The sequence below is a fragment of the Nilaparvata lugens genome, chromosome 4 (assembly GCF_014356525.2).
Source record: "Nilaparvata lugens isolate BPH chromosome 4, ASM1435652v1, whole genome shotgun sequence".
NCBI classification, from domain to species: Eukaryota; Metazoa; Arthropoda; class Insecta; order Hemiptera; family Delphacidae; genus Nilaparvata; species Nilaparvata lugens.
Genome location: NC_052507.1, coordinates 38,219,061 through 38,348,308, shown reverse-complemented (window position 1 = coordinate 38,348,308; position 129,248 = coordinate 38,219,061). Strand labels below are relative to the sequence as shown.

The 129,248-nt window shown below is 34.5% G+C and overlaps 1 protein-coding gene and 1 long non-coding RNA gene across 3 annotated transcripts; both read left to right on the top strand.

The window, feature by feature from the left end:
* Nucleotides 1-50,732: 50,732 nt before the first annotated feature.
* Nucleotides 50,733-57,757, top strand: LOC120351163. 2 transcript variants are annotated; one of them, XR_005571212.1, is made up of 4 exons: nt 50,733-51,539; nt 52,546-52,635; nt 53,075-53,151; nt 55,441-57,757. It is a non-coding gene; the product is annotated as an uncharacterized LOC120351163 (long non-coding RNA). The 2 variants fall into 2 exon arrangements; XR_005571211.1 differs by lacking the exon at nt 50,733-51,539 and adding an exon at nt 51,594-52,152.
* Nucleotides 57,758-74,502: 16,745 nt separating this feature from the next.
* LOC111063981 (DNA polymerase alpha subunit B) lies at nt 74,503-113,206 on the top strand. Its single transcript, XM_022351650.2, has 11 exons — nt 74,503-75,070; nt 80,470-80,686; nt 81,758-81,788; nt 102,996-103,084; nt 105,283-105,580; nt 106,381-106,551; nt 108,038-108,140; nt 108,797-109,028; nt 109,761-109,958; nt 110,702-110,885; nt 112,765-113,206. Exons 1-11 carry the CDS (start codon nt 74,995-74,997, stop codon nt 112,909-112,911), a joined length of 1,746 nt encoding a protein of 581 aa, XP_022207342.1. The 5' UTR covers nt 74,503-74,994; the 3' UTR covers nt 112,912-113,206.
* The last annotated feature ends 16,042 nt before the right edge of the window (nt 113,207-129,248 follow it).

Sequence of the window (129,248 nt, the reverse complement as noted above, 5' to 3'; positions counted from 1 at the left end):
TTGTTATGTGTGTTTTTAATAAATAATAAATAAATTGAATATATATTGTAGTTCTGATTTTTCAATATATTTTTTGGATACATAAGAGAAGTCCAGAACTAATTTCTTCATACAAAATTTCCGTGTGCTAGATACAGCGTGGCCCAAAAACCTCGTTTTTTCGGTCCATTTTCCAGTTCTCAGCTATTTCCGCCAAATCTAGTAATCGGACAGAAAAATTTGCTTCTGCATTTTCTTTAGATTATGAAATTTTGAATGAAATGAGATCATTTGGAATCGTCTATCTACAATGAGTATGAAGTTATGAGTTTAAAAAGATGAGTAAAATTTTAAGAAAATATCAACTTTGATGAATTTCAGTTTTTGATCAATAATAACTTCCGATTGTTACCTGACAACAATGCTCCTTATACTGCAAAAAACACCTAATTTTTAGCTTCAACCATCATCACGAACTAAATTTCTCACAGTGATATTTCGCACAATGACATAAGTTCATGAGATTATGTTCTATGAGAATCACCCATTAGATGCACTTCATTTCAGATTTCCTAGTGGAGAGGAGCGCATAAGGACACCTCGAGGATCATAGTTTAAAACACTCATAACTTTTAACACAAAGCTCGGTGCACATCATTCTACACTTCATTCTTCTCGGCTAGTCGAGGCAGTTCAAAATCATGCATCATAAGTCAAATTCGGTCGAAAAATGGAAAATTTATTGTTGAGTGTACTTAAGCCCATATTCCCATACACAAAAAATGGCCAATTTCTATATTCACAGCTGCATATTGTGAACTACTTCTGATAAAATTTCCGAATCTAGTGAGCATGTGAAAGTGTTCTTCCTTCCCTCGTTCCAATGAATAATACTTCCGATTCCAATACTTTTCGAACGTTACAGAAGATTTTAAAATGACGTTTTAAGTTTTTCATTTTTTTTTTGTCTATCTACTGTTAATCAAGAGTTTCTAGAACGAGTCTAATGCATCATAGAGACTCACGATTGTTTCCAAATTGTAGATAATTTTATCCTCTAGGAGCTCAGCTGCCTATAATTCATCTTGAATAACGTTTTGCGATCATAGAACTGCCAAGACCGTTAATATGAGGAAAAGTCTTCAATTTCTGGATTTTTTTCAATAATCGAATCTCACTTCATGAACATTTTTTTATACGAATCGTCTACAGCAGATGAAAGAGAAGATTCTAATGTGCATTTCAATATCAATTGATGTTGTTTATGATAATGGGTTACCTAGATACGTAGCTTTGAATATAGAAATTGACCATTTTTCGTGTATGGGAATATGCGCTTGAGTACACTCAACAATAATTTTTTCATTTTTCGACCGAATTTGACTTGTGATGCATGATTTTGGAGGATACAACACGACCAGAGGAGTTTATTCAAAATATAGACATGATTAAAAAAAGCAATGATTATAGAAATTGGCCATTTTTGTGTATTGGAATATGGGCTTAAGTACACTCAACAATAATTTTTTTCATTTTTCGACCGAATTTGACTTGTGATGCATGATTTTGGAGGATACAAAACGACCAGAGGAGTTTATTCAAAATATAGACATGATTAAAAAAAGCATATAATATAAGCTACAATTATTTACAGAGTATTAGTATTAATACAATTGGTTGATTATTTGCTGATCAAAGAGAATGTGGTCCTCACTATATATGAATATGTGTCGGGATGCCACTAATTTTGCTAGTGTTTAAGATTTCATATTTAGGCAAACCAATACCTATGTCCTTTACAAGAACCAGGAGTTTTTCCCTATACTAACATTCCATTCATCACCTGGTTGCAATCCTTGTCGCAATCCAGTGTGATATGCTTGGCAGTCTCTTCAGACTGATTAGTCCTTGTGACCTATGTGAGTTCCACTCCTGGCCTTCTTTGTAGGTCCTTCCGCTGAGGGAAGGGTGGCCAAGTCGCCTCTAGGGCGCCCGGCCACCCTTGACTCAGCCTCTTGACTCACATTTGTGCCAGGTTTTTCACCCATCACTAGTCTCTTGAGTTTTTTCTTTTTGCCCACCCGAAACTTCGCAGGATCAAAAGCCTCACCTCTCCCAAGAAGTTTTGCCTGAATGGCCGCCCATCTTTGAGCAGTGGTGAGTTTTGGCCTCTCCACCCACAAACTCGTGAACTACGTGAGTTCCACTCCTGGTCTTTTTGTAGGTCCTTCCGCTGAGAGAGGGGATGCCAAACTGCCTCTAGGGCGCCCGGCGCCCGGCCACCCTCGACTCAGCCCCTTAACCCACATTTGTGTCTAGAGTTTCACCCATCTCTGGTCTCTTGGGTTTTTCTTTTTGCCCCTACGAAACTCTGCGGGGTCAAAAGCCTCACCTCTCCCAAGAAGTTTTGCCTGAATGGCCACTCTTCTTTGAACAGTGGTGAGTTTTGGCCTCTCCACCCACAAACTTGTGACCTACGTGAGTTCCACTCCTGGCCTTTTTGTAGGTTCTTCCGCTGAGAGAGGGGACGTCAAACTGCCTCTAGGGCGCCCGGCGCCCGGCCACTCTCGACTCACCCTCTTGACCCACATTTGTGCCTGGAGTTTCGCCCATCTCTGGTCTCTTGGGTTTATCTTTTTGCCCCTCCGAAACTGCTTTAATGGAGCAGATCCCGTGGGTTTGAAGGCAAGGCTACTTCTGGAGTTGCCTTGAGGTCCATTATAGTCGCCTCCTACAACAAGCATGGATACTGTGGGTTGTCACCTAGTCATATGGGACATATATATGAATCATTTATCTCATATTGATCAGGATTTTAGAGTTTTAGAATTAAAAAAGTTCAATGAACAGTGTTTTTGTCTTTGAACAATCTTTGTCATCGACAGAAAGATTGTTTATTTCATTTGTTGTGTAATCATAGTCATAGTGAAGTTGTGTTTCTTTTCTGGCTCAAAATTTTGCAAAATTAAAAATTTCCAATTTATAGAGATTTGAGTGAAATATTTTTGTTTTTAATCAGTTTTAAAATATCAAAATTCAAAATTTTTAGTTTAGTCATTAGTTTTGGAGTGGAAATTGGACTTTTTGAAGTGAAAGTGTAATCTTAACCTTATTCTTTTTCGAAACATTTATTTGTAAAAATTTGGGAGAAGACAGTTTTTGGCTATGCCTGTTGTCTTCTCCCAATCATATTATATTTATTATAATTATGATTTGTAATTGTCAACGAAATGAATAAATAAATATTAACGTAGCTTCTCTTTTGTTTCTAATAACAAACGTGCCGCTTGTGCGACAGATAAAAATATGTACTTGAAATGGCTTTAATGTTTGGCATTGACTGAGTTTATAATTGTACCCAAAATTTAGCTTTTGGGGCAGAGCTCGTTCGTTAGGACTGTCAGTGAAGTCCGGCTGTTCTGGTGGAAATGATAGATTTTGCTTTTGTTTTATAATACAGTTTTCCTGTCGCAGTTCGGGCAGTTTAAAGAGAATTGTATTATGAAATTAGATGGGATCTGAACCAATTTCACTAGATCAGTTATTTTTATTTTTAACTAATAATTAACGTCGCGTTTCAACCAGTGAATGCCAAAGGGGGAAGCCATCTTCAAAAGGTAGGTGTTATCCTTTTTTAGTTTTTCTTTGCTAATTAATCATAACCACAAAGATTGTATCATTAGCAGCAAGCGAGTGTTTTTCCAATTAATTTCATTTTAATATTGTATCCTTATAGTAAAGTAATCTTGATTGTTTTAATGTATATATTACATTATTTTTTTCAATAACGAGTTGCACTGCTTGGCTGCAGTCGGTAGAGCATGAATTACAAGATATATAACCCTTATTGTGATTCTTAGAATAATAATAATACCAATTTCTTACTGGCTCGCCAAGGAGCTCCCGCAGTTCTCGGCTCTTGCTGGTTACTGACGTCGGCTGCTCCAACAGTCCACAATTTCTGTGACTGATTTGTTGAATTCCGCAAATGCAGATGCGAGAATTTACGTTGCTGCAATTTAATACTATGACTTTGAGATTCTTCAAATCAGATTTGCTGTTACTGGATAATTTATATAAATCTCTGGAACGTATTATTTCCAGAGATTTGACAATCAATGCTATATATCGCTGCTTTCCCCAACTTATTCGGTGAAGAATATAGTTGGCTGGTAATCTTAATAATTTTTTAATACTGGTAACTAAATAGATTATAACGAGATTGGTCATGCATGGAGATAGGGGAATAAATAAAGGATACACCATCAAATTTGACAAAAATTATCAACGAATAAATAAATATATGGAGCAACAAGTATAAAAAATAAAATAAGAACAAATATATATATATATATATATATATATTATATATATATATATATATATCGAAAAAATATCACAGATGGCTCACTTATTAGGTTTTTGCTTTTAGCACGAAAAATTACCATGTGCTTCTTAAATCATCAATCATATGCATTTAAATTATGCAGCTCAGTTATCGTCTTGCTGTTGCTTGTCGAATAAAAATCTCATATACCTTCTTTCCAAATTAATATAAATAATCAATTAATAAATATTATAAATCTCAAATATATTAATATGTATTTCTCAGGGCTAAAGGTTCGGCCTCTGGTGGAAATTAGATAAATCAATTTATCCAGTGAACATGAGCTTCATTTATATCTTTATAATTCACTAATAAAATTAATGATCGAGTGAGCTTATATATTATAACATCAAAATTTAAATATTTCATCTGTGCATACTTAAACATGTAAATCTGATATATAGTTCTTTATTAATAGAAATCCCTTTTTACGTTTCAAGACTTGCACAAGTTTGACATTAATTTCAATATTTAAAATAACCTTTCGACGAGCTAGCTTTATAGATCTTGTTTCACTCGAAGCACTGAGGGCGCCCTAGATATATATTTCTTGTTAACTATAACTCACGTGCCGAAATTCACAAGATAATGATGGCGATCCGAATTCTTCCATTGTCTTGGGTTTTCTGGTGGCTGAAGTCGTCCTCTCCAAGGGAATAAATAAATATCTGTATGACTTACGCCTTAATACGGCCTCACCAAGTCTTATGAAAAATTAATTATTGAATTCAAACTTAAATCTTTCAAACATACAATTATTAACAAAAAAGGGACTTGTGCTCTATAAAATTGGTGCCGTTCCTGGTGACCTCTGGCAAGCAAGTGGGCCCTGATCTACCCCTATTCTCTATGATCGTACTTCCATATTCCAAATTTGCATATTATTTAAATATCCAACTACTACACCATTACATAATCAAAATAGTCCGTGTCAATCTGCTAGGCTATTACATAAATATTATGTGTTATATTTTATAATCACTCAGATTACATCTGGTACATGAATTGAGTAGTGATAGCTTACAAATTCTTATCATTTATATAAATAATGAGGTTTATTTTTGAATCGACTCGCTTTTACCACCAGTCAGTTATTGCATTTTGATTGGCTCATCCAAAAATTACAAATGTATCTATGTGCCTGATAGAATATACATACTTCCTCAATATTTTTATTTATTTGACATATTTTGTACATGCTCATTTGACACAATAAATATTTTTAAGTTTATTAAATTGTTTTTCCTTTTACAATAACATGCCATGTGGTTACCAAATCCTCTGGTTGAATGCTATTTGTTTACAACTAAAATTTGCCACAGGTGTCTGGCTTAATTTCAAATTATACGGCTTGACCGATTATTTAGGTTGCCGACCAGTAAGTATTATAGAGCCTAATCTCAAAAATTCATTATTTTATATAATTCAATAAATAGCAAATAAAATTCTTTCCATTTGGCTGTTCGAATAGCCAGGATACCCGTTATTATCTAATCTCTCACTTGTTGATATCGCACCCGGCGATAACAAAGCAGCTGTTTGCTAGAGTTTGCTAAAATCTTTCCATTTAGCGATTTTGCCAGCTATTCAAGATAATTTGTTATAATATATATTCATGTTAAAGATTCATAAATTAAAGTTCTAGTTATTCTGTTCTCTTCTGTTATAATAGTTTTTCCCTCCTTAAATAATTGGTGAAGGCACATCGTGCTTACATAATTGGTGGAGGCTTCTCCTCTCGTTCCTCAACCTGCTTACAGGGTGAATTCTGGTTTTCAACACATTCTTGAGTATGATGATCGACTCAAAGCTCCCCCAACCCACAGGGGGCGTCTGTATGTATGTATGTATGTACGTATGTATGTATGTATGTATGTATGTATGTATGTATGTATGTATGTTTGTATGTATGCATGTATGTATGTATGTAGGTATGTATGTATGTATGTATGATGTATGTATGTAACGTATTTACGGCCAAACGCGTTGATAGAATTCTATGAGATTTGGCAGGAATATTCATTTTTTAACTGCGTTTCGATGTATACACAAGGTTCTTTGAAATTTTGCATTTCAAGGATAGCATGAGAAGAAAGGGAATTTCCCCCATACTCCAATATCACTTTAAATATGATCTACTTTGAAGATGGGATTAATCATATTATAGGGGACCAGAAGTTCGAATGCTAGCGCTTCCATCGAGAAGATATGATCTTTCCATAGGGAACTTTTGGCACCAGAGATCGCGTAAGTTTATTTTTCATTCAACTTCTGCTCCCTTACAGAAATATTCATAATCGATCAGCTGACAAGTGGATTATTCTTGCAGTGCATGCATTACACAGATGTCTGGAGAAACCGTAGAGGAATACTGCGTGAGGTCTACAATTCACAGAACTACTAGTATACACAAATTAAAAAAAAATTGATAGCCTATTATGTAGAAATTTTAGATAAATTAAACATGAAAATAAACATTTTTAATTCTAATAGGAAAAAATCATTAAAATGAAGAAAATTAGAATGAAACAGTATGGACATTTTTTTATAGAACTAATCGTTCTCCATGATTGATTCTATTAAACAGGAGCCAGATTTTTGTTTTCAATTTGAATGGATTGATTGGAACTGTTTCTTTAATAGCTATTGGCAGTTTATTGAAAACTTTTGGTCCTAAATATGTGGCTGACCTCTGAGTAGCTGATGTTGTCATCCTGGGAATTGCCAAGTTCCTTCTGCGTGTTCCTTGCGGGTGATTCAAATTGATGAAGAATTGTGGGTTCTTTCTGGTGAATGTTAGAAGTCTGTGAATGTAAATCTGTCTTATGCTGAGGATGCTGAGCTCCGAGAATAGTGTAGTACTATAGTAGTGTAGTGTGGGAAGAGTGGATGTTTGCGTCCTATTATCCTTGAAATTAGCTTCTGAGCCTTGAAGATAGGATTGGTGTGGCAGAAATTTGTAGCTCCTCAGGCCAAAATGCCATATCTTGCTATGCATAGACTATCGCATAATAAACATTTTCCATCATGTCTGTTGATATGAGCTGTCTGAGTTGAATGAATTTGTAAATTAATTTTCTGATTTTAACCGTTTGAAGTAAGATGTGTTTATGCCAGCGAAGTAATTCATCCATTATGACTCCTAAATATTTTATATTGTTTGTGCGCTCAATTGAAGGACAATTTCAATTCATACTATCCAATTTGCAATGATGTAGTTTGATTGTCTGCCTAGAAGGTTTCTTGGAATTTGTCAGTGAGAAAGTAATAAATTTTGTTTTTGAGGCATTCATTCTTAATCATCAGAATGTTATTGAAGAGCCAGGAGGTAACTTTTCTCATTCCAAGTTCAGCTGACCTGAAGACGTCATCCCAGCTGGTTCCCAGGAAAAATACTGCTGTGTCATCGGCGAGGGCGATAATCTTGCCACCGACATCCATAGAGCACAGCTCGTTGGCAAAGATGAGGTAGAGTATTGGTCCAAGAACAGTTCCTAGCGGTACTCCGAAGCTAACTTGAAGGCCATCTCCTGCACTTAGGTTTCTCCCAATCCTGACTCTCTGCTTACGATTTTCCAGATATGACTTGAACCATTCTGAGACAACATTTATTGAAATGGAATAAATTAGTGAATTAAAATAGGACAGATGGAATTATTTGTTTAGAGTTGAAATATTTGAGTAGAAGTTAGTATTAGTGTCTACTGACACTTGTAGAAGTGGAATTAGATAGTTTAGATTTTCAATGTACTCATTTATTTCATTTTTGTGAGATTCATTCAATGAATATCTTTCAATTGGTTTGAAATATCGTCGTGCGGTTTCCGCCAATCATTTTCTCTCGAATTTCTCTTTCAGAATGGAATTGGATTCAAAATGAAATGGAATAGTGAACAAAGTGAGGAAAATAGTCGATTTTTGAGGAAAATAATCGATTTTCCTCCTTTCCAACGTAAAATCTCATTGAATGACAGCAGTTCAAAGGTACAAATCAAATAAAACAAAACAAATTCCAACTTCTGCACATTCTTTGAAGGAGAAGCAGGGATTAAAAATTTGTGAAAAAATGAATGTGCATGCCCGGCTAACCGGAGGCCGCAGACCGTAATCAATGTTTACGTTTGTCTGGCGTTACGGGCCGGACGCGTTTAATAGCGCGCAGCAAACGACAAAACGAGCGGAACCGAAATACGCCGAAGCTGATTGGCCGGTGAGCGTAACCGATTTTGCTGCTCTATCGACCAATCACAGGCTAGCTGACGATTAACGTGTCCCATTAGCATGAAGCGTCCATTTTACTACGAATACAGACTCACGACTTCGTAAGTGCATATAATATTATTTGAGAAATTCTTTTGGCTGAAATTCTATGTGCTGAATTTCATTGTCAATGAAACTTCAATGAACGAGCTCAATTAGCCATTATTATAGGCTGATATCTAAGTTATTATTGCTTGTTGTACCTCAACCCATGAAGTATCAAAATGAGAAAATTTATTATAAATAGAACTGTACAAGCTATTAGAGTTTCATTCACTAAAATCATTCCTTGACCATGGATCAAGTATTTTATAATCTATAATCTATATTATAATAAAGTAAAGAACTGGCTTATACACACGTTACGTACGGGATATGAAATTCACGAATGACGCATCATCACGTCTGAACTGCTGGACTGATTAATTTGAATTTTTTTCGTTATTTAATGAGGATGGCTATAGGCTATAGATTTCATTGACCGAGAGAAGTGGGGTCTAAGATTCAAGTCGATGTTTCTGCATTTCTCTTTATGTTAATATGTTCATATTTTATGTTTCGCATTTACGGCGAAACGCAGCAAAAGATTTTCATGAAATTTGACAAGTATGTTCCTTTTTGAATTTCGCGTCGATGTATAAAAAAGGTTTTTTGAAATTTTGCATTTTAAGGATAATACAAAAAGGAAAGGAGTCTCCTTTTTATATATCAATATCTCAAATTGTTTTACAGATACGATATTCACATTTAAAATAATAGCCTATACCATCAATAAATGATATAGAAATAATAATTTCTCTGTTCGAGGATACAAAACGACCAGAGGAGTTTATTCAAAATATAGACATGATTAAAAATCAATGTTTATCGAAATTGGCCATTTTTGTGTATTGGAATATGGGCTTAAGTACACTCAACAATAATTTTTTTCATTTTTCGACCGAATTTGACTTGTGATGCATGATTTTGGAGGACCGCCTTGACGAGCCGAGAAGAATGAAGTGTAGTACGATGAAATCTGAGCATTGCGTCAAAAGTAATAATTGTTTGAAAATTTGATCCTTGAGGTGTCCTTGAGCGCGCCTCTCCACTAGGAAATACTGAAATGAAGTGCATCTAACGGGTGATTTTCATAGAACATAATCTTATGAACTCATGTCAGTGCGAAATATCAATGTGAAGACAATGTAGTTGGTGATGAAGGTTGAAGCTGAAAATTAGTGTTTTTCACAATACAAGGAGCATTGTTGTCAGGTGTACCTGGAAATCTATTCGAGATAGAGCGCTCTACCTGATCTCAGATTGTATTGTAGAGCACAAAAATACGCTCAGAGGGATTTTCAATTATAAATCTATATGTTAACAATCGGGAGATATTGTTGATCAAAAACTAAAATTCACCAAAATTGATTTTTCCTTCAAATTTCACTCATTTTTGAAAAATCATAACTCAGCACTCATTGAAGATAAAGAGTTCCGAATGATCCCATTTTATAATCTAAAAAAAGGCGGGAGCAAATTTTTCTGTCCGATTACAAGATTTGGCAGAAATACCTAAAAACTGGAAAATGAGCCGAAAATACGAGGCTTTTGGGCCACTCTGTATCTAGCACAAGGAAATTTTGCATGAAGAAATTTGTTCTGAACTTCTCTTATGTACCCAAATAACATATTAAAAAATCAGAACTACAATATAAATTGCAAGCACACCCCCTTTTTTATGTCTATATTGACTGGACTATCAATGCTCCCCATTAAAACAATGCTGACACATTGATGTGAACCTTACTATAATTTGGTTACTTCAGATGTTGATGATCGCTATTGTTTCAATTTCAATCATGTTTGACATTTTTGATCCCAGCTGTTATTATTTTGTGGAATAAGATCTCATTGAATGAAATCATAATCATCGAAGTCAATTATACCATAGAGAAACAATATGCTATTGTTTCTCTATGATTATACTCAGAAAGCAAAATTCGCTGAAGCTCCTTGAGAGAGGATTATTGGTCCCTCAAGTAGCAGCTGATCAGAAAAAAGTTTCCATAATCTGTTGAAAACGTGAGAGAGTGTGTGCAAATGAAAAAAAGATTACAATAGCTGTAGTTGAGTCAACAAATTTGGCGACCTAATTAATTTAAAACATTACAGTATTCATGGAACATCTGGAAGAATAGATTCAGAAAGTGACCGGATTATAGCTAAAGAAATTTAAAATCGATCTCTCCAAACATATGGTAGTTGAATGTAATGTTTATTTTGAGGTGATAGAAATGGGACTGATATTTCTTCAGCTTCTGTTTGTTGTATTGATTCCTCTGTCGCTCTATGTTTGTACGCAGCCATGGCCTTGAGAGAGCCAGTTGCACTGTCTGTTAATTCATTATCTGGACTAAATACCACGAGAATTGATGAGAGAAGCCTTCTATTTAAAAAAACCCTGCTCTGATTAATTCTCATGAGATTCAATCCTGATTGAAATTGAACAGGCTTTTGTGCTACTGGGCCTGATATTTTCATGTTTCAATATCAGCTGAAAACTAAATAAAAAAAAAAAAACATAATATTCCATCAGCTGCTCCTATTTCCTTTCATGATGTCATTACATGACACAAGACAAACCTATTGATATTGATACATAAAAATACTGAAGTTGTCAATCCTATTAAATTAAGAGAGCAATTTCTGTATATGGTTATATCAGGGGTGTCCAGCCCCCCCAAGGGCAATGGCGCATGCCCCCCCAATCCAAGTGTAATGCCCCCCCCAAAAGTACCCCAATGCCCAACCGTTTAGTTTTTAACATTAGTCAGTGTATGACAATAAAATTCACATCTTACATTCTAATCTTCCAAAGGACATTATTTACCTTTGGTCTTGTGAGGAATTCTTTCTGTTTTCATAATATTGTAAAAATATATACTATCGTTTCTTATCTCTTTTAAAATAGAAATAAAGTATCTTTTTGATATTATTTTTGAGACTAGCAGTGCACCCGTTCTTGTTCGGGAGGACTAAAAAGTATTACATTACATCAGGAAAAACTACTTGACATATTTTAATAGGATATTAAAAGATAAGTAAGGGAGGCTTTGCTTTTTGAATGATAACGTTACTTATAAAAAGTTGAATAATAATATCATTGATAATTCTTTATTGCAAAAGAATATTGCATGGCAATTTTGGTACCTAAACATTCATACAAATTTGGAACGATTTTATTCATACAATATATATTGTCGGCAAGTTTAGGTAATCTAAATCCTATACTATTAAACGAGCAATTTCTGTTGAGATGTTTTGATGTTAAAATGTTTTATGTTTGCATTTCACCGGATCTCGAAAACGGCTCTAACGATTCTCACGAAATTCAGAACACAGTAGGTTTATAATATAAAAAATTCGATTGCACTAGGTCTCATCCCTGGGGAAACTCGTTGAATGACATTAAAATGATTTATCCATCCTTGGAAAAACAGCTGATAATTTCGTCGTCTGTTGATGATGGAAGTTAGTGAGTGAGTGCATGTGTGTGGGACTGTGACAAAATCATGACTCAGCTGTTGAACGTTTGTACCTAATTCAATCAGGTACTTAGTGGCAGTTGTACAAAGGCCGGTTAAATTTTAATCCTGATTAATTCCAGTAGAACCAATCAGATAAGCTATCTTTTTGAAATGGTTTTCTGTGATTTGGTTCACGTGAAATTAATCAGGATTAAAATTTAACTTGCTTTTGTGAGGGAAACTTTGGCATTCCTCTGGGAATTAATCTCAATCCACTGCGATTAGATAGAACCTTTCTGTATGAACTATAAATATTTATTATAATTTCTTCTTCCGTAATAATTTTTAAATGCTTTTGTACTCCAGAGCGGAGCTCGGTGCCTCGATATTTATCATAAATTGGAACAGGTTGTCACTGATGTTGTGTAGTATTTACTTTAACATTACAGGAGTAAATAACACAAGTCGAACAAAATGTATCTTTAAATGGTTTGGTTTTTGGAATAAAGATATCATCTGAACAAGTAAATTTTGTAAATTCTATCTATCGATACCAACTATCGGGGCACCGAGCTCTGCTCGTTACTATTATTCGTTGATAAACAGAACTCAATTCTTTAAAATGATTGGGGAAGGACTAACAGGCACAGCCCAAAACTGTTCCTTCCCCGAATTTTGATACATACACTATAAAATTTATAGTTCGAATATTTAATATTCCAAAAAGTAGGTTATGTTTCATACACTTGAATTCAAGTGAAACTTTCAGTGCAAATATTTGAAAACATAAAACTTCTAATTTAGATTGTTTACATACCAAATTTAATAACAAAATAACACTCACTTATCACTTAGAGCTGTAAAATAATGATTGACTTTGAATATTATGATATATACCATCTCATGTCAACAAGATAGATTACTGTATTTTGATCGAGTCAATTAAAATTTCTAGATTTCTCGCGAGATACGGTAAGCTAATTGATTACACAGCTGATCTCCCACACAGGCACACGCATCTTCTGTTATCGACAGACGACGAAATCATCATCTGCTTTTCAAAAGATGAATTATCCTTTTCATGTCCTTCAGGGAGTTTTCTCAGGGATGAGACCTAGTGCAATCGAATTTTGATATCATAAACCTACTATATTCCGAATTTCGTGAAAATCGTTAGAGCCGTTTCCGAGATCCGTTGAACATAAATAACCATATAACAAGATAGCCAGATAACCAGATATAAAAATAGAAAAATAACAGATATACAGAAATTGCTCGCTTAATATAATAGGATAACAGCTTAGTCCAGTCCAATGATCTTTTTTCAGGGAACAGCTCCGAAAGAATTTTTTTCGATGGTTCTATATGTATTTTGGGGCGCTAAATTCTAATCCGAAATTTGCTGACACGCCAGAGGGTGACTTCACCCCAAAAACTTTGGACATTTTTTAAGTTTTCCATTTAATCTCGAGAACCTTGAATTTTTCGAGAAAAATCATTCTCTATATAATATTAAAGATAATAAAATTTCCAATGAATTGAGTGGTCGCGCAGGACTACTTTTTGGATTTTTTATCTGAAGTGTTCCACAAGATACGCAACTTTGAATGTGCGAGAAATTTGTGATATTTCCCCCATTTTCACAGTCTCGCATATGCAACGTTGCGTACCTTGTGGAACACTCTAGAAAAAAAATCCAAAAAGTAGTCGAGAAGATTGTGATGAATTTTCTCCTCTTTTTCACTCCCATGAATTATACTTCTGTTTTCAATACCGTTCAAAAGTTACAGCCAATTGAATGATGATCTTTATTTTCTCATTTTTCTTGCTATTTTACTGTTATTAAGAAGTCTCTAAAATGAGTACAATACATGATAGAAACTTGCGATTGGTCTCAAATGAGAGAAACTTTCATGCTCTATAAGCTGAGTTGCCTTGAATTGATCTTGCATTACTGTTTATATCGAAAAACTGTCGAGACTGTTAAAATGAGAAAAATATCGCATGTTTCTTGTTTTTTTGAAACAAACGTATCTTACTTCACGATTATATTTTTACAAAAATAATTTACCTCACAAAGAGGAGATTCTTTTCTTCAAATCAAGACCGCGAAAAATTCTTTCAGGCTGTTTCCTGAAAAACGACCATTTGACTGGACTATTATACAAAACAGAAAAAAGTAATGGAGCATTACAATAATTTCTTGATTACTGTGTGGTGAATAGGGTGTAAATTTGAAAGATTGAAATTGGCTTCATTCCATATTTTTCACAAATTTTTGACTTGAGAAGTTTTTTCACTAGAGTTTGCGATGTTGTTTATAATTGCATTCCCATCACAGAGACATTAATATCATCATGAAACGCATTCGAAATTAAAATAATTATTAGATTGAAATGTACATTACAATTTAACTTAGCATTGTGCTATTGAGAAAATTAGGTTGCAGCAGGAAGGAAACTCAAACACAGGACCATTAAAAATTAAAATCAAGCAAAGGAAATCAGAATAATAGTGGATGATGAAGTTATAAGTTATTTTTGTCAAAGATTTACCTTCAAACTCATAGGCTTGAAATTACTAAAATTCCTGCATACAATATATTATCAATTGCAATTTTTATGCTTTATATTGAGTGACACAGCAAAATATAACATTGTAAAGGTGGGAAAAAGTATTAAAATTAACTGCAGTAGGATATCTATATTTAATACCTTGATTTTTTAGCCATGATTAAAAATGTTGACATAAAATATAACAAAAAAATCTTGCCCCCCCCCAAAAATGTTGATGGCGCAAATTGCGCCATGCCCCCCCTTGTGGGCACCCCTGGGTTATATGGTTATGTATGTGCAACGGATCTCGAAAACAGCTCTAACGATTTTCACGAAATTTGGAACATAGTAGGTTTATTATATAAAAAATCGATTGCACTAGGTCTCATCCCTGGGAAACTCGCTGTGAAGGACATGAAAAGGATAATAATTATTCATTCTTGGAAAAACAGATGATAATTTCGTTGTCTGTCTATAACAGAAGATGTGAGTGCCTGTGTAGGAGAGAGATAGAATTATGTCCAGCTGTTGAATCTAGAAATTTTAATCGACTTGATCAAAATAATCTGATTTGTTGACATGACATGATATATCATCCTAAATTAGAGTATATCATTTTCAAAGTTAATCATCATTTTACAGTTTCAAGTGATTGGTTAGTGTTTTTTGTTATTCAATTTGGTCTGTAAACAATCTTAATCAAAACTTTTCTGTTTTCAAATGTTTGGATTAAAATTGGATCTGAATTCAAGTGTATGGAAGATAACCTACTTTTTGGACTATTTATAGTGTATAAATCAAAATTAATTCTACATTTGTTAAATAATGAGATAGGTTTAACAATTCAAAAGAACTTGTGCTGGCGCTAATTTTGTGAACTTCAAAAATAGCTAATAATTTGTAGAACATAGACATAATTTTAAAAAATAAAGTAGAAGTATATAGAAATATGAAAACACACATGCTTGTAATAATAATAATAATAATAATAACAATAATAATAATAATAATAATAATAATAATAATAATAATAATAATTTCAATTTCAATTTCATTTCAATCTCAATTTCAATTCAATTTCAATTTATTCATTTCTTCAAATTACATTACAATCATAATACACTCAGTGCTTTTAGTTACTCCTCTAGCTTATAGCTAATTGAGGAGTGTCAAATCATTTACATAATAATAATATATTCACATTCAATCATTACTGTATTATTCTACAATGAGGAAATTCTTGAGAGTTTGACATACAGTAAGTTCCGATTTTCACCACTTGAGTCGCTCTTTAATTCTTTGACTGTTCATGCACAAGTAACGAAATTCAGATGGCCGTAGACGTCAGACTAGAGACTACACAATCGAACACAACACAGAAGCACAATCAAATAACCTTCAAAATTTATAAACATCAGTAATAATTCATTATAATATTTTTTTTATAATCTTAAACCTATCAGCATATTACATTTTACATACAATACTTTCTTTCTATTTTCCATATTAAAATCAATCTAGCCTATTGGAATTTTTATTTTATGTTCCTTTTCTTCTCTGTTCACTAACTTTAGTATGCTACTAACTTTACATATTTATAACATGACTACTTACTAACCTGACTAAATTTAACCCACTAACACATAATAAAATCACTTGGAAAAAGATGTTTTATCCTATTCAGCTATTCTTATAAAGAAATCTTTCAAATTTGTTCTCAATTCGCTTTTTCCTTGCAAATTCCTATAATAATAATAATAGTATAGTAATAATAATAGTAATAATAATAATAATACTAATAATAATAGTAATAATAATAATAAATATATTTCTTTTGTTTACATTGTCTATGATGTGTTAGAATGTCAATCCCAAATCACTACATATAAACAGACCATGTTAAAGCTCTATAATAAACTAGCAGGAACCCGTGCTTCGCAAGGATCTATTTTCAAACTTGATAATCTAAAAACTTGACGTAATGAAATTAGGCCTATAACCATCCTTGGTTAATTAAGAATCTAGCCTACATGCAAAATTTCAAGTTAATTAGTCCAGTAGTTCAGAAGTGATGATGCGTCAAACATAATTTTCCTATCCCGTAAGTGTATAAGCCAGCTCTTTACTTTATTATAGATATGGTTAACGACTGCAAGAGATAGGAGTGTGGAACAGAATAGTTGTGAAACTATGATAGCGCCAGAAGTGTCTCAAACACAATAGTAGGTACTACATGAACTTTTTGAAAGTGATTTGAAAAAAATGTTAAAACAACAGAACTGAAAGCTATCAACGTTATCATTCTACTTCCATTTAGAGAGGCTTTTGTTTGAGCCGAATGAAATGTTCTATCTTCTATATATATATATATATATATATATATATATATATATATATATATATATATATATATTTATAAAAATGAATGTCTGTTTGTGTGTTTGTTCCCTATGACTTGAAAAATATTAGACATAACGGCATGAAACTTTGGGAATATGTTGTGTGAATATTGGGGATGGTTTCTGACCAGAAATTTTAATAGGGTGGCTAATAATGATTATTTATTAATCCATTTTTTACAGGCCTATGTTTTCGAAACTGTCGGCCAGCGGAAAGATGATCATGATTCAAGATCATATTGAGATTAGCTCAGTCAATAAAGGTTTTTTCGATCCGAAAATTAAATAAAAGCTGAATCTTCTACCATCGATAGAACCCTCCCAGAGGGTCATTCTCCCAAAAGTCCCAAGAAATCCCCTTGGAGCTTTCCCCCTAGCACCACTCAAAATTGAAAAATGCAGGTAATCACGGAGAATCAATTATCTCGGTACCCATTGATCGGAAACAGCTCTATTATATGCCATTCGATTTGTTACATTATGGACTACAATATTAGTTTTATTCATTTCTCAATAAAATTAACAGTTTTCTTGATAAAATAATATATATGTAAAAATTTAGGGGGTTTGCGATTTGATTTTTTTGTTTTCTTCGATTAACTTCGAAGCAAGTAGTTTTAAAGAAACATGAGCCGGATAATTAATGTAGCCACTCTTATTGCAAATCCATTGATGTATATTGTTATGTATTTGCGATTCGATTTGACGCCGTGGAAGGGGAAACAGTCGACGCGGAACGGCGCGGCTGACTCTCTTAGCCATAGTAAACAGCAAACTGGAAATCAATTATCTCTGTAACCATTAATCGAAAAAAAATCTATCATGTGCCATTCGTTTCGTTAAATTTAGGACTACAGTATTAGTTGAATTCATCTCCTCAATAAATCGAACAGTTTCCTTAATAAAATAGTATAATGTAAAAATTTAGGGGTTTTTCGATTTGATTTTTTTGTTTTCTCCGATTAACTTCGAAGCAAGTAGTTTTAAAGAACAATGTGACGAATAATTATTGTAGCCACATTCATTGCGAATCCATTGATGTATATTGTTATGTATTTGCGATTCAAATTGACGCTGTGGAAGGGGAAACAGCCGACGCGGCTGACTCCCTTCACCATAGTAAACAGAATAATACTGCTGTCTACAATGCATCTCATTTACAGTATGTTGCTCGAAACAATCAATTTTGTCTATTGTTTTGACATGCGCTGTATATAGATTTTCACTCTTCAATACTCTTAAAAAATATTACAATTTTTATGATTTAAACATGCTCATGATAAAAATCAGGATTTCGTTGTTTTCTCACAGAATTCATTATATTAATTTGAAGTGTGCCTTCTCCATACGAGTCAGAGGTAACACAATTTGATAACTCTAGTTTCAGATATTGATGTTTTTCAACGAAGTTTCATGATATATTATGTGTCCGACTCCTTCTTCTCATCCTTATTTTGTGAAAAATGGAGATTCAAAATTTATTTTCGTAGCTTTTCTTGTGTTTTAACTTGTTTCATCACTCTTTATAATTTAAACACTTGATAATGGAATGAATATCATCAGATCACGTGAACAAAAAATTTTCAAGCTGGAAGTAGATTAATTTGTTGCACATTCGGTTGAAATATTAACAAATGTTACCAAATATTATCACATATAGTGAGAACGAATTATTCTAAAGCTTACTATTCTCACTGAACATGAAGAGGCAATACCAAGCCAGAATCGCAGTTCCGTTCAAATCATTATTATCAGAGCTTTCAAATTGATGCTATGTAACTATGGATGTTATCCCCATCTCACAATTTCCCTATTTATCCTTATCCTGATTCAGAATAAAGTAGTTATTATTATTAATATTATTATTAATATTATTATTATTATTATTATTATTATTATTGTCATTTGTTACGTGAAGCCACAAATCTGAGCAGAGCTCAAGTGGCATGTAACATGTCATGAACATTTTTTCTATGCAAAGTGTATCCATCTGTATAAACTCAAAGTATGAAGGCACCACAACATTCCTCCATTGTATAGGGACACGCTTCCACAAGTACATTAGTAATTGAAGACAAGAAAAGCTTATGACTACCACATAACCGTATTCTTTCAGGTAGACAATTGAAGAGCTTCAGTCCCGAATAATATGGTCCTTTTTCCAAAAGTGTCAGTCTGTGAGCGGGGTACTGATATACAGCTGAACTCTTTGCTCTTGTGCTATAGCCATGGCAAACTACATTTCCCTCAAATCTCTCTGAATTTCTGAAGACAAAATTTACAGTCTCAAGGAAGTGCAATGCTGGGACCGTGAACCTGTATTTTCTAAAAATGGGCCTACATGAATTGGATGGCCGCAAGCCCTCCAAAACACGAACAGCTTTCTTTTGCATCTTAAATATTTTATATAAATTATTTTTACTATTCCCCCAAAAGGAGATGCTGTAGCGTATTAGGGCTAAAAAATATCCATGATACACCTTCTGAGCTGTCTTTATAGTGGATGCAGTCCTCACAGTTCTCAGTGCAAAAAGTGCATGATAGAGCTGTTTTATAAGTTTTTCCAAGTGTTTATCCCATTTCATATTTTTTTGCAATTCCACTCCAAGAAAACTAGTCACTTCAACAGACAAGAGTAGGTATAAAAGGAGGATTCTGGGCCCACCAGCAATGAGCAGCCCATTTTAACCTAACCTAACCTAACCTAACCTCCCCCAAACCTAGTCTCAGTCATTTTGTCTGGCCCCACCAGTGATGAGCAACCTAACCTAACCTAACCTAACCTAACCTCCCCCAAACCTAGTCTCAGTCATTTTGTCTCTCACCATGACTCCTTCCCCAACCAATAGGAGAGCAGGAAGCCTCCCACCATGATTTTCTCCCCAAAACAGGCGATGACAGGTGTGCTAAGAACAGGTGCAGCTGCTCTTACCAAAACCATGAAAAAAAAATCCTATTTAAAATTCCCCTATTAAATTTTTTTATTTCCCACACTAAATTCTGGTATTTTATATTCTTAAGGTGGGTACTTAAGTTTTATTGAGATTCTTAGAATATTTTTTTTTTTTTTAACTTTAATTCTGTATCCGATTGGTAATATTCCATCCTCTAATACTATTCTCTTATCATCTTTGGAACAAGAGCTTTTTTATTTATATCCACTGTATAGACATGATGCTCTTTAGATCTGATGCAGGTATTATAGAAATAAAATAATCTCTTATGTTATTTCTGCATTCAGTTTCAATTTACTACCTATCAATTATGTAGAAATTTTTGAGGATCCATCAAACAAAAAATAATATTAGTTTCTCACAAAAGTGCTATATATTAAGAGTGGTGAGACATATTTCTGCAAGTCAACCACAGTTTTCTCTACCATATCAAAGTTGTTGACCTAGATGAGTTGGGCCTTATAGCAACAGGTAACTTGATACCACAAGTCTTAAGAAAAAGAGCAAACATAACCTGTAAGCTTCTCCCATACCCTGTTAAAGAGATACGACCCTTGTCTCCTATCACAGTGCTATCAGCCAAGAAGCATAAGCTAGAACTGGATGAAATTGATCTAAAACGGAGGAAAATTGAGTTTTTCTTGAAGCCACACAGTCATTTAGGGAACAGCATGAGCAGCTAGCAGAATTTGAAAAGAAATGGAAATTTGAGAGAAACTTGAGCCATATTTCCATTCACATTGGCTAAATTTTGATCTAAGTGGAGTGTACAATGTGACTGCATTTACTGTGAATAATACTGGAAATTCCCATATGTGGGTGTACTGGGGGAGAAAGATGATTTGAAAAATGTTTACTTGTAAAGGGGTGCCATAAAAATGTTTTTATTGATGCATACAAAGCTATCGAAACTCTCAAAAAATGGGTTATTTTGTAATCCTTACAGTGACAAAAAAGAAATAATTGTCTACCAAGGGAGAGAAAATTTGGGTAATTACAGTCAATGGTATGACAAGCTATAATGGTCATACATTCCTAGAATAGAATCACTTAAGTTTCTGTCAGATGTTTGAAAAAAAAACTTGGAAGACACTCCCTTCACACAAAAAGAAGTGGAGCAGTATAATAACATCACATGCTATGCTTTCAATGAAGGCTGTTTCAACGACCCCCACTCCACCACCTCATGTCACATGACCAGTCTTTGACAGCATCCAAATCTTCTCTCAATAAGTCTGTATGACGTCATTTCTCAACTTTTTACTATAAATACCAATGCATTGATCTGCATTCGTTCAGTTTGATAGTGTCACGGTGCAGTAAACATGGATACTTCTAAGGTGTTTAATGTGCCTATGCTCTGTGGTAATAAAATCAAGCCTACCAATGAGCGGTTGGTTTGTGGCTTCTATCAGAAAACTTGTGTGATGACAACCTTGTGACAGACATTGGAAATATTGATTACACTGCTGGGGAAGAACTGTTTGTGCAGGATGACTCAAATCTTGTGCCTATTACAGAACCTTTTTGTGACAATATAATGCTTGTGAAAATCTGTGCTTTAGATGATTGTGAGGCAATGGATAAGAGACGCTTCGTTCTAAAAAAGGATATATGTGGTGCATTCAATTATATTGAGAGGTGAATTCTCTAATATGGGTCAGCTAAACATGGAGTCAAAGCAAAGCTGCCTTACCTATTGGACAGTGGAAGTGATATGTCTCAAAAGATTCTACAGTGCTTGGCAAAGATAATTACAACGAGGTGAAACAAAAATACCAGGAACCAGTAGGGATACCTTACAAAGTGGAGCTTGCAGACGTCCAATTGCTACATTGATGGAAGAGCTACCGAGATTATTGGAGCAGCTGAGGAAGGAGCACTTCTATCTACTAGACTTGGACATAACACAGGACTTTGCTGGAATATTCAACAAGAATGGGATGTGTGACTTTCTAACTACAAATCATCGTTTCTGCTCTCAAGGAGAATATAAGAAGAAGATATAATGTGATAGTAGATAACAATAAAACTGTTGGGATTGATTGCTTGACTTGGGTTAATAGTAATGTGAGGGTGAAAATTATGATAAGTTTGTATGTCAAATAACAAGCCTGGTATAAATAAGCAGTTAGGTAAACATATTGTAGACTTTATTGCCTGTCCAGATACAAGATTATGGGAAACTTTCACTTCTCCTGCAGCCAAAATGCATGGTATTACACGTTTGGAAGCTACAATCTATAACTACAGTTTAACAAATAGAGACAATAGCAAAACCTTTGACCCTATTCAGGATAGCTTGTCACTTTTGAGAGATAGTAGAAATTATTTCCAAAATGCTCCAATTTATTCTGTATCCTTGGCTAAAATGTGGAGAAAACTGACAGATAATTTGAAAAATAGTTGTTGTTTGGTCTATAATGATCTTCTACAGTATGTTTACTGGGGTAATAGCAATACCAAGAAATTGACTGGAGTACAAGTAAAGCTCCCCACTGACCCACAACATAGAAATAAAATAATTTCTTATGTTATTTCTGCATTCAGTTTCAATTTACTACCTATCAATTATGTAGAAATTTTTGAGGATCCTTCAAACAAAAATAATATCAGTTTCTCACAAAAGTGCTATATTAAGAGTGGTGAGACATATTTCTGCAAGTCAACCACAGTTTTCTCTACCATATCCAAAGTTGTTGACCTAGATGAGTTGGGCCTTGTAGCAACAGGTAACTTGATACCACAAGTCTTAAGAAAACGAGCAAACATAACCTGTAAGCTTCTCCCATACCCTGTTAAAGAGATACAGCCCTTGTCTCCTATCACAGTGCTATCAGCCAAGAAGCGTAAGCTAGAACTGGATGAAATTGATCTAAAACGAAGGAAAATTGAGTTTTTTGAAGCCACACAGTCATTTAGGGAACAGCATGAGCAGCTAGCAGAATTTGAGAAAGAAATAGAAAATTTGAGAGAGAAACTTGAGCCATATTTCCATTCACATTGGCTAAATTTTGATCGAAGTGGAGTGTACAATGTGACTGCATTTACTGTGAATAATACTGGGAAATTCCCATATGTAGGTGTACTGGGGGAGAAAGATGATTTGAAAAATGTTTACTTTGTAAAGGGGTGCCATAAAAATGTTTTTATTAATGCATACAAAGCTATCGAAACTCTCAAAAAATGGGTTATTTTGTAATCCCTTACAGTGAAAAAAAAAGAAATAATTTGTCTACCAAGGGAAGAGAAAATTTGTGTAATTACAGTCAATGGTATGACAAGCTAATGGTCATACATTCCTAGAATAGAATCACTTAAGTTTCTGTCAGATGTTTGGAAAAACTTAGAAGACACTCCCTTCACACGAAAAGAAGTGGAGCAGTATAATAACATCACAATGCTGGAAATTAAAGGTAAAGTGAAAGTAGGGGATTGCAGAAGATTAGAGAATCTACAAGAAGGAACAGAATTGGTCATTATTGCAATCAAACAGGTATGCTGTAGAAACAAGACTAGATATATTCTACAGTTTGAAAACCTGGAAGCATTGTATGTGTCAAACTATTGGTTAGAGGAAGAATTTGAAAAGCCAAACATAGATTTGAATTATAAAATTAGAATCAAGCTAGATGTTTTCAAATATACACCCTGTAGGAATAAGGAAAGAGTTACTTTCTGTATTTGATTGGGCCATAGATATGCTTTGATGTATGTATAATAATTTAAAAATGAAGAAAATTATTGTGACATTGACCTCTCCCCCCTCTCCGCATTCCTCTCATTTTTTTTCTTTCCTGCTAAATGAGTGGAGGAGGAGGAGGAGGAGGAGGAGGAGGAGGAGGAGTTAGGTTAGGTTAGGTTAGGTTAGGTGAGGTTAGGTTAGGTTAAATTAGGTGCTCATCATGCCCCTCCTCCTACTCCCCTCCTTCTCCCCCTCCTCATCCTCCTCCTCCTCCACTCATTTAGCAGGAAAGAAAAAAAATGAGAGAGGAATGCGGAGAAGGGGGGAGAGGTCAATGCCAACACTCAATGTCACAATAATTTTCTTCATTTTTAAATTATTATACATACATCAAAGCATATCTATGGCCCAATCAAATACAGAAAGTAACTCTTTCCTTATTCCTACAGGGTGTATATTTGAAAACATCTAGCTTGATTCTAATTTTATAATTCAAATCTATGTTTGGCTTTTCAAATTCTTCCTCTAACCAATAGTTTGACACATACAATGCTTCCAGGTTTTCAAACTGTAGAATATATCTAGTCTTGTTTCTACAGCATACCTGTTTGATTGCAATAATGACCAATTCTGTTCCTTCTTGTAGATTCTCTAATCTTCTGCAATCCCCTACTTTCACTTTACCTTTAATTTCCAGCATTGTGATGTTATTATACTGCTCCACTTCTTTTCGTGTGAAGGGAGTGTCTTCTAAGTTTTTCCAAACATCTGACAGAAACTTAAGTGATTCTATTCTAGGAAATGTATGACCATTATAGCTTGTCATACCATTGACTGTAATTACACAAATTTTCTCTTCCCTTGGTAGACAAATTATTTCTTTTTTTTTCACTGTAAGGGATTACAAAATAACCCATTTTTTTGAGAGTTTCGATAGCTTTGTATGCATTAATAAAAACATTTTTATGGCACCCCTTTACAAAGTAAACATTTTTCAAATCATCTTTCTCCCCCAGTACACCTACATATGGGAATTTCCCAGTATTATTCACAGTAAATGCAGTCACATTGTACACTCCACTTCGATCAAAATTTAGCCAATGTGAATGGAAATATGGCTCAAGTTTCTCTCTCAAATTTTCTATTTCTTTCTCAAATTCTGCTAGCTGCTCATGCTGTTCCCTAAATGACTGTGTGGCTTCAAAAAACTCAATTTTCCTTCGTTTTAGATCAATTTCATCCAGTTCTAGCTTACGCTTCTTGGCTGATAGCACTGTGATAGGAGACAAGGGCTGTATCTCTTTAACAGGGTATGGGAGAAGCTTACAGGTTATGTTTGCTCGTTTTCTTAAGACTTGTGGTATCAAGTTACCTGTTGCTACAAGGCCCAACTCATCTAGGTCAACAACTTTGGATATGGTAGAGAAAACTGTGGTTGACTTGCAGAAATAGTTTCACCACTCTTAATATAGCACTTTTGTGAGAACTGATATTATTTTTGTTTGAAGGATCCTCAAAAATTTCTACATAATTGATAGGTAGTAAATTGAAACTGAATGCAGAAATAACATAAGAAATTATTTTATTTCTATGTTGTGGGTCAGTGGGGAGCTTTACTTGTACTCCAGTCAATTTCTTGGTATTGCTATTACCCCAGTAAACATACTGTAGAAGATCATTATAGACCAAACAACAACTATTTTTCAAATTATCTGTCAGTTTTCTCCACATTTTAGCCAAGGATGCAGAATAAATTGGAGCATTTTGGAAATAATTTCTACTATCTTTCAAAAGTGACAAGCTATCCTGAATAGGGTCAAAGGTTTTGCTATTGTCTCTATTTGTTAAACTGTAGTTATAGATTGTAGCTTCCAAACGTGTAATACCATGCATTTTGGCTGCAGGAGAAGTGAAAGTTTCCCATAATCTTGTATCTGGACAGGCAATAAAGTCTACAATATGGTTACCTAACTGCTTATTTATACCAGGGCTTGTTATTTGACATACAAACTTATCATAAATTTTCACCCTCACATTACTATTAACCCAAGTCAAGCAATCAATCCCAACAGTTTTATTGTTATCTACTATCACATTATAGTCTTCTTTATATTCTCCTTGAGAGCAGAAACGATGATTTGTAGTTAGAAAGTCACACATCCCATTCTTGTTGAATATTCCAGCAAAGTCCTGTGTTATGTCCAAGTCTAGTAGATAGAAGTGCTCCTTCCTCAGCTGCTCCAATAATCTCGGTAGCTCTTCCATCAATGTAGCAATTGGGACGTCTGCAAGCTCCACTTTGTAAGGTATCCCTACTGGTTCCTGGTATTTTTGTTTACCTCGTTGTAATTATCTTTGCCAAGCACTTGTAGAATCTTTTGAGACATATCACTTCCACTGTCCAATAGGTAAGGCAGCTTTGCTTTGACTCCATGTTTAGCTGACACCATATTAGAGAATTCACCTCTCAAATATAAGTTGAATGCACCACATATATCCTTTTTTAGAACGAACTGTCTCTTATCCATTGCCTCACAATCATCTAAAGCACAGATTTTCACAAGCATTATATTGTCACAAAAAGGTTCTGTAATAGGCACAAGATTTGAGTCATCCTGCACAAACAGTTCTTCCCCAGCAGTGTAATCAATATTTCCAATGTCTGTCACAAGGTTGTCATCACACAAGTTTTCTGATAGAAGCCACAAACCAAACCGCTCATTGGTAGGCTTGATTTTATTACCACAGAGCATAGGCACATTAAACACCTTAGAAGTATCCATGTTTACTGCACCGTTGACACTATCAAACTGAACGAATGCAGATCAATGCATTGGTATTTATAGTAAGAAAGTTGAGAAATGACGTCATACAGACTTATTGAGAGAAGATTTGGATGCTGTCAAAGACTGGTCATGTGACATGAGGTGGTGGAGTGGGGGTCGTTGAAACAGCCTTCATTGAAAGCATAGCATGTGATGTTATTATACTGCTCCACTTCTTTTTGTATGAAGGGAGTGTCTTCCAAGTTTTTTTTTCAAACATCTGACAGAAACTTAAGTGATTCTATTCTAGGAAATGTATGACCATTATAGCTTGTCATACCATTGACTGTAATTACCCAAATTTTCTCTTCCCTTGGTAGACAAATTATTTCTTTTTTGTCACTGTAAGGGATTACAAAATAACCCATTTTTTTGAGAGTTTCGATAGCTTTGTATGCATCAATAAAAACATTTTTATGGCACCCCTTTACAAAGTAAACATTTTTCAAATCATCTTTCTCCCCCAGTACACCCACATATGGGAATTTCCCAGTATTATTCACAGTAAATGCAGTCACATTGTACACTCCACTTAGATCAAAATTTAGCCAATGTGAATGGAAATATGGCTCAAGTTTCTCTCAAATTTTCTATTTCTTTCTCAAATTCTGCTAGCTGCTCATGCTGTTCCCTAAATGACTGTGTGGCTTCAAGAAAAACTCAATTTTCCTCCGTTTTAGATCAATTTCATCCAGTTCTAGCTTATGCTTCTTGGCTGATAGCACTGTGATAGGAGACAAGGGCTGTATCTCTTTAACAGGGTATGGGAGAAGCTTACAGGTTATGTTTGCTCTTTTTCTTAAGACTTGTGGTATCAAGTTACCTGTTGCTATAAGGCCCAACTCATCTAGGTCAACAACTTTGGATATAGTAGAGAAAACTGTGGTTGACTTGCAGAAATATGTCTCACCACTCTTAATATATAGCACTTTTGTGAGAAACTAATATTATTTTTTGTTTGATGGATCCTCAAAAATTTCTACATAATTGATAGGTAGTAAATTGAAACTGAATGCAGAAATAACATAAGAGATTATTTTATTTCTATAATACCTGCATCAGATCTAAAGAGCATCATGTCTATACAGTGGATATAAATAAAAAAAGCTCTTTGTTCCAAAGATGATAAGAGAATAGTATTAGAGGATGGAATATCTACATTACCAATCGGATACAAGAATTAAAGTTAAAAAAAAAATATTCTAAGAATCTCAATAAAACTTAAAGTACCCACCTTAAGAATATAAAATACCAGAATTTAGTATGGGAAATAAAAAAATTTAATAGGGGAATTTTAAATAGGATTTTTTTTTCATGGTTTTGGTAAGAGCAGCTGCACCTGTTCTTAGCACACCTGTCATCGCCTGTTTTGGGGAGAAAATCATGGTGGGAGGCTTCCTGCTCTCCTATTGGTTGGGGAAGGAGTCATGAAGAGAGACAAAATGACTGAGACTAGGTTTGGGGGAGGTTAGGTTAGGTTAGGTTAGGTTAGGTTGCTCATCACTGGTGGGGCCAGACAAAATGACTGAGACTAGGTTTGGGGGAGGTTAGGTTAGGTTAGGTTAGGTTAGGTTGCTCATCACTGGTGGGGCCAGACAAAATGACTGAGACTAGGTTTGGGGGAGGTTAGGTTAGGTTAGGTTAAATTGGGCTGCTCATTGCTGGTGGGCCCAGAATCCTCCTTTTATACCTACTCAAGTCAATCAGTTAATTAGGAATGGAGTTATCGTGTTCACAGACATACACACATACACACACACAGACCAACACCCAAAAGTCATGTTTTTGGACTCAGGGGACCTTGAAACGTATGAAAAACTTGAAATTTGCATTTGATCGAAATTGTTCGTGTTGGATCCTTATAGGGGAAGGACCTCAAGTTCCAAATTTCAAGTCATTCCGTTAATTGGGAGATGAGATATCATGTACACAGACGCACATACACTCATACACACACACACACACACACACACACACACACACACATATATATATATATATATACACACACACACACACACACACACACACACACACACACACACATACACACACACACACACACACCACACACACACACACACACACACACACACACACACACACACACATTACAGAAAGTCCCTCTAAATCGAATCTGGGTTTATGATTCAGGAACAGGATCTATGAGTGCACAGGCTCGATTTACTCAAGTACCAAATGATTGACTCGATATCTGCTATCTTCCATAGCTGGAACTCACATCTCTCATCAACTCTCATCAGTTATATTGAATGAACTCACGGCTAATAATACTCAAGTTTGTCTTTTTCTGGCCGTGCTACAAATAAATATAGGTTTATGTTTGACATCTTGTTTTTGTAATCTTGTTGTCTATTAAGAATTTTTTTAATGTTTTTTTTGTTTGCAATAAAATTTAAATTTGAAAAAAGAATTATAACAAACTTCTAACCAAAGAAAATCTCTGTGCTCAGTTCTAATCGGAATGTATGAGACTCCATATAAGGTACAGCTGATAGAAGGCCAAGCATAAGCATACAACAATGGAACAAACACGTGGCAATAAGCTTGCGCTTTTGATACACAGAAAATTAAATTTGATCAGCTGATTGATAAAATTATTTTAAGCTTTCCAATGATTACAACATATGTTAGAATATCATGTGTCAATTATATCAGTTCCATAATATGGCATTCACCTTACCATGTTCATAACCTTACTAAATAGGATCCTTTTTCATCCTTTGAAACCCTTAGAGGCAAAATATCTTAGAATCCGCTCTTAGTGTGCATCTAGCATGTTTGAAGAATATTTGTGCAGAGTTTTAAGTCTGTTGGCCAATTAGTTTGAGCTGTAGTGTGATTTTACATGAACATTTCCAAAAAATTCTCTCTCCTGGACCCCTCTCTGCTCCTGGTCGGATTTTTTCTGCATAGATCTGATTTTTTTTCGTAGCTGAACAAAAAATTTCCTCATGACTTTGCTGTGCAATGATCGGTTAAGAAGTACACAATTTTTGGGGGGCCCCAGCTCCCTCAGGGGGGCAACTTTCTGAAAATCCTTTCTTAGTGGATGTTTTCAGGCTACCATAAACAGTTGTGCAAAATTTCAAGTTTGTAGGCTCAGTAGTTTGGGCTGTGGTGTGATTTCAGTCTGTCGGGGCTTAGCCTTTTATAGATATAGAGAAGATATAGCTTTATGACAGCTCATAAATGATTATTTGGTCCCATTTGGAATATAAATTACAATATTAAAGGTGAAAAAATTAATATCATATAGCTGTTGCAAACAATTATTAATCAAACTGCCTTCTCAATTGGCTAGTTGTTGACAAGTTAGCTTTGGTTTATTTAGGGTTATGTATTGGTTCAATTCTAACCTCCAAATATTTGAATCACCAATCAAAACAGTAAACACCATGAATACATGTGTTTTTTTTTAATGAATTTCTGAAAGATATACCATTACTGATTTACTAGTTGCAGCCTTTATAGGTCAGATAACTGACGTTTATCTGCCTTAGATAAGATTGTGATTCTTTCCCAGTGATGGAATTAGTTTTGTTCGCTCAACTGTCTATTAATATTCTAATTCATAACTCAGGGGCTGTACAATCATTGGGTACATTACAGAAAGTCCCTCTAAATCGAATCTGGGTTTATGATTCAGGAACAGGATCTATGAGTGCACAGGCTCGATTTACTCAAGTACCAAATGATTGACTCGATATCTGCTATCTTCCATAGCTGGTCCCAATTAACTGAGCAAATGTTTGGTTCAGCGAACTGAGTAATTTGGGTGAAATTGAAGCGTAACCTCCAATCTTCTAAGCGGACTGCAATGATTGTGACATTAAGAGTCGTCAAGATCTGAATTGTGTCACGTTATTTTTTATAATTAAATAACGATTAGCCTCCTAAAAATCTTTATAGGCCCAGATAAGAGCTTCCACAATAATTCTGATAATTCATTAAAAAATATATATATAATACTTATCCTATAGTATTGAGGAATAAAAATGAATCGTACACCATAAACAATTTGATACATATATTAACAAATATCTCAAAAAATAAATCAGAGCAAAAATATATAGAGTGACAGAAATATATAATATAAGATAAAACAATAATCGAAATCAATAAAATATCACAGGCTAATACTATTCTTTAAATTTTATAGCATGAAACGCTACCATGTGCTTTCATTTTTATGATCATATGCATTTATTTGCATGTAGCTGCGATATCAGCTTGCTAATACTTGTCGACTTGGACAATTCTATTTAGAATAAATTCTTATATCAGCATGACAAATTGACAAACTAGTAGTCCCAACATATATATTAAATTCTATAGTTTCTAATAGATTTCTTTGTAATAAATATATTGTTTATCTCAGGGTGCGAGATTCGGCACCTGAAGGAATAAATAGAGCAATACATCTAGTGAATCAGAGCTACATTAAATTATCGCAAAATTATATTGCAGAAATTAATGATCATATGAATATTGTATTAACAGCCTAGATCTTAGACTTCTTTGATTGATAGATCTTCTGATCAGGGGTGCCCAGCCCCCCCAAGGGCAATGGCGCATGCCCCCCCCCAATCCAAGAGTAATGCCCCCCCCCCAAAGTATCCCAATTCCCAACCCTTCAGTTTTTAACATTAGTCAGTGTATGACAGTAAAATTCACATCTTACATTCTAATCTTCCAAAGGACCTTATTTACCTTTGTTCTTGTGGAGAATTCTTTCTGTTTTCATAATATTGTAAAAATATATACCATCGTTTCTTATTTCTTTTTAAATAGAAATAAAGTATCTTTTTGATATTATTTTTGAGACTAGCAATGCACACGTTCTTGTTCGGGGCATCCCATGAAGGGGCATCATAAATAAGGATAGATACATATCATACCACAGCTTCTTCTAAGCTTTTCAAGGTAGTCTAAAAGTATGTTGAAAAATATATGGCCAACTTTTCAGGGTTATTCAACCTCTTTTTCCTCCAACTAATAAGATTGTCTCTGTCTGACTTAAATGTACACTGTATTCTCTATCTCGGAGTCTCTCGATGCTGAGAAATTATTCTCTGTCACAAATTTTGAAGCTCTTTTGTGTTGGAAGTTTTTATTGTGTTGTTTTTCTCTCTCCTGTTGAAGTATGTGTGTGAAACTTTCATTTGTTTCAAAAGTGGAAAAATTGGAATAGAATGACTACCGTACTGTATTTTATTTTTTTATTTGATTGGCGAAGAGTGGGCAGTAATGTCAACTCTTTTCCACTTGACTACAAAATTGATGGATTTCTCCACCTTTTCACGGTTGAAGCGAATGCATTATGAATTGGAGAAAAGACGAACTTGAGACAACTAAGCTTGTAGAAGATTGATGTGTATGCAATTTAAATAAGAATTTATTGTTGTATCAATCAGTATAGACCTAAAGAAGCGTTTTATAAACAGTAAAATTATAAAAAAGAATCATCACAGTTTCTCTCTCATTGAGAAAGATTGGTATGACTCTGAATGGCGAGGTCATTCATGGAGACGTTCATTGGTGCTGATCAAAGAAGAGAGTTTTTCTACCCAACAATTTCAAATTCCTATTCTGAAACTACATTATTCCCAATAATAAAGCAACTATAACCATGTATTGAAAAATTTGTGATTATTTTTAAAGAGGCATTCAAATCATCTTATTCATTTTTTGGAAAACCCAAAATGAGGACAGGTTGTGGAAAAATGTATCCTATCAGATTCCCTTTAAATTATTACATAGATAAAATCCCAATTCGAAAGTTTTACCAAATCGAAACATTCATCTTTTTATTTTCCATAATACTCAACATAATCAACCGCTTCTGAATAAAGACTGATGCAAGATAAAAAGATGCCTTTGAATTTAAACTTTGTACAATTTAATCTTATAGAAGCTTGGTTGTTGTATCTGATACATCTTCAACGTTTTTCCAATTATAAATTCAGCAGTTTTTCGACAGATTAGATTGATCATATTAGTCAAATATCTGCTACGTCAAATTTATTCGTTCAACACTCATTGAACATAGAGCAATGACTATTCAAGTAATTCAGATTTTCAAAAATCAACCTTGTATATTTATAATGAGCTTGAATTCAGTTTTTCTCAAGTTGAGATAAATGAATTCAAGCAATAAGCGTTATTTCTCATATCAATGTATCAGAAAAGCATTGATAAGAACGCTTGGGAGGGGTGAGGTTTACTACACTTTTTCCAATTGTATTTGAGAAAGTATCAAGTTAATTTAAGAAAGTATTAATTGTATTTGAGAATAGTCACTCATAATTGAGAGAATGCCATATATGTAGATAAGAATAGTCAATTGTATTTGGGAAGTCATCACATGTGATTGAGAATGAGAAAATTCTCCAATTACCATGTCGTGACTTTTCTGTAGGCTACAGTACATGTTTGATTTGAGCAGGAAAGGATACACAGTATTCCAATTACTACCATAGGCTTTGCATGGGGGCAAATGAATATTTTCAATGGTGAAAGTATTTCCCCTGTACTGTTTACGAATGATTTATGAGTATCATTTCTATGCATGTATTGGCAACGCGACTTTTGTCTCCAAACTTTTTATAAAATATTGCACTTGATTAAGATCAAATTATCTATGTTCACGGCGCAATTGAACTTTATCATCAATCAATTATTGAATCTCTTGATCGAACAATTCGGCAATTCTTCAATGGATTTTGGGACATGAAAATATAATTTTTTTCAAAAACTAAATGTTTTATTGGAATACTAAATAATTATATTATCATACTATTTTATATGAGTAGCCTACAGTTGTGAAAAATATTACTTGATTACTGTGTGGTAAATAGGGTGCAAATTTGAAAGATTGAAATTGGCTTAATTTGATATTTTTCGCAAATTTTTGACAAGAGAAGTTTTTTCTTCTGTCAAATTCACTAGAGTTTGCGAAGTTGTTGATAATTGCATTCCCATTTCAGAGACATTAATATCATCATGGAACGCCTTCGAAATTAAAATAATTATTAGATTAAAATGTACATTACAATTTAACTTATCATTGTGCTTTTAAGAAAATTAGGTTGCTACAGCAATGAAACTCAAACACAGGACCATTAAAAATTAAAATCAACAAAGGAAATCAGAATAATAGTGGATGATGAAGTTATAATTTATTTTTTCAAAGATTTACCTTCAAACTCATATGCTTAAAATTACTAAAATTCCTGCATACAACATATTATCAATTGTATTTTTTATGGTTTATATTAAGTTACAATTTGCAAAATATAACATTGTAAAGGTGTGAAAAAGTATTAAAATTAACTACATCCGGATATCTCTATTTAATACATTGATCTTATAGCCATGATTCAAAATGTTGACATAAAATAAAAAAAAATCATGCCCCCCCCAAAAATGTTGATGGCGCAAATTGCGCCATGCCCCCCCCCCCTTCTGGGCACCCCTGCTTCTGATATATGGATTGATTCGTTACTATCTAATAAAATACCTTTTATACTATCTTTACTTGCGCAAGTATTTTTACCAAATCCTTAATTTATAAAAAACCTTTTCGACGAGCTAGCTTTGATTCTTATTCAATTTCGAAGCACTGAGGGCTCCCTATCACTATTTCAATATTTTTCACTCACGTGCTGGAATTTTCTTATGAGCTGCTGCTGTCGATCCAACTCCTGGTGGTCCTGGATTATTGTAGCCGCAGTCGTCTCTTCCAAGGGGTTGAAAAATTATTTAAAAATGACTTTTGCTTTATATGAGCATCACAAAGTCTTATGAGAAATTTAGTAATTCAATTTAACTTTAAATTATTACAAAGTACAGTAAGGTATTACGCTCTATAATTTTTGGTGACCTCTCATGGTGGTAGTTGGCAGGCGAGTGGGGTTCTCGTTTCTCATTCTTACAATTTTCATTTCCGATTTCTAAATTTACATAAAATTTGAATATTCTATTCCTCCACCATTCAAGGCTCAAATAGACCATACCAAAATATTAAATTATTAATTATGTTACATCTTTAACAATTTCTTTGTCTTCGGGCCATATCCAAAACATAAACTATACAACAATATTTTACAAATTCTTATCATTTGTAGAAATATATACAAATATATTTGAACCGGCTCACTATTGCTGCCTATCAATTGCCACTATTTGATTGGTGCATGCAAATTATTAAAGTATTCATGCGCCCAGTAACCTCCTACTTCCTTAATACATTTAATTATTTTTGTTGGGGTTTTTAAATATGCTTTTTACATGCCAAGTAATTTTTTATAGATTATTAGTTGTTTCTTATATTACAATAATTAGCCACGTGAGACTTTTAGTTCCTCAAGTTGCATACTGTTTTGCCACAATAAATTTCTGCCAAGGTGTTTGGTCAGATTCTACGTTGTATGGCTTGGTCGATCGTTAGGTCGCCGATCAGTAAATGTTTTATGCCTAACCTCGATTTTCAATATTTTATATAATATTATATAGTAGCAGAAATTATTCCCATTCCTCTTCGGCTGTTGTACAATTTAGCCAAGATGTCTGATATTATCTAATCTTTAAAGTTATCATCTTTGGCGATATTAGCCTATTACTTCACTTAGATCTATAAATATTTCAACTAGAGATTTTTATTTATCTATTCAAATTAAATATGTTACAATTGCAACTCTCAATGAGACCACCCAAACTGTCCTCATAAAAGACTCTGGTAAGCAAAAAAGGAATGATATTTGAGAGAGTTTTTGATCAGCTGTAGTTGAAATTGAATATATGAATTTATAAGTACCATCTTGGAACAGGTAGGCTAAATGACATAATAGGATTAGAATCATAAAGAATATTATAATGATCATGAATATGTAACAGACCTTCTAAAAAGTGTAATTTGGTTTGTTTTATTTCTTTAGAATAGTAAAGCATGTACATACAATGGTGGGTCCACACAGTTGGACAATTATGTTGACAAAAAAAAGAGAATTCAGAATCTTCAAAATACAATTGTTTTGAATTTATTGTAGAACTCTTAGTCACAAAAATCATGTAATTAATGAAGTTCCAGCTGTTGCATAAACAGACAAATATTGAAAGTCTTCCGCAAGACAAGAGAAATTGAAAAGGGACTGTGACGAATAATTGGGACCACGGAAAAGTCTAACTTTAAATATACGACCTCAAAAAGTAAATATATAAAAAAATGTAATTTATAAATGTTTCTAAAAACAAATGTAAATGAAAATGGTTTGAACAATGAATTGGTAAGTGCACAGAAGCAGGGAACAAAAATACTTAACTAAGAGATTAGATGTCTTCACCAGCTGGCTTAAAGAAAACCAGTAGGATTTCTGGAAGGTCTGCGATGCCCATGGGCTGGACACCAGGTAGGCGTCGGCGTTGAATTGGACCAGATACCCGCACAGAACCGGCAACAGGACATCAGGGAGCCGTGGAACCAAGTACCAGGGCGGCGTCGGCGGCGAACTGCGCTGAATCTTCAGACAGACCGGCAGTGAGACGGCAGGGAGCCGTGCAGAAGTTGAATCCACTCCAAGTGTGACCAGCAGCAGGTAATGATGGTGACAAGGGCGCTGTACTAAGCGCTACAACTCAGTAGGTTTGTTACAGATGGAGATAGAATTGAATCCAAGTCGGTGGGATGATGATTACAGATGTCATCAGATGTCTCAGATGTTGAGCAATAATGCATAGGCTTGTGCATGGACAAGATGTTGTTAGAGAAAACTAGTAACTCCAGGTAAGTGAGTAGATCACAAATGTAAATTGCTGTGGTGATATGGTCGAAGCACACACAAATTCTGATAAACCACAATGGTGATGATGATAGTTCAATTTGTCAATGAAGGTGTACACATGGCAGGCGCAATGTAACTTAGCAGCATACAAGTAGATTGATAGCCGCGACCCAATAAAGCAATTTTAAACATGAACAGTTCTAGGTTACAATGAGGTGGCAACTGGTGGCCAAAATAGTGCGCAATAGTCACTGAGAAAAGAAATCACAATGGTGGGAGGAAATTACAAGGGTTCATGTAATTCCAGGAAGAATTGTCATGGACAAGCTTCTACAAATCCTAGATGCAGGATAAATTGTAACCTTGCTTAGTAACTAGTTCAATGCAGAAATGTCTGATGCATAAGTAATGTTTTTAATGCATTGAGTGTAATGGAACTATATATTTTCTTGATGATTGAAAATTGTCAGTTGCTGACAAAAATGTTCTTGCAAGTGAGAGATTGCAAATAAAGTTCATGATGAAACAAATAACCTAACATGTATCATTTGGACACAGCTAGAATTGAATACAGAAAATAAAGTTCTTCTGAGCTTTCTTCTAGTAAAAATAGTTCATTCTGGATATTATCGTTGTTGGATCAACAGTTCTTCAGAATTAGAAGCACAAATTTGATAAATGTCGAAATTCGAAGTTGAGGGACAAAGCACATTGCGTGCGAGTAATGTAGTTTGGTTACTTACAAGTTTTTTGACACAAATAATGATGGACGTTGAAAACTAGAATACCACATCGAGAATAGATATTTGTGAATCGATGAGACACATTTTCAATGCGAATTTGTCACTTTTAGATTAAAAAGGATAAATTTGAAACTTGGAAATACACTTTCTTCAGCCATTCCATCGAGAGGAGCAGGAGGATCTCAGCCTACAAAGCAGTGTACCAACTGTGTGAAACAATGAACCCACCAGCAGAAAAATGGCAAATATAAATGAATAATGCTAAAATAGGCTAAAATAGGACTAATGCTGAACTAAGTATAATAAATCTAATTGATAAATCGATTGAAATGACAAACTTGACGAATAAAAATTAAAACTATCAAAATCGACAGGGTAAGCCAGGGCAACTGTGAACACAAGCACCAGCGCTCCAAGCGGCAGCAACCAAAACAAGTGGTGACACACAAGCACCAGCGCTCCAAGAGGTGGCGACCAAAACAAGTGGTGACTGCAAATGCCAGATTCAACATAAGGTCCCCCCTTGAGGCATCAAGGATGTCTCAAAAGAAAAAAGTGAGCAAATAAAAACAACAATTATGTTAAATCTGGTGATTAGAGAGGCTCACAACAGGAGCAGGAGGCATAAACCAAAATTGATACAAGGTATCTACAAGAAAATGTGGCTAGACAAAAGACAAGTCAAATGACAAAAATAGACAAGATTGAACAAAAATCCACTTTCTGCTGAAATGGCAGATATATTTAAAAATGATGCAGAATCACTAATAGGAAACAAATTCAAAGGACTTAATTGAAATACACAGATAATCTAATTACTAAATATACAAGAAATTCCAAATAGAAGGAAGATATGAATATGACGATAAAAACTAACAATATTGCAAATTGATGATAATGAAGGAGCGATGCTAGCGTCCGACGCCACGCCATTGGACGAATAAATGAATGAAAGGATGATTAGACACAATACAAAAATCAAATAAATGCTAAAAAATGAGCATCTTACAACATGCTGTCGGTAAAAGCCAACGTAAAAAAAAGACAAATATAATTGAGAATATGCAAATAAGACATAAGCGATAACTAACCTAATCTAATTCTTCCTCTTGAGGCAGAGGAGCGATGCTAGAGATAGCATGCTTGAAAAGTCCAGTTTCCATAAGTACCGTAACAACGCGCACCTTCTGGTCTTTTCCAGGGTGTAGTTCAATAATGTGTGCTAAACGCCATGTAGAAGGAACAGTGCCAGGATCTTTGAGTAATATGATGGTGTCCACCTTGAGATTTTCAGATTCCTCAGTCCATTTTAGTTTGTAGGGTAACAAGATATTCCGTCGACCATTTTTTCCAGAGCTCTTTTGTAGCTAGAGTGAGATTTTTCCAGCGCGAACGATGATCTATATGAGTTGTCTCAGGTAGCGGAAATGGAAGTGTGGTAATGGGCCTTCCAATAAGAAAATTGAATTGAATTGAATTGAATTGAAAAAATCTTTATTCATAAACATGTAAAACTACATATGAATAGTGTCACAGAATACTAAGGAATATAGCCTAAATACTAGTTACAAACAAATGTCATACACATAAAATATTATAAAAACTCCTGTAACGAGTACAGGGATAATCTTACCAAATATTCCTTCAACTCAATACCAAACCTTTCAACATCTTCTTAAATTTTCAAATCGTTTGGCAATTTTGAATAAATGATCTTCCCCTAAAAACGGTTTTCCTCTCGATTAGGTATAATCTATGTCTTTCAACTATTCTGCCATAACGGGTAAAGTAGCTGTGAGTCTGGTTTCTTATTTCAGTATTAGTCTTTCTAAAAAAACATGATGACATCATATATATATACTGCCCATACACTGGCATAATCCCAAGCTGCAAGAAAAACAATCGTACTGAATCACATCTTTCAAGCTTAAGGATTATTCTGATAGCACTCTTTTGCTGCTTGAGTATCTTGTCCAAATTCTTTTTGGTTGTACCGCCAAAGATACAAAGTCCATACGCCAAATGTAAATTAATTACAGCATGGTATACCGACTTCAATGTCTGGACACCACAAACATTGGACATCTGCCTTAGAGCATAGAGACCTGTGGAAATCTTTTTCATAACATGGCAAACATGACTATCCCATGTAAGATTACAGTCCACTAATAATACCAAAAACTTTGTACTCTCTTTTGTTGCTACAATTTCATTATTCAATGTCACCCTAGGATAAAGATTTTGGTTCCTACTCTGCTTTGTCTTAAATGGGATAACTATTGATTTACTTGAGTTCAAAATAAGATTATAGCAATTCAAATAATTATTAATAGAGGCTATTCCAATAGCAGATGAGATTTCTACATCCTGAACTGATCTACCAGAGAATATTATATTTGCATCATCGGCATATAGACAGACAGATGCTCTATCTTGGACCATCCTAGGCATACCTGTAACATAACACAGGAATAGTAAAGGACCTAAGATAGATCCTTGGGGAACTCCATACTTCAAGCTTCTTAGGTCGGAGCAATAGATATTTTTATATTATCTTTGAGACTCTTCTAAATGCTCTATTTGAACGAACTGCTGTCTGCCTTTCAAGAAAGATGAAAACCAATTCAGCTCCTTACCATGCACTCCCATAGACTCTAATTTTTTCAACAGAGTATTGTGACACACACTGTCAAATGCACGACTTAAGTCTAAAAAGGCGCCGATAACCTTTTCCCCTTTGTCAATAGCATCAATCACAGTACTTATAAAATCTACTCCTGCAGTGATAGTAGATTTTCTAGAGCGGAAGCCATGCTGTTCTTTATCTAGTATATTATGTGTCTCTAGATAATCCATCAGCTGAATATATACAACACGCTCATATATTTTCGAAAACACAGATAATAGTGCCACTGGCCTGTAACAAGCAGGATCTTTCAAATTACCTTTTTTAAAAATTGGTATAACTTTGGCTGTCTTCAAATTGTTGGGAAATTGGCCTGAAATTAGAGAGGAGTTTATTATATGTAATAATGGCTTAATTATAGCTGGCAGAATCTGTTTTACTACTGTAATTGGTATGTCATCCGGTCCAGTCGAGAGTTTATTTTCAAAATTCATAACAATTTCCTGCAAAAATGACTGGGAGAAATATATTGCAGGTCTTCAGGGTCCTCAGAAAGAGGGACAAGAGGCCTGGAATTCAAAATCACTTCCACTTGAGCAGAGAACGTTGTTGCATCTTCAATATTTTGTTGAATGAAATAGTTTTGAAAATACGCTTGAAGTTTTTTATCGCATTCTCCCACAATCCACCGAAGTGAGGTGCTCGTGGAGGGATAAAACGCCAGGAAATGTTAAACAATGTCACAAAATTTTGAATTTCAGACTGTGATTGTTCATTCGCAAAGAAATCGCAGAGTTCTTTCAATTCATTGTTAGCGCCTACAAAGCTAGTGGCATTATCGGAAGAAATTGAAAAAAAATACGGATGGAATACCACAACGTGTGGTGAATCGAATAAGTGTGTCAATGAATCTTTTAGTTGATAACTCAGAGACAACTTCAACATGCACAGCGCGAGTTGCCATACATATGAAGACTGCAAGATACGCTTTAGAGTAAGTACGTGACTTACCAGTACCTAATCTCAAATTGAATGGTCCAGCATAGTCAATACCCGAATTATAAAATGGAAATTTGGTTTGAATGTGCACAGCAGGTAAATTGCCCATGATTTGATCAGTACAGGAACTAGAGGAGCGAAAGCATGTGATACAGGCCTTGAGTACACTTTTCACTGTATGATGAGTGGATAAAATCCAAAATTTTTGGCGAATGCTGGCCATTGTGGATTGAACACCAACGTGAAGCAAACGTCTATGTCAAGAATTGATAAGAGACCGAGTGAATTTGTGCTTAGCCGGAAGCAAAATTTGATGTTTAAAATCAAATGACATTTTTGACTCTTGAAGTCGTCCACCAACACGAAGGAGGGAGTCAGAATGAATGAATGGGGTAAGACTTCTGAGTCAGCTGTTAGGCAGCAATGGTTTGTTGGCCTTCAATTGACATATGTCCTGATGAAAGGCTTCAATTTGCACATGATGAATGAGCTTAAGCTCAGCTTGTTGAATCTCCTCTATAGATCATTCACCCCTGCACAATAATTTGGGAAATTTACAATTTCAAAGATTGTGCACATAGCGCAATAAATACGCTGTTGTATGAGTCAATTTATGATAATTAGAAAATTTATTGATTAGTTCATTGAAAACTGGTGAAGAATCAATTTTTGTAGCAAGTGAAACAGTGGTTCTGGTTGTTGAAGAATTGGTTGAAAATTTATTCCATGTACTCAGAGGTTGAGACTACCAAGTAGGTCCGTTCCACCAAAGAGTGTTAGTAATCAAAAGATTTGGTGAGCAGCCTCTAGAGATGAGATCTGCGGGGTTCTGATCGGTTTTAACATGATTCCTACTGAAATCAGCTGTAGTATTCTGAATTTCAGAAATTCTGACCGAGACAAATGAATAAATGAATTTATTTCCTTCTTGAGAGACATAGTAAAAACACAAACAGAATCTTGGAAATTAACTGATCACGTTATCCAGTTATTGTGATCAGTGTGTGATACATACTATTAAATTTATAAAACAACAATAGTTTGAGTCTAGTCTAGCATAATAAACTTGAATAGTCGTCAGTACTACCTGCAGCGTGTAAACATCTTGTCTAATACACCATGGATAATATGATCATTATTAGGATTTGCAATATTATAATCAGTTAATATCAACAAAGTAAACAAAGTAGGTAATATATGAACATAAGATAATAGAACAGAATAGGCATATAAACGGATAAGTTATCTCAATACAGTTCTCAATGTCGATGTATCATTCAATTCAAATAGCCAATGTATGAGTTTTTTACAATATTTAGTGTAAGAAGCACATATTTTAATATTAAGTGGTAATTTATTAAATAAATAGGGCCCTATAAACAAACAAGTATTTCTAAAAATACATTTTTTAACTTTAGGGGTACGGTACAGAATCCTATCATTACTTCTCATATTGTAATACAGGTTTTCAATTCCACAATTTCCACTTATTAAATAAAACATTTTTAAAACCTTAAAAATATAAAGATTTTGAATAGGCATGATTTTCAAATTGCAATATAAGGGGAAAGAGCTTTCTCTTTTTCTTTTATGTAATATTAATCTAATAATATGATTCTGTGATATTCGCAATCTATTTATGAAAGTTTTGAATGTTCCACCCCAACATATCAAACCAGCATAATGATTTCATCAGAGTTTGATCACATAAATTTCTGAGATAATAGAATTTCCTTATTGATCTTCTAATGTCACCATGTAAAATCTGAATGTGTTTTTTCCAAGACATTTTTTCATCAAATGTTAGTCCTAAATATTTAAAAGAGTCAACTCTTTCAATTTCTTCGCAGCTGCAGTCTTCTCGAGTACACCCTTGAGAATGATATAGGATTGGGGCGGAAAAGTCTACAGCTCTATAGTCGAAGTTTATGTATTTTGTCTTAGATACGTTAACTATCATTTTATTTTTACTGCACCATTCTCTCAGGATACTCAAATCAGCTACTATATTATTTTTTATAACTAAATATGTCAGATTGGTTCGGAACGGCCTTAAGCCAGTCACAGACTATCTTGGAGTCAGTCCACAGAAAGACTCCCGAGAATGAAATTCTAGATGAGGAAATTATTTTATTGACTAAGTGGGAAGCTAACAATACAGCCTGTAATTCCAATCTAGGAATTGTCAAAAGTGGTCTGAGTGACGCTAATTTTGATTTTGCAGTGAGGAGGCGAACGTGCACTCCTTGTGAAGTTGTACCCTGAACATAGATGCAGACACCATAAGCGGTGACACTTGCATCAGCAAAAGCGTGTAATTCAAGGACAGCATCTGGCTCAGGAGCGAGAATGCAGCGCAGAATTGTAATATTTGAAATATTAGGAAGCTCTTGCAAAATAGCTAACCAGTCAGCTAACAAATCAGGTGGTAATTTTTGGTCCCAATCAAGTTTCAATGGCCATAATTTTTGAAATAGCATTTTAGGCAGAATTACTACCGGGGAAATGAGACCAAGAGGGTCGAAAATACTAGCAATACATGAGAGTAATTCTCTCTTTGTGAATGCGGTTTTGTGGATTACATCAGCTACACTGGATGAAATAATTAGAACGTCTGAGGTTGAGTTCCAGATTAATCCAAATGCCTTAACTATACTGTCATTCGAATCAGAAAGGGGTTTGGATGATACAGTTTTAACAAGGTGTTCAGGAATGCTGTTGAGTACTTCATTTGAATTTGACAACCATTTGCAGAGTTCAAAACCTCCATTGGACAGAGTGTTGCGAATTTGACGCAATAAGTCAATTGCCTGTTCAACAGTAGAGCAATCACTTATAAAGTCATCTACGTAAAAATCATTTTTCATGGCATTGGCAACTGGTGAATTTGGTTCGCAATCTATATCAGCTAAATGATTCAGCGTACGAGTGGCTAGAAATGCGGCAGGAGAAGTACCGTAACTGACAGTGTTCAACACATACTCCTGAATTGGATCATTAATATTAGATCGCCAAAAAGTTCTCTGCAAATTTCAATCCTCGGGATGTACCAAAATCCACCTGTACATTTTAGTAATGTCAGCAATGAAAGCAATGCGGTGGGTGCAAAAACGCAAAACTATATCGAACAGTTCAGGTTGAACAGTATGACCTACATGAAGGGCTTCATTTAAAGAAATGCCTGTATTAGATTTAGCAGAGGCATCGAAATCTACGCACAATTTTTTAGTTGTCGAGTCGGGCTTGAAAACTGGGTGGTGTGGTATATGAAAACATTTTTCATAAGGCTGACTGTCAGGTACAGGAGACATATGAACAAGAGATTCATACTTGTCCATAAAGGCTACATATTGAGAACGCAATTCAGCATTAGTAGCAAATCTTTTTTCTAAAGAATGAAAACGCACAAGTGCTTGATGGCGAGATTGACCCAATAAATCAAAATTATCTTTTTTAGGTAGTGCAACCGAGAAGCGGCCATCTTGTCCTCGTTGTACATTATCAAGATAGTGTTTTTCAATTTGATGCTGCTCCTTAGTTACACTATCTTTGGGAATGACTTCCTCAATTTTCCAAAACTTCTCTAATTGTCTGGAGATGTCATGAGTTGACACACAATTTGAGCTAACGGGTTGCTCACATGAATTGAGAATATTAGGCGTGATAGCTCCCCAAACAACCCAACCCAGTTTGGTATTTTGAAGAGTGCATTCATCAGCTAACTGAATTTGACCACAAGCTTGGATAGAAGAATAAATAGCGACACTGAGAAGCAGGTTGACTCACTTAGAAACATGAAATTCAGGGTCAGCTAACTTAACATTAGGTGGAATATTGAAGTTTTGTAAGTTGAGCCCAAATGGTGGAATGCTAGGGGTAATTTTCTCAGTTAATATGCAACTGACTTCCTTCGACCACATTCGGTCAGGAGAATGTATGAGAACAGCAGCAGTACGCATAGGTGCTGAACTGGTACCAGACACAGTGTGAATGGTATTATTAGAATACATAGAGTCAAGGTCTAATTGAGAAGCAAGAGCCTTGGAAATAAAGCAAGCATCACTACCGGTATCAAGCAGTGCCCAACATGAAATAACTTGATTATTTTTACTCAAAATATGTAATTGCGCTGTGGGCATGATGTAAAATCGTTGTAGCAATCTAGGTGAGTTTGAATGTGCACAGTTTGAATTGCTGATGGCTTGTGAACTTGTCGACGAGGTCGGAGTGACAACAGTTGTGACACTCGAAGTGTCAAACACTGAAATTGATGATGCTTGACTGTTTGGACGAGTCGAGCTAGGTGTGAACACAGCTGGGCTAGGTATGTCAGACTGCTTTGACTCAGAACAACAACAATTTGATGAGGACTTAGAAGCCTGCTGACGATTTGGTTTAAAGTGTGAGCATTATTTGAAGAAGTATTTTTCCCTACAGTTGGGGAAGATTTACTATTATTGAAATGCAATAATGAGTGATGGGCCTTGCCACAATCTCTGCAAGCACCAAAACATTGGTGATCCTTACTGAAAGGTTGAAGACAGTTTCTACAGAGATTCTTTTGCTGTACAGCGTTTAGACAAGCTTTAGGCGCCATATTGAGAAATGTATTGCAATGAAAGACATTATGATTGGTGTCATTGCAAAATAAGCATCCAGAATACTTGACAAATGTTGAGGACGTGCTGGGACGAGAATTATTGTTAATTGAATCATGACTAGGCTTACCATTGCCAGACTGGTTATTGACCGGTTGTTGCGCAGATTGTGCATGACTGCTGAGACCAAAGGAGACATATTGCGAAACCTTGTGCTGTTGCTCCATAAAAGTCCAGAGGTTGTCTAAGGAAGTCTTGTCCTTAACGGAGTTTGACCGCTCTCAATCATGTAGAGTATTGGCATCAAACCTAGAAACTATGAGATGCATGAATAATAGATCTTTTACCTCGATGTCAAGTTCAAGTGACTCTAACGCTGTAATATTCAATTTTTGGTGATCAATAAATATTCGCCATGATTGTGCAGATTTAGAGTTAAGTGATGGTGGATTCATGATGGCTGAGATATGGCTATCAGCAATGAGTATTACGCTGTTGTAGCGTTGAGTAAGCAAGCTCCATGCTAGCTTAAAATCTCCCGGTGGAGAATTGGCGATCCGATTCAGTGCTTTGCCTGAAAGAGCCTGTTTAAGATACTGATACTTAACGCTAGGTTCTACCGAATCATTGTTTACAATTATACTAGAAAATCCAGCTTTAAAATCAAGCCATTTGTCAAAGTTACCATCAAAGGTTGAAAGAGGTATTTCAGGTAATCGAAAATTACTATTAGTGGGTGCGGGTTGTGCAACAGGAGCTGGCGCAATATTGGCGTCAGTCTGGCCATGTGCTTTTTCAAAGTTATGTATGTGTTTGTTTATGCTAGCTGTTACAGAAAGAAATTCATCTAGGGTAGCAAAATGCTCCTCATCATTGAAATTATCTGAGTCTAGAGATTCTAGCTTGTCTTTTATTTCAATGTATCTGTCCTTCAAATCTTGGACATCAGTTTGCAATAATTTCAATTCATAATAAGCGTCCTCAGAAAGAGGAGCTTCAAAATAAGGTTTCCTTGCATTCCAGCGCAAATGCTTTATCACATCTCGCCGCTCAGCCATGACTGCCTGAAGGGCAGAGTTGCTTCTAGTCTCAGGCATATTTTGAGGTAAGTTAATTTATACAAAGAATTAATTTAAATAACAAAAAAGAGCAATTAATAAAATTGATGCATAAATACAATATGTCTGGGCATCACCGGCGTGCGTCCTCTTTGGTCAGTCAGTGCGCTGTGTTACATTCAAGCTTGAGTCAGTGGCAATGAGTGAGTAAGCCCTGCACGCAGCCGAGCAAGTAGTCCGCAGCCAGTTCACAGTCCCAGGAATTAGAGCAGGTTGTACCCGACACAAACACAGCATGTCCTGGAGGGGTTGCCCAAAAACTGAAAATGACTCACAGTGAATTAGTATAAGCACTATAATGGTCGTGCACTATGCTATACAAGAAATGTGTACGCAAGCGCAAATTTACAAAAAACGCAACCGAAGGTTGGAATTTTTGGGTCGACGGTAAGTGTAAGTTATAGAGGTCATAAAAAACAAACAGAATTTGAACCAAGATGGCCGCAGGCCAATATCCGGCCCGGAGGACCACCTTTATAAGTAATTTGGGCGAAATTGAAGCATAACCTCCAATCTTCTAAGCGGACTGCAATGATTGTGACATTAAGAGTCGTCAAGATCTGAATTGCAACTCTCAATGAGACCACCCAAACTGTCCTCATAAAAGACTCTGGTAAGCAAAAAAGGAATGATATTTAAGAGAGTTATTGATCAGCTGTAGTTGAAATTGAATATATGAATTTATAGTACCATCTTGGAACAGGTAGGCTAAATGACATAATAGGATTAGAATCATAAAGAATATTATAATGATCATGAATACATAACAGACCTTCTAAAAAGTGTAATTTGGTTTGTTTTATTTCTTTAGAATAGTAAAGCATGTACATACAATGGTGGACAATTATGTTGACAAATAAAAAGAGAATTCGAAATCTTCAAAATACAATTGTTTTGAATTTATTGTAGAACTCTTAGTCACAAAAATCATGTAATTAATGAAGTTCCAGCTGTTGCATAAACAGACAAATATTGAAAGTCTTCCGCAAGACAAGAGAAATTGAAAAGGGACTGTGACGAATAATTGGGAACACGGAAAAGTCTAACTTCAAATATACGACCTCAAAAAGTAAATATGTAAAAAAATTTAATTTATAAATGTTTCTAAAAACAAATGTAAATGAAAATGGTTTGAACAATGAATCAGTAAGTGCACAGAAGCACGGAACAAAAAAACTTAACTAAGAGATTAGACGTCTTCACCAGCTGGCTTAAAGAAAACCAGTAGGATTTCTGGAAGGTCTGCGATGCCCATGGGCTGGACACCAGGTAGGCGTCGGCGTTGAATTGGACCAGATACCCGGACAGAACCGGCAACAGGACGGCAGGGAGCCGTGGAACCAAGTACCAGGGCGGCGTTGGTGGCGAACTGCGCTGAATCTTCAGACAGACCGGCAGTGAGACGGCAGGGAGCCGTGCAGAAGTTGAATCCACTCCAAGTGTGACCAGCAGCAGGTAATGATGGTAACAAGGGCGCTGTACTAAGTGCTACAACTCAGTAGGTTTGTTACAGATGGAGATAGAATTGAATCCAAGTCGGTAGGATGATGATTACAGATGTCATCACGGCAGGTGTTGTGCGATAATGCGTGGGCTTGTGCATGGACAAGATGTTGTTAGAGAAAACTAGTAACTCCAGGTAAGTGAGTAGATCACAAATGTAAATTGTTGTGGTGATATGGTCGAAGCACACACAAATTCTGATAAACCACAATGGTGATGATGATAGTTCAATTTGTCAATGAAGGTGTACACATGGCAGGTGCAATGTAACTTAGCAGCATACAAGTAGATTGATAGCCGCGACCCAATAAAGCAATTTTAAACATGAACAGTTCTAGGTTACTATGAGGTGGCAACTGGTGGCCAAAATAGTGTGCAATAGTCACTGAGAAAAGAAATCACAATGGTGTAGATTTCAAATGATGAGAGGAAATTACAAGGGTTCATGTAATTCCAGGAAGAATTGTCATGGACAAGCTTCTTCAAATCCTAGATGCAGAATAAATTGTAACCCTGCTTAGTAACTAGTTCAATGCAGAAATGTCTGATGCATAAGTAATGTTTTTAATGCATTGAGTGTAATGGAACTATATATTTTCTTGATGATTGAAAATTGTCAGTTGCTGACAAAAATGTTCTTGCAAGTGAGAGATTGCAAATAAAGTTCATGATGAAACAAATAACCTAACATGTATCATTTGGACACAGCTAGAATTGAATACAGAAAATAAAGTTCTTCTGAGCTTTCTTCTAGTAAAAATAGTTCATTCTGGATATTATCGTTGTTGGATCAACAGTTCTTCAGAATTAGAAGCACAAATTTGATAAATGTCGAAATTCGAAGTTGAGGGACAAAGCACATTGCGTGCGAGTAATGTAGTTTGGTTACTTACAAGTTTTTTGACACAAATAATGATGGACGTTGAAAACTAGAATACCACATCGAGAATAGATATTTGTAAATTGATGAGACACATTTTCAATGCGAATTTGTCACTTTTAGATTAAAAAGGATAAATTTGAAACTTGGAAATACACTTTCTTCAGCCATTCCATCGAGAGGAGCAGGAGGATCTCAGCCTACAAAGCAGTGTACCAACTGTGTGAAACAATGAACCCACCAGCAGAAAAATGGCAAATATAAATGAATAATGCTAAAATAGGCTAAAATAGGACTAATGCTGAACTAAGTATAATAAATCTAATTGATAAATCGATTGAAATGACAAACTTGACAAATAAAAATTAAAACTATCAAAATCGACAGGGTAAGCCAGGGCAACTGTGAACACAAGCACAAGCGCTCCAAGCGGCAGCAACCAAAACAAGTGGTGACACACAAGCACCAGCGCTCCAAGAGGTGGCGACCAAAACAAGTGGTGAATGCAAATGCCAGATTTAACAGAACACAAAGACAGTTTCAAAGCGCCCTAGATGGTATGCAGACTCATCTGGTGCAAATTAATATGATAAGGTACCCCTTAATGGCACGCAGGTCATTGGTAGTAACCTTTAGAAGTGAGATTAGTCCCTCTCATCTCCTATAAAAAATTTATAGAGTCAAGCTGATTTTTTCAGGTTGATCTCTTTACAAAAGTGAGTATCAATGCTACAGCGATACATTTACCTCAAAGAATATAGATTTTGGCATTTTGCCATGCAATGCATAAAAACATAGATATGACTTTAAGGGTTAGTCGATATCGGGTAGCTAACTTGCTGCTACCTTTCTTTCAAGCAATTGTGTGTACCGAGTTGGTGTTTTAATTGGATACTGCCTGTCCTGAATGACCCTCGAATAAATTGTACATAAAACAGTTACAATGTTTAACTTTGGCTGGATTTACATTAATCAGTAGGTATGGTTTGTTATTTAATTTAATACATGATTAATAGCTTGATTCTTTTCACAATTTCAAATTACCAGTTCACATGGTTGGGGTTATGGATTGACATTTCATTTTCTTTTCATGCATTAATTTAATACAGTTATTACAAATAATAATATAATAAACATGAAGTTATTTTTGGTTTTTTCTTACTGGTTTTTATACATAATTCACACTTATAAATATGATAATACCCTTGAACACTGATAAATATAGTTTTAGTGTTGTGAGGTTGGTACCTCTAAGTGAGACTTCTATCTCACAGCTGATTACTGATTTTTACTTTCTTCAACAAATTTCCTGTCATTTCAGGACAATTGTCCATTCTAAATATTCATGATATTACATCCAATATTATTTATTCAGGCTAAAGTGCACGTCCAGTGCCAACATACCTGTCATCAAATTTTTGGTTGGGATCAATTTAGTATGTTATTTTGAGCACAAAATCACAAAAATTAAACGGTGCTCACTATTGTTTTTGAAATAAACTGAGTTCAAAGTAGCAGAACTTTACATGCATTTGACCTATAAAGGGCAGGTCACACCAATGTCTGCTAGCGGTAGCGAGCTCGCTCCCACGGAGGTAGTTTTTCTGGAAGCAGTTCACACCAAAAAACGTCCGCCAGCAGTAGTTTGGTTTTGTTCTTGTTTTGATGAGGCTGGTTCTCTAGAAGTGTGGGGGAAGGCCGGCAACCAGAGTGCTGTACTTTGTCTCGTGCAGTACTGTACTAGTGTCTAGCTCTAGACTGTCTATTATCTAGTAGCAGAAGTGTTCGTCAATGGACATTTTCCAATTCCAGAAAAATATCTTATTTAAAATCAAAATTATCAATATTGGTTCAACAATCAAAATATCTCTGGCTATTCTATTCAAATAATAAAGTTTTTGTGTTATCATATTAAAGTGTTTTTGAAACTATTTTTTTTTTCATTTCTATCACAATTGTGTGAGTCAAATTTGAGTCAGGTATACGCATTCTTTATCAGTGTGAAATACGAAACAGCATAGTATAGGCCTACAGCTAACTACAAAGTACAAAAGAAGAAGCATGTTATACTAAATTTGACTGTAGTCTGTAGTAATTTCAAGTGACAAATATACTGAAGAAGTTAAGAGCATGGTAGTACTTACTTTCTTTTTGCAGAATATTGGAAATCTCATCCCACTCCCTATCTTTTCTTGTTCCATCTTGTTAGAGCCAATGAGGTGGGCTTCTAAACACATGACTTAGTAGCTCAGAAAATAAAATTGTTACCTTTAAAAGTGTCTCATTCGGGTATGGTGGGTTCACAGTGGACTGTAAGAGTGGTCTCCTTGTTCTGGTAGGTGGTGGCACATTCAGATAATCAGGACTCACTTGCACTGGCAATGATGAATACATTGGCCCATGTCGCAGCAAAGAGGTTACACAAAGAAGATCCAAATCTAGATATTTAGCAGAGTACTCTCACAATAACTTTTCCTAACTAGTCGCGGTAGTAGTTTAAATTCAAACAAGCGAAGGGGTAATACATTTATAACTTCTTAAAAAAGAGAAACAACCGTGTAGCGTCAGGACAGCAAGCTTCCTCAAGAAGTGGTTACAAGCGGAGGTGATGGGTAGCAAAAAAGCGGGGGAAGCCAGGGGGAGAACAGTGCCATCTACATATTGAACTAGGCGATCTCAGAGCGGCTGATGGCAGTGGCATGCTAGATGGCCGTGGGTGAGTGCGGTTGATTCAAATGGCTGGCCCATACACATCTTTTTAATTGTCGTTTCTGAAATCCCATATTACGGGTCTTTTCCTCATTTCTTCAATTAGGTTCTCCATTGAAGCAATAGTTGATTAACTTTATAGTTAAACTAAGAATAGATGAAGATTAAAGAAATATAATTAAATAATTTAAATAAAATGATGAACAACGAAAATGACAATGCAACAACAGAAGACAATGCGAATGACAATAGCTCAATTCCGACTGCAACACAAAATGTTGCGTCGCTGTTAGGCATGCAATAATGACTCATTGTCACATGTGAGTCTCGGTATTCTGCGCATGCGCTACCGATGGCAAAGTTCTGGAGTTCACTTTCCATGTTATTAGATTGGCCACGTCAGACCGAGCTCACTACTGCTGTACTCCCACTAGGAGACGTTTCAAAACTTTACCTGGCTCGCGAAGTGAAACTACCGCCGAGGTACCACCTCCGTGGTAGCGAGCTCGGTGTGACCTGCACAACTTAATAACATGGAAGGCGAGTTTTTTGACTTTGCTACCGCCGCAGACGCGAGCTCGGTGTGACCTGCCCTTAAGTAGCAACCATAAGTAGCTAAGGTTAGGAAAAGCTGTAGGTTAGAAAAAGCTTTAGGTTAGGAAAAGCTTTATGTTAGGAAAGCTTAGGTTAGGAAAAGCTTTGGGTTAGGAAAACTCAGATTAGGAATATCATATTTTGATGATTTTAATAATCAAAATGGCTGCTACTTATAGGTTAAATGCATGTAAAATTGTGCTACTTTGAACTTAGTTTATATAGAAAACAATAGTGAGCGCCGTTTAATTTTTGTGATTTTGTGCTCAAAATATCATACTAAATCGATCCCAACCAAAAATTTGATAATAGGTATGTTGGCACTGGACGTGCACTTACACCTTTATTCAATCCATGTATAGATTTTTAAATGGACAAATGTATCAAACATTATTTTTAATAATAATTCCATTTTTCAGGTTTGTGACAATGTGTCCTTGGGATCTATCTCAATTTGGGTTGAAACTTCACATTGCCTTGTTGTGGTCTATTTACAAAATATTAACTAGGTAAGTGTTTTGGATATAAAAAATTGTTTAGGCCTACATTTGTCATCATCTCCAGCTAGGTTTGTTTTTGTTGATATTCTTAATCACTAGTGTTTGTTTATCCTCCATTGCTTTGTCTACATTTGTTGTTGCTATGCACTCTACTTAGGTTAGCTAGGTCAATTACTGTAATCTGGGTCTTCATGATTGATATTTTACATCTACAATTTAATTTCATTTGATAATGACTTCAATTAATGAGTTTACATGATACACTTTAATTCGCCTGTAACACTTTGAATATCCATCGAGTATATTTATAACCTCAACAGTAACTGGTTGAGCTTAGTACATGAAATGGTCTAGGCTCTATGTAGGCTATTGGTGTATAGTCTAACTTTATTATGACTAGGAAATTGAAAGTATTTTTTATGACTATGTTTTTTCTCTGTTGTTGCAGGGTGTTTGCTATTGATGGTGCTGATTTGCTGACAATTTTCAGACATGATGTGGACGTTTAGATACTGATTCTTGGAGGTAAGTCCATGTGTTCCAATAAGTGATTTATTTGTTGATGTTTTGTGATAATTTGATTCTTCAGTAAAGCTGGATGTCTTTTAGAGTTGTCTTGAAGATCTTCCATGTAGTATTATGATGATAATGATTTTGAATAAATGCTGGCTCCATAAATATTCTAATAATAGATGAAATGTGAAATGTCTAGGTTATGTTTAGACTACTATGTTGTTGTTATTGGAAACAATCTCATTTGCCAAGATGGAATCCAGTGCATAATATTATTGAAATATGAAGCTTTGCAGAGATTTAAATAAAGGTGAATTTAAAGTTTTATTCTGCTGTCCCTCATTCCGGTATCATTTCTGATGTTTTTAATAGGTGATGTATATCCAAGATAGGTCATGTTGATTGTGCTTTCCCACAACATTGAAGGGTTAGGTTCATAGTCTGATAGTCTGTAGTAGATAAGTTTTTCCTATTTGATGATTTATTTTCAAAAATTTGTAGTCACAAAATTTGGTGTACATTTTTGAACAATCCATTGGTCCTTCAATAATAAATTCTCTTCTCTGATAACCTTCCATTGCTTTTCATTTTGTTTTCATACTTAATCAACATAAATGCTACAATAAGTGATTCTACCATACAAAACCTCCAATCATATTCATCCCATAATTTCAATTCACTTTTCTCCTCATATTCTTTCAATATTTCCCACTTGGTTTCACTATAAATCATCATGATCACAGCAACAAACAATTTTGCAATACAAGACTTTCCATAAACAATAAATTCTTTCAACAACAATATTATCCTTCTCATCACATTAACCTTATAACCTTCAATTAATCTCACAGCCATACCAACCATAAACATAAAACAATACATCAAAACACTTATCATTCTTCTCATAACAAAACTTTCCAATGTACAATAATAAGGTACCTTTATTCTCCATAGACAACTCATTAATTTTTTCAATTTTATATTGCATACTTCCATATTTAATAATTCCATCCAATAGTTCATATCATTTTCATCCCAGTGACAATAATCCATGATTACATTTCTTTTATTTTGAGGTTTATTCCAGTTATTCTTCCAATTTTTGTGGTCACATAGATAAGCTGCTTGCTTGAATCTAATGTGCCTTCTATGCATGCCATCGGTTCTCTTCTGTCTGCCATCCTGGTGCCGGTCATTGTGGTCCATCTTGTGGGCTGCTTCATGTAGGTCCTTGTCCAGTGTCCGTGCATCCTTCTGCCAGTGCAGCTTGAAACGGGCATTGGACGTCGGCGCGTGCATTTCTTCCCTTTCTTCTTCTGCCTCCAGGCCTTCTGATGCTGGTTCCTCCTCCTATTCCTCCTAAAGTCGTCCTGCCAGTCCCACATCTCAACTTCCTTCTTGGCGGCTGGTCACTTTTTAGGCCCAGTGTGTCTTGGTGGGGTCCAACACTTGCGTGCGGGTGTGGCATGTGGGCACAATAGATCACACGTTGGTTCTGTACCCATCAACTCCTTGACTGCGTCCTGGTGTCCTTTGTTGATGGTGCTCTGCTCGTCTCTGCTGCTAACAAGGTCTATGGATGCGCTCATGGCTTGGATAGCAGTCTTCAACTCTTGCTCCAGATGTTGTTGGCCTTTTTCATATTTAATGAAATGATTATTCAACTCTGATTGTATATGTTTTTGGGTTCATTCTTCAGTTGCCTTTATTTGCTCCACTACTTCATCACTCATCCACCTTTCCAACTTTTCCGTTTTGGTAGCTATATCCACATGTAGGTTGGTGTTCAGGTCGGCGAGTTTGCTCTCCATGCTCTGAGATATCTCTCCCATTCGGGTGTTGAGGTTGCTGGAGAATTGGTCCACCTTCACCATCACATCTTTGATTACTTCGGTTTGGTCTGAAATCTTATGTTCGACCATCGCAGTGATTCTTGTTCCCAGTCCTTTCAACTTGGCTTCAAACTTTTCAAATGACTGTTATCTGTGTTTTTGTCTCCAATCCAGTTTGATCCCCTTTTTGTTTCACATCTCTCGGTCCCAATCTGGTTTGTTCTACCTTTTGTTTCATGTCTCTCATCCCTTGATTTATCTCTTCCAATCCCTTTGTAGCTTTGGAAAGTTGCGTGGCCAATAGGTTTGTGGCTTTCAGCCATCTGCATCCTGAGTCCTTCCTGCATATTTTTGAATTGTTTGTTCAGCACTTGCAGCATTTATTCATTTGTGAGAATTGTGGTATTTGCTGGTGCAATGGGAATTGGTTCATGGGTATCCTCAAAGATTTGTTTTTCTTCTGTTTCAGTTGCTGCTGGTGTTGCATCGGGCGGTGGAGAGGCTGGCACATTGCAGATCTCAGCCTGAGTGGAGGAATGCCGTCCCAAGTTGAAGCCTATGGATGACCTGCTGCTGGGTTCACGACTCCTTGGGGTCTCCACCTTGCCATCCCCTGAAGTAGGAGTGCCTGATGGGATGGCGTTGTCTGTTGCAGCATCCATCTGTGCATTGATTCTCAAGGGTAGTGTGACCAGGTATGAGACATCCGAACTTGGGTTGGAGTCTCCAATGGTGAAGCAGTAAAGTTGTGAATGGAATAGTTAAAATTAAAGCATGTAGGTAGCATGTAGCATGTATAATATAGGCAGCCAAGTATATCTGTACTGAGTGGTTCCGAAACGGTATAAAAATAATCCAAGTGGTGCAATAAGCAAACAACAAATATGCAACATAGTGATCAGTGCTATGAGGTGACTAGATAACGATTTAGTGCATTCTGACCTTCAATTGTTTGAAGTAAAATACATAAACATAATTAGAAACATTTACAATAAAAGATAACATATAAGGTAAAATATAATTTATGATAATACACTATGAGGTGGGATACGAAACCCTGTAGTCTCTTGTTTCATTTGATTTGGTCCACATACAAAATAGATCTGTTCAATTTCAAGTCCGTTCTTTCTTTCCCTTAGAAATTCATCACTAGCTGATGAATCTCTCACCCACATCGATCAATGCAGGGCACACCTCATCAATTATTGAGACTCTGTGTCACTCTAGCTTGACTAGGATTGCCATGATGAAGATTTCAGACTAAGTTTTACAAGTTACGTTTTATCCAAAGTTTCAAAAAATCTCATGGCACTAGTAAAATAATTATATAAACTAATAGTGTGACTGTACATGCCTACGGGTCTCATCAGAGGCCCCACATTGGGCGCCATGTGTCACATACTGCTCTGTGGAGGAGCATGAACATGCACTAAATGAATAATGGTAAACTAGAGTAATTGAACTGAAAAACCAAATAAACAGTTGGAAAATTTGATCAAAATAATCTGATTTGTTGACATGACATGGTATATCATCCTAAATTAGAGTATATAATAATTTTCAAAGTTAATCATTATTTTACAGTTTCAAGTGATTAGTTAGTGTTTTTTGTTATTCAATTTGGTCTGTAAACAATCTAAATCAGAACTTTTCTGTTTTCAAATGTTTGGATTAAAATTGGATCTGAATTCAAGTGTATGGAACATAACCTACTTTTTGGACTATTTATAGTGTATAAATCAAAATTCGGGGAAGAAACAGTTTTGGGCTGTGCCTGTTAGTCCTTCCCCAATCATTTTGAATAATTGTGTTCTGTTTATCAATAATAGACAACAAGCGAAGCTTGGTGCCCCTATATTTTAGATGGAAATTAAATTGTGCCATATGTTAGTTTACATCCAAATTTTCATCCCTAAGCTTTTGGTTTCAAGCTAAGATCAAAGAAAGAAATTATATAATGGAAGTCAATAATCAAAGTGATTGAATAAACTCCATTCAGATTTATGCAAATTCATCCCACTTTAATATTTATGATAGTAAAGTTTAGGACATGAGGAATCAGCCACAATAAATGTTATACCAACTATTATGAATAGACTCTTTCATATGAATGGACTTCCATGAAAGAATCAGTGGATTGGCTGCTTTCACACTTTTGAATTAGTGAAACAAAAATTAAGTGTCATGCTATGCCAAAAATCTAGAATAAGCAAGAGAACCATGGATACAAGAGTCATACAATTCCAAATCAACTTAATTTGGAATTTAATCTTCAATAGCATCAAGCAAAAGCAAAAATAACATGATCACTGCTAATTTGATAACTGTCAATGGGAAATATCAATTGCCAATGAATAAATTTGAGGTCGACTCTTAAGCCCTGCCCAATATTCTACAAAATTCTCTGCAATTGGACTACTATTCTACAGAGCAGTTCCAACACATCAATGTTTATTCAAATGATTTGACTCAATAATTCTCATGTCAAGTTGTGGCCTAACCTCAAAAATGATTATAACAATTTTGGTAGAATTTAGATTATAAATGTTTCACAAAAATAATCTTTACTTTTGATTCCCATAGTGAAGCACGGGTGCCCTGCCCTGCTAGTTATTATGTAATATTAACATTTCATACAAAAGATTCTTATTACAATCATAAATAACAAAAATGAATATTACTATTCTTAACAGTGAAAATGCTTGTATCATGATCTTGCTCGCTTTTATAATATTTAACATGTTGTACATTTCCATTAATAAATAAATTCAACATTAATAACTGAATTCTTTTATTTTTGAAACTATTTTCCCTTTCACAATAATTATTAGTTTAAGAAGTAATTATATCTTCATTTTGTCTCAAACATAAAGTCAGTAGTACAGGGAATTAATTTTTACTAATTTCTTGACTGCATTCAAAACAGTAGTTTAATAATGTAAACAAAGTTTGTCAAGTACTGCTCCGTGGAGGGGCATGAACATGCACTAAATGAATAATGGTAAACTGGAGTAATTGAACTAAAAAACCAAATAAACAGTTGGAAAATTTGAGGTTATGAAACTGTACTACGTAATTATAGGTTAGGTTGATTTTTATCCATCTTGCAAATGCATTGACAGTACAGAATTCAGAGGATCTAGGCCGAATGAACGGTATATAGATGAGATTGATTAGATAAAGTGATTTGTTAAGTTGATAGGTTGGCAGTCTACAAAGGAAGCCGAAGTAGGGACTGTAAACTTCCAAACTAATGCTGTAGGTGGGGATGTGGTGAATTGAAATTGAATCCAATTCGGTAATAAAATGCAGTTCAGTTTGAATCTGCCTATTATAATCAATGCTGTCACTAGGACCAAGCAGAGATTTAAACTTCTGAGTGAGTTCACTCTCCAAATAACCAATATACTTAGATTCTAATACCTGTGTTACAGTTGGAAGAGATATTGGACTGCACAGTACAACAAACAAAATGGCAAATCCATGCAAACCGGGTCTCTGACAAATACTATAGGTTGTAAAATTGCAAAGTGCCAGACCAAAATAGTAGATGCTTTGAGTACCGAGTTTATATTTGATGCTGTCTTTGCAATCAATTACCTCTCCTTGTGGCATTAACTGGTTGTTAATGCTGGATCCAATACACCTCGATGCGGTAGGTTGACAGCAGTTGACCTTACTTGGTTTGGGAGGATATCTCCAATAAAATGTTTCACTATTTGATATGAATGTCAACTACCATCTACCACCAGAAGAAATAATGTTCTAATAATATTTATGATACTCAATAATACCTGACTACTGCAAAGCTGGTCGTGTCTTGCACGATCAATATGTGTCACTTGAGAAAGAACAAACTTGGAGGTGTAATGGAATAAATTCAGAGAGGTGAATAGATAATATAAATATATTGTTGAAGAAATTCCCAAATAGCAAAAAATTGAATTGATAGATGAACACATTATACAAAATATAGTTTCAAACTGATAATGAGTGAATATTAAGGCGAATCAGCATAGAAAAAATTGTGATTCCAGCCCTATAGATAGCAGCACTGTTGGGGTCAAATTACTTTATGTGATTACTCACTTATTTTTAGTCCAATATGGAAGACCAAAACTGTTTTGCAATCAGCTTAAAGGTTTGAAACTCACTACCATATGCTAATTTTTTCCCCAATTTGAATAAGTTTTCACAATTATTGATAAATTTTATATTAAGAAAAAAAATAAGTAATGCAGGTAGTCATTTTAAAGGCAAATTTTTTTCAAGAATTTTAAAATTAATTTCAAACAAATCAGTTGAACGGTTCAGCCGGAAGTGGGTTTTTAATTCCAATGCATTGTTCAATTGGATTGTATTGTTCACGCGGTCAGAACAGTAGCACACGGTCAGTTCACAGCCCAACGCATTGATTGAGCGCCTTCTCACTCTAGTTCCAGAGCTTTCTTTCTTTGGAGCTGCAGTCAGTGACCATATCGTGGTTATTGTTGTGGGAGTGAGTGATTGACAAAGTTTGCAATTCACTTAATACATTTTTACTTTCCTTGCCCTATTACCATAGGTAAGGAAAGTATTGCTTTCCAAAAAAATTAAAGGTACCCTAATTTCATGTTTTCTATATGTTTCATTACTTTCCTTGCCCTATTACCATAGGTAAGGAAAGTATTGCTTTCCAAAAAAATTTAAGGTACACCAATTTCATGTTTTCTATACGTTTCAAGGCCCCCTGAGTCCAAAAACATGATTTTTGGGTGTTGGTCTGTGTGTGTGGGTGTGTGTGTGTGTCTGTGAACACGATAACTCCATTCCTAATTAACCAATTGACTTGAAATTTTAAACTCAAGGCCCTTATACCATGAGGATCCGACAATAAGAAATTCAATAAAATTCAATTCAAAATGGCGGATAATGGCTAAAAAACCATGTTTTTCTCAAAAACGGCTCTAACGATTTTCTTCAAATTTATACCCGAGATAACTATTTATAAGCCCTATCAACTGACATGAGTCTCATTTCTGGGAAAATTGCAGGAGCTCCATAATATTCCTGAGAAGAATGAATTTTGTTAAATTTCTATCACGATTTTCTCAAAAATGGCTAGACTGATTTTTTTCAAATTCATGCCCTATATAGTTATATATCAGCTCTATCAACTGGCATTAGTATCTTCCCTGAGAAATTAACAGGGGGTCCACCCCATCCTTGAGAAATTTACTTTCCCTACAGTTACCTTGAAAAGTGGCCATTCCTGCACTGATTACAGAATGCAAAGAATCACTTTTCCACTCTAGTGCGGGAAAAAATTTTTCTGCACTCCAAATTTGCAACATGGCAACACAAAATAGTTGGTGGGTTATATGGAGGATTAGTGCACGAAAACAAAAATTAAGTTGGTAACAATGACTGTGGTTAGATTTAGATAAGAATAATTTCAATGGCTACCCTACATTTTATGATAAAATCCCAATCTAGAAATCCAAAACAAGAATAATGTTTATCTGAATCATAGTTAAATAATAACTTCTCATCATTTAATAATAAAATAATGTTTATTTTCTATTGACAGTAATAATTATTTCAACTCCAAGCAATGAGAAATGTAGCAAACACACATTATGAAATTCGAATTTTCAGGTTAAATAATTACCATTTGAAATCCATATCAATAAAATTAATAAAATAACATTAGAATCTACTACAATAAAATATTTTCTGTTGTCTATGTTATTCAATAAATATTTTTTAGTTTACTTATAGTATTTTTCGGTAATTTTCATGAACCATAAGTCTAAATATCTGAATACTGTTTTTAGCTGGATGAAACGAAGTTAGGTACGATTCTTCCCACTAGGTTGCGCACTTGTTGGTTCAGCCATTTTGCAGCGATCCCAACCAGCTGTTGGTGAGTATTTTGAATGCGAATTTTTTGTTTTATCTGTATTTTTTCTGATTCTTGAATGAATGAGAATGAGAACTTTGGCTGATAATTTTCAACTTCAATTGGATTATTAATTTTTAAATGAATTAAGGTTGTTCTCAATAACAGCATCACACACACACAAACATTTGATGGATTTCAGCCATCATTTTATCCATAATTACCCACTTTTCATATTCAATGGTAACTGTAGGAAAAATTTAATGTGAAATATGTGTGCAAAGTTCCTCTGCTGCACTCAAGAAGCCATTCCGCCATCGCCTATGGCTCGGGTGTAAACGTTTCTTTTGGTGCAGCAAACTGTCACTTTGCGCACTAGTTGCACTAATAACTATTGTAACCTCCTTCTCGTGCGTGAGGTATGTAGGTATACAGTAACTTTATTACCCTGGGTAATATAGTTACTGTAGGTAGGTAGAGCAGTTTATTCAAAAGAACACATGTCAATATTTTATTTGTAGAACAGCTGTTTGACAACTTTTAAAAAATCCTCAAATTTCATAATTCAACAAAGGAAAATGTACTCTGAACACAATTGCAATAGTATAATCATAGTTTCAATTATTTAGCCACCAATCGGCATAATGTTATCCCTAAATTATCCTCGTTAATGAGGCTTATGGATCAATGAGCAAGGAAAGTTGTGTGAGTGTACCACATCGGATTTGTATTCTATCTGAATAAGTTTTTACAATTGATAACTTTTATAATAGTACTTCACTCGGTCAACTATAGTATGTCATCATAGCAACAGTAGATGTGTGTACTGAAAATTATAAATTTCTCAATGATTCAATGTCCCACTCTTCTATGAGGTGAAGTGAGATTGATTAGTTTTAACTACTGGGAAGTTCGGCATGATAATTTTTCCAGTATCTGTGTCACAGTGAGTTAAGTTTCCAGATTTTCTTATACAGTTATCAGTTTTCATAGGTACTTATTAGTTGTTTTTTAGTTCTAGATTGTGTGTTTCGTTTGCAATATTAATATCGGGGCACCAAGCTTCGCTCGTTATTTATCTATTGATAAACAGAGCACAATTCTTCAAAATGAGTGGGGAAGGACAAACAGGCACAGCCCAAAATTGTTTCTTCCCTGAATTTTGATTTATCTATATCTATAAAAGGCTAAGCCCCGACAGACTGAAATCATACCACAGCCTAAACTACCAAGCCTAAAAACTTAGAATTTTGCACAATTGTTCATGGTAGCCTCAAAACATCCACTAGGAAAGGATTTTCAGAAATTTGCCCCCCTGAGGAAGCTGGGGCCCCCAAAAATTTTGTACATTTCAACCGCTCATTGCACAGCAAAGTCAGGAGGAACTTTATTGTTCAGCTACGAAAAAATTAGATCTATGCAGAAAAATTCTGATCAGGATCACAGGGGGGTTAAGGAGAGGGCATTTTCCAAAAATGTTGATGAAAAATCACACTACAGCTCAAACTAATTGGCCTACAGACTTGAAACTTTGCACAAATATTCTTCAAACATGCTAGATGTGCACTAAGAACGGATTTTAAGATATTTTGCCTCTAAGGGTTTCAAAGGATCAAAAAGGATCCTATTAAGTAAGGTTATGAACATGGTAAGGTGAACACCATATGGAACTGAGATAATAATTAACACATGATATTCTAACATATGCTGTAATCATTGGAAAGTTTTGAATAATCTTATCAATCAGCTGATTGAATCAATTTTGCGTTTATCAAGAGCGCGAGCTTGTTCCATTGTTATATGCTTGGCCAGTTCAGTTTGAGCCTTCTATCAGCTGTATATGGAGTCTCATACATTCCGATTAGAACAGAGCACAGAGATTTTCTTTGGTTAGTAGTTTGTTGATAATTCTTTTTTCAAATTCAAATTTTATTGCCATCAAAAGTCACAATGAAAACTTTCTTAATAGACAACAAGATTACAAAAACAAAATGTCAAACATATACCTACATTTATTTGAACCATGACCAGAAAAAGGAAACTTGAGTACTAGCCATGAGTTCATTCAATATAACGTTTTTTATATTTTGTGAATAAAAAGTACGAGTTGATGAGAGATGTGAGTAATTTCTTATATTTGATCCAAATGGTTATTCATATTGTGGTAGTTGGGATCACTGCAATCAAAAGTTTTTTAATTCTGTAGCTAATAAATTTCATACGTATTAATTGTCCATAATGTATACAGTGTTAATAATGGAAGTGGTTGAACTACTCAAAATTAATGGCTTACTGGTCCCTCATAGAGTTTATAGTATTCCTAGTGATTGAGTCTGTCTTTTTTCAGCGTTGACTATTAATAATAAACATTTATTTACAACTAGCTTGCCCGGTGAACTTCTTACCACCAAAAAGGCAATGTATCTCATGTCACCCTTGACTTTATTTGGTGTATCATGAAATTTATCTGACAATCAATATTTTCATTTACATCTCAATACGGACTTCCTATGTGCTTAGTCATGCACCATTTATTATTTCAAAAGAAGCATATTCTTCTCAATCAATAATCAATTGGTAGTAATATCTAACAGTGAAGTGTTGAATTGAAAAAAATAGATAGGTTAAATCAGTTGTCCAAAGATGAATTTAATGTTTTCATAGTTGTTGATTGTCAATAGATGGTCCAGGAAATATGTGATGTACAATGAATCACACAGAATTCAATATTCTTTCCATCTTCCATTTTTGGATAAATATAAGCTAAGCTAAATTAAAAAAAGTAAATTATTCTGTCATTCTTCAGTAATTAATTAATGCAATAAGAACAACTCTCTTTCATGAAGCAAATAATTTTTTCAACATTTTCCAGTTTCTCAATGATAGGGGAGTGATAATTATTTGTATAGGTCTTCTAAGGAACCATTATCTACAGCTGGTACCAATCAACTACACTTCAACTCCAAACTACCGTTTTAATACCAGTACACAATTTATCACAGGGTGACGTGTTTATTACAGCTGGTAACTCTAGATGCTAAATCATATTATCACAATATGATCTTTCCACTCTTCGGTAGATGCTCGGCCAAGAATTTCGAAAACATACGTCTGTAGAATGGATTAATAAATCATTATTATTAGCCCCCCTATTAAAATTTCTGTTCAGACACCGTCCCCAATATTCACACAACATATTCCTACAATTTCATGCCGTTATGTCAAGTAGTTTTCAGGTCTATAGAGAACAAACAAACAAACACACAAACAGACATTCATTTTTATATTTATAAAACAACCAAAAGCATCAAACAAAAGCCTCTCTAAATAGAGGTAGAATGATGAGGTTGACAACTTTCAGTTCTGTTGTTTTAACTTTTTTTTCAAAAAGTTCATGTAGTACCTACTATTGTGTTTGAGACACTTCTGGCGCTATCACCATAGTTTCACCACTATTCTGTTCCACAGTCCTATCTCTTGCAGTCGTTAACTATATCTATAATAAAGTAAAGAGCTGGCTTATACACTTACAGGATGGGAAAATTATGTTTGACGCATCATCATGTCTGAACTACTGGACTAATTAACTTGAAATTTTGCATATAGATTCTTAATTAACCAAGGATGGTTATAGGCCTATTTTCAATTCTTCAAAATTTCATTATGTCAAGTTCTCAGTTTTCAGTTTTCGGTTCCTGCTAGTACACAATAAATGGTCCAAAAAGTAGGTTATGTTTCATACACTTGAATTCAGGTCCAATTTTCAGTCAAAATATTTGAAATCAGAAAATTTCTAATTTAGATTGTTTACAAACCAAATTGAATAAAAAAATAACACTCACTAATCACTCAAAACTGTAAAACAATTAGTCCAGTCAATATAGACATAAAAAAGGGGGTGTGCTTGCAATTTATATTGTAGTTCTGATTTTTCAATATATTATTCGGGTACATAAGAGAAGTCCAGAACCAATTTCTTCATGCAAAATTTCCTTGTGCTAGATACAGAGTGGCCCAAAAACCTCGTATTTTCGGCTCATTTTCCAGTTTTCAGCTATTTCTGCCAAATCTCGTAATCGGACAAAGAAATTTGCTACTGCCTTTTTTCTAGAATATGAAATTCTGAATAAAATAAGATCATTCGGAAATCTCTATCTCCAATTAGTACTGAGTTATGATTTTTCAAAAATGAGTGAAATTTGAAGAGAAAATCAATTTTTGATGAATTTTAGATTTTGATCAACAATATCTTCCGATTGTTACCATTTAGATGTATAATTCAAAATCTCTCTGGGAGTATTTTTGTGCTCTACAATCTGAGATCAGGTAGAGCACTCTATCTCATATAGATTTCCAGGTAGGCCTACACCTGACAACAATGCTCCTTATATTGTGAAAAACACATAATTTTCAGCTTCTACCATCATCACCAACTACATAGTCTCCACACTGATATTTCGCACAATGACATAAGTTCATAAGATTATGTTCTATATGAGAATCACCCGTTAGATGCACTTCATTTCAGTATTTCCTAGTGGAGAGGCGCGCTTAAGGACACCTCAAGGATCAAATTTTCAAACACTTATAACTTCTGTCACCATGCTCAGATTTCATATTACTACATTTCATTCTTCTCGGCTCGTCAAGACTGTCCAAAATCATGCATCATAAGTCAAATTTGGTCGAAAAATGGAAAATTTATTGTTGAGTGTACTAAAGCCCATATTCCAATACACAAAAAATCGCCAATTTCTATATTCAAAAGCTATGCATCTCTTGAATATTATGATATACTCTAATTTAGAGTGATATACCATGTCATGTCAACAAATCAGATTATTTTGATAGAGTCTATCAAAATTTCTAGATAATATTTCTCGCGAGATATATGTCAAGCTGTTTGAATGATTACACAGCTGATCTCCCACACAGGCATACGCATCATCTGTTATCAACAGATGATGAAATCTGTTCTTCCAAGGATGAATTATCCTTTTAATCTCCTTCAGCGAGTTTTTCCAGGGATGAGACCTAGTGCAATCGAATCTTTATATTATAAACGTACTATGTTCTGAATTTCGTGAGAATTGTTAGAGCCGTTTTTGAGATCTGGTGGAATACAAACATATAAACATCTCAACAGAAATTGCTCGTTTGATAGTATATCCTATATAGGATGTTGATTATCTTGCAGTTTTTCAAGATGTTTTTGTTATAGTAACAACAAACAGTTATTAGCTTCACAAATTTACTTACATAATTCTTATCAGATTATTGAAAATGATTCTTCAATACTTTTTTCCCATCCTTGTTGTTTTTATATGTTTTTTAAATAAATAATGCCTTCAAAAAGAAAGAGTGCTGCTACTAAAGCTAAAGAGTCAGCAAAGCAGAGATCTTTGGAATCGTTTCATGAACAATCTCAGTGTCTGTTGCAGATGACAGAAGCAGCTTTGTCCAGGGTACAGCATGAATTTTCACTGGAGCGATTTCAGCAACTAGCACAGATGAATCAGCTTCGACTAGGTCACAGCATAAAAATTCACCTGAGTGTTCTCAGCGTTTGTCACAAGTGAGAAAAGCAATTTCCTCTAGAATTCAGCAAGAAACTTTGCTCAGCAACTTTCGCAGTTGAGAGAATCAGCTTTGACTAGGCTATAGCATGAAACCTCACCTGAGCGTTCTCAGTGATTGTCCCAAGTGAGAGAAGCAATTTCCTCTAGTCGGCAGCAAGAAACTTCACCTGAGCAATTTCAGTGACTGTCGCAGATGAGATAATCAGCTTCGACTGGGCTACTGCATGCAACTTCACCTGAGCATTCTCAGCGATTGTCAGAGAAGCAATATTCTCTGTGCTGCAGCAGAAAACTTCACTCAAGCGTTTGCAGTGACTTTTGCGAAACAAAAAATAAATGGAGTGAAACAAGATGACAAATTATGTTAACAAATGCCTTTGAAAGGGGTACTACAAATACATGAAATTGAAAAAGGATGTGAAAGACTCATCTTTAGGACCATGAAAAACCACCGACCAAGAACGTCTCCTTGACTTTAGTGAATCCAAGAGGTAGTAAGCTCTCCAGAGCCATCCTGAGTCCAAGAAAGGATCGTTGTGTTGGACCTTAATTGCACTGCAAGGCCATTGTACAGTTGGGTCTTAGCGCCTTCACAAGACCGTAAAGTTGGATCTTAGCTGGTTACAAGATCAAAATGTTGAATGATGAAGTATAGACAAATATGATGTAGTACAGGTGACCAAGTAGTGGTGTGAAACTGTTGCTGGCATGATTTGAGACTGAGCGCACATGTAGGTTAGGTGTGACCAAAACAATAACACTGATAGAAAGTGGATATAAAAGTTCAATGATTACCACAAATTGACATGATTATCTAGAATTTGGAACTGTTCATAAACAATGAATGGTAAAAGGCACTAGTTGGTGAACATTGTGCCGTGCCATTGAAATATATTAACCCCATGTTAATGCTACAAGAGAATTCACTAATTCTCAGTTGAGAGTGCTGACTAATGGTGAAAGTCACTAGTTGGTGAACAAAATGCCATTGAAATACATTAACCCCATGTTAATGCTACAAGAGAATTTACTAATTCTCAGTCAGGAGTGCCAATGAATGAGTGTGATGAAATGTGAGAAAAAACAGTTCCTAATTCACAGACATTGATTAAAATACATCACGGTGATGCCACAAGTGAACAAGAGTTCCAATATAGATGGATGAAGCTTGAAATTCATAAGTTTTGAATTCAAGATGCAAAATTATCATGAGGAGCCGAGGTTGAAATGTTCAAAAATTGATAATTTGATAAAAAACGGAGTGATTCCGGAGATTGATGTCTCGTTATGACGAGGATGACTGATGAAACCATTTTGACACAAAATTAAAACTTGAATTGGTGAAAATTGAAATAAAACTTTAAATTGAATGAGAGGACATGATGGACCAAACTCACCGCTTTGGTGATGACAAGAAAGGAGCAAAGGACAAAGAAGTAGGTTATGTTACCACAATTTCTGGTATAGCCACATGATGACTAAGTAGAAAAATAAATGCTAGCGGCAAATACAATAATCCAATTCAAAGATTAAATTGATAAAAGCAGTGAATAATAATAAACAATATCTAAAAGCTAATAATAAATTGAAAATATACCAAAGATCAATGAGGCTGTTGACTGTGTCCATGTAAGCCAACAACAAGAAATCGATATTTAGATCCATATGTCACAAAATGACAAGGTGTAACCAACAAGAGGTGAACTGACAAAAACATCCGAATGATGAAGCCAAAGTGTGGACATGAGTTCTAACAACAGTAAACATGAGGGAAATTCACAATATTTTGCTGTTGTATTGTTGGCATTATAGCAAAACGGAAACAGCTGATTGCAGCAGGATAATTCAAATGAGCATGCTCTCCAAACTATTTAGTAAAAATATGTTTCGATTTCTATTTGGCCTATTCAAAGCCAACCTTTGAAAGGTAAATGAATAAACATTTAATTTTATGTTATGCTATTATCGACCATTGATCCTAACCAGTGATATTAGAATAAAAATTTCATCAGGCTATTGAGTTTGAAAACTTATTGGTTTTGAAAAAAAAAACTGGAATAATAATTTATTATTGTTATATTTTTATTAATATGTTGAATATGACATTGATTAATAAAATTCAGATTGGAATATAAATTCCAAGGCAATCCTTGTATTTTTTTTTTTTTTTTGAACATTTTTAGGGTATGTCACATTCATCGTAAAATAAGGTTAGTTTTTTACACATATTCTGATACAATTTTATTGCAGAATAAACTTCAAAACTATAAATTATGAATTTAGATGGACTATTCCAAATAATCTAGGTATTCCATGACATCTATTTGGCTTTTCATCTACTCCAAAAGAATAACTGAATTGTGTTTGCTCAGTTGAGTCTAGAACTTGAATTCAAACCCTACCCCAGTCGAGGGTTTAAAATTACACTGTTTTAAGTTCTAGACTTGACGATTTTTTATAAATCCTTGACTCGGAAAGAGGCGAGAATCTAATTCAAGTCCTGGAATTATAAGCCTCAGAAAGCAAAGTTACAAACTCCAGGGTCTAATGTGATCTCTAAACTCCAGGGTCTATTTAAGTCCTCAACTATGTTAACGGTCTGACTCGGAAAACCAATTTTCTGACTCCAGAGTTTAAAGCCAGTTAAAGTCTAGAACTTAGCTAAATCCCAAGCTCGGAAACCGGCCCTTAATTGAAAAAAAATGGCACATAGGTTATGTTAGATTTGAAAGATTTAAATAAGTGAATCTATTTTTAGTATGGTATGTATACTTTGAGAAAGTCTTCAAATAAAAATATAGATTCAAAAGGGATGTAATAGAATTTTCTGCAATGTAAAATATACCACCCTGAAGAATCATGGTAGTTCATAGTCTTCAAATTTTTGAAAATATCATGTGTGGATATATTTCAACATTATAGCACAATCATATTATCATGAAGTACTTATATTCTTACAAATGCATAATTATTGATCTTCGTTTTTTATAAGAAAAAACCTGCTAACATCAGAGTCAAGTTTCAAAATTAATTACTCTAGCACATTAATCAGGAGGCAAATCAAAATTGAAGTCTGAATTGGAAAATAATCGATCCACAGAGCTCTGTAAAGCATTGATCAATAACTGATGATAGTCTGTAGTAATGTCTTATTTCACTTCTTGATATATTTTGATAATCCTACTTATGTTTATGAAAGATATGAACATAATCTATTTGTACAAATGTCAGTAACGGTGATACTGTAATATAAATGAGCAATTCATCTAAAAATATAACATTATTCAATTCAATATACTGGCATAACTGAATGTATGATTGCTGTTTGTACAGTGGAAGCTTAAACTGAATTCAATCACTTTTTGTGTAGTTGAGAAGTTGATATTGTGGTAATTATTCATATTGAATGAAAAAGACTAAGAAATTGTCAAAAAACCACTGATTTATTGATAATTAGAAAGACCGGTTTCAGTTATAACACCATTGTCAATCTCTGATAAACTAAAACTAAATACAAGAGCAGCAAAATTTATACTAGTAGGCGAGTACTGCTATTGGTCGAGGGCATGAATGCCTGCCATTGGCCTAGCTAGACAGTCTCCTCCCCCTCAATGGTGTGACAAAATGGCGGCTTAAGCAACAGAATCGCCATGATAATAAAATTTACTTTGAGTACAAAATAAGAACCAAGAAAACAAGTGTGAAAGATAATAAAACAAATATGTAAATGGAAAATCTATTGACTAATGTATGCTTACAATTTTATGATAAAACTAAATTCGTAGTGTTGTACTGTTTGAAATGAATCTGGTCATTTAAACTATACTGGGAATTTTCCTTAATTACTCTTGTTATTTCTAAAGCCTCTAGAATATTCAAAGATCTGCCTTTGTTATTAGCATGCAGAAACTCAACATTCTCCTTAACTGTGAACTTGTGATTATTTGTTATCAAATGTTCTGCAAAGTTAGATTCCCCATTTTGTTTATTCCAATCTCTGATGTGTTCTTTAATTCTACTTTTGAAACTTCTACCAGTCTGACCCACGTAACAAGCATTACAATCATCACATTTAAGTTTGTACACCCCGCATTTATCCCACATATCAATTTCGTCTTTACTCCAGCTAAATAGACTATTTAAAATCGGTTTGGTCTTGAAAGCAACATGAAATCCATTCCTCCTCAATTCCCTACCTATTTTATCAGATACAAGGCCTAAATATGGAATTGTTATCTAAGTCTTCTCCTCACAGTTTAAGCCTACAAAGCTAGAATTGATTGAAATTTTTCTATTAATTTTACTCAATAATCTGTCCACCATACTATCTTCATACCCATTTGTGACAGCTATCTGTTTAATTTTAGTGATCTAAATATCAAAATCATGATGGCTCATAGGTATTGTTAGTGCTATTGAAAGCAGCAAGTTTGTGAGAAATAGGATGACAAGAATGAAGAGGAATGATAACATCAGTATGGGTTGGTTTTCTGAAAATAGAAAACTTGTGAAAACCAGTGCTATGATCTATTCTTAAATCTAGAAAATTCAATACACAATCCTGTTCTACCTCTACAGTGAATTTTATACTCTGATGTAATCCATTCAGATAGGAAAGAAAATTGTCTAGTTGTCTGTTACTTCCTTTCCATAAGCAAATAATATCATCAACATATCGAAACCAGTAAACAATTTTATCTTTGAAATGACTATTTTCAATGATTCTACTTTCTAACTTATCCATAAATAATTCAGCTAGGAGTGGTGAGAGGGGTGACCCCATTGCCAACCCCTCTCTTTGTTCAAAAAATCTATTATTAAATTTGAAATAATTATGCTGAGTGCATAACTTCATCAATCCTATCAGTTCTTCTCTGAGTGTATGATCATTTATAGAGGCTTCCATTATTTCCTCAGCTCTTTCAAGACTTTCTCCCACCGGAATGTTAGTGAATAAATTAGTAACATCAAATGACACAAGTTTATAGGATGATAGAGCAGGAATATGTTTTATATTGTTGACTAACTCCAATGAATTTTCAATACTGAACTTTGGTTGAAAACCTGTTAATGACCGAAAGGTGCTATTCAGTTTGTGAGCTAATTTAGAGCAGGGGGAATTAACAAAAGATACCACTGGTCTTATAGGAACATTAGTTTTGTGTAATTTAGGTTGACCGAAAAGTCTAGGTGGATATGGATTCATAACTGTTAGATACTTAGTTTCGTTCTTGTTAAATAATTTGGTGGTGGTGGTCAACTTATTTCTAATCAAGCTATTGATTTTGGTGGTGGGATTGGAGTTAATCTCAGTAAAATTGTTATCTGCAATGAAATGGTTTACCTTACTTAGATATTCGTCCTTATCCATTATTACTGTAGTGCATCCTTTGTCAGCTTTCAAAATCATCAGGTCATTGGTTTTCATCTTCTTCTTTAAATTCTTCATGATGTCAGCCGTTTTTGTGATCTCTGGTCGAAGTTCCCTTGTCTTTTCTTGAAGAATTATGTCAGCACATCTGTTAGTTAGTATTTTGTTCTTTGAGGCTTCCCAATTGCTATCAATGCTGCATGCTAGTCGTTCAAGTTGTTGGTTATCCAAATAGTTATGACTACTGTATTTGTTACCTCGTCCTAGTAACTCTGTCTCTGAGGATGAAAATTGGACTTGTGAGAAATTAGCTACCCTATCAGCAAACTTGTGTTGATGTTGAATGATAGGCCTATTATTTAGTGTCGGATGTTAACAATACCTATGAGCCATCATGATTTTGATATTGAGATCACTAAAATTAAACAGATAGTTTAAACTTGAATCGGTTTCTCAGAGCATTTACTAATCCAGTTTAAGTTAAACTAGTTTAGCATTAAGTTGGTAATAGAATGTCATTGTTTATAATATCAGGAAGGCTAATTTTACAGGAAATTTGTTTACAAACCATTAGTAAATTGAGGTTATGTATAGCTACTATTGGTGAATGGTGCGGAATCACGGTTGAAGGAGGTGATCTATGGAGTGCCGCAGGGATCGATTCTTGGTCCTCTGTTGTTCCTTGTATTCATCAACGACTTCAGTGTGCATGGATAGAGCCTTATTGTTTGCTGATGATACCGTCCATCCTGCTGGCCCAGGATGAGGACCCCCATACATAACCTGTTGTGCACCTTAAGGCGTGGTCAGGCTCATGGTGAGGTGGAGGTCAAACTATTGGGTTCTGTGATGGACCCCACTCTTACATGGGATCGACATATTGGCATGCCGTGCAATCGAATGGCCAGGGTGACGTTTTTGATGCGGAAGCTCAAGCTACATGTGCTTGCCAACTACTTAATTACAGCCTACCATGGGCTGTTCCATAGTCATATAAGCTACGGAATAGTACTATGGGGCCATGCAGGTAGCTGTGAAAGGATTCTCCTTCTACAGAAGAAAGTTCTTCGTGTCATAACGTCATCGCATTACCTGGAGCACTGCCGGCCAATCTTCAAATGCCTGAATACTGAGTGTACAGTCAGTACATGTATAGCTCCCTACGGCTCCTGAGGAGTGAGGTTCATGCCTACCAGGAGAGGGGCCAGCTGCACCACCACAATACCAGGAGACGGGGCAACATTGACCTGCCCTACTCCAGACTATCGAAAGCACACGAATGCTAAAAATTTTTAACAGACTGCCAATTTGTGTTCGTGAGCTGGAGTATGGGAAGTTTTGTAGGCTGGTTCGTGAAAAATTCATCAACTACCCTCTCTACTCATTGAGAGATGATGAGACCAGTGGACTTGTAGACCAGTTTGAGATTGTTTCATGAGTTACTATGGCAGTCCATCTACAGAGCCACACGAAACAACCTATCTGTGGCCATCTCTCATTATTTGTGTTTTGATTGTTTTATATTTTGACAAAGTCTGTCTGGCGACTGCCGGTCATGGACTGAATATACTGAATAACTGAATTATTTCCTCGTACCAAATCCACAGAGCTGTAAGCTATACGGTAATAAAAGTGAAAAGCGATCAAGAAGTTCTTCATAAAATGATGGAATGCTATATTACTATTAGATACAATTTCTATTTAGTTGGCACCAAAAATATATTTTAGAATGTAAGAAAAAGTTATTTTGTTACGCTTAAAACTACCAAGGTCTTCCTTGTTTATTAAAAATCTTTCGAAAGAGAAATATCTCTGTTACGGTATGTGTTTTAAGAACGTTTTCTAATTAAAGACCACTGTTAAAAATTGTCTTATTTTCTATCAAGTGGTGTATTTAATCAAATACTAAATTGGCAGTTGCTTTACTCAAGCAAAACCGTTTAAAAAAATGTCTATCATCCCAGAATTTTCTATCAATTCTTCTATTATAATTATATTTACATTCAGATAATGATCCACTGTAACCTAAATAATAATTACTATCGTCTACAGAAGCATCAAAAACAACCGTTGAAAAATAATTTACTTATCAGCTGTTTCCCCATCAAATCTTTACAGATGTCAAGTTAATACAAATTATTTGGTTTAAACCTCCTGCTTTGGGGGATTAAACTTTCCAAGAGTTTAAACTCAACACAGAGTTCAAACTGATACTGTGCAAACGGAATTTTAGTATAAACAAAAAAAATCCAGATTTGGTTTAAGCTTTAGCTTAAACTTACACTGTGCAAACGGCCCTTAGTATGTATTTAAAATGAATCAGGAATGTACCATTAATCTGTGGAAGTTGTAAAAAGCATGAATAATTAATTATTCCTACTTCGCAAAGAAGGTAGGACAAAACACAGTTAGTTTTACTCCAAGTAAATTTTCAAGCTACTTATTGTCGTCTACTATAAATTCGAGTAATTCTAATCTTTCAATAACAATTTTGTCTAGATGATCACGCTGAGAATTTGAGCTTGGACCATTGCATCAATCAAGTCAAATAAATCTATATCTGAAATAACTGAAAATATCATCGTCTGGAATGTTCACGGTAAATTTTCATAGAATTTAATTGAAAAATGGAAAATAAATGTTTGATTCAACAGGTTTGTTGACTTCAAAGCTTGTGCAAAATATCGCATCCTTAAGTGTTATACGGTGACGCTTAGTCAAACTCTATACAACACAAACATACATTTTTGCTCTAGGATGCAGGCATTCTAATTTTTGATATAATTGAAACATTTTAAAAATATCAGCACAATATTATTCTTATTTGAAAGCAACAACTCAACTATGTAACCTCTTATCACTTTCCAAGGTTCCATTATCTTCCAGATCAAGTCTATACTCACAAAGTTTGGCTGTACGCCAGCTTATGAGTTTTGAAGATGCGATATTATGATTTTCTAAAACGGTCATAATATTTCTTCTTTCTTAAATTTCATTCTGTTTCTTTCTTCTTTTGAGTTTGGAATTGGAATTTTAGGCGCCATCCGCGTCATTAGTGATGTGATAAACCGGTATTCCTTTGTCTCCTGCATTTAAAGATTTGTCAAAGTTTTTGTTTTTGTCTAGTCTTATTTAAAACTGCTTAGTGTAAAGTATAAATTTAATAGAAGAATGAAAAGAAACTAGTCAACCATGAACATACGTGAAGAAGTTCAAAACCAGTTTAACGAACTCTGTATAACTCCCTCCGATGACGTTCTTGACAAATGTAAGTAAAACCTTGATCTAAATTTCTATCCAATTTCTATTTTAAAGGGTTATCGTGTAAATCAAAAACTAATCTGTAATATCAATTCCTTTAAATAATCTCGTCATTTCTGATGATCGGATTTTAATTTACCGTATGCATTTCTTACATCTTTCCTTTGTTCCCTTTTGGTTGGTAGGCTACCATCAAAGTTTAAGTGGCTAAAGTGCACCAGTGCCAACATACCTGTCATAAAATTTTTGGTTGGAATCGATTTAGTATGTTTTTTTGAGCACAAAAATTAAACGGCGGTCACTATTGTTTTTAAAATAAACTAAGTTCAAAGTAGCACAACTTTACATGCATTTAACCTATAAGTAGCAACCATAAGTAGCTAAGGTTAGGAAAAGCTTTAGGTTAGGAAAACTCAGATTAATTAGGAATATCATAATTTGTTGATTTCAATAATCAAAATGGCTGCTACCGTACTCATGGGTTAAATGCATGTAAAATTGTGCTACTTTGAACTTAGTTTATTTTAAAAACAATAGTGACCGCCGTTTAATTTTTGTGATTTTGTACTCAAATAACATACTAAATCGATCCCAACCAAAAATGTCATGACAGGTATGTTGGCACTGGACGTGCACTTACACCTAACCGGCTTTTGTGCAACCGGCACCTAATATTTCCATAATACTTAATATTTCCAACATCATCATTCTCAATTTCAAAGGTATGACTAGAAGATTTATTACCAAATAATTTATGAAATTTACAAAAATGAAAAACAAATTTCAGTTTTATACATTGAGAAGTTAACAAAAAATTACAGAAGCTTTTATTAAAACTAAATAATAATTTATATTGGTGTTGCTAGCAAAACAAAGTTTGTGCACTAGCAACGAGCATCCAGTACCGTAAGCACTCAATTACAGAACAACTGAAAAAAATCTGTAGGCCTATAAAACAAAATTTTAACAAATCATGTCAAACATAACAAATTATGTCAGAAAGCTAAATTTTTTAGTTTTATTATTTTCTATTCTATAGTAGCCTAGTAGCCATGACTTGAGAATGCTCAGAATGTAAAGCACCCTGGGAAAGCAGTACCTTGATCAGGCCATTCACTATCCGATTCTTGTCCAATTTGAGGCCTAACATTCAATGTTGGATTCCACGTCGGACCGTGAATGGGGCTGTTGATGTTGGATGCCTAGCCGGACCACCCAAAACATCAAACATCACAAGTTCAGCTGTGTAGTCAGAGTCGAGAGTGGGGATGTTGGACTAACTCGTGGACAACAATTCCACCATTCGGAGCGTGAGAAGTGAAAGAACAGTGTTGGAAAAGAAATCAGATAGTGAATGACCGGCTGAATACAGCAGGATTGACTGCCGGGCTGGCTACCCGATTGAGACCATTTTGTAGAGACCATGCTATACCACATGAACTACATTTGCCCCTTCAAAGCAGGAAGAATAAACAGAAAAAAGACAAGACGTTTTGAAGTCACTGGAAGGATAAGAGACCTGAGACAGAAGCTACTTGATGCCAACACCTTATACCAAATGACCGGAACCCACGAACACAAGACTAAATACTCACAGTCAAAGGAACTATATGATAGGGAAGTCAAAGCAGAGAAAAGGAGATGCATAACAGACAGAATAGAGCAGTCAGCAAATCAAACTAAAGAAACATGGAAGGTAATAAATGAGGAACAGAAAATGAAGAAAAACACTAAAAATGACGTACTAAGTTTGGTAATGGGTAACAAACTAGAAACAGACCCTCACACCCTAGTGGAATATTTAAATAACTACTTCGTAAATGTCGGCCAAACCAGTATTCAAATGCTAACTCCCAAATTCTTATCTTGCCACAAACCAGGAAAACGAGGCCCTATTGGAAATGTTCAAGAGCATATCAAAAAGAGATCTGATTGACATTTTCCTAATGACCAAGCATAAACACTCGACGGGAATAGATGGGATCCCGGGAAAACTGCTCTACCACTGTCATGACGAAATTTATCATACGATTCTACAAAATAGTAAACTCCTCCATTGCAGAAGCAACAGTACCAGACTACATGAAAATATCACTTGTCTATCCAAAGTATAAAAAAAATGATAAAACAAATAAGCTATAGAAAACTTCCGACCAATAGCAACACTGCCTACTTCATCAAAATACCTGGAAAAAGCAATCTACAATCTGCAGATTCTGAATTATATGAAACAAAACAACAAACTACATTTTCACCAACATGGATTCCGAAACGATAAGACAATAGATACAGTCTTAGCAGACCTCTTATATTTTGTCACACAAAACTGGGAACAAAAGAAAAAGGTATCCGCAATCTTTCTAGATCTTAAAAAGGCCTTCGACAGTCTGGACTGGAACATTCTAAAATCAGAAATTTACAAAATAGGAATACGAGGCCAAGCAGGGAAGTGGTTGGAAGACTATCTAACAGACAGATACCAATGCGTGGAGCTTAGATACAAAAACAAAGGCAAAACCATGACCGCCAGATCTCTAGCCCAACCTATGAAAAACGGAGTACCGCAGGGATCTGTGTTGGGACCATTATTATTTCTTATTTACATAAACGGTTTGCCCAAACAACTTCCAATGTTTTCTAAATGTACTCTATTCGCCGACGACACAACAATCATACATGGGAAAGACCAGGACGAACTACAATTAAATTATAAAACTACCATAGCTTTAACAAAAACATCCCTGACAAACCTTAAACTTAATATAAACACCTCCAAAAGTACAGTAATAAATTTCAATACAAGATCAGCAACCGAAAACCAACTAAATACTTATGAACAGGTGACAGATACAGCTCGATTTTTGGGAATTACACTTGTTGCACACCTGACATGGGACAAACACATTGAAAAGTTGGTAGGTAAACTATCCTCAGCCCTCTATGCCATCAAACGTATAAAGGCAATAGCTGACAAAAACACCTGCTCTGATAGCTTACTACTCGCTATTTGCATCACATATGGGCTATGGAATAATAGCATGGGGAGCAGCCCCGCAGACCTACATTGTGCAAGTTCTAATTATCCAAAAGAAAATAATAAGAATAATAAATGGTTTACCACACGATACACACTGCAAACCATATTTCATACAGGATAGGATCCTCACTGTAATATCCCTATACATACTTAGAACAATCATGCATATAAAAAAATTCAAACCAGACAAGCCACACAGAAAAAATATCCACGAGCACAACACAAGAAGAAAAAATAATCTTGAAATTCCCTACAACAGACTACAAAAACAACCAGAATCCTCAAGGTGTAAATTTTTCAACTGCCTACCGGATGACCTCAAACAAAAATGTCAAAACCAATTCAAAAAGGCACTCAAAAAGTATTTGACTGAGAACGCTCTGTATTCAATACAAGAATTCATGGAGCTAAGCGCTCAACGGATCTTCCGCTGATACCCTGACCTCACCTACCTTACCTGACGTGCCCCTGATCTCAATGATATAGTTGGTAAAAAGAAAAGTAAAGTAAAGACATACAAACACTAGTCGGGTTACCGAAATCTGGTGTCCGGACACCATAATCTGCCGAACCAAGTGTAAAGCTTTGTTCAGACCAAGCTATTTTACTCTGCAGAGCAACACAAGGCGCTGAATCCGAATCCGAAATTAGAATTCTCCTATCTTCATTACTCGTGATTTAGGTTTATGATGAGAGATCTTTATCTAAAACATCCGCTCGGATGCCTGGAGAGAATCGCTCCCAGAGTGATTCGAAAACATCCGAAGGCGAGCAGTGTTTCTTGGAACGTCGGCTGGCGGATACACAGATGTCGGTGTGAACACCCGCATTGTTCAAGCCGGCGACAGATCTTTTCAAATCCATCCATCCACAGACTGTTTTAAAGGAGACAAACCGAGTGTCTGCAAAATGCATCGTCTATACTTGTACGTTTATTTACCTTTTAAGAAGCTGTGATGTGTCAACATTTATCGTATGTTGATAAAACTAATAGTCCTACACATTATAGTGTACCCTATACCCATTAGAAAAATCAAATTATTCCACTTCATTGTATCAAAGAAAAGAGAAACACAGTTTATTACTCAGTGATTGTACAATTCGAACAAATCATGAACAAAATGAAAAATAATCGAGTGCACTATTGCACTCCTCATTAGGCTTATAGTATCAAATCATTTCCAATTCTTTGACCATACCATGGTTCTTAATTCATCAGTATTCAAGCTTCCACTTGAATAATATTGTGAATTTGTCAGTGAAATTCATCACGGGCAATGATTAATCAAATTTGAATTTGAAAGCATTTGCAACGATTGTAGATTTTGCTATATAAATTACATTTCCTATATCATAATTTATTTCACAAATAAACAATACACACCTGTTTATTTGATTTCTCCCTGGGTGACACTTAATGAGCTACATTAAGCTACAATGCTCACATAAAGTACCTATTAAACCTGATTGTAAGTTACAACTTTTATTTTTAAATAGCCTAGACTAGTCTTATTTCGAGTTGAATGAGTAGTTGCTCTTCAATTCTATTGCATCAGACAAGTTTTACAACTATTGATAACAATCTGTCAGGTCTGGAATTACTTGTCCAGTATTGATAGTACCACAGTATTGATTCTTCATTTACCACATGAAAAATGCAGTTTTAACATCAGATTTATATTTCAATTTTTGTCATCAATATTGAAGGTATTGTTTGGAACATAGAAAAATCAAAACATTTTGCTACTTTTATGCAATAATTATGCATGTAGGAATAAGTTGTCTGCTATCTCACCTGTTATCGCTGACCTTGATTGGACTCGTCTTCAGGTCTCATTGTAATGAAGACTAATGCGAATGACTCGTGTTGGCTAATCGGCGAACGACTCAGTCAAGAATGTAGCGAAAGGGTACTCAGGGTCGAAACATAGAGGAGCTGGAAGGTAGAGTGTATCAGAGAAGATAGCTGAGTAAAAATATTGCATGTAGTCAAATGTGTCAAAACATTGTGGAGCGTCGAAGGTAGATGGAAGTGAAGACGTTTAGATAAATGCCATTTATTATCAACAATCTCTGCTACCTTCTCTTGTACACTCTACCTTCGCCTCGCTGCTCCACAATGTTTTGACCAGCTTAATGGGTAGATGAACTTGAAAATGATGAACATTTCTAGAACAAAGAAGACAATGAGGGCTCATGTTACCTATGACCTTCACATCTGTTAAAATAGTTGAATTTTTGTTAAATTTGAGAAATCCAGTTTATCAAATTCAATTGTTTTTCATAAACTATTTCTTCACACAATTCTATATCATCTCTGATAACACCATTCAATTATTTATTCATGAGTTACTTGAATTTTGTTGTAGGCAGTGAAATTTGTATCCTGAACAACGTAGATCCAGAGGAGTTTGTTGAAACATGGATGGCCTACAGTCTGACGCACTTGAACGGTGCCGAGCCCACCCTAGATGCCATTCAAAAAATGCACAAGAAAGAATTTGCAGAACGCAAAGTCAAAATTGAAAGTCCCAAACACGAGGAAGAGGAATTGAACATCTACACCACTCCCAAGTCCAACAATGTGTATCCTTTGCTCGTTATGATTTATTAATTACATATTTAGATCAGATGGTCTGATTCGATTTCAATCGTTAGAAACTAAATCTGATGAGATTCTTATGGATATTAAATAATAAGAAAAAGTACACCGAATGAACATATAAAAAGTTCCATATCGGCCATAAGCTATGTTGCGGAATTGCATTTTCTAAAATTGAGTCAGCCTAACTGTTTTCGAAAATATCTCTGTAACCTATCTTCTGAATGAATCAATATTCCAACTTGAACTAAGTAACTCATGAATTATAACTCCTATCTAAATGAATACTCCTTCAAACTTCAAATATCAAATCAAGAATCATTTTGTTCAATAGAACTGTATAAAATGTCTTAGAAGACTTTCTGCTTTTTTACAGACAATAATTAGATTCCGAATTTTGGAATTCATTTTTCTATGACATCCTGTTTTTCTTGGATATGTAAGCTTTTTATTCATCTATCATTCATGAAATGGGTTTTCAACATACACCATTAATCAATTAGTATTATACTTTATTTGCTGAAAAAATCTTTTGTAGCTTTCAAACAAAATTATTATTGAAAGATGAGTAATTTATTAATGAGATAACAAACGATGACGATATCTAGTAAAATGATCAACTATGAGTTATAAAGTAGACGTCTAGTACTCAAAAAGTATTCCTAATTTAAGTTTATTGAGATTGGAAATTTTCCCAGAATATTTAATATTTTAGATGAGTTATATTTTAGATGAGTTATATTTTAGATGAGTTATATTTTTAGAAAATTAAAATTAATTTTTTTCAGCGTAATCCATAATTCTTTAAGATTTATGAGCTAGTAGCAAGTATTTATATTACTGTATATCTAATTTATAAAAACAATATAAAAATCTTAAAGTTTTTAAAAAATAAAGGGTACTTCAAGATTTTTATATTGTTTTTATTAATTTGTTAAAAAGTAGCCCATGTGAGTGAAGTGTTTTTACTGTAGCCTATATTTATCTACCATGAGTATGCCTTGTATTTAAACTCCAAATTATTTTCATAATCTTTCCTTCATATAATTGATCAGACTTGGAGCAGATAACAGCACCACACCAAAGGTGAGTTAGAGCACCACAGTATTATTTCAATAGTAATATTGACCAAATACTTGAGTTCGGGTAAAATAGATAAATTAAAATTATTCAGCTTAAATACAATCATAGTCAAGGTTGAAATACAGTTGTATTTCAAGTGCATTGAAATATAATTTTATATAAGTAAAACTTTTCCCATATTTTATGAATTGTTTTAATTGGTAGATGACCATTTTACTATGAACGTAGCCTATACTCAAGTCCCAGGTATGGGCGCGCGCGCAACTGTAGTTGTAAAACAGTCACATCGTGTGCGCTGGGACTTGGGAATACGTTCATAATAAAATGGTCATCTGACAATTAAAACAATTAATAAAATATAAATAAATAATTTTATTTATACAAAATTGTATTTCAATGCACTTAAAATACAACTGTATTTTAACCTTGGCTATGTATTTAAGTGGGAAGGTGCAATCAACTAGTTTTTGACCAGTCTGAAAGCAGTCGCATATAACCAGGGGCCCGCGGTTGTAGTTTACTTGCACGAGATGAAATAGAGAGAATAGATGCAAGTGCTTTGTCATTACACCCGTGTGTGAAGTGAGAACTGACTATTTGCTTCAGTTGCAAATTGGTTTCAGACGCATATGGTTTGCAACTGTAGTTGCAGAACAGTTACACCATGTGCCTGGTAATGCAGGCAATGAATGCTCAAAAAAGGGTATAGAGGGAATTGTTTTGAAGACAATTTTTGACCCCACAGTCCTGTTGAGGGTAGTAAGGAGGTAAACATATCAAAAGTCCCCATCCCTACCCCCTGTACTAACGTGGTGGGGGTGGTTTAAAGGTACCATTTTTTGTTTTCTCGCATAAAACTAAAAAACTATGTACCTTATGTACCTTAAGGACTTGACTGTCATATAACAAAGTAAAGCTTACATAATTTCCTACAATATTCATCCTACAACTTTTTCTATACCTCCTCTAGTTTTCGAGATATCCGCTCTTGAAGGTGTGACATTTTTGAAAAAACCTCGTTTATCACCAACTCTTCTCTATTTCTGCTCTTATAACTTTTTAAAAATCGACGGGAAAAATCCATGCTGATTATGAGCTTATAGAGCATTATATTCTCTTCAATTTGATGTATACTAATAAATTATACAGAAATAGAATAATGAGTACATTAAAAATACGACAATTAAACTTTTTCTATTTAAAGTGTTGAATATGTGAGTATAGGTTACTATTAAGCTGCGTTTACACCAAAGTTATGTTAAAATCACTCCTTATAGATTCTATAAAATTGAATATAACTTATCATAAACATGATGATCATATGTGTTTGTCAAGTTCCGTTCAATCTAATAGAATCTATAAGGATTAAGTTATTAACATTTTGTTAATAACTTTGGTATAAACGCGCCTTTAGTTGCTACTAACACTTAAAAGAGTAAAATTAGAAAGTTTTGATGTTTTAGATTTCCAATGTACTCATTTATTTCATTTTTGAATGATATATTAGTAACCTATCTTTAAATCTGAATATCTTTGAAACCGATATCGATGTGCTGATTTCCCCATTCATTTTTTCTTGAAATTCTGTATCGAAATAATACATAATTATTATGTATCACATGAGCACCTTCCCATAGTGTTGAATTGAGTTGGAATATGACGAATCCAAGATGGCGAAAAAAGTTTTGAAGTGACAGAAAAGAGTTTTTAATTATGATTTAGGATCCTCAATGAAACCCACAGTGGCACTGTCAAATTAGACAATCTTCGTGAAAGAAATATTTAGCTGTTTTAATAATCTTTACCAATCATGTAGCCTATAATCACAAGTTGCTAATTTCATAGATCAATCTAACAGTTCACGAGCGAGTTCTTCAACCCAGGGGGTCACTAGTTGTATTTCCATCCTATTTTATAATTGTACATCTTTATAGGATCAGTTCCTCAGGTTATGTGATTGAATAGTTGCCGAAGGCATAGAACTAAATACTCTCTAAAACTGGACTTGCACACAACAGTGAAAAGTGAAAATTATTATTATAAGCTCTAATGGTATTATTCATACTCTGTCGGGCTGGGTGGGAATAGTACAATATTAGAACTCGTGGTATGATATTTCCACTGTTGTCTGCTAATCCAGTTTTAATGTCTAAATAATTGGTGCCACAGGCGGGTGGTGGCTGAATTCTTGTGGGGAGGGTTCCTACTAAAAAATAGGTCAGCAGTGTTTAAAAATGGCTGACGTCATTTTTTTGAGTTCCCAATATTGTTTGGGAAGGAGGGGGTGGTTTAGAAGATGAATCATTCTGAGTCAGTTGAGGGAAGAGCCATAGCTGTAAAATATCCAGATAAGAGAAGAAGATACAGTTACAGTAAACTGTTGCTTTCTACCGGAATATGGCACAAAAAAGCACTTTCTTCAAGTTCTTAGAAGTGTTTTTGAATGTGCTTAAAATAGAGGACTGATACGGACAAACAAAACTGTTTGAGTCCCTCTTTCAATGGATTAATGACTTGTGGCTGTAAGTTGTTATACAGGGTGATTCATAATTATGGTAAAATAATTCAATACGTGATAGTAGAGGTAAAAATAAGAAAAAAAGTTCTTATAAACATATATCCATAAATGCTTCATTAGCGAGCTATACAGGGTGAAAGATTTCACCCGGAATTCAGTTCCTCTGGTGAAATACACCGATGCTGAATTGTTTGGGCTCTAGTTTTTGAAAAACTTATGCTGGATTCATATGGAAAAATATCTGAAAAATTGAATAAAACTAGTCTGGAAGCTGTAGTGTCAGTAGTTTTTGAGAAAAAAGTTGAAGTATGAAAAAAATCTAAGTAGAAAAACACAGACTTCTATGTTTGATGCCCAATAACTTTCTTTAATGACCAGTAAACAAATAATTTGTCACAACTAAAGTTGTAGATAATTCAATTCTGAAAAGAATGATGTAAGCTGTGTAAACCAAATTTAAATAAAAGTTGAATAAAATGTATTCATATGTAGTACATTACACCACAAAAATTTTAAGTTTTATGAGGAGAGAACTCATAGGTTGTAGCTGATTGCAAATAGAACATGGATTTCAATAACAGCTGTTCCAAAACAGCTGATTTATTTTGTTTCAAATGAGAAAATATTTAAAAGAAATTATCAGCTGAAAATTATTTTCAGAAATATTTTAGCTCGCTGTTGAACAAAAAAACAAACTGTAAGTTGAGCCTACTGTAACCGCGCTGTTTTTTTTTTTTTTTTTTTTAATCTATTAACCAGTTATTTGTAACCATTTCACTTTGCTTTTGTGTTAAGTGTTAACTTTTTCAATAATGGCAGGTAATTTAAGACATTATTCATACTCCGAATTAGCTGATATGCATTTAATGTATGGAATGGGACTCTACTGTAATAGTACTGAAGGAAGACGTTTGTATCAAGAGAACTTTCCTAACCGAGTATGTCCAAGTTCAAGGTTCTTTGCCACTATTCATCTACGTCTGTCTGAAACAGATTCTTTGATATCCAAAGAGCACATTTATGCAGGCAGACCCCGATCTACTATGACTGTTGAGTTAGAAGAACAAGTTCTTAATGAAATTTATGAACATCCATAGAAGAGCACGAGAGAATTGTCAGTGCAGTTTAATGTCAATCAATCTATTATTTGGAGGATACTAAAAGAGCAACAATTACATCCATACCACCTCCAGAAAGTTCATACTCTATTGCCACGAGACTGTATTCCCCGTGCTGGTATTTGCCGATGGTTTCTAGTAAAACTTGTTTACCCAAACTTTTTAACAACCGTTTTATTTACCGACGAGGCACACTTTACAAGAACAGCTATCGTTAATGTCCACAACCAACATATTTGGGCAGCTGAGAATCCTCATGCCATCAATCCTAATCTTTCACAACATCAGTTTTCAGTAAACATTTGGGCAGGAATCATAGGAGATCATCTACTTCTGTTCGAGCTTCCTCCCAGGCTTAATGGCATAATCTACTAGTCTTTTGGTATAAGTTTACTTTCATTTAGATATGCTACTTTCATATTAAGAAAAAACTTTTCATAGAAAACAGAATATTTTATTTGCAATCAGCTACAACTTATGAGTTATTAGTTCTCTTCTCATAAAACAGCAAATTTTTGTGGTGTAATGTACTACATAAGAATACATTATATTCAACTTTTATTTAAATTTAGTTTACACAGCTTACATCATTCTTTTCAGAATTAAATTCTCCACAATTTCAATTGTAAGAAATTATTTGTTTACTGGTCATTGAAGAAAGTTATTGGGCATCAAACGTAGAAGTCTGTGTTTTTCGACTAAGATTTTTTTTCATATTTCAACTTTTTTCTCAAAAACTACTGACACTACAGCTTCCAGACTAGTTTTATTCAATTTTTCAGATATTTTTCCATATGAATCCAGCTTAAGTTTTTCAAAAACTAGTGCCCAAACAATTCAGCATCGGTGTATTTCACCAGAGGAACTGAATTCCGGGCGAAATTTTTCAGCCTGTATAGCTCGCCAATGAAGCATTTATGGATATTGTTTATAGGAACTTTTTTTCTTATTTTTACCTCCACTATCACGTATTAAATTATTTTACCATAATTATGAATCACCCTGTATAGTAAATATCATAACATGTTGAATCCCTGTCATTCATTTTGGAACACCCGGTTTATTAATTTATTTTCAATATTATATTATTATGATCATAGGAATATTATCTATTTTGAAATTTAAAAATGACCTCTAATGATTCGAAACATGTGTATCAAAAATAAAGTTAAGTGGTACTATAGTGAGGTCCTTGTTATAATGACAGTGGAAAAAGATAGGGAACAACGTTGCCGATCCTCTGCCTTGCCACTGCCTTCTATAAAGGATACCAAATAATGAGAAATAAAAATAATGAAATCAATATATTTTTCAATTATTAAATATTACATTATTTTATAATTGAGATTAGATATATTTTGTTAATTATATATTGTAAAAGAAAGAAGACAGGGCCGCGTTACATGTGCACTGGGGTATTATTCCAAAAAGGTGCATCCTCTGACTCTCGACTAGCATACTATTGTTCTCTGATTCCGCTTCATTACTCTCATTAGTGGCCCCGTGTGCTTTCTTGAAGACAATTCTAGCTGCTAGCACAAACTTATCTATTACTTTGCACTTTACATCTGTTACTTGTATTTTCTCCAATATTGAATGTAAATCAGTGATCAAGTACTTGTAATATATTGTATTATTCCCAATGGTTCATTTGCTTAAACTCAACTTGCTCACAAGCTGTATACAGACTAACTTGAGTTACATACAATTCGATACTTATTGAACGTACGATTTTTTGGCGTCCTTTTAAATTCTATAATATTGAACATAACTTGGCAAATATATGATGTGTATCATGTGTTTGTCAAGTCCAATTCAATCTCGTAGAATTTATAAGGACGGCTAACAAATGTACGTCCAAAAATCGATGTGGGCCTTACACACCAAGTACGTTTGAGTGAATTTGTACTTGTCATCGATAGTAATGTGTGTATTTATACAATCACTGTATTCTACCACGATTTACAGCTGAAAGTGCCTTCAAGTAACCACACTGGTCCACCAATATATTGCTCGGAGTGGAAACCTTAACAATAGGTGAACACAGAAGGGTCTCTAGAACTTCTACCTGCCCATCCTTTGTTTTCGGCGGCCCGTCTCATTTCTTTAATCCATTAATTATTATATTCTACATTGTTCTAAAGTTCTAAATAGTGTGTTTGTCTTTTTGGTCTCTAAATTTTATAGTTTTTTCAAAGTTGTGATTGATTTAATTTAATTTGGAAGTATTATTTTTTATTTAGAAATGATTTTTGTGTGTTTTGAATTGTAAATTGAGTGTTGTATACATTTGGACTGTTGTATAAATTAGTATTGGAACCGTTTTGGGCTTATAAGCCTGTGGTACTTTTCTGTAAGTTGTGTAATTCTGACTGATTAAATAAATAAAATAAAATGTTGAAAAGTGATCTGACCAACATGATGTTGCTGAGCTATAAAAGGAGAGCTCTATTAGTCCAGGCAATGAATGCTCAAAAAAGGGTATAGAGGGAAAAGTTGGGAAGACAATTTTTGACCCCGCAGTTCTGTTGAGGGTAGTGAGGAGGTAAACATATCAAAAGTCCCCACCCCAACCCCCTGTACTAAGGGGGTTACCTTAGTACAGGGGGTTGGGGTGGTTCTAAGGTACAATTTTTTGGTTTCACGAATATAACTCGAAAATTATGCATTTTACAGACATAACTATTCTACAAGAAATTAAAGCTAACATAATTTCAATATTAATATTGATTTAACAACGTTTTCTATATCTCTTTCAGCTTTCTTTAAGCTTTTCGAGATATCCGCTCTAAAAGATGTGACACTTTTGAAAAAAAAAAAACACGTTTCCTTCAATTTTTTGCTATTTTTGCTCTTATAACTTTTTGTATATCGAAGGGAAAAATCCATGCTAATAATGAGCTTATAGAGCATCAAATTCTCTTCAATGTGATGTACAATTTCACAAGTTTACGCACATCCACACGACCGTTGCAGCAGCTTCAGTGTTGAGTGTGAGATCTTCAGTTATGCTAAAATAGACCAATTGACAAAGGAATTTTGAGAGAATGTTTTGAACACAATTTTTGACTTCGCAGCTTTGTTGGGACCAGTTAGGGGGTGAACATATCAAAAGTCCTCATCCCTACCCCTTATGCTAAAGGGATGAGGGTGGTTTAAAAGTTGCATTTTTCAATGTTTTGTTTACACGCTCATATCTTGAGAAAAATGCGTTCAACCGACATGAATAACTATTCAGAAATGAAGCTTGATAAATTCTCTACAATATTTGTTCTGTGGTGATTTGTGATATCTCCAACAGTTTTCGAGATATACGCTCTTAAAAGTGTAAAATTGTTAAAATAACAGCTTTCAATCCTTTTTTTATGTTTCAGGGCCTACAACTCTCCAACACTTCATCGTAAAAATGAATGCTCACCGTAGATTTGAAGAGCTCTATTTTCTCTTCAATTTGATGTATTATTTCACTACTTAATGTTTTCCTTCTATTGTTATAGCAGATTCAATGTGGAGGGTGAAATTTTAATATTGTAACAATTGATCACTTGACAATGAAATTTGAGTCTGGAACATCTGGTAAAAAATGTTTGACTTTGTAGCTTAATGGAGACTAGTTGGGAGGTGAACATAGCAAAAATCAGCATCTCTAGCCCGTCTTTTGAAGGTGTGGAACTGCTAAGTTGACACTTGTTGCAGAGTAGAAAATTTCACCCCCCCCCCCACAATGAATCTGCTATAATAATAGAAGAAATCATTAAGTAGTGAAATAATACATCAAATTAAAGAGAAAATAAAGCTATTCAAATCTACGGTGAGCATTCATTTTTACGATGAAGTGTTGGAGAGTTGTAGGCCCTGAAACATAAATAAAAGGATTAAAAGCTGTTATTTTAACAATGTTACACTTCTAAGAGCGTATATCTCGAAAACTGTTGGAGATATCACAAATCACCACAGAACAAAATATTGTAGAGAATTTATCAAGCTTCATTTCTGAATAGTTATTCATGTCGGTTGAACGCATCTTCCTCATGATATGAGCGTGTAAACAAAACATTGAAAAATGCAACTTTTAAACCACCCTCATCCCTTTAGCATAATGGGTAGGGATGGGGACTTTTGATATGTTCACTCCCTAACTGGTCCCAACAAAGCTGCGAAGTCAAAAATTGTGTTCAAAACATTCTCTCAAAATTCCTCTGTCAATTGGTCTATTTTAGCATAACTGAAGATCTCACACTCAACACTGGAGCTGCTGCAACGGTCGTGTGGATGTGCGTAAACTTGTGAAATTGTACATGAAGAGAATTTGATGCTCTATAAGCTCATTATTAGCATGGATTTTTCCCTTCGATATTCAAAAAGTTATAAGAGCAAAAATAGCAAAAAATTGAAGGAAATGTGCTTTTTTTCAAAAATGTCACATCTTTTAGAGCGGATATCTCGAAAAGTGAAAGATATATAGAAAACGTTATTAGATCAATATTGAAGGAAATGATGTAAGCTTTAATTTCTTGTAGAATAGTTATGTCTGTAAAATGCATAATTTTCGAGTTATATGCGTGAAACCGAAAAATGGTACCTTTGAACCACCCCTACCCCCTTAGAACAGACTTAGCACAGGGACTTTTGATATGTTTACATCCTCACTACCCTCAACAGAAATGCGGGGTAAAAAATTGTCTTCCAATCTTTTCCCTCTATAACACTTCGTTGACTGGGCTTTATCTCCTTTATCAAATAATAGACAAGGATAGAAACAATCAAATACTGCTGAACATTATAGTTCACCTAACTATAGTTAATTCATGTAAACAAACTTTCAACTTTCGTATACTTTAGTGGATTTTCTGTGCCCTTTTTAACTATTCAACCATACTACATGGCTAAATATTTAAGTTACTGTACTACATGTCAAATGTATTACTGTTCCAATCTTCTTGTTTTGTTATGGTTTTCATGTCTAAGGAGCATTAGCAAATATGTTAATAATATTGTAAATGATCTATACTTATAGATATTTTATAAAGTTCCAGCATTGGTCGTATGTAGCTACATGTATTCCTTATATTTTTCTTGTGGCTTAAAATTCCTGGAATTCAAAAACATTACATATTTTTTTTAAATTTTCAAAAATAACTTATACAATGCAAAGTTTTTCAAAATCAGATACTTCACTACACTGTAAAAATATCGGGGGCCGAGCTGAGCTCTGGAGTACAAAAGCATAGAACATTTATAATGAAAGAGCAATTATGTTGATCATGTCGATTGATTTCTTGCCGGATAATATTTCTCGTAAAATCAGCGGATTGGATGCAATAGTTCAACAGCTAAAGCTGGGTTTCCGTTTGTGCGTAAATGCCGTCGTCGACCACGACAGGGAGAGAATCTCACATTGGGTAGATTTCAATTTGTCTACTTTACCTAAAAGATTATGTTCAATTATGTTTTAATGGGGCAGGTTCAGCTTATACTTTTTATACTTTTAAAAGTATTATACTTTAAGCTTATACTTTTAAAAGTATAAAAAAGTATAAGCTCAACCTGCCCAATTACAACATAATTGAACATAATCTTTAAGGTTATGTAGACAAATTGAAATCTACCCAATCTGAGATTCTCTCCCTGTTGTGGTCGACGACGGCATTTACGCACAAACGGAAACCCAGCTTTAGGCATAATTTTGTCTCACTCCCACACACACACTTCCATTATCGACAGACGACGAAGTTTCAGCTGTTTTTCAAAGGATTAATTATTTTTTAAATGTCCTTCAGTGAGTTATCCCAGGGATGAGACCTTGTGCAATCGTATTTTTATATCATAAATCCACTTTGATCCAAATTTCGTAAGAATCGTTAGAGCTGTTTTCGAGTTCCGGTGAAATACAGACTTATAAAAAGAAATTGCTTGCTCAATATTATAGGATATTATTATTATGGTGTCGAGGTTATCATCAAATAAAAACAAGATTATGCTCAAGACAGGTTAATATAAAAAATGCTGAAGATCTAAAACTATATCTATTACCCTTACTTTCACCTAGTAAAATGATAGAGGAACTTTTTTTATCTAGAAATTACTTGAAGTACAATATGAAAAACACTACTTTCATCTAAATTCTATTTACTATTATTTCTTCACTACTATTTATATTCCAGTACTAAATAATCAATGTCTAATTTTTCTTTCAAATCTATTGAAATTTTCCAATTCTTTAATTTCTATTGGTATTATATTAAATAATGTTGGAACAATCCCCCGATTCTCCGTAATTCCGGAAAACATAATACTTTTAATATTGTTCCAAATTCAATTAATTAAATTCGCAAGTCTTCCAATTCACTGATAGTCCAGTCAATATAGACATAAAAAAGGGGGTGTGCTTGAAATATATATTGTAGTTCTGATTTTTTAATATATTATTTGGGTACATAAGAGAAGTCCAGAACCAATTTCTTCATGCAAAATTTCCTTGTACTAGATACAGAGTGGTCCAAAAACCTCTTATTTTCGGCTCTTTTTCCAGTTTTCAGCTATTTCTGCCAAATCTCGTAATCGGACAGAAAATTTTGTTCTTGCCTTTTTTTTAGATTATAAAATTCTGAATAAAATGAGATCATTCGGAACTCTCTATCTTCAATGAGTACTGAGTTATGATTTTTCAAAAATGAGTGAAATTTGAAGTAAAAATCAATTTTGATGAATTTTAGTTTTCGATCAACAATATATTCCGATTGTTACCCTCTGGGTGTATTTTTGTGCTCTACAATCTGAGATCAGGTAGAACGCTCTACCTCATATAGATTTCCAGGTACACCTGACAACAATGCTCCTTGTATTGTGAAAAACACCTAATTTTCAGCTTCAACCATCATCACCAACTACATTGTCCTCACATTGATATTTCGAACAATGAAATAAGTTCATGAGACTATGTTCTATGAGAATCACCCGTTAGGTCCACTTCATTTCAGTATTTCCTAGTGGAGAGGCGCGCTTAAGGACATAGTGAGGCCACCTCAAGGATCAAAATTTCAGACACTTATAGCTTTTGACACAATGCTCAGATTTCATCATACTGCACTTCATTCTTCTCGGCTCGTCAAGGCGGTCCAAAATCATGCATCATAAGTCGAGTTCGGTCGAAAAATGGAAAATTTATTGTTGAGTGTACTCAAGCCCATATTACAATACACAAAAAATGGCCAAAGCTATAAGTGTTTGAAATTTTTATCCTTGAGGTGTCCTTAAGCGCGCCTCTCTACTAGGAAATACTGAAATGAAGTGGACCTAACGGGTAATCAGGTGTACCCGGAAATCTATATAAGGTAGAGCGATCTACCTGATATCAGATTGTAGAGCACAAAAATACACCCAGAGGGACTTTGAATTATAGATCTAAATGGTAACAATCGGAATATATTGTTGATCGAAAACTAAATTCATCAAAATTGATTTACTTCAAATTTCACTCATTTTTGAAAAATCATAACTCAGTACTCATTGAAGATAGAGTGTTCCGAATGATCTCATGTATTCAGAATTTTATAATCTAAAAAAAGGCGAGAGCAAAATTTTCTGTCCTATTACGAGATTTGGCAGAAATAGCTGAAAACTGGAAAATGAGCCGAAAATACGAGGTTTTTGGGCCACTCTGTATCTAGCACAAGGAAATTTTGCATGAAGAAATTGGTTCTGGACTTCTCTTATGTACCCAAATAATATATTAAAAAATCAGAACTACAATATAAATTGCATGCACCAATGTATATATAGTGACTGGACTATGAAGCAATATTACATTATATAGGTTACACCTTAGATTATCATCTAAATTATTTCTAAATTACTATTACTAAAAATTATCATCCACATTTTCATCTAAATTAAAAATCGCAAGTCTTGCAATTCACTGAAGCAATTACATTTATAGGTTACACCTTAGAACATTTATACGAATAATGCTTTTATGGTACATTTTCTTTTTGCCTTTTCTAAATAATATTCAATGCATGTTTGTATCAACATCACTAGTAAGTTGTAAAATTGTGCTTGCATTTTATATTGTAGTTCTGATTTTCTAATATAAGAGTAATATGGATACATAAGATAAGTCCAGAACCAATTTTTTTCAAGCAAAATTTCCTTGTTCTAGATATAGGTGGTCCAAAAACATTGTATTTTTGGTTCATTTTCCAGTTTTTAGCTGTTCCCGCCAAATCCAGTAATCGGGCAGAAAAGTTCGCTCTCACCTTTTTTATATTATGAAATTCTGAATAACATGAAATCATTCAGAACTCTCTGTCTTCAATGAGTACTGAGTTACAATTTTTCAAAAATTGTAACATTTTAAAAAAATAGTTTTTGACGGATAATTCAAAATCCTTCTGGGCGTAATTTTGTCATCTACAATCTGAGACCAGGTAGAGCGCTCTATCTCATATAGATTTTCAGGTACTCCTGACAACGATGCTCCTTGTATTTTGAAAAACACATAATTATTAGCTTCAATCATCACCAACTCCATTGTCATCACATGATATTCATAAGATCATGCTCTATGAGAATCACCCATTAGATGCACTCATAACTTTTGACACAATCATTGGAACTCATCATACTACAGCTCATTCTTCTCGGATCGTCAAGGCGGTTTAAAATCATGTTTGATAGGTCAATTTCGGTTGAAAAATGGAAAATTCACCCTTGAGTGTACTTTAACTATGCTATTATTTCAACACACAATGACTAATTTCTAGACATAACATATTCGACTAAACTAGAATAATTTATAGTAGTAGTTCTACTGTACCTACAAATTATTATCAAACTATATTTTAAAATCACATGACATTAATAATTCAAGAAACACAATTATATACTACAATGAAATCAGCATTATCAACAAAAGTTTTTTTTTATATTGTAATTTAAACAAGTAAACTATTCTACTTGTCTGTCAAAACATGAGAGCTTCAAATAGTAGAAACTAATTATTGGACACGTTTTTACAGTAACAATAATTTAATACTTACTCCATTATATAGTCTAGTCAAATGGTCGTTTTCAGGAAACAACCCCGAAAGATTTTATCTCGAAAACTTCGGGGTTTTCGAAAAAAAATACATTCTATACAAAACTGAAGACAATAAAATTTCTAATAGATTGAAAGGTCGCGCAAGATTCTACGATTTCTGGTCTTTGAGTTACAGATTTTCAAAATAGGGATATTTTTTAAGGTACTTTTGAAAATTCTGGAAACTCACTACCTTCTTCCACTCTATATAACTTTGAGTATTTATTTATTCATATACAAATACAATATAGGTAAAAACAACAGGCATTCGCCCAAAACTGCTCTAAACCTTAATAAGGAAAACACAGTCTAGAGGTTATGTAAAAATGATAACTTAATTCGTACAAAAAATTTGAGTCCAAATAATTTATCTACCACAATTTTGAATTTATCATATTAATTAATTTTAAAATATAAATCCAAACAAAATTCTTCCTTCACAATCGCAAAAAATATTTAAATTTTCATTTAAATCCACAATTATACTCATGTAAAACCAAAACATCATTGTTCACATGATGTCTAATATCTTTGTCTTCACTTATTGAGAATGATGAAAAATCACATATCACGAGAAAGTACAATTTATTCTGAACAAGATTCCTCAGAAATGTTGTATAGGGGGAAGAGGAGTACTAGCAAAAGTAGAAAATCATATCATATCCTACAGCCAAAATACACATTTTCTATTGTAATAAGTTTCGATGCCTTCCTAACCGATCAAATCAATATTTTGGATGATATTGTTTGTTATAAGGATCAAAATTTCAAACATTCATAGCTTTGGCAAAAAAAATGGCCAAGCTTTATTTTTAAAGCTGTGTATCTCGGTAACCAGATAAGATGAAAAGTGGTACTCGGTCTTGAATTGTAGAACAGAATCTTCTCTTTCATGTGACGTGAATGATTTTTGTGAAAATATATTTGTGGTTAAATAAACTAACATTCGTTAGTTTTAAGGCTAGGGCCACACGAGCGCACAAAGTGCGTCCGTTGCAACTTACTTTTTGACCTCCGTTGTAGAAATACATAGAAGTGAATTGGTGAAAACACACGAGGTACGTGCGTACCAAGTAACGGAAGTCGTAACTGACGGTGATTTTTGAACTGCGCAGAAATGCTACAACGCACGTCGAGACATGCAAAAGTTATTGTTTCGTCTGGTTCAAATGCGTAAAGCCAACTGACGTTGACGCACCACACTCAACACTCGTGTGGTGTAATTGAAAAGTCATAGCCTATGGCTAGGGCCATTCGAGCGCACATAGTACGTCCGTTGCAACTTACTTTTTGCGGCCGTCACCAATGACACCACACGAGCGTTGAGTGTGGTGCGTCAACAACTACAGTTGGCTTTACGCAATTGAACCAGACGAAGCAATAACTTTTGCATGTCACGACGTGCGTTATAGCATTTCTGCGCAGTTCAAAAATCACCGTCAGTTACGACTTCCGTTACTTGGTACGCACGTACCTCATGTGTTTTCACCAATTCACTTCTATGTATTTCTACAACGGAGGTCAAAAAGTAAGTTGCAACGGACGCACTTTGTGCGCTCGTGTGGCCCTAGCTTAAAAGTTAAATTGACGATATATTCGTCATCTACACAGTCTCGGCAGTTTTTTGATAATAAACATTGATCCAATATGGATCAATATTTAAGGCAACTTAGCTTATAGAGCATGAAATTCTCTTCAATTTAAAATCAATTGCAAGTTTCTATCATGTATCAGACTCGGTTTAGAAAAAACACTCGATTAACAATAAAATCGCGAAGAGATGGAAAAATAAAAATCGCCACTTTTTCAAACAGCTGTAACTTTTGAATGGTATTGAAACCGAAAGTATTTTTAATGCGAGTGAAAATAGGGAAAAATTCGCTACCACCTCCACTACATTTTGCAGTTTTTTTGTGAAGTGTTTCATAACGTAAGTAGATTTAAATATGGAAAATAGCAATTTTTTTAGGTATGAAAATATGAAGATAAGAAGAAGGAATCTTCTACATTTTGCATTTTTTATGTGAAGTGTTTCATAACGTAAGTAGATTTGAATATGGAAAATAGCCATTTTTTTAGTATGAAAATATGGAGATAAGAAGGAATCTTCCACTTTTTAATCAAATTCAACTTATGATACATGATTTTGAACTGTCTTGACGAGCTGAGAAAAATGAGCTGTGTTACGAAAAGATCCGATCATTGTATCAAAAGCTATGAATGTTTGAAATTTTGATCCTTATTACAATGTCATTAAGAATATTGACTTGAACGGTTAGTAAGGCCTCGAAAGTTATTACAATAGAAAATTTGTATTCTGGATGTAGGACATGATTTTCTGCTTTTGCTAGTACTCCCCTTCCCCATATACTAAATTTTAAAAAATTCTGAGGAATCTTGTTCAGAATTAGTTGTACATTGACGTGATATGCGATTTTTCATCATTACTCCAAGTTGTATACAGTGAAAGTAGTGTGTTTCCAGAATTTTCATAAGTACTTACTTTGAAAAGTACCCCTTTTTTGAAAATCTTTTTTTGTTGTTTTTAGGGGTGACACTGGCAAGTCAGCAAATTTCAGATTCGACTTCAGCGCCCCAAAATACATTTAAAGCCGAGAAAAAAAATCTTTCGGGGCTGTTTCCTGAAAAACGATTACGGTATTTGACTGGACTAATATCGAAATCAATTATTCCTCAGCTACAGAGTCCTATCGTACTACTACTGAGACTGAGTCCTATAGTACTCAGCTACTATCCTATCTCTACCGAAGAAAAGTTGCCCAGGTGCTTATTCTAGCATAACTTCTCATACATTCCGCTTTCGAATTCGAAAAGGTAGTTCGTATGTATCGTAGTTGAGGAAATTATTGCTGGTTGGTGCTACTGTAGTGGGATTCACTTTTTACTGTCAGAATTCCGTATAAATAACATGAACGCTTGGTATTTATCCAATGCTGACAGTTTGAAGTGAATGTGTTTGTAGCAGCATGCAGCTTTTGCTTGCGTGACGAGGACAGAAGATAGTCAAAGCCAACAAAACCAGTCTCTCCCACCACTGCTGCTCTGCTGCTTGAAAGACCTTTCAATTGCCCCACCATCTTATACTCAGGCCCTACTCCCGCCACTTTGTAGCTTCCCAAGGCCAAGAACGTACAGCTCCAGAAATGAAATGTTTGTACCAGTTTGTGTCGTATTATTTAATTTAAATTTCCGATTTAGTCAATTTCCAGCCATGGGTTAAGTGCAGAAGTACTTATTGGAAATATTGGGTGAGTTTTCGTGTGTTTTCAGCTATTTTTGATTGCCCATGAAACTGGTTTCACTTTGAAATTATAACGTCTTTGTAGTTCGGACTTGAGATGATTGGTCTTGGACGCCATAGTCTTGCTTTAGAAAAGACGCCTTCACAAATCCAGTTTCGTTAGTCCCTATCCAAACAAACTTCAATCAATTACTCATGAGAAATTGTCGAAATCCGAAATTCATTCTATTTTTTCCTATTCGTATGAAGGTTACTTTAATAAGCCATCACGTGACTCATTTTGCAGTAGTGAATGTAGGCGTTATTTTATTTTCCAACTGTTGATTCTCTTGTCCAAAGCGCGAATTATTCCATGGCGAAGGCTAAAGTCAATCTTTTGCTCGTTTCTTTACTTTTTTGTTATAATTATAAAATTTAACGCAGTTCAATTAAATTTAGAATTAGAAGGCTTACTTGGTTCTTGTTTTATGATTTTAACTTACCCAATTTTAAAGTTTAAGCGATTTTCTGATCTTGTGGACTAGTTAACGCCTTTCAACAATCGGTTTAATTCATGAGTTTTAATTTATAATATTGAAATAACTGTTCAAATTGTTTTTAGTTTCTATTTTACCCATCAACAAATGAATTTCTTGTAAGTTATAGGCTTATTTTGCTGTTACCAAGTTTTATAACCTCATGCATGCCTAAATTTAAACTTATTAAATCTGAGTATGAACCTAACCAACGTTTTGCGATGAGAACGCTTTTTACTAGCTTACTTATTTATTTTTTATTTTATGTTGATCAAATTCCATAGTTTTTGTCATGTTTGCTCATGTTTTGGTGGAGTGTAAGTTTGGTCTACTTCTTCAGTTGTATTTTAATTTTTGTGCTTGTCACATTTTTTATGGTTCCATTTCAGTAGGGTTGGTAGCTATTTTCCTGTCTCATAAATTATTTAATATTTTAAAGAAAGAGGCCTACTTGAGCTTACTGATGCCTAGACATTCCATTTCAAATAAGCTCATGAATTATTAGGCTACTATCTTCCCATTGCTTTCTAATAGTAGTAGTCGCTAAAATTTCTTGAAATTAGTTCAAAGTTCTATACTCTAGGTACCGGTACCGTACTACTTATACTTGGATTTGAATATTTCTGTTTTCTTAGTACAAGATTGTTTTTCATGTAAGATTGTTATCTAAACTGATTGAACAATTCAACATGTCTATTTTTGAAATTATTTTATTTATCTGATCTACAAACTATTCACATCTCGCTTCACACGTATCTAACAGTTGACTTCATGCTATTAGACTTCTACGTATCCTACTGGTACGCTATTTCAATTTTGTGAATTATCAACACCGCTCAACTAACATAGGCTATTTTTAATGAGTTTGAAAATGAGAATTGTTTATTTTAATTATTATATTTTTATTACTATTATTTTATTTCATTTTTTATTTATTTTAATATATTTTTATTGTTTATTTTAAATTGTAATATTTTAAATGGATGTTTTGTTGAAGCTGTGAACAATTCAGTCGAATTTACTTTTTTATTATCGATCTGTTACTTACATGTAAACTGTGGTTAGAGATTTAAAAATGTCAAGCTTGATGTATTGAATCACTTATAAACTGTATATTAATATATATTTTTCTTAGTGTACCGTAAAGTATTTATTGATAAAAGCTTAGCTGAGGTGTGCAACCGAACACCGTGCATAGAATGTCCATCATCGGAGTGCTTCTGATTCTGAATGACTGGCGATTGGCATTTGTTGGGTGGGGGTCTGGTGCACACTGATTGCATTTTGTGACTAGATCCACACTCAACAAAGGCTGATTGCAACTTCAACTTCTGTGATCGTCAGGACCAGGCTTCAACCTGATTGGTAAACAACCCTATTCAATAATAAGGCAGCTATAAATAATTATGATTCTATTATATCAATATAATATGTATTATGTCAAAACGTGCATTCTCAAAGATATCTGTAACTTGAGTATTGGTATTTTAAAAAGCTATTTGTCATCAAATTGTATCTCATATTCGCAATTTCCCGTTTCTTTTGTCATTTTTTGTTGCTGTTATTAATTTTCTTAAATATCGATTAATTTAATTCACCGAACAATAATTTTCTTTCCTTATTTTGTTTGAACTTTACATAAATTATTGTACTAGGTGTATTTTATTTATAAATTTGAAAGAACTTATTGCAATAAAAATACTGTATACGGTACTTGAAAAATTGTAATTTTCATACACATCAGAATATTTTACCCTAATATAATGTGAACTTTAGTTTGGAAGGAATCATCAATAATTTATAACTAAAATAGTTTTTAGTTGAATAGTTATTGAAATTATATTTGTACTTAAAGTACAGTATAATCGTATATGGTGTTATTACTTTGAAACATTTTCTTTGAAAGTTATGCTCCAGAAATTAACACTTGAAATACAACCTATCTGATGTCATATTCTACATTTTTTTTAAATTTACATGCTTGCACTTATAACAAATTCACTATTGTCATGACTATTTTTTGCGTCAAAAGCAAAAATTATCTTTTTTTTCACATCCAACTCTTATGGGTCTGTTTTCTGCAAGTAATAAGTTACGTAATGAAAATTTAATGGTTTTCAATCATGTTTCAATTCGACTAGAATAGTTTTTATTCAACAAGGAATTTTACTTGTTCCTTGAATTCATTGTATAGCCTAAACGATTTTCATTTGATATAGGAATACCTTTTAAAGTTTTCATTCATAGATTTGATATTCTCGATGTAAAATAATTTCTGTTGAGAATAATTGTGAAGTTTTATAATAAAATCTATTGTAATATCTTTGCTATATAAGTTACCGTAATGAAAGTTATATCTTTGTTAATAAAAGCTAATGTACTTTGAAACTTTTCATTAAAATTAAAAGAAACTGGCGTTGTTGTATACAATAAGATATTTTTTAATAGTGTGTGAGAAAATGTTGCCTGTTGTTGTTTGCACAGTTACAGATTCAACTGATAATGACAGACGGGTAGGGTTATAGTGCACGCTGTTCCATGGGTCGTGACTAGATCCTTACTCGTCTGTTATTTCCAGTGCGCCGCGCCGAGCCAACAAGAGAAAGCAACATCGTAACACTGATTCACTTCTAACTAAACAGTTGATTCCTAACTCTAAATATTGCTTTATATTAAGAATTTGTCCATTCTCAAGTCTTGAACATTTCCAATGTATATTGAAAAATTGTTTAATTCAACTAAAAATATTTTTAACAGCTTATCCTTAAAGTCTGTTTGAATATTGCTTTGCTCGCTAATATTCATCTGGGTGTCAGATAGCTCTATTTTAAAATAACAATGTGGTTTGATAGGTGTTCTGAATACCGGGCTCTAAATTGCTGACTTCTGCTTTAATATTTTTTGCAAAATGATTAGTGACAAAGGTCCGCTCTAGTTTGACGGAAATCCCAAAAATATTCTAAATTATGTCTGATCATTCATTAATCTCATATCAAATTTATTCTTAATTCTTGATTCTAAGTATGTTGCCATTTATAAAAGAACTTCAAAATTAATCAACTTCTAAAAAGTTTGTAGGCTTATATGAATTTTGTAATGAAAAAGTTTCTGAAGTCAAATATAGATGAAATGGGATTCAAAGTATCTTTAATAGAATTATATAGACCTTCAGCTATTCAAATTAATACTGTATTTGTTTTACTTGTATTTTCAGATTTCTCAATTTCTTAGTCCATAGTGGTTTTGTAGAATACTCCGATAATATCACAGCTTATTTTGCACCAAATTACAGATTTTCACACTTCTCCTGCTGAGAAGAAACGGGATAAAAATGTTGGAAAAAGTTCAATGTGAATTTTATTTAGTAAATTTGAAAAGCGGTCCTCTATCGATTTGTATGGTATTGATTCTGTCTATATGATAATAATAATTTAGATTATTTATATTTATTAACAGTAATATAAATCATCATGCCATAGTGGATAAATTAATATACTGTAATATGTCATTAATGTCTGTAGTTATACAATAATTATTAATAGTAACTATAAATTTAATAATAACATTGAACACAGAACTACCATTCTACGAGTATTTAACTGTGGTTTTGATATTCTGACTGTACATCTTAATTTTATAATACTAATGATGACGATGATAAGTGAAACATTTTCTAACATCAAGATCAACTATTAACTACCTATACTGTTGAGAAACAGTTAGTTGATAATATTGTATATCACTCTAGTAGTCACTGGTATCACCGTTTGAATAAACTGTTTCCAAAATGGAAGTAATCTAAATTCATCAGAATTGATTTTTTAATACTGATAAATTGTTCAATTTCTGCTCTAATTACTCAATTCAATGTAATGCATAACGATTAATCTAATTAACCAACTCCAAATGATTTTTCATACAAAAATCTATACAGGGTTGGTGAAAAATTATGGGAACAGCTTAATATTTCTTGTATATTTATAATTTGACAGTAGCTTTCTTGGGGATCTTGTTCTATTGAAAAAAAAAACACTTTTCTGTCGCTTCAAAATTTTGGTCCGTCATCTTGGAACCGATATTTTTATTTCAACTTTTTTTTTCAATGGGAAGGTCATATGATACATGATTTCTATATAGAATTTCAAGAGAAAATGAAAGGCGAAAACTGCACATTGTTATCTCAAAACTTTCTAAAGCTATTCACATTTTTTAAAGATACTAATAAATCATGAAAATGTGAAATTATTACATAAAAAATTCACTTTTCAAGTGTTTGTAAACACTTATATTCTAACTTTTTCTTACATATTCAACACTGAACAGAAAAGTTTGATCTGTCAGGTCTGTATGATTTATTAGTATATTCAAATAATGTGAATAACTTTAACGATTCGAGATATCGATGTGTGGTTTTCGCCACTCTTCTTCTCTTGAATCAAAATCATGTCGACAACCCTGTATATTCCAAAACGTTTCTCACTTAATAATGAACTAAAGTCTCACTTATGTACTTGGCAATCTCTCTTGTAGTGATTGACAAAAACCATTTATCTGTTCTGATAACATTTGAAAATGATAGAATCTTATACCAACGAAATAAACCAGATTGATATTGTGCACTGATTTAAACAATGTTAGTAGTACAGTATTTTTTTATAACGCTTATTTCATTTTTCTGTAGCTACAAGATAGTAATATTACTAATATTTTTTCAGAGTGTGAAAACTAAGACCATCAATCGAAGTATTGGATTTTCTCAGAGTCCAAGAACTGCTTTCACACCAGCGAGCTACTCTCCCGACGTGTATGTTTCTTTTTTCAATTTAATAAGTATTCAAATATATTTATGGATAAATTTGTATTATTAATTTCGGCTGTAGATTAGAGAATTAATTGCTCCATTTATATATATTGTGTCTTACCTCTTTATGATGAATTCATCCATAAATAAACTCCCATTTTATAAATTTTTTGTTCTTTTTATCATGGCTAGTTAAGGAAATAATTAAATTTTCTGTGTCAAATCCCTAGCTATCTATATTTAGCTAGAAATGTTGCTATCTATGAATTTCTATAAATTTTTCTATCTTTTAAAGATGGGAAAATGTTTCCCGTCGTTGAATATAATACGAGTATCAAATCGAAACATATAGTAGTAATACAATGCACTTTTGACATTCGTATTTTAACTACTTTATTCGCTCGACACAAAGTATTTAGCAGAATAATGTAGTTGACTCACTTCACCTAGGATAGTTAGATGAATGCCTTGATGTTTACACTTTACCTAGGATAGATAGATAAATGCCATAATTTTGACACTTTCAAACATCACAAATTATGTGGGCGAAGTTGAAACAAGAGTTCCATCTTTCACTCAACCCACCAGGAGTTCATCCCCAAGATCTCGAGATGTTGCGCAAACCGAGGGTGTCACCTGTCAGCATTACTCACCCCGAACTTACGGTACAAACACACTGAAAGCTGAGCTTGGCGTTGAGAAGCTTTGTGAACAATATCATGCTAAGTAATGAGCTAAAACACACTGGAAGCGTCTACTCGCAGAGCGGAGCTTTGTCTACTCAAAGTTTCAAACTTTGGAACAAGCTGATTTGTTTTTTGGAGCGTCAAAGTGCGAGTACCCTACTAATGTAGATACTAGTGGTCTACTCTTGTACATAATAATGCACTTGTTCTACTACACCATCTTCCCACCATTTAGTACACTAGTATATTCAATGTTTGCCCAAATTCCCCTTTAATGTGTATTATTTGATTATTCAAAAGAATTCATCAATTCTCTCACCATCTAGTAAATGTTGTGGGGGAAATTGGGTTTATATTTTTCCCCGTGCTGAACACACTGAGTCTTAGCTAAATATCCAATACTTTGAGTAATTATTCTCACAAAGTAATGTCCGTGCAAACTTATAGACAACGCCATTTTCTAGGCGCTTCACGTTCAGACGCTTCCTGTGTGTATTATGAATTCTCTGACCACACCACGCTCCGCTTTCAGTGTGTTTGTACCCTTAGATTGAGGTTGCCGCTGTTCAATATTCGACTTGTTCCTGATTGTGATTGTTCACTCCACTATAGCTCGATATTTTTTCTTTCATTAACTTGAATTCCTGAATTGTCTATGGTTTCTTGAATTTAACGTTCTGCTGGCTTTAGATTGTCTTCTAGCACAAAATTGATGTTTGAAAGTTTTCCACTTTCAAATTTTTGAACAGCTTGATTAAGCTGTATCAAGCTGTAACCTACAGCTATTAGCTATATCTTATCAAACTGCTTGATAAGAATTAAGATGAATTTCTAATCTAGTGATTCATTCATAATATTATAGGCTAAAGCCACGCTTTCTAATAATGTATTGCCCTAGTGGGCAGAGAAAGAATATAATAATTGATTCTTGAAGGAATTTCAACATCATATTCATATTTTCATTTAGCCAATATTAGCACGCTCTGATAAGAATTTTCTTCTGTGTCTTCCTGTGAATCTCTGTTATGGTGTGCCGAAAAAGGATATAATTTGTCCCTTATGGGGATATTCACACATTCTGCCAGTGGCCGTAGTAGAGTGGATTAGGTGGCTCTATTTTTCTCTGACCACTCCCGTGTTTCGTATGGACACGCTTATATCTCGATCCCGGCTGCCTAATAATAGTCGTTGGGTCATTTCAGAGGCTGAAATTGATCAGGTGCGACCTGAAAACTCTTGACACCAGACCTGAGCCAGCCAGGTCACTCGATATTATTATTCCGTCAATATGTCCTACAATAATCAATGGCATTCTTTATCTTCTTCGCTCCATAGCGGAAATTCATGGGAATGGGTTTGAATTTGTTTTGATTAGTGTTTGGAATATGCTGCAGATGGTTCAGTCACGAGAAAAAGGTATGCTGCCCTTACTGCAGCAATTTCAACCTTTATCCAGTGATTGAACAACCATTCTTATAACTATCGACAGCGGCTTGAATTGGAATTGATTTGCAGCGGCAAGCCATGCACCAACTACGAAGGAAGAACCAACTCCGGCCAGAGTGTGCTGACGCACGGCGAAAAGCGAGACGTGAGGCAGCAGTCGCCATCTTTGATATCTTTGAAAGTGTGGACGCCGGCTGATGGCGGGGGAGATGTAGATCAGCTGATCACATGTCTCGATCATCGACTTATGATGGAGAATGTCTCTGTGAAGGGAGACATTTGGAGTGACCGCATTGACACCATCGGCAGACTCATCTGTGAGCAGAGCAAACTCGGCGAACCCACACAGTACACACAATCCTCTTCGGTAAATATATCGGTTTCTTATATTGTCGCTAGGGAAATTTCAAGTTTACTTATACGATTCACTTATTCGACCTTGAGTAAATGCTACACTTCGAGAACTGTGTCGAGAATAGTCAGATATTATCAAATTATTTCTTGAAGTATTTTCTTGATGTTTTAGTCATTTAAATCCTTGAAAATGTAGTCTATACAGATTTCGTGGATGGTGAAATGTTTCAATAAATCAATACGGTAATTACAATTGTTTACTCTCATAAGTAAACTCGATCAAAAGTAATGATAGTAACCTCTGTCATAAGTAATCTGGTCAATTTATCAAAATTATAAAGTGTGAATCTGTCAATTTTTTCAACTTGATTAATTCAATTTGAAGTGATAATTGAGTGTTATATTTAAATATAGTTTTGTGTTTCAATTTCTCTAAATTCAAAATGTTTAGCTTATATATATTTTTGGACGAAAATTGAACTTTGAAACTTGAACGTTTTACAGTAGAAACAACCTATTTTTGGACATTTTATTAATTAATCAAAATTTGGGAATGGAATAGATTTGGGCCAAGCCTGTTGTTCCTTCCTAATCATATTTATAGAATTTGTGATTCTGTCCACGAATAAATAAATACTTAAAAATTCCTACTGATATTTAGTTCTTCGATCATTAATTGCAGTAGAGGAAGTCCTTAGTTCTAGTTAACTAAGCTTCCATTGGATATTTGAAATAATTACCATACAGTAATGTGAAACTGTTGTTTCCTATTGTATTAATTGGATGAATAAGTAGATAAAATGTTATTGGAAGGATAAATTGACGACGTACGGGCGGATAGTGAGCGCGGAGGGTCGCCTGCAGATGAAGTCAGTGCAGCTGGAGTCGAGTGAGCCACTCAGTCGCGGTCGCAAACTAGAACTCATCATGCATGAACTCACCGCTGCCCCAGTCAACCCCTGCACTGGCCTCTTTCCCGGACAGGTAAGCATCTATTATACATCGTGCTCTACAAGTAATGGCTGCAGTTTCAGTATACTATCGAATGATAATATTGATATTATCTGTGTTCGATATTGTCGTTACCGTTTATTCTACAGTATGGTTTATGGCTGCAGCTTCTCTAGACTATCGAATGAAAATATCGATATTAACTGTGTTTCATACTGTCATTAACATCTATTATACAGCGTGGCCCAAAAGTCACTACCCATCAGGATATGAAACCTTAGCTTTTTGATAGGTAATGACTTGTAGGCCACCCTGCTTGATAAAAGTGGAGTGTCACTCATTCATTCAATCACTCATCAAAAATATTTAAAATCTTGCTCTATTGCATGTGCTCTGCGCGCACTAAGAACGGATTTGAAAAAAGCCCAAAGAGGCGACCAATATAGTTGTTTTTTTACGTTTTTTCAGTTTTCAGCATTAGCACGCGAGTAGTCGCACGGACTTGCAGAACGTCAGTGGTCGCGCATCAGCATTTTGCTCACACTCACCCTTATGGCTCCCTAGACTATGAACAGTTGGTTTTGACAATGCTCTTTCAATATTTATCAATTTCAAATCTTTCTCAATGTGTTTTATGTTATTATATACTATTAAATAGTATAATATAATAACATAATACATGGAGGAGATTCCAAAAATACATTCTGCAAATTTATTGTTAGAATTTATCATTTTTAAGGGATAAAATAATTTACTTATGAATGGAATGAATATACCTTCTTTATTTGACACATTTTTAGACATCTAGATAGAATAAAAAGAGAATGAATGTTCAAATCAGAAGATGGAATATAAAATAGGAAGATAATACCTATATATTCAAATTAGTCAACGTTCATTCTGTCATCCTCAAACTGTTCAAAATTGTCTAGAGGACAGTCACAGCGAGGATTACATGAGCTGCCAGCCTTGGAAAACGAAAATTCCCAAAGCTACATATAAAAGCTACAATTTGCCGCGGGCGCGACTACTCGCGTGTTGATATTTATAAAATATAATTATAGTATCCTACGAAATTAATAAAATAATAGAATAAGAATACAAATTATTTTTATTAATTTCAAAAAGTATTATAATATTCTATTGTATAAATAAAAGAAAGTAGCCCCGAATTCATACGTTAAATAATTATACTATTTATTCGTCGAAGAATATTTTTTAGAATTTTATCTTTCTTCGTTTCGCTTCTTTCTTCATCATTGACCAAATATTTTAGAGTAACAGAACTGCGTTGAATCTCTTTTTAATATGAGAATTATAATGCTGTTTTTTTTTCTTCTAGTCTCTCACATTTTTGTACTTGAGTTGAAAATTTGTGTAACGATTGGAATCAAATAAAATAATAAATTATTGTATATTACAATATTGTTTGTTGTATTGTTTTGGTAATATGTGGTTGGCATTCAAGGTTCATGCTTTACAGTTGATGACAGAATATTGTGTTTTATTTTGATAACAGGTGGTTGCAGTTCAAGGCACTTGTCCAATGTCGGGCAAAATGGCTGTACAGAGTATTAGTTCACCCGCGCCTCCCGCTCTCCCCCCGGTACCCACTCTAACAGGTCTCATTCTAAATTCAATCTAATCACCTCAATCATTTTACAAGAAAAATCTACACAAAACATAAAAAGTGACTAAAAGTTGATAGACTTACAAAAAAGAAGAAAATGTATGATTACAGGGTACGATGACACTTGGAATAATAGTACATTGAACTTGAAAACTTGCATTCGTTAATATGACATTGGTATGTACCACACCCAGAGCAGAAAGTTTCATATGTTGAGTGAGCAGTAGCACTTGAAAAGTGTGTCAACAGCGTAAATACATCAGAATTGAATTTACATGGGTGTAAAATATCCCACTACTATGTTTTTAAGGATAGAGAACTCCAATAAAAATGGTAGGGGTGTTGTACATCCCAGTGTTGGGATGTAAAAAGTGGCTATCAAACATTTCGTCATTCTATAAAATAACAATAATAATTCTAAGATGACTTATTCATGAAATCAATGTGAGCTACATTATTTTTTATTGGAATAATGAAAGTTATCAAGCATCCTTTATTTTTTCAAATCACAATTAATCACTTGAAAATGAAATTAATCTAGTTGTGATTTGATAAAATAAAATAAGGATACCTGATAACTTTTACTGTGTTACAATTATTTCAGTAGTCCTTTACAAAAAATTGAGTATTGTTTTTAATTTATTTCAGGGCCATTGAAAATAGCTGTAGCAGCCGCACCCTTCACACAGGCCGATAATTTGCTCTACCAGCCTCTGGAAGATTTCGTCAAATACCTGAAAAACAATGATCCGCATGTTGCAATTATAATTGGTCCAATAGCTGATGCTGCACATTCAATGGTAGCGGATGTGTCGATTGCTGAGACCTTTTCTGAGTTCCATGACGAAATTCTGAAAGGAATCGTTGCGGAATTGACCGAGTAATTCTATGGTTTTGTTTATTCAATGAGTTTTGTCAAATTGTATTAGTGAAACTTATTGTATAATACCGTATAAACTTTACATTGGTAACTTCAACTAATTTTTTCATCATTTGAGAAATGAGAGATGGAAGTTTTGCGGCTTTTCCTATTTCTGTTCTGTTGGCTAGCTCTTCTATGTTATAAAACATAGAATCTACTGATATGTATTATGATTAAACGATTTATAATCTATGAACATTTTTCTGCAATATATTATACAGATATATATTACATTGAAGATTTAAATGACTAGCAGGTGTAACCTGCGCTTCACAAGGGTCTGATTGAAAAAATAGATTTAGGCTATGATTTATTTTGTTGAAATTACGTGGATATTCTTCATTGAAGTTGAAAATTCTCATCAAAACAATTATTCTGACGGGACTCGAATCCGTGATCTTCAATTCATAAGAATAATAGAGTATGATTAGTGAAACTTATTGTTAGTATAATAACTTTTTTACAGTATTCTCCTATTTCAAATTCAAAACAGCCTTGATTCAATACGCTGTCGTATTTTGGTATGAATCACCAGTTGTTTAAAAATGAATCAATCTTTTAATAATCTTCTTCCAGTATTAATTAGGCTTACATTTTTAGTGAAGCAATTAAAAACAACGTTTTTGGATTCGTTTGTAAAAAATGTGTCCAAATTCTATTTTCTATACTATTAATTTTTGTTCTCTTCAGGTGCAAAACACAGTTGGTTTATGTGGTTAGTGCGAGAGATGCGGCCCAAACTCCGATCTACCCGACGATTCCAATCACTGACAAAATTCAGGGTCTGACAATGGTCTCCGATCCGAGCATTTTGAATATCAGCGGTCTGATAGTCGGTATATCATCCACCGATGTTCTCATGCATCTCAGCAAAGAAGAACTCGCATTGTAAGTAAATTTTTGTGCTCGCGGCTGGAGCACATAACCTATAAATTTATTAGATATGAATTGTAAAAGTAATTTAATAGTGGCAAAAACTTCCAATTCATCTGCCAGCATAATAGTTCATACACCATAATAATCTAATGAATTTAGAGGTTGTGTGCTCCAGCCGCGATGACTAGAGTAACGCGCGGCTAGAGTCGTCGCTAAAAAATTGCTCCTTATAAGTTGGTTTTATTTCTATTCTTCAATATATTGATTTTTTTGCTACATGAATGAATGAATGAAAAAACCTAATTATTTTATACATTTTTTCTTATAATTACAAAACTCCATACCCTTGTAACTTGATAGTTTTCCTTTAATACCATTTCTCCAATTTTTTGAGTTTTTCGCCAAATTTTATTGTATAACTTGGTTGCAGATCGAGCCATTTCTAGTTTTTCCTCTGAAATTGGAATGCCGATTCAATTAAGTCCCAGTTAAGTAACTTATTGGGTTATTGGTTGGAGTATTCTATACCACTGAAGAGTCTGTGTGTAGGTTCCTTTGAGTAATATTTTCTTCTTTTTTATGTTGTTTTAAATTTTGACAATTCCTGTACTCTTATTTATAAGAGTCTATGGGAAGCTTTTAAAAATAAAACAAGTTTCAGCTTCAAAAATGTTATTTCATTATAGTTTTTCGTTGGTAGTATTTAAAGAATTCTCTCTTTTTCCACTGAATTCAAATTTGTATTTTGCTTGCAGATCAGGCCATGGAGACCGACTTGGCAGACTGGCCAGTCACCTGATTACGCAGCACAATTTCTACCCACTGTATCCACCCAATGAAGAAGTCGCCATTGACTCGAGTCTGTGGGAGACCCAATCGGGTATGCCCATTTCTCCCCACATTTTAGTTTTGCCATCTGATTTGCGCTACTTCATCAAGGTACAGTAATTATTATTAATATCAAGCAAGACATACCTTCGTATTTTATTATTATAATTATTATAGATTAATACTAATTTGGAATAAGTCCATGCAAATACTGGTTAGATTTTTGTGAGATTCACTCAGGTGCAAAACAAATTTTTGTTTATTATGTTTTGATGTTTACATAAGTTTGTGGATTTGAGTGAAATTTTCAATATTTTTTTCAATTGTGAAGAAAGAGTTTTGTTTGGATTCGTATTTGGAAATTGATCAATCTAATAAATTCAAAATTGTAGTAGATACATTTTTTTGACTCAAAATTGTGTACGAATTATCATTTAAGTTACGTAAGTAGCATAACCTTTAGACTGTGTATTCCAAATTAAGGTTTGAAGCAGTTTTGGGCAAATGCCTGTTGTTTTTACCTGAATTGTATTTGCATATGAACAAATAAATTAAATAAATAACCTTTCGGTATTCATCAGCAATTTTTTCCATCAATTTCAAGTTCTAACGCTTGAAGTGGATTTCACTATAAGGAATAATCATTTCTATGGAACTGAGCTAAATCTTACAAGAGAGTGTAAGAAGCCCAAGAGAATGTTTTTCATGTTGGGCTTATCTTGAGTGTTCATCACAGTGTTATGCAAATTCAAGTTGAGCAAGATGTATTTGTTTATGTAGGTATTTGAATGCACAATATCATTATGGGCCGGTATCCGAGCTCGGGTTTTAGGTAAGTTTTAGACTTTGTACAGCCGGAGTCAGAAAATTGGCTTTCCAAAACGGGGCGTGGTCGTACCTAGTCCACGTTTAAATTAAATTTAAAAAACTAGAAACTTGAATACAAAATAAAATAAAGAGAAATTTGTGTTGAGTTTCAGCTATTTTGAATTATTTAGGATGTTTTCATTTTGTCAAGGAAAAACGTTTCCAATGATAGAAACGAGAAGATAAAGATTATCATAAAAACTGCGACTACGCCCCGTTTCGGAAAGCCATTTTCCTGACACCAGCTGTTTAAAGTCTAGAATTTAGCTAAATCCTGAGCTCGGAAACCGGCTCTGTGTTGAATTCCGTATGTTTATGTTACTTTGTTATTTTTTATTTTTTTTTTTTTTTGAAATGTGTAAATTGTAATGATGTTGTCATATTAGCCACAATAATTTAAGTATAATAAAGTATTCACTTACAGAGTTGTTTTAGCACAGGAAAATGTCCCCGGCTCTATTTTTTAATAATAGATTCGGACAAAAATGTGCAACAGAAAAATATATCTCTAGGCGTTATCTTTCAACCATATCTGTTGACTGAAAGATGGTAATTAGATCTGACAATTTTTAATAAATATATTTATAAATTAATTCTAGTTCATATTGTTTTAAAAGCGCTTTTGAAAAATTCTGCTATGTTGTAAGCATCATTATGGTTTTAACATGGGCATAGCTTGTTTATCTTCAACTATTTTCCTTCCAATTGCACTAAATCAGAGGACACACCTATCATGCTGCACTCCGATCATACAGGCGGACGACTGTATGACAGGGATATAGACAACGGACTTGAATGTGACAAGCCTCACCTGTCTGTCATATGATCTGTTTTATAACCACCCCTTCACCCACAGAAAAATCGGACATGAGTGATCGAAACACTGAAGTGTGTCCCCGGCTTTAGAATGACATTTGATTATTGTAAAATTGAATTAGGTATATCAAGATACATATTATTTATTATCCAGTTTGTATCTTTGAGTATTACCAACTAACTAGTCTTTGCATGGACACTGTGTGTGACACCGTATTTGGATAGTATAATTATCCCTTCTGTCTGAACAATCACAGCAATGCTCATTCGATATTAAAGTAAACTATTATTGTTAATATTTTTACAGAATGTCGGACCCAGTGTTGTGGTAAACCCGGAGCGTTTAGCCAAAGGTCAAGCAGGTGGATCATTTGCAATGCTTGAAATTTACCCGTCAGAAAACTCCGACTGGTCACCAAGTACTCACATTCATGGAGAAATATTGAAGATTTAAGTTTTATTTCAATCTAAGGTCCAACAATTTTTGAAACTTGTTTCTTACTTTAAACACAGTGGAATGTTGTAGAGCTAGTGCATAATGAAATACTTTTGCCTACAATATGTGTGTATTACTATAAAAACATATATAATAATTGTGTTTTAATTGATAAATTCTGCAGTAGATAATGTGATGACAGTATTTCCTATCGCCCATTTGTAATTCATTTGATTACATATTTTAATTATTATTGTAATAGGTTAGGTAAGAATCAATCATAAATTTATAATATTGGTTTGTTCCTCAACTATGAAAGTCTAATTTACTTTACTTATAACAGAAGATCTATAAATAAAATTCACTCTTTGAATAATAATCATGCTCCATTCGCCGTATAAATGTATTCGATACAGCTGCTTGGCTGCCTTTGGAACTTCGCAGATATCTAGTTATATTCTTTTACATTATGTCTAGTTATAGACATTTTAAAAATATTTATGACTATTAGCCGTCAGGCTCGCTTCGCTCGCCATATCCGTCTAGCCAGGGGTCTCCGCCCCTGACTGGATCGTCCAAAAATGAGATCAGCGGGCTCTCTCCGCTCGCCTGCATGTAGACCTGAGCGGAACCTCTGTACCGAATTTTAACGTATTGTGTCAATTTGATCTCGAAAAACACCTGTTACTATATCGGCGTATCTTTGGCGAACAAAATTCTTCCACCTCAGCTAAACCTGTGTACTGAATTTTTTCAAATATATTTCCATAAATTATTAAAAAAGGTGAGGAAATGCAGAAAAGCTGAGAAAACGCTAATTTTGGGCGTATCTTTGGCGTTATTTCAAATTCCTCCTAACACAACATTATTGCACCCCAGCTGAGCTTCTGTAGTAAATTTGAACATTTTCTGTTTATTTCTTCTCGATAAAGCTGAGAAAACGCAGATTTTGGGTGTATCTTTGGAAATTTTTCCAAATCCGTTCTTATTGCGCCTCTAAAGGGCCAACTGAACACACCTACCAAATTTGAAATGTTATGTCATATTTTTATCATATGTTAGGACGATCCAGTCTGGGTCCAGACTAAACGTCTGGCTAAACGGATACGTCGAGCGAAGCGAGCCTGACGGCTAGTAATATAATATTCCCAGGAATAGCTCTGATTGAAGTAGCAGTACCCAATCAATTTTTCCGCGATAAATCAGGACCTCCTAAATAGGTATTTAGGAGGTCCTGGATAAATGCATTTCAATCTTCAACTTGGTGTCAACTCAACTTAATGCCAACCTGACTAAATTTTTAATTTAGTTACCAGAACAACTGTTTCAAAGAGGTACTCTCTCTAGATTATAGTTCTATATTAACATATGGTATGGACATTTCAATTATAATTTTAAGATATTGGAATAAGAATATACATGCTAAAAGACGAACATTAAACTCTTAAAAACAACCCTTAGAGTTAAAATATCGCCAAAAGATTTCTTAGTGCGCCTTTGAAGGCCAACTGAACATACCTGCCAAATTTGAACGTTTTTGGTCCGGTAGATTTTTACTTCTGCGAGTGAGCCAATCAGTCAGTGAGTGAGTGCCATTTCGCTTTTATTTATATAGAAGATTGAGAAATAATGAATAGAAATTGTCCGTTTCACATGTCATGTGGACCAAATAGGTTTTTGAAGATGTCGAATGACGTCATTCCGCCTTGATATAGAGAAATTCCACAACATATATGTGTCTAGTGTAAAAAAATGATTAGTGAATTTTAAAAGAAAAGGATATTTTCTCCCCAAACTTCAACCTTTAAGGCAATAGCAGAATATTAAAAAAGGAATTTTAAATAGTCCTTTGGTTTCACACTTCTGACCCCGGAGGTCTGTTTAGAGGGGTAAACATATCAAAATCCTAATCAAACAGACATGACTATTCTATAGAAAATTGAAGCTCACAAATTCTCCTACAACCTTTTCCATATCGCATAAACTTTTCTCATTTCTGGGCCTTGGGTTGAAAAAAAACACGTTTGCCTCTAATTTTTCGCTCTTTTTTGGGTACCCTGAAATATAAAGATAAGAAATTGGGATTATTCATTTTTTGGGAAGGGATACTTTTCTTACTAGTCAACTGCACGAAAATAGTCCGATGGAAATTGGAACGGCTGAGTACCTCCTCACCCTCACCAATTTTCATCAGACTATTTTGGTGCAGTTCACTCTAGAAAGGGCAAGGAATGTAATGGTGATTATTTTTTATGATAGCGTTTCTTGTTTTGATGTGATTGAAAATAGTTATTTTCCTACAGTTACCCGAATAAGTGCTCATTCCCGCATCAATTATAGTACGCAAAATACCTTATTCCCACACTCAGTGCGGGAATGTAGATTTGAGTGCGGCAAAGACTTTGTCGCACTCCAAATTTGCAACATAACACAAAATAGTTAACACGCTTTATGACGGTAGAGTGCGGCAAAGTAAAAGAAATGTTGGTAAACCTGAATATATTGCTGGTTGGAAATTTTTGTAAAACAGCTGATTATTACCGTGAGATAGTGAATAACAAACAGTAAGTGCCGGTTGCACAGCAACCGGTTATATTTTAACCGTGATTAATTCCTCGAGAACCAATCAGAGAAGCCGTCTTATCAGAAAGGCCTTCTATGATTGGTTCTCGTGGAATTAATCACGGTTAAAATTTAACCGGCTGCTGTGCAACCGGGCCTTAGTAAACAAGAAGTTTTGGTAGTATTCAATATCAGTATTTTATTTCTATTCAAGTTATCATGATCATGAACAATTATATATATGTGAGATGCCTATATTTTCAACTGGAAGACATTGGAAACATTTATCGACCATTTTTATGATCAAGGAAACAAGTATTTTTATATCTTTATTTACTTTTGTGGTTAGGTTACTCTTGTTATTGATACTGAATTTAAAATAATTCTGTTGTAGAATGGTTGCAATATTTTTATTATCAGCATTAAAAATACTGAAGATTTGCACAGACAAACATTTTATTTGGTATAAGACATGTTCACCGTTTATTACTGACTTTTCACATTCTATGGTAACTGTAGGAAAAATTTAATGTGCAACTAGTGCGCAAAGTTTCTTTGCTGCACTCAAGAAATCATCATTCCGCACTCGCCTACGGCTCGTGCGTAAACGTTTCTTTCGGTGCAGCAAAGTGGCACTTTGCGCACTAGTTGCACAAATAACTGTTGTGTAACTAGTGCGTAGAGTGAGGCATTGCTGCACCAAGAGAAACAGTTTCTTTCACGAGCTGAAGGCGAGTTTAAAAATTTACATATTTTACATCAACAAATTGATATGGGTGTAATCCAAGTGATATCAATGTGCGGTTTTCCCATTATTTTTTTATTTGGAACTTGTATTGAAATCATGTATTGATCACATGACTACTTTCTCATTAGAAAAAATGAATTTGGATTCATATGAGGGACAATAGATTCATATGAGTATTATTTCATTTTAAATAGAATACCCAATGAAACCTACTGTCAAATTATCCTTGTAAGAAAATATATAGCTGTTTCCATATTATTCAGCATAAATTCTATAATTACTCTGTATTATTGAAAGTTGCGGGTTTCAAATATTAATAATACAAACAGGTCATTATCGAGTTCTCCAACCCAGGGGGCCACTAGTTATAGCATTTTCCTATTATTTAAATTTTCTCAACAGATTCCAGTAATCTTTACAATTCTGATTGAATAACATAAATATTATAATTTATACACAGAAGCATTAAGGTCATTTTGTTCTAGCCCGACCCGATTGCGAAACTGAGATCATCCAATATTATATTGGAATCCTTTATTCAAGTGGAACTTCATATTTATTGAACGACCGTTAGCGAGTTTTCACTTTTGACTTATTATAGGCTAGACCAAAGTCGTTGTCCTTCTGTTTGTATGTTCTACAATAACTGGAAAGAATTGATCAGTCAGCTTCAAATTTTGAACACGTATTCTTCGAACCTTTTTACAGGTCAAGGTCATAAATGACAATAAAATTTAATAAATATGAGAGTTCAATATTGAATATTTAACTTAAGTCTTGGAAAATAAGTGTTTTCAATAAACTTAATCACTTCACTGCTGAAATAAGAAGCAAATAAATACTAAAAAAAAAAATGAATAGAGAGAATGAATGATTCAGATCAGTAAGAATTGGAAGCATACCGTATCATATCATTGGAATCGGACAACAAATACATTGACTCATTACTTCAATATACATGAAATCAACAAATTTATTTATGATTCCAATTCTTACTGATCTGAATCATTAATTCTCTCCAGTAGCCTGACTATTTATTTTGCTTTTTATTTCAACAGTGAAGTGATTAAGTTTATTGAAAAACACTTATTTTCCAAGACTTTTATTATTCAAACTTGAACTCGCATATTTATTAAATTTGTTGTCATTTTTTGCTTCTATTTTCTATCATCTCTGCATATTCTTCATCGCATTGGTATTTTCTGCTAACGACGTGGTTAAGTGGACATTACTGTCCAAACTTCGCCACGTCAACAAATGTAGTCATTCTATACTTCGTCCTTTTTCAGGATATAAAAATATTGAAAAGTGCATAAGAAAAAAAATGTTGTAATTTATCATTTAGTCAGCTGAAGAATTCATTGCATGCAATTACCACAGTTTTTCCATTCATTCATAGTATCAGCTGAGGCTATGTTTGGGAGCTATCACACAGACAGTCCTTCATGTGCTGTCACATTATGGTATTTCAGCTGGTTATTAATATTCAACATAATTTACAACTTTTACCTCAACAAACTGATACCGTGGCTGCACTTTAGTATATGGGACGTGGAATCTAGCATTGAGACGCATATACTGAAATGCCCCTGATAGCGTTACGGGTTGAGATATAAATGTGCGGTTTTCCCATTCATTTTCTCTTGAAACTCTGTATTGAAATGATTTAGTCCTATTACACGACCACTTTCTCTTTAAAAAATAAATTTGGTTCCATATGAGGGAAACCTCAGGGTTTGGCATTTCTCTTAATGTTAAAATGTTTGAATGTTTATATGTTGCGCATTTACGGCGAAATGCGGTAATAGATTTTCATGAAATTTGACAGGTATGTTCTTTTTTTAATTGTGTGTCAACGTATATACAAGTTTTTTGGAAATTTTGCATTTCAAGAATATTATAAAAGGAAGAAGGAGCCTCCTTCATACGCCAATATTAGAGTAAAAATCAGACTATAGAATTCTTCATCATAAATCAGCTGACAAGTGATTACACAGATGTGTGGAGAAGCCAGTCTATTGTTGTATTTCCATAAGGTCTATAGTTTCAATCAGATACTTGTTGATGAGAATACTTCGTGAGGTCTACTGTTCACAGAACTACTAGTAAATAGTATTCCATTTCATTCATCATATTCAACTATCAATTTTGAGTAACTGGTCAAGCAGTCAATAGAATTTTTCTGTTGAGTAGAGCCAGGATGATGATCATAAATGATATTAGAATTACTAACCTATAAAATAGATAACGCAAATTGACCACTTTCTCTGATCTGAGCCTATAAATATCTTAGTTTTGTTCCCAATACAGTTAGATACTAGAAGGAGATTTAGAAAAAACGATATTAACATTACCTGAATAAAATTTTGAAGAGGAGATGCGGCCAGGCAGACAGGCAACGACTCCGCAATACCAACAGGAACAGGACATCAGCAAGCGATGAAGTGATCAGGCCATGCGATGACAAGCATGGAAACGTCCACTACAGCAGGCGAATCCCCCAATGGAAAAGTAGGCTGGAGCGAGTAGAATTCCAAACGAATAATCCGATCTTCAAATTGTGGAATTTTTGGATTGATTTCCAAACAGTAGAGATGATGCACTTGAAAGTTTGAGGTTCACGAGGTGAAGCCAATTGTAGAAAAATGGCAACTGAAGCTTACATGAGGTTGTAATTTTAGACAAAGTTTATCCAATTTTAACAGAGTAATTGAGTGAAGAACTCGATGAATAATTGAATCACACTGAAGAATGGAACAAACAAATTAATCTGAAGAATAATTCACACTTTAAAAAGGTTCTGTAGATCAAATGAATAGCGATGAAACGCTCACACGAGGTTGCAGTTTTAGACAAAGTTTATCCAATTTTAACAGAGTAATTGAGTGAAGAACTCGATGAATAATTGAATCACACTGAAGAATGGAACAAACAAATTAATCTGAAGAATAATTCACACTTTAAAAAGGTTCTGTAGATCAAATGAATAGCGATGAAACGCTCACACGAGGTTGCAGTTTTAGACAAAGTTTATCCATTTTAACAGAGTAATTGAGTGAAGAACTCGATGAATAATTGAATCACACTGAAGAATGGAACAAACAAATTAATTTTAAGAATAATTCACACTTTAAAAACGTTTTGTAAGTCCGATGAATTCAGATGAAAGGTTTAGACCGAGCGCAGGAAGGACACTCGCCGACCTCCATGAAAGATAACAGCAAAAAGCAAAGACGCTAGTAAGAAAAAGAGGAAAGCGGAAATGTAGCCACGTACGAAAACGTTTGGAAACGTATGTTGAAAAAGTGGCAAATATCTAAAAGGTAAGATGCCAAAAGACAAGATTAAATTCTAAAAAATCGAATAGCACAAATATTAAAATTGCAACGGCAAACAATCCGACGAAAAGGTACGAATAGAAGTATAGAAAACCAGCTGATTAGAGCAGTGGTAAAGAACCGCGACTGAGACGTCACTGGTCAGCGCAGACGCACAAAAGACACAGCGCGCAGACAGACAGACATGATGACGACATGATGTCTACGTAGTAGCGGAACGAATAACAAGTGAAACCGTTCCAATAGATGCTTTGTCAGATTTTACATAAACTGGGCCCCTTGTGTCATACGGGGGTATGGCACAATAAGAAAAAATAAGAAATATGTAAAATCTGGCAAGGCAATTGGAAATTGAAAACTGGGCCCCATGTGAGAACCAGGGGAAAAACAATGAAACCTAAAATACAACATGAACCATAAGAGCAAGGGGATTAACTAGAATCCTCATCAATGGGAAGAGGTGCTAAACTCGAAATAGCCTCTTAAAGGTGCCGGAGGGAGTGAGAACAGTGACAACTCGAACCTTGTCGTCCTTACCGGGATGAACTTCAGTAATGTGTGCCAGCTTCCAAGTGGACTGCGCGGAACCAGGATCCTTCAAGATGACAACTGTACCGACCTTCAAATTTTCATAATTGCTTAACCATTTGCCTTTTTTCTGAAGAGTGGTTGAGGAGTGGGCCTTTTTTCTGAAGAGTGGTGGAGAAAAAGTACGAGATTTGGGGCCGCCTACACGAATGGAAATAGGACCGGCGTAATCCAAACCACAATTATGAAAGTGAACATTAGCCTGAATGCGGGCCGCTGGTAAACTACCCATGATTTGCTCAGAACGAAGAGCCGAAAAGCGAAAACACAATATGCAATGCCGCAATACACTTTTGATGGTGCGACGGGTGGAGGGAAACCAAAATCGTTGTCTTACACTGGCCATGGTGGCCTGCACCCCAGCATGACTTAGACAACGATGGTGAGCAACAATCAATGCACGAGTGAATTTGTGACTGCTGGGCAACAATATTTGATGTTTGTAATCAAATGAAGCATTTGCGTTTTGCAAACGTCCACCAACTCTGAGCAGAGAATCTGAATGAACAAATGGTGACAAGGCTTTAATAGAACTATTAGGCAATAGCTCCTGATTTTGACGCAATGCCTTAAGTTCGGCAGAGAAAGCTTCTTCTTGAATAGATTTGAAGATACAATTTTCAGCTTCTGAAATTTCAGAGATAGCTAATTGACCAAAACGTGGAGTGACTGAATTTTGTTTTTTTCAATTATGAATGAACCGTAGAACATATGCTGTTGTACGAACGATTTTGTGATAGGTGGAGCAATTATTGATTATGCCTGAGATAACATCATTACGAGAAGAAGTGGTAGCTAATACCTGAACTGATTGAGAACTGATTTCCTGAACTGGTTTCTGAACTGATTTCTCTAACTGATGAGAGACATCATTTGAAGTTAGAAAATTCGACGTGACCCTACGGGGAGCAGCCACAGGTGAAGCGGGGAGGCACGAACGAGGTGCTGCAATAGGACGAATAGCTTTACAAGAACCAAATATCACCCAACCTAGACTGGTTTTCTGAAGAATGGGAGCATTTTGAGCCAGATACAATTTACCAGGCTGAAGTATAGATGCGAATATACCAGCACCAAGTAACAAATCTACAGGTTTAGGCTGATCAAACAATGGATCCGCTAATTTGAGTTCAACGGGAATTGAAATTTTGGAAAGATCGATGTTCACCCTAGGAACATTAGATGATATGCTATCAACTACAATACAATTTTCTTCAACCGACCATGAACAATCAGAGAAGACAAGCAAACCGAATGAGAATAGATGATTTGGTCTTATTCTCACCTACACTATGAATCAAAGTGTCAGAATACAAGGTAACAAGTGACAATTTTTCAGCCAACCTAGTTGACATCAAATTACAATCAGAGCAAGAGTCTAAAAGCGCGGTTGCTTTAATAAATTCCCCACTAGAAGTTTGAACCAAAACTTCAGCAGTAGGTAACAAGGCGACAGTTGATTGCTGTTGCAAACACAGAGACGAAGTGGAGCTCATTGTGACATGAGAGTTCTTCTGAGGCTGTTCTGCATGAGAAACAGCTTGCTTAGTTGTTTCCGCATTCTGAACCATGACGGAATTCAAAACAGCATTCTTACCCTTGGAGGGAGCGAAAGATTGAGAATGAATAAGATTTGAAGTTACCTTATCCTTAGAAGTAGGCTGAGTGTCCCGTGATTGAGGATACGACCTGTGAAGAACAGTGTGGTGACTCTTGCCACAAAGTGTACACGATTTGTCCGAACAAACATGATTGGGTGCGAAAGGCTTGAGGCAATTATAACATAACCTTTTGTCACGGACAGCATTCCAACGATCAGTAACCTGTAACTTCAATAATTCATTACAACGATTTGGAAAATGACCAACAGAATTACAAAAACTACAAGGTGACATAGAAGAGGTAGTAACCTGCATCCTAGCTTGAACATTCGATTGATTTTGGTTGAACTTCGGCTTGCTATGAGCACCAACCGAGTTGGATGTACCTTGCTGTACATTTCCTTGATGATGGTTAGCTGAGCTTGAAGCAACAGCTTCCATGATTTTGCATTGTGATTCCAAAAAATTCGAAAATTTATCAATGGTGGGAATGTCGTGTATACCAACACTCTTTTCCCATTCTCGAACAGTAGCAGTATCCAACTGCAACAACATTTTGTGCATATACAACAAGTCCTTGATTTGGACTCCAAGTTGAAGTGCGTCGAGCGCGGTAATGTGGGACTTGCAAAAGTCAATGAATGCCCGTAATGATTGCGGACAGTTACGCTTTATGGTAGGCGGAGATTCAATTGCCTGGCAGCAATTAATCTCTTGTTGTCATACCTCTCCCTTAAGAGGTTCCATGCAAGCTGAAAACCATTTTCGTCAGCTTCAATGTGTTCCACTCTAGCAAGAGCTTCACCACTGAGTGATTGATGAAGATAGAAAAATTTCAATGAATCATTAATGTTATCTTGATTACCAATAATATTAGTAAAAGCACTTGAGAATGCTTGCCATTTTGAAAGCTCCCCATTGAAGCATGGAAGCGGTATCTGAGGCAACTGAAATTTGCCAAAGGTGCGTTTTGAGATGCTGGCCGCTGGGAAGCACCAGCAGTGGCCTCATTGTTGCATTGTCTGCTTTCAAAGGCAGTTAATGCAGCGTTTGCCTTAGAGGTAATGGAGATAAACTTATTGAGTATCTCAAAATGAGTTGAAGTGTCCTGTGCTTGCAACTCTGAATTCGATAATTGTTGATGTATCTTATCATACTTAATTCTAAGTGAACCTAGTTCGTTTTTTACAGTCAATAGTTGATAATAAGTGGCTTCAGTGTCCACAACATAATCGTTATAGCTGGTTATGAACCAATCTATTTCCTGGTGCAAATTGTCTCTTGTATTGAAAAGAGCAGAAGGCTCAGGAAGTGAATCTTCCTCATGATCAGACATGCTTAAAAATTAACAGAAAAACCTGAGTGAATGACACGATAGTGCACTGTAGCAATGCGATTGCTGCGCCAATAAGCAACCTTGGGCGCTGGTCCAGTACGCAGAGAGGCTCGCCTGTGCGTTTGAGGCAAATTGTATCAAGCTTGCTGTGCGGCGAGTCAATTAGCGAGCTCGCAAGGCGGTGTAGTTTGCCGTGTGTTGTTTTCTCAATGCGCAATAGCCGTCTGTGACCAGTTCAGTGCGGTTCAGTCTCTCAGGGTACAAGATAGTTGATAGCTGGTGCATACATGTCGCAGCGTGCTTTGAGTTGCAGCCAGTACTGAAAATTGAAACAAGTGTGTGAATGCTTAATATTAAACAATATAAACATACAAAGGTACAATGAAATAAAATATACACTAGAGTGGGACCTAATCATTGGCGTCAAGCTAGACTATTAGGCACACGGTCACTGAAACCCCAAGGTTCAATGGACCAAGAAATGGGTAATAAAAATTAACAATTATCCTAAGTGAAGACTGGCTCAAAAATGAACGGCTTGGAGGACCAATTTTTATGACAGAATCCAAGGGCAGGGCAGTGGACTGTGGATGATAGTTGGTATAAATACCTACAAATAAATCTTTGAATTCTGTACATAAAAATACTGATAGCTTGAAGTGTGGTAAGTACGCCAATAAAAGACTAAATGAATCAACAACATAAGATTTAATAATAATAAGATGATAATAGTAGGCAGATGGCCACATACAAAAACAATTGTATCAAGTATCTTGGGATCAATAAAATAATGATAGGCAGGTGGCCACATACAAACATTGAATCAAATATTTTGAGATCAATAAATTAATAATAGGCAGATGGCCACATACAAAGGCAATTGTAAGTAGGTTAAGTCTTTGAATCCTTAAATAATAATAGGCAGATGGCCACATACAAAAACAATGAGTCAAATCTTGGGAAAATTACAACATGTGAAATAATGTAGAGAACTACAACATTTAAAAGAAATTAGGTCAATGACATTAATGACCATTGAAGTATGACAATAAATGCAAAGGCAGTAATAATGATACCTGAAATGAATATAAATTGAGGGCAATAATGAAAGTTATTACTAAGGTACAATAATAATGATTAAAAAAAATGACAATAAGCTGTAAAAAATGCTCAGCAAATAACATACATAAAAAATATATGTGGCATAGGCCTTCAGTGATTTGAATGTCAAAATAGACTTCGACCTAACAATTAATAGGCGTTTCTGGCCTTAAAATATCACTAAGAGCTAAGGGTAGCTAATAAATACAAATGAGGACAGTCAGGGTTGAATATAGGCGACATGGGCCTTCAATGAATTGAATGTCAAGACAGACATCAATTAGACCGAGTAATAGGCGACAGTGGCCTTCAATGAATCACTTGTAAAGCCAAGGGTAGCTGTCAAATCCAAAGAATAATTGCTACAATTGAATACAATTATATAGGCGTCAGTGGCCTCAGAAAATCACTTGTGAAGCCAAGGGTAGCTGTTAAATACAATGAATTAATAGGCGTCGGTGGCCTTAGTGAATTGCATGTCAAGATAGACATTAATCAAATAATAAGTAGGCATCAGTGGCCTCAGTGAATTGAATGTCAAGATAGACATTAATAAAACAATTAGTAGGCGTCAGTGGCCTCAGAAAATCACTTGTGAAGTCAAGGGTAACTGTTAAATACAATGAATTAATAGGCGTCGGTGGCCTTAGTGAATTGAATGTCAAGATAGACATTAATAAAACAATAATGATGCATACGTAAATGAAAATTGAAAAGAACGATTTACATAACCTGAATAAAATTTTGAAGAGGAGATGCGGCCAGGCAGACAGGCAACGACTCCGCAATACCAACAGGAACAGGACATCAGCAAGTGATGAAGTGATCAGGCCATGCGATGACAAGCATGGAAACGTCCACTACAGCAGGCGAATCCCCCAATGGAAAAGTAGGCTGGAGCGAGTAGAATTCCAAACGAATAATCCGATCTTCAAATTGTGGAATTTTTGGATTGATTTCCAAACAGTAGAGATGATGCACTTGAAAGTTTGAGGTTCACGAGGTGAAGCCAATTGTAGAAAAATGGCAACTGAAGCTTACATGAGGTTGTAATTTTAGACAAAGTTTATCCAATTTTAACAGAGTAATTGAGTGAAGAACTCGATGAATAATTGAATCACACTGAAGAATGGAACAAACAAATTAATCTGAAGAATAATTCATACTTTAAAAAGGTTCTGTAGATCAAATGAATAGCGATGAAACGCTCACACGAGGTTGCAGTTTTAGACAAAGTTTATCCAATTTTAACAGAGTAATTGAGTGAAGAACTCGATGAATAATTGAATCACACTGAAGAATGGAACAAACGAATTAATCTGAAGAATAATTCACACTTTAAAAAGGTTCTGTAGATCAAATGAATAGCGATGAAACGCTCACACGAGGTTGCAGTTTTAGACAAAGTTTATCCAATTTTAACAGAGTAATTGAGTGAAGAACTCGATGAATAATTGAATCACACTGAAGAATGGAACAAACGAATTAATTTGAAGAATAATTCACACTTTAAAAACGTTTTGTAAGTCCGATGAATTCAGATGAAAGGTTTAGACCGAGCGCAGGAAGCACACTCGCCGACCTCCATGAAAAGATAAACAGCAAAAAGCAAAGACGCTAGTAAGAAAAAGAGGAAAGCGGAAATGTAGCCACGTACGAAAACGTTTGGAAACGTATGTTGAAAAAGTGGCAATTATCTAAAAGGTAAGATGCCAAAAGACAAGATTAAATTCTAAAAAATCGAATAGCACAAATATTAAAATTGCAACGGCAAACAATCCGACGAAAAAGGTACAAATAGAAGTATAGAAAACCAGCTGATTAGAGCAGTGGTAAAGAACCGCGACTGAGATGTCACTGGTCAGCGCAGACGCACAAAAGACACAGCGCGCAGACAGACAGACATGATGACGACATGATGTCTACATAGTAGCGGAACGAATAACAAGTGAAACCATTCCAATAGATGCTTTGTCAGATTTACACGAGCTGAAGGCGAGTTTAAAAATTTACATATTTTACATCAACAAATTGATATGGGTGTAATCCAAGTGATATCAATGTGCGGTTTCACCATTATTTTTTATTTGGAACTTGTATTGAAATCATGTATTGATCACATGACTACTTTCTCATTAGAAAAAATAAATTTTGATTCATATGAGGGACAATAGATTCATATGAGTATTATTTCATTTTAAATAGAATTCCCAATGAAACCTAGCCTACTGTCAAATTATCCTTGTAAGAAAATATATAGCTGTTTCCATATTATTCAGCATAAATTTTATAATTACTCTGTATTATTGAAAGTTGCGGGTTTCAAATATTAATAATACAATAGGTCATTATCGCGTTCTCCAACCCAGGGGGCCACTAGTTATAGCATTTTCCTATTATTTAAATTTTCTCAACAGATTCCAGTAATCTTTACAATTCTGATTCAATAACATAAATATTATAATTTATACACAGAAACATTAAGGTCATTTTGTTCTAGCCCGACCCGATTGCGAAACTGAGATCATCCAATATTATATTGGAATCCTTTATTCAAGTGGAACTTCATATTTATTGAACGACCGTTAGCGAGTTTTCACTTTTGACTTACTGTAGGCTAGACCAAAGTCGTTGTCCTTCTGTTTGTATGTTCTACAATAACTGGAAAGAATTGATCAGTCAGCTTCAAATTTTGAACACGTATTCTTCAAACCTTTTTACAGGTCAAGGTCATAAATGACAATAAAAATTTATAAATATGACAGTTCAATATTGAATATTTAACTTAAGTCTTGGAAAATAAGTGTTTTCAATAAACTTAATCACTTCACTGCTGAAATAAGAAGCAAATAAATACTAAAAAAAAAAATGAATAGAGAGAATGAATGATTCAGATCAGTAAGAATTGGAAGCATACCGTATCATATCATTGGAATGGAATCGGACAACAAATACATTGACTCATTACTTCAATATACATGAAATCAACAAATTTATTTATGATTCCAATTCTTACTGATCTGAATCATTAATTCTCTCCAGTAGCCTGACTATTTATTTTGCTTTTTATTTCAACAGTGAAGTGATTAAGTTTATTGAAAAACACTTATTTTCCAAGACTTTTATTATTCAAACTTGAACTCGCATATTTATTGAATTTGTTGTCATTTTTTGCTTCTATTTTCTATCATCTCTGCATATTCTTCATTGCATTGGTATTTTCTGCTAACGACGTGGTTAAGTGGACATTACTGTCCAAACTTCGCCACGTCAACAAATGTAGTCATTCTATACTTCGTCCTTTTTCAGGATATAAAAATATTGAAAAGTGCATAAAAAAAAATGTTGTAATTTATCATTTAGTCAGCTGAAGAATTCATTGCATGCAATTACCACAGTTTTTCCATTCATTCATATAGTATCAGCTGAGATAATTTTTGGGAGCTATCACACAGACAGTCCTTCATGTGCTGTCACATTATGGTATTTCAGCTGGTTATTATTATTCAACATAATTTACAACTTTTACATCAACAAACTGATACCGTGGCTGCACTTTAGTATATGGGACGCGGAATCTAGCATTGAGACGCATATACTGAAATGCCCCTGATAGCGTTACGGGTTGAGATATAAATGTGCGGTTCTCCAATTCATTTTCTCTTGAAACTCTGTATTGAAATGATTTAGTCCTATTACACGACCACTTTCTCTTTAAAAAATAAATTTGGTTCCATATGAGGGAAACCTCAGGGTTTGGCATTTCTCTTAATATGTTAAAATGTTTGAATGTTTATATGTTGCGCATTTACGGCGAAATGCGGTAATAGATTTTCATGAAATTTGACAGGTATGTTCTTTTTTTAATTGTGTGTCAACGTATATACAAGTTTTTTGGAAATTTTGCATTTCAAGAATATTATAAAAGGAAGAAGGAGCCTCCTTCATACGCCAATATTAGAGTAAAAATCAGACTATAGAATTCTTCATCATAAATCAGCTGACAAGTGATTACACAGATGTGTGTAGAAGCCAGTCTATTGTTGTATTTCCATAAGGTCTATAGTTTCAATCAGATACTTGTTGATGAGAATACTTCGTGAGGTCTACTGTTCACAGAACTACTAGTAAATAGTATTCCATTTCATTCATCATATTCAACTATCAATTTTGAGTAACTGGTCAAGCAGTCAATAGAATTTTTCTGTTGAGTAGAGCCAGGATGATGATCATAAATGATATTAGAATTACTAACCTATAAAATAGATAACGCAAATTGACCACTTTCTCTGATCTGAGCCTATAAATATCTTAGTTTTGTTCCCAATACAGTTAGATACTAGAAGGAGATTTAAGAAAAAACGATATTAACATTATGTTTTCATAAATTCCCTGAATATGATGGAATTCCCCAATATAAGAATATTACTAAAACTAGTGATAGCTCCCATAATGAACACTTTTAATAGGCCTATTTACTTTCCAGCCTTTTTCATGTTACTACAAACTAAGAGGAATACAGGTTCATTGCTGCCAAAAAATGATAGATGTAAAATAGGAATAGACCCAGTTTGTCTTTCACTGTTCCACTTTGGTTGCGTCCGTAAAAACTGATAAACGGTGTACACACGTACGTTTGCCTCGGGTGAGCATACGTGTATGGGCTTGCATTCGCACGTGTGGACACTGTTCGCTGAGGCATGTGGGCGAACCGGAACCCTGTCGGTATTTTGGCGTGCTCAAAGGCGCCTCGGGCGAGCATTGAATGTACGTGTGGACGCGATTTTGCCATACGGGTGAGGCAAAATGTAAACATTGAAGGCGTCATAACCTAATTCCAATGAATTAGGTTAATGAATGACAAATCAAAATTGTGATCCAATAACTAATTGTAAATTGTAGGATTTTTGTAATTTTGTAGGATATGTGGATTGTCAAATATTTAAATAGAAACATGCATGGTATATATAATTTGTATCATGATTAACAAATTTAGAACTGCATAATTTAAGTGAAAAAAGCTTCTCTAAAGGGTTCCTACAAGAAAGTATAGCTCAAATATTATTTTACTGTGGCTATCA

What these genes read in the sequence shown, in the direction of transcription:
- LOC111063981 (XM_022351650.2), top strand. Translation starts at nt 74,995, where the DNA reads ATGAACATACGTGAAGAAGTTCAAAACCAGTTTAACGAACTCTGTATA. An exon ending in ATAACAGCACCACACCAAAG is followed by an intron (nt 81,789 to 102,995) that starts GTGAGTTAGAGC and finishes ATATTTTTTCAG; the next exon opens with AGTGTGAAAACTAAGACCAT. An exon ending in GCGAGCTACTCTCCCGACGT is followed by an intron (nt 103,085 to 105,282) that starts GTATGTTTCTTT and finishes ATTGATTTGCAG; the next exon opens with CGGCAAGCCATGCACCAACT.